Source organism: Panthera tigris, chromosome E2 (assembly GCF_018350195.1).
Source record: "Panthera tigris isolate Pti1 chromosome E2, P.tigris_Pti1_mat1.1, whole genome shotgun sequence".
Taxonomy (NCBI): domain Eukaryota; kingdom Metazoa; phylum Chordata; class Mammalia; order Carnivora; family Felidae; genus Panthera; species Panthera tigris.
The window spans coordinates 5441880-5582229 of record NC_056674.1 but is presented as its reverse complement, the minus strand read 5'-3'; the positions used below and the strand labels follow the sequence as shown (position 1 = coordinate 5582229).

General features: G+C 40.7%; 4 protein-coding genes across 4 annotated transcripts; all 4 read right to left on the bottom strand.

Moving 5' to 3' along the window:
• Positions 1-28559: 28559 nt before the first annotated feature.
• LOC122234249 (zinc finger protein 420-like) lies at positions 28560-50539 on the bottom strand. The gene is made up of 4 exons (XM_042970022.1): positions 50525-50539; positions 45293-45419; positions 44701-44796; positions 28560-30268 (listed from the first exon to the last, which is right to left on the bottom strand). Exons 1-4 carry the CDS (start codon positions 50537-50539, stop codon positions 28560-28562), a joined length of 1947 nt encoding a protein of 648 aa, XP_042825956.1.
• Positions 50540-53737: 3198 nt separating this feature from the next.
• On the bottom strand, positions 53738-71238 carry LOC122234248 (zinc finger protein 420-like). The gene is given in 4 exon segments (XM_042970021.1): positions 53738-55752; positions 65409-65504; positions 66001-66127; positions 71224-71238. Coding segments are annotated over 4 exon segments (2253 nt in total).
• A 6951-nt stretch (positions 71239-78189) lies between these two features.
• Positions 78190-84031, bottom strand: LOC122234247 (putative protein ZNF720). The gene is made up of 3 exons (XM_042970020.1): positions 84017-84031; positions 78796-78922; positions 78190-78299 (listed from the first exon to the last, which is right to left on the bottom strand). Exons 1-3 carry the CDS (start codon positions 84029-84031, stop codon positions 78190-78192), a joined length of 252 nt encoding a protein of 83 aa, XP_042825954.1.
• Positions 84032-135008: 50977 nt separating this feature from the next.
• On the bottom strand, positions 135009-135953 carry LOC107180533 (zinc finger protein 345-like). Its single transcript, XM_015541924.2, has one exon. The coding sequence runs from the start codon at positions 135951-135953 to the stop codon at positions 135009-135011; it is 945 nt and encodes a 314-aa protein (XP_015397410.2).
• Between the last annotated feature and the right edge of the window lie 4397 nt (positions 135954-140350).

Below are 140350 nucleotides of genomic sequence, written 5' to 3'. Positions count from 1 at the left end.
CAGGCACCCCAACATCTCTCTTATTCTTGTTTTGCAATTCAGTAACAAAGCTTCCTGTTTAATGATGGTTTCCACAGCATTAATTAGTTGTGCTTTTGTTTTTTAATCTATGTTTTATAATTTTGGATAACAATTCAACCCAGTACTTGAAGACCATGTAGGGTTTAATTCAAATAGGATTTGGGTTAGACATGTCAATTGCCAATAAAAGTATACGTGTATTGGGGCGCCTGGGTGGCTCAGTCGGTTGAGCGTCCGACTTCGGCTCAGGTCATGATCTCACAGTTTGTGGGTTCAAGCCCCGCATCAGGCTCTGTGCTGACTGCTTGCTCAGAGCCTGGAGCCTGCTTCAGATTCTGTCTCCTTCTCTCTCTGCCCCTCCCCCGCTCACGCTTTGTCTCACTCTGTTTCTCAAAAATAAATAAAATGTAAAAAAAAAAAATTAAAAAAAAAAGCATACGTGTATTGTTTGTATAAATACTACCTATACATTGTTGGTTCATGACTTACCACGTTTGTTTTTTTTTTCTTGGTTAGTTGTCAGTGGTTGTTTTATCCTGTCTGTTTTATCCTGGGTAAGTTGTCATAATAGAATTAGTGTTGTCATCTATTTGGGAATGAATTCATATTCTCTTTGGGAGAGAAACACCTTTTTGAATTGAAATTAATTTTTTAAAACTCACATCTATGGGGCCCCTGGGTGGCTCAGTCAGTTAAGTGTTTGACTCTTGATGTCAGCTCAGGTCATGATCTCATGGTTCATGGGTTTGAGCTGAACATTGGGCTTCACACTGTGCAGAGACTGCTTGTGATTCTTTCTCTCTCTTCCTCCCCTGCTCTCTCTCTCAAAATAAACTTAAAAAAAAGCCCACTGCAAATTCATAAAAATAACTTAAAAAACTCATATCTCTATCAATTTTAGGTGTCATAATTTATTCTTAATTGTGGCAAAAAATATATGCCATGAAATGTACCATTTTAATCTTTTTTTTTTTTTTTTTTTTTTTTTGAGAGAGAGAGGGCACAAGTGAGCAACGGGCAGAGACAGGGATAGAGAGAGAATCCCATGTGAGGCAGAGAGAGAAGCAGGGTTAACCCGAAGCAGGGCTTGTGCTCACCCAAAGTGGGGCTCAAGCTCACCTGAAGTGGGGCTCCAACTCATGAATTGTGAGATCATAACATGTGTTGAAGTCAGATGCTTAACTGACTGAGCCACCCAGATGCCCCTTAACCGTTTTTTTACTAAAGTGTTAAGTGTATTTACATTATTGTAAAGTCAATCTGGAGTTTTCTCATCTTGCAAAACTGAGACCCAATACCTTTTAAGCAGCCAGTTTGACATTGGTCTCCATTTCTAAGCCCCTGGCATGCTTTCTCTCTCTCTTTCTCTTTCTCTCTCTCCCCTCCTTCCTCCCTCCCTTCTTGCCTCTCCATCCACCCATCCACCCATCCATCCATCCATCCATCCATCCTTTCCTCCCTCCCTTCCTGCCTTCCTGCCTTCGTCTGCCCATCGTTTCATCCTTCCTTTTTCGTGAGGTTCTCGATACTAGGTTAGTCACTTAAATGAATCATAGTGTAGCTCTCTGTGACTCATTTATTTCACTTAACATAATATCATCACATCTTAACCATGTGTATAAAGTGACAAGATGTGTTTCTTTTTTAAAGCTGGGTATTATTCTAGTGCACGTATATGCTACGTTTTCTTTATTTGTTCACGAACATTTCTATTGTTTTCATTTATTAATGGTTTTCTGAATAATGCTGCTATGAAACTGCTTTTGCAAATATCTCTTGAAGATAGTACTTTGAATTCTTTTGGTTATATATGCTCAAGTGGGAGGGCTGGATCATATGAAATATGATTTAAAAATTTTTGAGGAAACTCCATTCTCTTTTCCATAGTGGTTGTGCCATTTGCATTTCCTCTAGTGGTGCATAAGGGTTCCAATTTCTAGTCTTGCTTTCCAACATGTGTAGGTTTTGTTGTTGTTGTTGTTTAATGGTGGGATCTGAACGGGTGTGAGGTGATACCTCACTGCTTGATTTGTATTTCTCTAATGAATAGGGATTTTGAGCATCTCTCATATGCTTGTCCATTTGTATATCTTCCTTGGATTATGTCCATTCAATCCTTTGTCCATTTTTTAATCATGCTAGTTGCTTTTTGGTTGTTGTTGCAAGAGTTCTTTCTATATTCTAGATGTTAATTCTTTATGCTGTAGAGGCTCTGTAAAAAATTTCCTTCCATTTCTCAGATTGCCTTTCTACTCCAGTTTCCTTAGAATTACTTTCTCTGAATTCCATGAGTTTAAATATATTGTGTTTCATTTCATTAGCCTCAAGATATTTACTGGTTATTTTTTGAATTTCATTTTGACCCATTGATTGTTCAAGAGCGTGTTGTTCAATTTCCAAATATTTGTGGAATTTCCAATTTTCCATCTGGTATTCATTTTTAGTTCCATTCCATTGTGGTCAAAAAAGATACTGGTATGATTTTAATCTTCTTTATTTTGTTAAACTTATTTCATAGACAAATGGGTTGTCTCTACTAGAGAATGTTCCATGTGTGATTGAGAAGATTGTGTATTCTGCTCTTGCCTGGTGGAGTGATCTATGTTATGTCCATTATATGTAATTGGTCTATAACATTGTTCAAGTACTCTCCTTATTGAACTTGAATGTAGTCTTTTTATCCAGTTAAATCGAAGTATTACCCTTTGCTACTATCATGATGCTGTTTATATCTTGCTTCAGTTCTGTCTTTTGTGCTTCATATATATGGGATCTCTGGTGTTAGGTGCACATATAATGATAATTGTTCTGGTACCTGAGTAGTTTCATCTCTTTATCTACATATAATGCCATTTTTCTGTTCCTGCACTCTTTGCACTTAATGTGTATTGTCTGATATTAATATGGCCACCTGTGCCCTCTTTTGGTCTCCATTTGCATAAAATGTTCATTTAAATACTTTTACTTGCATCTTATGTGTGTCCTTAGATTCGATGTGACTCTCTTGCAGACAAGAGGTTGTTGGATTTTGTGTTTTACTCACTCAGCCAGTTTATGCCTTTTAATGGGGGAGTTTAATTTACTTACCATCAAAGTAATTACTGAAAGGGAAGGGCTACTACTGCTGTTTTTTCATAGTTTTCTATACTTCTTGTGCCTATTTCATCCCACTTTTCCTCTTTTATTGTGTTCCATTATGTTTTTTTGATGTTTGTAGTGATATGTTTTCATACCATTCTTATTTCCTTTTTGTGTCTTCTATAGTTTTGTTTTGTTTTGTTTTTGGTTATCATGGGGATACTTAAAACATCTCAAAGCTGATATTGTCAATACGTACACAAATGTACTACTTAAAATGTCCACCCCTGCACCCACTTTATGTCACCAATAACCCAAATTATTTTGTTTTATACTCTATAATTTAGATATATCATTTTTGTGCCTTAAAAAAATTGTCACAAAAAAAGCAATTTGTGCTATTCATAGCAATAGTCCAGTTTTCTCTACTTGTGTAAACACTTACATTTACCAGAGAGCTTTATATTTTCATGTGGTTTTAGTTACTATTTAGAATCTTTTTAAATTCTAAATAGTATGCTTAACCGATTGAGCCCCTACAATATTTTTGGTTGATATTTTCTGATCTTTAAGTACTTGAATATATTATCCTATGCACTTCCTCATATATGTTCTGCTGAGAAACTATTCATATTCTTAGAGGAGCTCTTTTGCACAAGTTGGATTGCTTTTCTCATGATGTTTCACAATTCTCTGTTCACATGTGATTTTTGATAAATTAATTATAATACAACACTGTGTTAATGTCTTGACATCTATCCTACCTAGAATTCATAGAGGTTCTTGAATTTGTCTTTTTTCACAATTGTGAGAATTATAAACCAATAGTTCTTTATGTAAGCTCTCTACCTCCTTTCACTCTCCTCTCCTAAGGGGATCTCCTTAACGTGTATATTGGTCCACTTGTTGGTATCCCATAAGTCCCTTAGACTCTGTCCTTTTCCACATGTTTTTTTTTCTCCTCTCAGTGGGTAACTTAAACTAATGAGTCTTTAAATTGTCTAATTCTGGGGTCCCTGGGTGGCTTGGTTGGTTGAGCGTCTGACTTCGGCTTAGGTCATGATCTCGCAGTTTGTGAGTTTGAGCTGTGCGTCAGGCTCTGTGCTGACAGCTCAGAGCCTGGAGCCTGCTTCAGATTCTGTGTCTCCCTCTCTCTCTGCTCCTTCCCCGCTCATGCTCTGTCTCTCTCTGTCTCTCAAAAATGAATAAACATTAAAAAAATTAAATTGTCTAATTCTTTCTTCTGCTTGATCAAGTCTGTTGCTGGCCCTTTAGTGTAATTTTAAATTCAGTTATTGTGCTTTTCAGCTCCCAATTTATACTTGGTTGTTTTTCATACTCTGTCTCTTTTGATTTTCATTTAAGTCATGCATAGTTTACTGGATATCATTTAGTTACTTATCTATTTTTGCCTCTTCCTTCATGAGCACCTTTATGATAGTTATTTTGAATTCTTTGTCAGGTAATTAATAGTTTTCTATTAATTTAGAGCCAGTTTTGTAGTTTTATTTTGCTCCCTTGATTGGAACATGTTTTTCTGTTTCAATGTATGCCTTGTGATCTTTTGGTGAGGATTGGGAATTTATTTTTCTTAATTTTATTTAAATCCAAGTTAGTTAACATGTAGTGTAATAATGGTTTCAGGAGTAGAGTTTAGTGATTCATCACTTCCATATAACACCCAGTGCTCATTCCAACAAGTGCCCTACTTAATGCCCATTGCCCATTTAGCCCATCCCCCCACCCAACACCCCTCCAGCAACCCTCAATTTGTTCTCTGTATTTAAGAGTTTCTTCTGGTTTGCCTTCCTCTCTGTTTTTATCTTATTTTTCCTTCCCTTCCCCTATGCTCATCTGTTTTGTTTCTTAAATTCCACATGAGTGAAATCATATGATATATATGTTTCTCTGACTTATTTCACTTAGCATAATACAGTCTAGTTCCATCCATGTTGTTGCAAATGGCAAGATTTCATTCTTTTTGATTGCCAAGTAATATTCCTGTATGTGTGTGTGTGTGTGTGTGTGTGTGTGTGTACACCACCTTTTCTTTATCCATTCATCTTTCAGTGGGCATTTGGGCTCTTTCCACAATTTGGCTATTGTTGATAGTGCTGCTATAAACACTGTTGTGCATGTGCCCCTTAGAATCAGCATTTTTGTATCCTTTGGATATATATCTACTAGTGCAATTGCTGGGTCATAGGGTAGCTCTATTTTTAATTTTTTGGGGAAACTCCATACTGTTTTTCAGAGTGACAGCACCAGTTTGCATTCCCACCAGCAGTGCAAAAGGGTTCCCTTTCTCCACATCCTCACCAACATCTGTTGGTGGCTATGTTGATAATTTTAGCCATTCTGATAGGTGGGAGATGGTGGGAGATGGTATCTCATTGTGGCTTAAATTTGTATTTCCCTGATGATGAGTGGTGTTGAGCATCTTTTCATGTGTCTGTTAGCCATCTGGATGTCTTCTTTGGAAAAGTGTCTGTTCATGTCTTTTGCCCATTTCTTCACTGGATTATTTGATTTTGGGGCATTGAGTTTGATAAATTCTTTATGGATTTTGGATACCAACTCTTTGTCTAAAATGTCATTGCAAATATGTTCTCCCATTCCATAGGTTGAATTTAGTTTTGTTGATTGTTTCCTTCTCTGTGCAGTAGCTTTTCATCTTGATGCAGTCCCAGTAGCTCATGTTTGTCTTTCTTTCCCTTGCCTCCAGAGACAGATCTCGTAAGAAGTTGCTCTAGTCTAGATCAAAGAGCTTGTTGCCTGTTTTCTCCTCTAGGATTTTGATGGTTTCCTGTCTTACATTTATGTCTTTCATCCATTTTGAGTTTATTTTTGTACATGGTGTAAGAAAATGGTATAGGCTCATTCTTCTCCATGTTGCTATCCAGTTTTCCCAACACCATTTGTTGAAGAGAAGGTCTTTTTCCCATTGGATATTCTTTCCTACTTTGTTGAAGATTAGTTGGCCATACGTTTGTGGGTCCATTTCTGGGTTCTCTATTCTGTTCCATTGATTTATGTGTCTGTTTTTGTGCCACTATCATATTTTCTTGATGATTACAGCTTTGTAATACAGCTTAAAATTTGGAATTGTGATGTCACCAGCTTTGGTTTTCTTTTTCAACATTGCTATTCAAGGTCTTTTGTGGTTCCACACAAATTTGAGAATTGTTTGTCCTAGCTCTGTGAAAAATGCCAGCGTTATTTTGATAGAGATTGTATTGAATGTGTAGATTGCTTTGTGTAGTATTGATATGTCAACAATATTTTGTTCTTCCAATCTATGAGCATGGAATGTTTTTCCATTTCTCTGTCTTCTTCAGTTTCTTTCATAAACTTTCTATAATTTTCAGTGTACAGATCTTTTACCTCTTTGGTTAGGTTTATTCTTGGTATTTTACGTTTTGGGTAAAATTGTAAATGGAATTGATTCTTTGATTTCTCTTTCTGCTGCTTTATTATTAGTGTATAGAAATGCAACTGAGGGATGCTTGGGTGGCTCAGTAGGTTAAGCATCCAGCTCTTAATTTCAGCTCAGGTCATGGTCTCATAGTTCGTAGGATCAAGCCCTGCATCAGGCTCTGCTCTGACAGTGCAGGACCTGATTCAGGTTCTCTCTCTCTCTTTCTCTCTCTCTCTGCCCGTCCTCCACTGATGTATGCTCTCTCTTTCCCACTCTCTCTCAAAAAAAAAAAAAAAAAGGAAGAAAGAAAGAAAATAAATGCAACTGATTTCTGTACACTGGTTTTATTCTATCTTGTGACTTTGCCGAATTTATGGATCACTTCTAACAATTTTTTGATGAGTCTCTTGGGTTTTCCATGTTGAATTATCATGTTATCTTCAAAGAGTGAAAGTTTGACTTTTCCCCTTTGCTGCTTTCATAATTCTTTCTTGTCTGTGTATTTTGTGAATTTGACTATGATATGCCTTGGTGATGCTGGGTTTTTGTTGAATCTAATGGGAGTTCTATGTGCTTCTTGGATTTTGATGTATGTGTCCTTTTCCAGATTAGGAAATTCACTCACATAAACCTCCTGCCCATTTTTCTCTATCTTCATCTTCTAGGACTCTTATGATTCAAATGTTATTTGTCTTTAATAAGTCACCAATTTTTCTAAGTCTTCACTCAGCTCTCTAGTCTCTGGTGTGGGAATTTTGTGCCCTTAGAGACATGCGATCAGGTACCCCTCCTTTGTCTCAGGTTTCTGTCCACTCCCCCACCTTTACCCTGTTTGTGTCCAGGCTGTGTGCCTTCCAGATGGTGCCTCCCTCCAGAGTTTTATCTAAGATTGGGCAATGTTTCAAAACCCCATACTTCAGAGATCACTGCAGCTTGGACCCACACTGATTATCTGGGGTGGGTCTTGCTGAGCAATGGCTGGGTGCCAGCTTGTCCCAGAAAACATTTGCATGATTGTACAGCAGCAGAGGCTCAGAGTTTATGGTAAATCCCAATACACAGCTGGGATCTGGTTTTGCTGTGCTCTGGCATCTTTTTTCCAATATCCATAAATGTGGCAGCTCTCTAGGATCTGCTGGAACTTTTGCCCAGAGGGAAGCTGTATGGCCCCTAAGCCTCTATCAAACGCATTTCAAGCAGGGGAACCACTTCTGCCCATGTGGCACATGGAATCCTTAGATTGCGATCCTGCTTCTGGGGATTTGCCCTACTTCCTCACCAGAGCATCACCAGGCACTGAGAGCTCCAAAACTTCAGACTCTGTGCTCCACTGTTTATAGAATCCTGGTGGTATTGAAACCCTCTCCTTTCTCCCTGTCAATGGTTTTGGGGAACAGATTTCTTGTCCACTCCTCTACAAATATTTAAATATTTTCACTCTTTGTCTCCAGCTACTTTCGGGGGTAATGGTGTTCTTGTGCAATCACAGTGTGCTGCACTCTCCCCTTTCTCTTTCTCTCTCTGTCCTCTCTCTGTGAAAACTGCTCTTGATACAGGAGTACTGATGCATAGGGGCACCTGTACCCCAATGTTTATAGCGGCACTCTCAACAATAGCCAAATTATGGAAAGAGCCTAAATGTCCATCAACTGATGAATGGATAAAGAAATTGTGGTTTATATACACAATGGAATACTACGTGGCAATGAGAAAAAATGAAATATGGCCTTTTGTAGCAACATGGATGGAACTGGAGAGTGTGATGCTAAGTGAAATAAGCCATACAGAGAAAGACAGATACCATATGGTTTCACTCTTATGTGGATCCTGAGAAACATAACAGAAACCCATGGGGGAGGGGAAGGAAAAAAAAAAAAAAAGAGGTTAGAGTGGGAGAGAGCCAAAGCATAAGAGACTGTTAAAAACTGAGAACAAACTGAGGGTTGATGGGGGGTGGGAGGGAGGGCAGGGTGGGTGATGGGTATTGAGGAGGGCACCTTTTGGGATGAGCACTGGGTGTTGTATGGAAACCAATTTGACAGTAAATTTCATATATTAAAAAAAACCAAAAAAAAACAAAAAAAAAACAAAACAAAAAAAACTGCTCCCTAAGGTCTGAGTCTCTGCAGCTTTTCTCTCCCCCAATTCACCTTTCCATACCACATACCTGCCAAGTTCTCTTGCTCAAATTATGCAGATTGTTGTTTTAATCCTTAGATCAACTTCCTAGGTGTTCAAAATGGTTTGATCCTGATCTGGCTGTGTTTCAGGGACAAGACAAGCTCAGGATCCCCATAATGAACCAATCCTCGAGGATTGGGAATTTAAAAAACAGCCATCAGGGCGCCTGGGTTGCTCAGTCGGTTGGGTGTCCGACTTTGGCTCAGGTCATGGTCTCACAGTTTGTGAGTTCAAGCCCTGCATCAGGGTCTGTGCTGACAGCTCAGAGCCTGGAGCGTGCTTTGGATTCTGTGTCTCCCCCTCTCTCTGCCCCTCCCCTGCTCATGCTCTGTCTCTCTATATCTCTCAGTAATGAATAAACATTAAAAAACAAAAAACAGCCTGTGGTCCCAGGATTTATGGACTTGCTTAAATGGAGAACACAACAGCCAGCTGTACAGTAATTCTGGGGTCTGTCAAACACTCTGGAGATGTGTAATGTCTGAGTGCTTGTAATTTCACAGTTAAACAATTATTGTTTCATGTTAATTGCACATGACACACCCCTCTCTTGATGTTCCTCAGCTCTGCATTCTCTCTCGTGTTGGAACAAATACTTACCTATTCTGTGAATAACCACTACAATGCAACAAGAGGGTGTTCCCATTCCCTCAGCCCTCCATTTCAGGCATGACAGAAATAAGTCCTCCAGGCAGCTGCAAAGAATCAGACTGTTGCCCATATACATCACTCACGTCTTTCTCTCCTGAGCAGAGTTGAGAGTTTTCTCACAGTGTTGCCATGGAGTGCCAGGTAGGGTGAGCAGCTACTGTAGGCAAGTATAACAAACTTTTCTTCTTTCTTCAAACTGGATCTTCTTCATTTGTGCTTGCCTGTGGGTGCTGTGTTCTCCCAACTGGCTTTGGAGCACTCAAAAAGGCAATTTGGTCAATTTGTGTCTTCATGGAGGAACAAAGTCTTGGTGCTTCCTATTTCTCCATCTTCCCAATGCCCTATGATGGATATGAATTTTGTACATTAACATTTTAAAGTATATATATACATAAGTGCAATAAGTGGGTTAATTCTTTTGATAACTTCCAGCTATATCTTCTCATCACATCCTGGGATTGTTGACAAAGACAGGGGAAGAAGATTTATTCCCTATAGTGGTACTGGGAAGATATGGAAGCTGTGGCTTCAAGAATTTGGTTAATAAAAGACTAAGAAGGTGATGGAAAAAGTTGAAGGGTAGAAAGAATGTTATAATGGATGTAACTAAACTGGGACAATTACCTTTAAAGGAATCCTTACTCCCAGAAGAGATAAAGAATATAAAACATTTGGGGAAAGCCCCAGTTTAAGACACTGATGTTTGCAGAAGAAGGTCTTTATGAACACAAAGACCCAAATCCATTTTTTTTTTTTTTAGCATGTGTATTCTCTGAAAGGAAATTTGGAAATTCTGGAAAGCTACATATTCCATGCTGAAAGTAATGTTTTGGACCATTTCAAATATATGAAGGATTAATTACTCGAGCATTTTTGTAGATTAGAACTTTGAAAATAAAGATTTAAAAGGCTAAATATATATAGGGGAGCCTGGGTGCTTCAGTCGGTTAAGCGTCCGACTTCAGCTCAGGTCATGATCTCACAGTTCCTGAGTTCGAGCCCCGCATTGGGCTCTGTGCTGACAGCTTAGAGCCTGGAGCCTGCTTCAGATTCTATGTCTCTCTCTCTCTCTGCTCCTCCCCTACTCATGCTCTCTCTCTCCTTCAAAAATTAAAAAAAAAGGCTAAATATAATCAATTTGAGAAGTCCTTTTCTAAAGGTTCATTATTCTTCTACCAACAAATTCTTCCTTGTTCCAAAGTCCCTAATTTTGATAAACATGGGAGCGTCTTTATCCAACCATCACTGTTAAATAGGTTTCACATAATACACAGCCTACAGCAACTATGTGTAATGCCTTAGGAAGGCCTTTTGTGAGGACTTTATCTTTAATAAGTATCAAAGTGTTTATAGAGGAGACAGAACTTATGAATACAACGAATCTGGGGAAAACATTTACAAGGTTGAAATCATAATAAAGTTTAGAGAACTCACTTTCCAGATATCATTATAAAAGAAAAAATGTCAGAAAGTCTTTTTTTCAAAGCTTCAGCCTTTTTATATGTCATTGTATTCTTACTGAATAGAAGATTTACAAATGTAGTGAATGTGGCAAATCTTTTTTCCAGTCTTCAAAACTCACTCATCAATAGATTTCGTACTGAGAATAAACCTTACATATGTAAAGAATGTGGCAAAGTCCTTAACCAGTAATCAAAATTATCTGGAAGGTACATACTGGGGAGAAACCTTGAAAATGTCAAGAATGTGGCAAAGCCTTTAATCAGCACACAAACCTTTCTGAATATAAGAGAATATTTACTGGGAAGAAATATTAGAAATCTGAACAATTTGGTGAAGCCTTTAACCACTGCTTAAATCTTCTTTGATATCAGAGTATACATTCCTGGGAGAAACCTGAACAATATAGAAATCATAGCAAAGCCTTTCACCAGGACTACAACCTAAGTTAAACAAGCATACTGGGGAAAAAACTTATAAATGTAAAGAATGTGGAATGCATGTAAAGAATGTGGAAAAGCTTTACATGGAACTCAACATCAGAGAATGTATAGTGGATAATAACCCTTGAAATGAACAGACAAAAAAAGTTGTTGTGAATGTACATATCAGAAAAAAAGAGGATCATACAACATAAAAATTTAAATATGTAAAGCTGGCAATGTGTAAGATGAAAAAAATATATAATTAACAGCAGAAAATTCACAGTGAAAAGCACTAAGTGTACACAACTTTTTAGATATTAATCTAAATCAGAGTATTTATTACCGAGAATAAAACAGGTTAAAACACATTGTTTATAGTAGAGCCTTCCACATGTTAGGGGCTCTGACCTCTATGCAGTTGAAATAGGTGTGTTGCTTTTGATTCCCACAAAATTTAACTGTTAACAGCCTACTATTGACCAGAAACCTTACTGAGAATATAAACAATTTGGTGAACATATATTTGGAATGTTATAAGCAAAACCATGGAAACCACAACTCTCAGATTATTATATCAGAGAAAGAAGACTGGTTATTGAATGTTTGTAGTCTGTATTTTGACCAAGTATTATACAGTGATTTTGCAGTGGTTTTTTTTGAACTGAATATATTTTAATTAATAAAACTGAATGGGTTTTCATGTGTTAACACTGATTTGTAATGAAGGAAGTGTTATCCTTGAACCAACCTTAACCTACTCTGTCTTAAACAACACTGTAGGTAAATAGACTGTAATGACAAAGTACACTTGAACCTTGAACATGTGGTTTTGCACAATGCATATCCACTTACATCGATATTTTTTAATGGTACAATACTGTAAGTGTATTTTCCTTATGATTTTTGTGATAACATTTTTTGTCTACCTTATTTTAATATAGCCTATAATATGTATAACATAGAAAATATGTGTTTATGGACTGTTTATGTTTTCAGTGAGGTTTCTGGTCAACAGTAGGCTATTTGAAGTTAAATTTGGGGGAGTGAAACGTTATATATGTATTTTCAGCTGCTGGGGGATTGAAGAATCAATCCCTCCATTAGTCCACAGTCAATTGTACTTATGAATGCCGTGGGATAACATCACAATATTCCCTTTTTCCAGTAACCTGAAATTATTTGAGATTATTTTCCCCCAATTTATGTACTGTATCTTTTCCTCCATTTTGTAACTACTCAGACATTATAATGGTTCGAATATAGATGATATAAAAGTATTATTGAGAGTGTAGCTAATTAGTTTATATTGCACTGGACTCCATTTTATATAACCAGGTTGCCTGTAGGAGGTTCGAACTGACATTAGCTCCTTCTAATAGCTAATGTATTAGATAAAAGCCCCCAAAGTCACAAGCTAGTGTACGTTCCTGATATGACATCCCCATTAGCCCTTGTGAACACCAGTCTCCACCCCCAGTGTATTTACCTGTGCACCCTTTGGAGAAGACGCCCACAGAGTTTACCATACTCCACTCATTTTGCTTCAGATTGTGCATTTTAGACTTGGCCCAGGCATGGCAAGGCATTACAACCATGAACCATAATAAAGGCACCTGCCCCAGTTCCTGCCAGTCTCTGCCTCAACTTGAAGGCATACCTAAGACATGCTCTTAGGTCTATGAGTAATAAACCTATTTCAATTTCCTCTGTGTTCTTGCATTGAACTATGGCTCACGATCTAATTCCCAGGGGCTCTACTTAACAAATAATAATTTATCACAGTCACTGCAAATATAATTATAAGCCATACCTGCACAATTCTAAATCAGTATTTGTAAAATTTTATTCTGTAGTATCCTTTGCTCATGTCCTTTTTCTGAGTGTTCTGAACACAAAAGACTCCCATGATTTTGATATGCATGGAATGCAAATTGTAAATTTACCAAGCTTAAGATATAATTGAGGTGTAACAGGACTAATGAGGGAAAAGTTTGTGCGTGTACGTGTACCAATATCTTCACAATAAAAGGGAACATCAGATCAATGTAGGTAATGTCAAAATTTCAAAATTGATGATTTCCTGGCAAACTCAAATGTTACAGATTCATAATAAGAACGCTTTTCTGTACATTGTGTTGAATTTTTCTCTCCCAAATCTCATGACTCTTGATGTGAGAATCTGCCCATGCAAATCCTGTCATGTCTATCTGCCTATTACTTGTGTGGGATATACTCTGTTCTCCTTGTTCCAATGTTCATGAACCATTGTTTGTATGACTTGCTCAGGGATTTTAACAATGGCTTGCATTGAATTACATGCTGTGCAGATATTAATTAACATGGGATTAGTTATACAGTAAGCCTATTAAGTTCCATGTGTAATTGATATATTTCATTTTGTCTCAGTGGGACAAGAGCACTGTTTCAGCTTTCTTTAGTTAATGTTTCCTTCACTTTTTATAAATGATATGTTCCAACTTGTTCACATTGCTGTGACAATCAGGCAATGAGAAAGCATGAAATATGGCCTTTTGTAGCAACGTGGATGGAACTGGAGAGCTTTATGCAAAGTGAAATGAGTCATACAGAGAAAGACAGATACCATATGTTTTCACTCTTAGTGGATCCTGAGAAACTTAACAGAAGACCATGGGGGAGGGGAAGGAAAAAAAAAGAGAGGGAGGGAGCCAAACAATAAGAGACTCTTAAAAACTGAGAACAAACTGAGGGTTGATGGGGGGGGGGGAGGGGGTGGGGGGGGTGGGAGGGCGGGGAGGGTGGGTGAGGGGCATGGAGGAGGGCACCTGTTAGGATGAGCATTGGGTGTTGTATGGAAACCAATTTGACAATAAATTAGATATTAAAAAATAATAAATAAATAAATAAATAAATATGAAGATGTCATAAGTCATGGGTCATTTTGATATTTGTTTGAAGTGAACAAGCATGGGACAGTTCTGGGTGTGTAGTAGTTTTCTATACTTAGGAAGATAACAGTATTCCATTGGGAGTAATGTTACCGCCCCATGTAAGAGATGAAAACAATCAGATGAAGTCTTGGCCTGAATTCTGCATGTAGAGAGAGACAGGACACTTGTCCTGGGCTGCACTAGTGACTCTTAACTTAGGAAGGTAAACTCTAATCGTTTTCTTTCCAAATCATCTCTAGTTCTTCAATGTCTCCTCATTTCTTTTCCCATCAACCTAGGCATCAGAGCTGTCCTACTCCCACATCAGTCACTTGGGCCCTTGTAGGTTCGTTCTCATGAGCAGTTTGGATTTTTTTCTGAGCAATGAGAAATGACCTTTTAAAAAAATTTTTTTTTACATTTATTTATTTTTGAGAAACAGAGTGAGACAAAGTGTGAGTGGGGCAGGGGCAGAGAGACAAGGAGACACAGAATCTGAAGCAGGCTCCAAGCTGTGAGCAAGCGGTCAGCACAGAGCCTGATGCGGGGCTCGAACCCACAAATTGTGAGATCATGACCTGAGCTGAAGTCAGACGCTCAACCGACTGAGCCACCCAGGTACCCCGAGAAATGATCTTTAAACAGATCATTGGAGGCCATACTTAAGATTTTTTTTTTTTAACGTTTATTTCCTTCTGAGAGACAGAGCACGAGGCAGGGACGGTCAGAGAGAGAGGAAGACACAGAATCTGAAGCAGGCTCCAGGCTCTGAGCTATCAGCACAGAGCCCCATGTGGGGCTCGAACCCACGAACCGCGAGATCATGACCTGAGCCAAAGTCAGCCCCCAACCAACTGAGCCATCCAGGCGCCCCTATGTATAAGATTTAAATACAACATTGTCACCACTTCATTGAGATAAGAGGAAAGAGGTGTCAGTGGGCCACAGGTTTAATTCAGACACTTGGCACTGAGAGAGTTATGAGGGCAGATAAAACATGATGATGGTATCCTTTGAGAGGAAGAGAAGACCGACCTAAGAAAATATGGAGAACTCTTGAAATGTGGGTGCACAAATGGGAGGGAGTTCTTTTTGTCACTCCAAAGGCTTAGGAACCTACATGTGATGAGCAAATGTGACAGAGATGGAGACTTGGGAAATGTGGGTTTCAGAGAAGTCAGTTCCTATCTTCACGTGTTCATAAATTCTATGTATTGCTGAGGACAGGATGCCGGATGACAAAGATTCCTGTACTTTTCAGGCCAAAATCAGTTGTGGTGGATGGAGAGGGTTTGCTGGAAGATGCAAATGTTGTGGGCATAGCTTTCCAATGTCACATGGCAGAGTAGATACGGGAAATGAGGAAGCCTTGTGGACCCTGGCAGGAGCAGCAAACTGCACTGACCTTCCACAAAGCACTAGAATCTTAGGTTTATAAACGCATGTTGGTCTGACCCACTGTAGATGGATGACATTCCAGTGAAGCTGATCCACAGCTGGGAGGAAAACTCAGTCCTGCTTGAGCCCCATGATGAGTGTTCTACTCAGGATTGTGCAAGGTACTGATTAGGTGGGGAGCAGTTCACCAGTCAGAGGCAATGAGTATTTCTGCCCCAAACAGTCCACTAGTTTTTAGGCTAGAAGCCCCTCTGTTCATTCACAGCCCATGTAGCATTTTTTTCCTATCTGGTGTGTGTCTGTGTGTGTGGGGGGAGAAACAGGATTTCTGTCCGTTGTGGAGACAGATGATAGATACCATGAAGTTGGGAACCAGGTTATGCTTGCAATTAACATTAGCACAAGTACTAATAATAATGCATTTGGGGGTAGCTGTTCTTTTGTGTTCCACTATACCATGAAAAGGCCAATGTGTACGTAATACAAAAGAAGATGTATATTTGTATTATGTAAACAGTGAGTAGATAAATGTTCATGTCTGATAAAATGGCATATACACCCTATGGTGCACTCTAGCTTTTCCATTTCTTCCCTGTGGTATTGCCCACCTGCAGGCATTGTGGTCACACTTGCTCTCTCGTGGTCATAGATGCTTGCCCCACTATCAGGTATCAGACCGTGTTCCACGCAGCAAGGAGGGAGTGTAAATATGATGGGACTTAAGGAACTTACTCTGCAACACTCCTTTTTGTCTCAGGATAGGCCATCCTTTTCAAGGCAGTTCTGTCTTGCTGGCATACCACAACTCTAAGTAAAAACATATCTGTAACACAGGTGGATATGTGAGATTGTTGGGAATGGCCAGTGTTACCTGAAGTGTTTCAAGGCATCTGACACAAAGGACATCATGCCTTGCACTGGAATCAGCTGCTATGGAAAGCACCTGAAATTTAGAGTGTGCTTACTCAGATGTGCAAGAATTGTATAATGTATGCAAAAGGAGTGCTAATTCTTTATACTTGGGCACAAAGAGCTGCTTAAGCATGCAATTATTTATTGTCTTGTACTAAAAATCATGAAATACAGATTCATAGTGAGAATGCTGCTTTATTCAATTCCATTATAAAATATAACACCTGTTAATGTGTGGCTATATGTGTTTAATATCTTATCTGATGAAATGTTTGAATAAATGCCAATTCACAATAAATTGTATTATTTGATGAAAGCTTGTGAGGACAAATGTATTTTGGGTAATTCCAGGATGCTCAAGGAGGGCGTTGAGGAGAAAATGAGTCATGGAAGACATTAAAACTGAAATAGACCATGTTAGAGTCAGACTTATTAAAATGTGTATGTTGTGTGTGTGTGTTCCACTATGTTAGTGGAACATAGAGGGTTCCTAAGACTGACTTTTCTGTGCATAACTCAGGGATGACCTTTGATTTAGTTACTACAGAGACTGTCAAATTAATTTTGGATCAGATTTACTTGGAACATTTACAAAATATCAGATATTTAGGCCTCTTCCCATGTTATTATTTCTTTTTTTTTAATATTTTATGTTTATTTTTTTTTTTTGAGAGAGAGAGACAGAGTGAGAGTGGGAAGGAGGAGCAGAGAGAGAGGGAGACACAGAATCTGAAGCAGGCTCCAGGCTCTGAGCTGTCAGCACAGAGCCCAATGCGGGGCTCGAACTCATGAAATCATGACCTGGGCCAAAGTCGGATGCCCAACCGACTGAGCCACCAGGTGCCCCCCATGTTACTATTTCAATAGTTCTGGGCTGTAACTCCCCAATTTTCCTTTCTCACAAGTTCTCAGGTGACACCTAAGGGCTAAGTTTTGGGAAGCTACTTGGAGAATAAATGTCTGGGGGCATATTTATGGTTGTCATTTTCAATAAAGATATTAGCCCATGGTGGTGCCTCGGTGGCTCAGTTGGTTAAGGATACGACTTCGACTTAGGTCATGATCTCGTGGTTTTTGAGTTCAAGCTCCACATCGGCTCTGCCCTGACAACATGGAACCTGCTTCAGATTCTCTGTCTCCAAGTCTCTCTGCCTCTCCCCACGATGCACTCACGCACTCTTTCTCAAAATAAACATTAAAAAAAAAAAATCAGCCCGGGACAATGCAGTCAGATACACAGATGACCATGAATTATTGTAGGTGGACTCTGATCTTGGTTTCTAGATGGGAAACCTGTGTTTTAAGCCTGAAAGGTTGACCAGTGTACCTTGTCCTCAGTAGTAAAATAAATACCCACTCTGTTATCTAACATCAGTAGAAAAGGAATCAGATATGTCCAAATGCATAAAGCCATAAGGGCTAAATCATTAGAATAAAGCATTAATAACAGTGAACCATACATTTTAAAAGCTTTAGAATGACTTTAGAGTTTGGTGAATAGTGTAGATTGGATTTCACTTTTCGTGAGCCCACAACTCCTGTTTCCCTGCTGTTTTCACTGTTTCTGAATATAAATATTGAACCATGGAAAATGGTAGCTGTGTATTGAGAGTGGAAATGATCTTCCTGGTCCAGATTTTCACTGGAAACCTGCAGGACTTCTAATGTCATCATTTTCCTTTACTGTAGTGGAACCAGGCAAGGTTGACACGTTTTTCTTCTATGGGACCTGGAACACCAAATGATTTATATGCACATGAAAACTTGGAAGCACAGAAGTGCTTATCAGCCTGGGTTTACAATAAACATCCCTTGGCAAGTTTTAGGAAACAGCATCACCTGTGCTCCCTGTGAGAGTCTGTCTATTGGTCAGGGTGAGAGCATTGGTGCTGCTTTAACTACGAGCTCCAGGTGATTCTCAGGTGAGGTCAGGGTGAAGCATGAGGATTCGCAGGCATATTTAGGAGGGCTGCATCTGCCTTTCAGTAGAAGAGATGATGATAGTCTGCTTGGTGGGGACTTGGAAGGGGCAGGTCAGTGCAGCCCCATTCTCTGAGCTGTGGCAGGAAGTGTGGCTGTCTGTAGGAGGGGAGGACATCTGAAACCGGGAAGGAGAAACTCACAGGTAAGTGTCCACGGAGGAGCTCCTTTATTCTGAATCTCCCCTGAGACAAAGTCAAGGAGAAGGCAGCGTTTACTGCATTTCGAGATTCTTCTGCCTCTGAGGTGATGAAAGCAGGTGAAGAGGCTGTGGCGAGGCCTTTAAAGGCCTACAGGTGTGATTTCTCCACCTAATAGCACCTCAGAAAGCACTTGAGAGCAGAAGGGAGAGGAAGAAATGGCTGCTTCTCAGGTAAATCTTGTCCTGACTAAGCTCAGGGCCTGTGTCCTCATCTCTTACTGAAATGCTATGACTGTAGAGCTTGAAAACATTTTTTTTTCTCTTAACCTTTGATGGACCTGCCTGGCAAATTTCTTTTGGACTAGTATTTATCCCTTTTATGATAGTCAAATTCAGCTCTTTAGGACATTCCTGTGTTACATCCCTGGGCCTTCTCTCCATTCTCTCCAACTGGGGTTTCCATATAGCTTGAGGACTTGTACCATGAATTCATGAACTGCAACTATTGAAAATATTCCCTCTGTGACAGATCCATGTGGTGCTGTGTTGATACCCAAGATTCTCCCTGAGATGGGTCTGGTTTCAGGACCCCAGTGAAGGAGGAGAATATGTAATATTTAGGGACTGTCTGGGTGTGGCCTGAGTCTATGTAAACTAGTTAATGAACATGAACAAACAAAACAGATGACTGTTGGGTCCAAAATAAGTGGGCCTTTGGAAAAGAGAGCCTTGCTGTTGAGATTTCTTAAAAAAGAAAGAAAGAGAGAGACTATTTAAAATACACTAAAGATGATAGGACATGGAACCAATATGTCGCTTGAAATTCGTATAAAGCTGCTGTATTTTGCATGTTTGGAATTATACCATGATTTGTGGTTGGTTTGTGTTTTTGGGAACTATATCACAGCAGCAATGAGTCGTTCTCTGCATCAGGACACTGGTTATCAATTTGATTCATTACAGTTCATGTTGATTTTATTCACTTGGTTCAGGGTCTCTCTCCCAGATTCACCCAGAAAGTGAAAGCTCTCACCTTTCTTTACTGGAGATCCTGGTCTTTGCAAATAAAAGTTCATATTAGTCCTTGATCTCTTAAGATTACACTTTGTTCTGCACCTTGTCACAGATATTCTCTCATTTATCACTCTTTTATTTTCAGCAAAAGGCAATCAGTATCCTATAATTATGCTATGTTCAAGTATCTTAAAATTCCATACAGATAAAGGACATCATTTCAAAAAGGAACTAATAAGGCATTTGTTGGTGTAAAGGAGGAAGTATTCATGATGTTTTATCTTTACTTGAACCTTCCCTTTGCCCTGAGGTAATGTGGTCCTCACTCTAGATTAGATATAATTCTAACACCTAAATGGCATGGAATATTGTTGTACACATTGCACAAGCAGCTATCTATTCTTTATTTTGACTCAGTAGTACTTCAAATTGGAATTAAGGAGTGGAACATTGAAAAGGCTTCCCAAGTGCTCTAAAGAGGCCACCAGGAAACAGGGTTGGGAGAAATAATTTTGTATATCGTTTGTAATATGCTGTCTTCTCTGGTAAACATAATGCTTGAGTTGAAATCCTAGATTCTCCAGCAAGACTCATGTTTTTTGTTTTCTTTTGTTCTTGGTAAATAGGTCTTGCTCTCTCTGGATCTGGTCAAGATTTCTGGAAAAGGAAAGAGCCCTGACATGTGAAGAGAAAGGAGACATTACCCACACATGCAGGTAAGTGGGAATGAATGCATCAGATGACAGAGGTAAGGACCAAAGATCAAAGGAGAAAACGTGACCTTAAACTGTGGTTTTGAAAGCTCTGCTTCAGTGGACTGATTCTGGAAACCTAGGTTTACTTCTGTGGTGTGTTTATTTCTCTGGTGAACAGAGGTGGTCACAGAGGGACCTATCCTGTCTCCCTCTTGTCATGTTCCTACATCCTCTAAAGAATTCCCTTCTGTGCCAATGTCTTCCATGGCATTCACAGTGAAACCCAAATGCCTCTCCATGGCCAGTGAGGGTCTGTGTGATCTGAAGGCTATTCCGTTGCTTTTGGGTGGCAGGTGAAAATCTCTACACATAGGCAGTTCCTAAGTGGAGGCCCCAATGTGATTTATTCCTCTCCCACTTTTGGGTACCCTTGTCTGTTGCAGACATGCACAAATACTGGTACATCAGGAATGTGTGGGTAAATTGAATCTCCCATGTCAAATAGTATATAGAGCAGCTTTCCCCATAGAGGTTTCCCTATTGACCAGACCCTGTCCCCCATCCTCAGAAATCTACCTGGGAGCGTGGTGCTTGGGTGGCTCAGTCAGTCAAGCGTCCAACTTCGGCTCAGGTCATGACCTCATGGTTTGTGGGTTCGAGCCTTGCTTTGGACTCTCTGCTGACAGCTGAGCCTGGAGCCTGCTTCGGATTCTGTCTCCCTCTCTCTCTCTGCCCCTCCCTGGCTCACTTGCTTGCACTATCTCTCTTAAATAAACATTAAAAAAAAGAAATGTACCTGGGAGCCTCAGTGTTCACATTGGCCTCACAATGGAATACGTTGGTCCACTTCATTAATACCTAATTGATGCTAGGCCCCATCAAGAACTAAGTGCCAAAATCTTTGGGGTGTGGGACGCTGGAGATGGTAGTGCAAAAAACTACACAGGGTATCCCAACGGGAAGGCAAAGCTGAGAACTTTTCTAAACGTTGCTTGTCAAAATTTCATGTATATACCAATCACTTCAGGTTACCATTAAAAAAGATTCTAGGGCCCCACACTCAGATATCATGACTCCCTAGGACTAGACGAAGGTCATTAGTTTGTACTTTTAACAGTCATTGAGGCTGGTAACCCAAGACTACATTTCCGGTAGCACTAAGCTAGAGAAAGCAGAAGAGCACACCCAAGCCCCTTACACCCAACCATCTTATCTCAACATAAACACTGCTGTTGCCAGTGTGAAGATTAACAGCTTCTGGAAAGATGGCCTTTTCTGCTCATCCCCTGCAAGTTGGAAAGGGACTAGGTAAGGCAGGGGTGTCTGAGCAAGGCTGTTTGGGGTACATAATAGGTACTCATTCTCGAATGTCTACTGAGCATCTTTTCCATGGTCTAGGTATAGGAGGATGCAGTCTGTCCAAGATACTGTGCAGGGAATCAGACATATATTACGTGGGTTAATCTTTCTAAAACCTTGGGAATTGGGTACTGCACATTCCTTTGTTCCAGGTGGGTTTTGGATGCTCGGTGAGCCTTCCTGGGTTTAGAGATGGCTTCTCTTCTTTTGCATCATCAGTAATCTTGAAACAATGTTGGATTTAATGGCACAAATATAGAGAAAAGATTGGGAAACAGAAAAGAAGGGTGGATTAGAGGGATATTTAATAGGCCAGTAATTTTCCTTACCTATTTGGTTAGTTTTATTAAAGAATTCTTTTAATGTTTATTTATTTTTGAGAGAGATAGAGACAGAGAAAGAGAGAGAGAGAGAGACAGAGAGTGGGGGAGGAGGGGCAGGTGCAGTGGGAGGAGACACAAAATCTGCAGCAGGCTCCAGGTTCTGTCAGCACAGAGCCCAAAGTGGGTCTCCAACCCACCAAATGTGAAATCAAGACCTAAGCAGAAGTCAGCGGCTTAACCATGTGAGCTGAGCCTCCCAGGTGTCCCCAGGTGCCCAGTGTTTGGTTAATTCTAAATGTGGACTTTCAAAGGATGTCCCAGGAATGGAAGATGGGATGCTTTGGGTTACCTTGGAAGCACTGTTTTAACCAGATAGGTGAAAAGGATTCACCAAGTTGTAAGTGCTTGACTCTCCTCTATCTGAGTCTGAGCCTCAAGAAATTTTGAGCACCAACTTGGGCCACCCAGTAGGTGGAGCTGCCGGAAACTCTGTCCGCTGAGCTGTTCTTTGAAAGGAGGATCAGGGACTGACTGGAGAGGCATGGAGGGCAATATCAGGGCCCAACAGGTCATCTTTGACAGAATCCGAAGGGAAAGTTCTCTGTTGGGCTTTGCAAGCTGCATTTAGGCAGAGGGTCTCTTCCCAGTGCAAATTCAGGGGTAGCTGAGCTCTGTGCCCAGTGTTAGGCCAGAAGTATGGATCAGGAATGGGGCTGGGGGTGGTGGGTCAGAAGGGCCACTGGAGGTGGGATTGATGGGTCTGGTTGAGCCAAGATGCAAGGCTGGTGCTGGGGAGCCCTGGGCAGGTGAAAGGAGAAGCCGGTGACTACAGGTTTAGTCCCAAGAGGAAAGGTCTATGCTACAAGTCCCCTGTGCGCATGTGCCACACTTGGTGGCAACCTATGTGCGCAGGCGCGGTGGGGAGCCATTACCAAGAGTGAAGTCTGGGCAAGTGAGGGCAGAGTTTTATTGAGGTCTAAGGTGCACGTGCAAGAGTGAGCAGTGAGGGGCAGGGAAAGAGGTCACACTGACTCTTAGGCCCACAATGCAAGTGGGCAAAGTGGAAGGTGATATCGTGTGGTGGTAAATGATGAACTGATGTACATTCACATTTTCAAGGGTTAATTTGACCATTTATTTGATCTATTCAGATGATTGGGCATGTTCCACTTGTAGGAGGTAGTGATAAGGATTTTACAAGAGAAGAGGTGGAAGCCAATAAAGGAGAGTGTTTCAGTGCACACACCTTAAGCATTTCCTTGATTTTTGGAAGGCCTATTTGACTGTAACTGCTTAAGTTCATTTTCTTCCTTTCCAGTGCAGTGACTGCGAATTAAGTCAGTTTCCCTACAGAGGCTTTGGTGGCATTAGAACCACTGCAGGCTATGGCTTCCCTATTTAATTTAACTGTGGAAACATAGTTGGTAGGATATCATGTGGTCTTTGTTTTAAATCCATTAGCAGGGGACATGTAGAAATAGTCCATTCAGTGTAAGAATGCAGTCATGATGATGCAACAGTCTCCAGAACCACCCAGTTAAGTCACATGTGTTCACCTCAAAGATCACATTTCATGATGTGTGTGATAGGAAGAGACAGACACATTCAACTATGTAAGCATATAAATAAGAAACCGTTGGAACAAGGACGTTTTCTTTACAATTACCGTGGTATATGATGCATTTTTGTTTTTGTGAAATTGAATTCTACTGGTGTGAAAATACCACCCTCATGTAGCATTAAGAAAAACAATTTGAGAATAAGTTTGATGTGACAATATTTATAGAAACATTGAACCAAGCACAAGATACTTTAGTGCCTGTGTGTTGCTCAATTTCAAGGGCAATTTCACATACACTCTGAATTTGCATAAGAGGGAGGATCCACCTCTACTTGAAAAAGTTATGTCTGAAGATCTAGCTATTTTTGACAAGAATTAATGTTACTTTTTAAATATTTTATGAGCATATACTTTATAATTTCCATATTATAATACATGATATGCCTAAGGTAGTTGTTTTCTATCACTACCATAACCAGTCATCATGATTTTAGGAGGGAATGTAAACACAATTGTGTTGTTAATAAATGTAAATTTCAGTGGACTTGGCTTTACATTCTGTTCAGGGTCTTGTGAGGTTAAAAATCAAGGTTTCATGAGGCAAATATCTTCTGGGTCACCACCCTCATTCCCTTATCCTTATGTATGCACAACCACTAGTCTGCTTAGGTTTTTTTTTCTACTTTTATTCAGAGAGAAGCTGTACACCTTAGTCTAATATGTGTCACCTAAGGATTTGATACATGTATATATTGCAAAGTATTTACCATAAATCTAGTTAACATCCATCACCTCACAGTTAGAAATTTCTTGGGTGTGATAAGAAGTTTGAGGAGCTACTCCTTTTAGCATCTTTCAAACAGGCAATACAGTATTGTGAATTAAAGCCAGCATATACCTTATATACGCATCACATTATCTACTTCTCTGGCAGGGGCCACAAATGTTTTTCAAGTCCTGGCTTTTAGGAATGTTGCATTTTGTTGAGTTTTCACACTTGAGATTTTTATTTTGTTTTGTACTTCTAAATGACTTCTGGTTTTATGTCACTGTGGTTGAAAAAGATGCTTGTTGAATTTTTTTTTTTTTTTTTTAAGTTTGTTCCTTTGGAGATAAAGAGCACCAGAGTGAGCATATGAGCAGGGGAGGGACAGAAAGAGGGAGAGAGAGAGAATCCCAAGCAGGCTCCACCCTGTGATTGTGGAGTCTGGGGGGGTGGGGCTTAAACCCAAGAACTGTGAGATTGTGACCTGAGCCAAAGTCAAGACTCGGACACTTTTGAGCCACCCAGGCACCCTGCTTCATAGGATTTCAATCTTAAATTTATTAAGATTGATTTTGTGACCCAGCATATAACATATACTACAGAATGTTCCATTTGTACATGAGAAGAATGTGTTTCTTGCACCTGTTGGATGGAATGTTGTAAGACACCTACTTAATGGCATTGAAGTCTGATATTATTTTCTGTCTGGATACTCTACTCATTATGGGAAGGTGCACTATTGAAGTCCCCTGCTAATATATCTTGTCTTTTTCTCTATTCTTGTTTATTAATAGTTGCTTTATATTTAGGTGCTTTTGTGTGGTGTGGACAAATATTTACCAAAGTTCTATCCTTGTGTTGAATTGATCCGTTTAGTTTCTTTTAGTTTTTTAACAAAAAAAATTTTAATGTTTATTTACTTTTGAGAGCAAGAGAGAACTTGAGTGGGGGAGGGGTTGAGAGAGAGAGAGACACAGAATCTGCAGCAGGCTTCAGGCTGTGAGCTGTCAGCACAGAACCCGATGTGGGGCTCAAACTCAGACCGCGAGATCATGACCTGAGCCGAAGTCGGCAGCTTATCTCACTAAGCCACCAGGCACCCCTCTATTTATTCTTTTTTTTGGGAAACCTGGTTATATTTCTGTAAAAATCTATAAAAGATTTCTATATATATATTTAACAAACAAAAGTAGTTTTTAAAAATAAGTAACTCTAATGTACCAAATGTTGACCACATCAACACAACAATCTGATGCACAAAAACATTATGTACCTCAAGGAGTAAAAAGCAACAAACACAATTAAATGTCTTGTCAATGCAGACACTACATGAATATACAAATCTATTGGTTTAATGTAACACGGACACATTCTAAATACATGCATTAGCTACCTTTCTGCAACATGAAAGGATTCCTGTTTTCTATTTGGTGAATACATATATAATGTATAAAACCTTTAGTAACAGGTACTAGAGGTCTACAAATTGTGAGCCAAGTAGAATGTAAGGTTTTCATCTATCATTTCAGAAAGAACCCAACATGAAATAAATCCACTATCACAAGTATTGCAAAGGTGATTCATAAAAAGTGATGACTGGCAATTTCATACAAAGAAAAAGTCCTCAGAGATGAATGTTATGAATTTGACAGACAGGTAATTTGGTAACCTACCTGAAAGGAGCAATAACTTATTTGGGGGCTTAAAACATCAGATAACAATGCAAATTAATTGATATGTGAGAGGAAAAAAATGCAGTGTATTACAGCAAGAGGTTAGCAAATGGAATACTGTGGAAAAGATTTATTAACCTCTACAAGTTGGTTTTGAAAAACCATTGGTCACTTGTTAGTCAAGTACCCAGATTTTCATTGCAACATTTATTTTCCCACACTCATCAAAACCTGGAAGCAATAGGTGTTTCTCAAAGTGTCATTCACTGTTCTTTTATTTCCCCCCAACCCTCAAATCACAGGAATAGGTTTTTGAATATCATCTAGCCATTTAGGAGACTAAGATACAGATGTTCATAAACATTACACAAGCTACAATTCAGATACCTGCACAAATACCACCAACATTAATGGAAAAATGTGTTGGTTTTCAAAGTGTTAAACACTATATGAGTTATGCGAACACACTCTTGGTGTCCTTCCCAAACAAAAATGGGTGAACACCTTATTGCCATTCTGCCAAACACCACATAACTAAAAACGCTGCATGAGGTGACCCCTCTATTTTGTAAGGCCATGCACTGTGACTTCTTACAGTCTTGGGCTTAAAGTCTGTTTTGTCTCATGTAAGCATGGCTACTCCACATTCTTTTGTTTTCCATTGGCATGGAAGATCTTTTCCCACACCTGCGCTTTCAGCCTGACTGTGTTCCTACAGCTGAAGTGAGTCTCTTGAAGGCAGCACATATCCTTAGTTTGTGTACTTCTTTCTTTCCAGCCAACGATTCTTTTGGTTGGAGAATTTAGTCCCTTTATATTTCAAGTAAGTACTGACACAGGTATGGATGGAGTTACTCTTGTCATTGTTTTCAATGTTTTTAGCTGTTGTAGAAGTACTTGCCCCTTTCTTATCCATTTGGTCTTTTTCTTTGTGATTTGTTGATTTTCTAGAGTGGTGTACTTTGATTCCTTTCTCTTTATGTTTTGTGTATCTACTACAGGTTTTGCTTTGTGGTTACCAGGAGGCTTTAAGGAGACATCTTATAAAAATCTATTTTGTTAACACCTTAATTTTGCATACCAGGACACTTTGAGACCTGAGGTAATTCTTAAAAGAGGTCAGTGTACAATCCTATGCCAGGTTAGGGAAGAGTTAGTTACTCCCTTTCTGATATGTGTGAAGGTTTCTTCCTTTCAACCACATCAACTGGTATTCTCTGCTTCTAACTAAATCTGTTAAGAACTTGTCTCAGTATGTGCCTGGACTGCACAAAACCAATAAACAAAACATTTTATTTGTAACATTCAGAAACTTTTTCAGTTTTCATAAATGTTCAAGAATGACGTTCTGAACACCCATTTCGTAATAACTTACATCAGTGTTAGAAACATAAGTGACATCTCCAGTTAGGTTTGTTCATAGATTGTACATGATATTGTCCTCCATCTCCATGGAAAATCAGGTATGCAGGAGTCCCACCTAAGAGGGAAGGGCATCTGATATCTTTGATGCAGGAAGAATCAGCCACATACTTTCAACACCCACTGGGAATCAGTGAATTTTCTGAAGTGATTTGGGAGCACCAATACATTAATACTTGTAGTCAACATCTTAAAGAGGGCCAAGGTAAAACAAAAACACATTGAAATTACTTATTCCTATGCAAAAAACAGCCCCAGTCTATTTTCAGGCATACCCGCATATTCGATATCTAAGTGTTCAACTTTGTTTTATCCCATATGGTTAAGGATTTTTATGGAGAAGAACGTCTGAATAGAGTGACCGATGTACTCCTTTCTACTGTGAATTGTGACGTTTATTGACAGTTGATGTTCAGATAATTAGATGACTAACTATATCTTTCAGGTTACTTTCCTCTCTATATGGCTTTGTTTTCCAAAGTGTATACTTAAAAAGGTCTTTCCTTATTTATACATTATCCCCAAGTAGGCATTTGGAGATACTGAGTCATGACTGAATTCCAGTTAAAGGCATGGCCGCTCCCTTTATATGTTATACTTTTGTTCTTGTGTCATAACTATGATACTGAGGCAGTTGTGAGGTCCAGGCTAGCGGTTTGCCACATTCATTACATTTGTAACGTCTCTGTGCAACAGGAACTATGGTAATGAGTAAGGCTTGAGCAGTCTGAAACGTTTTTTACCACATTCTTTGTAAGTTTTCTCTGCAGTATGAGTTCTGTGATGTTGGAGGCTTGAGTACTGATTAAAAGGCTTGCCAAATTCTTTGGATTGGTAAGATCATCTCCAGTATATATTCTCTAATGAAGAATCAGGGTTTAAGCTTTGCTTTAGTATCTTGCCACATTCCCAATGGGTATCATTACTCTTCACTATGAATTATCTGATGTGGAATAACAGTTGAGCAGTCCTTAGAAATTCTGTCATAGTCTGAACATTTAGAAGATTTGCTCTAGTATGAATTGTGTTAATAAGTCAAAGTTGAACAGTAATCAAAAGTTTTCCCACGCTCTTTATGTTGGTAAAGTTTCTCTCCAAGATGAATTCTGTGATGTACATTAAGATGTGCCTGGAGGGAACGGCCTTGCTACATTCATTACATTGGTAAGGTCAATCTCCAGTATGAATTTTGTGATGGTTGGTAAGGCTTGAGTGGTGCGTAAAGGCCTTGCCACATTCTTTGCATTGGTAAGGTTTCTCTCCACTGTGAATTCTGTGATGTCTCTTAAGGGCTGATTGACAGTTAAAGGCTTTGCCACATTCTTTACATTGGTAAGGTTTCTCTCCACTATGAATTTTGTGATGTCGAGTAAGTTCTGAGTGCCCTTTAAAGGCCTTGCCACACTCTTTACATTGGTAATGTTTCTCTCCAGTATGAATTCTGTGATGTACACTAAGATGTGCCTGGCGGGAAAAGGCCTTGCCACATTCTTTACATTGGTAAGGTTTCTGTCCAGTATGGACTCTGTGATGCATATCAAGATGTTCCTGGCGGGAAAAGGCCTTGTCACATTCTTTACACTGGTAAGGTTTCTCTCCACTATGAATTCTGTGATGTCTCTTAAGGGCCGATTGCCAGTTAAAAGCTTTGCCACATTCTTTACATTGGTAAGGTTTCTGTCCAGTATGAATTCCTTCATGTTGTCTAAGGGATGATTGCTTGTTAAAGGCCTTGCCACATTCTTTACATTGGTAAGGTTTCTCTCCACTGTGAATTTTTTGATGTCGAGTATGTTCTGAGTGCACTTTAAAGGCCTTGCCACACTCTTTACATTGGTAAGGTTTCTCTCCAATATGGATGCTGTGATGTACATTAAGATATGCCTGGCGGGAAAAGGCCTTGCCACATTCTTTACATTTGTAAGGTTTCACTCCAGCATGAATTCTGCGATGTTGTATAAAGTTTGAGATGAACCCAAAAGCCTTGCCACATTCTTTACACTGGTAAGGTTTCTGTCCAGTATGGACTCTCTGATGTACATCAAGATGTTCCTGGCGGAAAAAGGCCTTGCCACATTCTTTACATTGGTAAGGTTTCACTCCAGTATGAATTCTGCGATGCATCGTAAGGGCTGAGAGCCGGTTAAAGGCTTTACCACATTCTTTACATTGGTAAGGTTTCTGTCCAGTATGAATTCTGTGATGTTCTGTAAGGACTGAGGCCCGGGAAAAGGCCTTGCCACATTCTTTGCATTGGTAAGGTTTCTCTCCACTATGGATTCTCTGATGTAACTTAAGGGCTGAGTGCCAGTAAAAGCCTTCATTGCATTCTTTACATTGGTAAGGTTTCTCTCCAGTATGAATTCTGTAATGCTCTGTAAGGGCTGAGGGCCGGGTAAAGGCCTTGCCACATTGTTTACATTGGTAAGGTTTCCCTCCACTATGGATTCTGTGATGTGTCTTGAGGGCTGAGTGCCAGTTAAAAGCTTTACCACATTCTTTACATTTATAAGGTTTCACTCCAGTATGAATTCTGCGATGTTTTATAAAGTTTGAGAAGTACCGAAAGGCCTTGCCACATTGTTTACATTGGTAAGGTTTCTCTCTAGTATGGATTCTGTGATGTCTCCTAAGGGCTGTGCGCCAGTTAAAGGCCTTGCCACACTCTTTGCATTGATAAGGTTTCTCCTCAGTATGAATCCTGTGATGTTGAGAAAGTTGTGAATGATGCCTAAAGGTCTTACGACATCGTTTACCTTTGGAAGGTGTCTCTGCAGTATGAATTCTTTGATGTCTTGTAAGGGAAGAGGGCCGGATAAAGGACTTGCCATCTTCTTTATCTTGGTACGTTTTCTCTCCAGTATGAATTATTTGATATCCTGTAAGGGTTGAGGACTGGTTAAAGACATTGCCATATTACATCTGCAATGGTTTCTTCCCTCATGAATCCTCTGATGACCACCAACATTGGAAGACTGGTTAAAATTTTTCCCACATTCAATATATTTATAAAGATTCCCTCTCTTAGGGATACTCCTGTGTGGAATAAGGTTGGCACTTTGATAAAAGACTTCCCCATATCTATTACATTCATCATCGTTCTCTGGGAAAGGAGTCCCCAGATACCTTTGCCCTTCACTCTGCCCAACCTTGATCCAGTCTGTCGTTAAGTGTACATTCTCAAGGGAACTATGTTTATATCTACTCATGATCCTTTTTGGAACGAAGCGTCAATGCACGACTTTGGCAGGAATGTCTCAGTGCCATGTGAAAATATAGCTGACTGAGATAAAAAAAGAGAAAAGTAAAATCATTCTGGGGTACTACTCTCAGAGGAATGTACTGACAACTTCTAATATAGAACCTTAAAATCAATCAGAATATCAGGAAGACAGCTAAGAAGAAATCACCAGGACTTCCTTCTTCCATGGACACGTAAACTTGCACACAACGAATTGACCACATAGCTTAGTAGAGAATTCTGTAGTATCTCGTGCTGTAGCACAAATCACGTTCTTATGTCTCAGAAAGTGAAGAAAGTACCATATGTGCTCAAAATTAGCAGAAGAAAGGCAATTGAGACCTAAGACAGAAATGAAAACTGTAGAATAAAGCAAAAATAGGAACAATCAACAACAGAAAGGTTGGTGTTCAGAAAACCCCCCAAAGTCAACAGACCTGTCTCTAATGAAGTCAGAATGATAGAGAAGACTAACTAAAATCAGAAGTGAAGAAGTGAAGGCAGACACAGTATAACTGATCCCATAGGAATAAAAATAAATCTAGCCCACAATAGATAATTATCTGGCAAGAAGTAGATAACAAAGAATGGTTATGACTTTCCAAAAAGATAAAACCTACCAGGACTCCATCATGAAGACATCTGTCTGTCTGTCTGTCTGTCTCCCTAGCTATCTAGCTACCTACTTACCTACCCACATATCAATCTGGGGTGTTTAACACAGCATAGAGATTTTGGGTACCTGGGGGAAAGAAAGGTGCATTTTGGCACACTGTCCAAGTTCATTTGGAGAGTAGAGCAAGAGCCCAGGCATGTACCACAATGGCATTTTGATGCCCTCCCTTACAGCCTTGAGAACTGTACCAGTACTCTTGTGGTCAGAAAGCAGCTCCTGCCCAAGATTTTGGAGGAAAGATCATTCTCCTCTTTTCCACATCCCCAAGAAATGATTGTTACAACAACTGTGCCTCTGATTTTGAAGAACTAGACATAGATTTCCTCGTATTTGGAGTGTCAGGAGGGGAAGTTGGCACAGCTCCACAGGGTGAGAGGGCTTGATTATTTACAACGGGTGGTCTGCCTTGCACATTTGGTCCTTGCAGGCCTGTCATGGCAGAATCATTGGTTGCCAGGACCAGAGGCAATACTGGGGCTCAAGCCTCCATCGTCAGGGGAGGGGCTCATTTGAGATGGGGTAGACTGTGTGCAAGCAGCATCTCAGTTTCCCGGTTCACCTCGTGGTGGTTCTCTATGGCTTTGGGCGCATTTTGAATATAATGGCATTGGGCAGGATATTATTGAACACTTGCCAACAATTGCGATATAATGAGAACTACAGTCCAAGGGGAGAATACTGGTTGTTGCTTTATTGGAATAAGCTATTTTCTTAGGTGACACTATTATTTACACTGACTTTCAAGTTTTTAATAGATCCTAAGGATGAGAATCTTAAAATGATAGAAAAGTCTCCCTCCTATCATTTAAAGGATTATAAAATTATTATCCGTATAATTTTCCATGTATCCACCTATTAATACTCTACCAAAATACAAAGCTTTCTTTCCTTAGATACTCTCCAAAAGTGTTTTTTTTTAAATGAAATTATAAATGCAGATTATTTTCCTCCTTCCTTATAGTTGGGCATTATTCCACTTCATTGGTTTTCTACCAAAGGATTTTGGGTTGTTCCCAATCTTTGGCTTTTACATAGGGGTGGTGAATACTTGAAGGTCACTGTTGTGCAAGTTTGCAAGTACTGTGTAGGTAAATTTGAGGGAAAACTGTTAGCGAAGACATGAAAAAGTATACATAATTTTGCTAGATATTACCAAATTGCCTTCCACAGCTACTTAGAAAATTTCACCCCCAATAGCAAGTATGCCTGTTTCTCCCCAAGGTCACCCAGAATGATTGGCACTATTTTGCTGACTTTTTAAGGCACATAGTCTGAGTTCAGTATTTCTGGCTTGAGTCTGCTTCATAGGCCAGCAGTTGTGGCTCTCTCAAATTTCCCTCTGCTAGTGCACCCTTCCCACAATCACTTGGCAATGAATGTGTGTGCAAATGTAAACTGGAGAATTGGGAACCCAAATTCTGCAATGTGAATGAAACACACAAAAAGGTCTTTGCCTTTAAGGAGCGCCTGGGTGACTCAGTAGGTTAGCATCAGACTCTTGATTTTGGCTCCTTTCATGATCTCATGGTTTGTGACATCCAGTCCCTTCTCGGGCTCTGTGCTGTCCATACAGGGCCCGCCTGGGATTCTCTCTTTCCAAAAACAAATAAATATTAAAAACAACAACAGGGGTGCCTGAGCCCCTCAGTCGTTTGAGCAATTGAATTTGGCTCAGTTCACAAACTCGTGGTTAGCCAGTTCAAGCCCCACATTCAGCTCTGCAGGAGGAGAAGGAAATACCAAGGAAAAATCAGAAATTCATAAAATAGTTGGGGCACCTGGGTAGGTCAGTCTGTTAAGCGTCTGACTCCTGATTTCAGCTCAGGTCATGATCCCAGAGTTGTGGAATCAAGTCCCGGGTATAAGATTCTGTCTCTCCCACTCTGCCCCTTGCCCCAGCTTGCATACGCGCTCTCTCTTGCTCAGAATAAATAAACACATAAAGAAAACTAAAAACTTAAAAATTAGAAATGAGAGACCAGAATAAACAATAACATGGAAAATAATGCCCAGGTTTTTCAAAACAAACAAAAATGGAAATTCTCCAACTCCATTATAAGAAAAAAGGAAAGGTAACTCAAGCACCAATAGGGATGAAACAGAAACCTCACAACAGATAACCGCAGAAATATATAGTGTGATAACAGATCACTATCAACGATGATATACTAACAAGTTAGACAAAGTAGGAAAAAATTTTAAAGAACGCACAAGTTACCAAGATTGAGAAATGAATTTTGAGCTCAAGAAATAAGGAATCTTCTTAGAGCATCACAAATATACAAGTTGAATTTGGAGTAGAAAACCTCCCAGCATAGGAAAGCCCACAGCCTCTTGCCTTCATTGGTCAATTCTAACAAACATTAAAAAGAAAATAAAATTTTGGGCACTCTTCATCAAAATCTTAAACACAGAATAGAAGGAACCCATTCAAAATAACCCTAGGAGGCCAGCATTACCCTGGTACCAAAGCAGGGTAATTGCCACACAAGAACAAAATATCTGGTTTGTCTGTCCTAAGTATTGCTACTCTGGCTTTCTTTGGACCTTCATCTGCATGAGAAAGGTTTCTCTATCACCCTCACTTTTTTTTTGTTTTTTTTTTTTAATATATGAAATTTATTGTCAAATTGGTTTCCATACAACACCCAGTGCTCATCCCAAAAGGTGACCTCCTCAATACCCATCACCCACCCTCCCCACCCTCCCACCCCCCATCAACCCTCAGTTTGTTCTCAGTTTTTAACAGTCTCTTATGCTTTGGCTCTCTCCCACTCTAACCTTTTTTTTTTTTTTCCTTCCCCTCCCCCATGGGTTTCTGTTAAGTTTCTCAGGATCCACATAAGAGTGAAACCATATGGTATCTGTCTTTCTCTGTATGGCTTATTTCACTTAGCATCACACTCTCCAGTTCCATCCATGTTGCTACAAAAGGCCATATTTCATTCTTTCTCATTGCCACATAGTATTCCATTGTGTATATAAACCACAATTTCTTTATCCATTCATCAGTTGATGGACATTTAGGCTCTTTCCTTAATTTGGCTATTGTTGAGAGTGCTGCTATAAACATTGGGGTACAAGTGCCCCTATGCATCAGTACTCCTGTATCCCTTGGATAAATTCCAGCAGTGCTATTGCTGGGTCATAGGGTAGGTCTATTTTTAATTTTCTGAGGAACCTCCACACTGCTTTCCAGAGCGGCTGCACCAATTTGCATTCCCACCAACAGTGCAAGAGGGTTCCCATTTCTCCACATCCTCTCCAGCATCTAGAGTCTCCTGATTTGTTCATTTTGGCCACTCTGACTGGCGTGAGGTGATATCTGAGTGTGGTTTTGATTTGTATTTCCCCGATAAGGAGCGACATTGAACATCTTTTCATGTGCCTGTTGGCCATCCAGATGTCTTCTTTAGAGAAGTGTCTATTCATGTTTTCTGCCCATTTCTTCACTGGGTTCTTTGTTTTTCGGGTGTGGAGTTTGGTGAGCTCTTTATAGATTTTGGATACTAGCCCTTTGTCCGATATGTCATTTGCAAATATCTTTTCCAATTCCGTTGGTTGCCTTTTAGTTTTGTTGGTTGTTTCCTTTGCTGTGCAGAAGCTTTTTATCTTCATAAGGTCCCAGTAGTTCACTTTTGCTTTTAATTCCCTTGCCTTTGGGGATGTGCCGAGTAAGAGATTGCTACGGCTGAGGTCAGAGAGGTCTTTTCCTGCTTTCTCCTCTAGGGTTTTGATGGTTTCCTGTCTCACATTCAGGTCCTTTATCCATTTTGAATTTATTTTTGTGAATGGTGTGAGAAAGTGGTCTAGTTTCAACCTTCTGCATGTTGCGGTCCAGTTCTCCCAGCACCATTTGTTAAAGAGACTGTCTTTTTTCCATTGGATGTTCTTTCCTGCTTTGTCAAAGATGAGTTGGCCATACGTTTGTGGGTCTAGTTCTGGGGTTTCTATTCTATTCCACTGGTCTATGTGTCTGTTTTTGTGCCAATACTATGCTGTTTTGATTACAGCTTTGTAGTAGAGGCTAAAGTCTGGGATTGTGATGCCTCCTGCTTTGGTCTTCTTCTTCAAAATTACTTTGGCTATTCAGGGCCTTTTGTGGTTCCATATGAATTTTAGGATTGCTTGTTCTAGTTTCGAGAAGAATGCTGGTGCAATTTTGATTGGGATTGCATTGAATGTGTAGATAGCTTTGGGTAGTATTGACATTTTGACAATATTTTTTCTTCCAATCCATGAGCAGGGAATGTCTTTCCATTTCTTTATATCTTCTTCAATTACCTTCATAAGCTTTCTATAGTTTTCAGCATATAGATCTTTTACATCTTTGGTTAGATTTATTCCTAGGTATTTTATGCTTCTTGGTGCAATTGTGAATGGGATCAGTTTCTTGATTTGTCTTTCTGTTGCTTCATTGTTAGTGTATAAGAATGCAACTGATTTCTGTACATTGATTTTGTATCCTGCAACTTTGCTGAATTCATGTATCAGTTCCTGCAGACTTTTGGTGGAGTCTATCGGATTTTCCATGTATAATATCATGTCATCTGCAAAAAGCAGAAGCTTGACTTCATCTTTGCCAATTTTGATGCCTTTGATTTCCTTTTGTTGTCTGATTGCTGATGCTAGAACTTCCAGCACTATGTTAAACAACAGTGGTGAGAGTGAGCATTCCTGTTGTGTTCCCGATCTCAGGGAAAAACTCTCAGTTTTTCCCCGGTGAGGATGATGTTAGCTGTGACTATCACACTCACTTTGTATCTGTGTCTTCAGGTCTGCATGGAGTCTCTTGTAGGCAGCACATAGATGGGCCTGGGCTTTATTTTTTGTTGTTTTTGTTTGGTTGCTTTATTCCATCCAGAGACCCTTTGTGTTTTGGTTGGAATGTACAGTACGTTTTCATTGAAAGTATTTATTGATACATATTTATTGCCATTTTATTATAGTTTTGTCATTGTTTCTAGAAACTTTCTTGATCCTTTTTCTGTGTCACTTTTGGTGTCTTCTTTGCACTTCAAGATTCCCCTTTGACATTTCCTGCAAGGGCTAGTTCAGTGATGAGGAATTCCTTGAGATTTTGCTTGTCTGGGAAACTCTGTCTCTCCTTCCCTTCTGAATGATAGCCTTGCTGGATAGAGAATTCCTGGCTGCCTATTTCTCCCAGTCAGCACGTGGAATAGATGATGCCACTCTCTTCTGGCTTGCCAAGTTTCTCTTGAAGAATCACCAGGTAACCTTATGGGTCTCCCTGATAAGTGAAAGAGGTCTTCCTGCTTTGAAGAGTTTTTATCACCGTATTTTGAAAATTTAATTCTAATATATCTTGCTGTGGGCCTGCTTTTGTTGATTTTAACGGGAGTTCTCTGTGCCTTCCGGATCTTTTTTTTTTTTATTTAAAAAAACTTTAAGTTTTTACTTTTGAGACAGAGAGAGACAGAACCTGAACACGGGAGGGGGGGGAGAGAGAGGGAGACACAGAATCTGAAGCAGGCTGCAGTTTCTGAGCTGTCAGGACAGAGCCTGACATGGGGCTCAAACTCACGGACTGTGAGATTATGACCTGAGCTGAAGTCCGATGCTTAACTGACTGAGCCACCCAGGTGCCCCTGTGCCTTCTGGATCTGTTTCCTTAGCCAGAATAGGGAATGTTTTGGTTATTATTCCTTCAAATATTTTTTCTACCTCCTTTTCTCTTCTTCCAGTACCCTTCTAGTACTATTCCAAAATTTACAAGTACTCCAGATGATTCTGATGAAAGCTAAGTTTGACAGCCTCTGCAGGAACTAAGTCAGAGAAAATCCTTGACTTGGCCACAGATAAGTGACTCTTGGAAATCTGTTTGTGATCATGCTCGTGTGGTCTCACACTCACCATACACAACAGGTTTACTTTCTTCATAAGTAAAACTGACTCTAATAACATAATCTGTACAACACATTAGTACATGTTATATGTTGTAAAGAGACCAAATATAGCCTTCTCATTATAAATCTGTACTTGCTGGCTTTTACCCTAAGACCATCAGTAATTGCAGGTTCATGCGGTTCTTCCTCAGCGGTCCATGTGCATGTAGAATAAATCCCCGTGCATTACGTTTAAGGATATTCTAAATTTAAGGGCTAATTTCAGGGCAAAGTGTGATGGCCTTTTTGTCAAATACTGTGAAACAGTTCAGAGAATGGGAGCAGTTTGCAAATATCTTATGTGTCCACCAGTGCTATGATTTCTAATTAGACTAACCCATATATCACAATTCTGGTCCAAGACTTGGAGGGAGTAGTGACTTGGGGAGGAGGGCCTTCCCTGAATGGAAACAGAAAGACTTCAGATCCAGTTCTCTAAGTCCTGTCAGATTTCCATTGCCTCCTTTGCTGCATGGGACATGGTTGGATGCATGTTGGTGGGGCAGGTACACTGGGACATGAGTGAGCAAGTATGAGGACATTCACAGGCACCGAAAATGCCAGAGCAAGGAAATAATCAGTATGGAGTATACTCTAGGGTGCCTGAGGTATTTTTTTTGTTCATTATAATTTTTCTATTATTTTTTAAATTTACATTCAAGTTAGTTAACATATAGTGCAACAATGATTTCAGGTGTAGATTCCTTGATGCCCCTTACCCATTTAGCCCACCCCTCCACCACAACCCCTCCCATAACCCTCTGTTCTCCATATGTAAGAGTCTCTTATGTGTTGTCCCCCTCCCTGTTTTTACACTATGTTTTCTTTCCTTCTTTTGTGTTCATCTGTTCTGGGTCTTAAAGTCCTCATATAGTGAAGTCATATGATATTTGTCTTTCTCTAATTTGGCCAAGCATAATACTCTCCAATTCATCCATGGACTTGCAAATGGCAAGACTTCATTACTTTTGATTGCCGAGTAATACTCCATTGTGTGTGTGTATGTATGTATGTATGTGTGTGTGTATATATATATATATGTGTGTGTGTGTGTATATACACACACATATATATATATATATACACACACACATATACTCCACATCTTCTTTATCCATCCATCCATGGACATTTGGGGTCTTTCCATACTTTGGCTATTGGTGATAGTGCTATTATAAACACTGGGGTGCATGTGCCCCTCTGAAACAGCATACTTTTGTCCCTTGTGTAAATACCTATTAGTGCAATTGCTGGATAGCAGGGTAGTTCTTTTTTTTATTTTTTGAGGAACCACCATACTGTTTTCCAGAGTGGCTGCACCAGTTTGCATGCCCACCAGCAGTGCACAAGAGATCCTCTTTCTCCACATGCTTGCCAAAATCTACTGTTCCCTGAGTTGTTCATGTTAGCCATTCTGATAGGTGTGAGGTGGTATCTCATTGTTCCTACATCACTCTTTAAAATGAATATTCCTTACCTAACTTTGCCAATAGGCCTATGGTGTTATGGAAAGACACAAGTAAAAGATACACAATCAGGTCTCTCACTTACTACACTCACATGCATATATGTGAAAATGCTAATATGCAAAATTAACACCCATCACAGGACATCAGCAGTGGAGAAATAGGGAGGACCGGGAAGTTGCTCCTCCATGGAGACAGAAATGGACTAAGTTACCTTGTGAGTGCTCCAGAAGGCAATTAGGAGAACCCCACCCAGGCAGGCAAGTACAAAAGACAAAGAAAAACATCAAAGAGACAACGTTTGTGACACTGGCCCACAACAGCTACTCACCCTTCCTGACACTCCTTGGCAACACTGTGTGGAAACAGTTACCTCTCATCAGGAGGTGAAAACACAGGAGTGACCTCTATGTTCAGTGATCTGGCTTTTTTGCAGGTGCCTGAGGGACTTATTTCTGTCATGAAGGACGTGGAAGCAGAGAGAATGAGGGCACCTGCTGGATGCACTGTGATGGCTGCTCAGACAACAGGTGAGCTTTTGTTTACACACTGGAGAGACTAAAGAGCTGAGGACAACAGAGGAAGGTATCATGGGCTCTAAAGAAGTAACTATACTTCCGTAAACTGGGAAATTCCAAAAATTCAGACGTTACCAATTACTTGTGTTCTCCTGTACAAACAAGTTCATAAGCCTAAACCCAGAGTTTGTTTTCTTAAATTCACTAATCTCAACAAAAGACCACAAGGCCATAAAGAAATAGAAGTACTTGTTTCACTCACAGGAATGAAATAAATCTCCAAAACTGACCTTGAATTAATCAGGAAGTATTAATGGTATGACCAAGAATTCAAGAAGAAAACATCATAAAGATGCTCATGGAGGAAGAAGAGAAAACAGACAGGTAACTAAATGAGAGCAGAAAAACTATGCATGACCAGAATGGAAACCCAAAGAGGCAAAGTATAAGAAACAATCACCCAGAATTTGGGAGCTCAAGTGGAGAATCTTTGAATTTAAAAATATACTAAGGAGTCAGCAACAGACTTGATCAAGCACAAGAAAGAACTGGGCAACCTGGAGACCCCTTGTTTTAAATTACCTAAGAGGACCAAAGAAAAGTGTGGAAAAGAAGACAGACTCAGGACACATGGGACACCTACAAGTGGACCAATGTGTACATTATGGGGACCCCATAAAGAGAGCAGAGTGAAAGGGGGCAGCGAGTTTCCATGAAGAACTAAAGGCTTGTAGTTCCCCTGTATGTGGAAAGGAGAGGCAAGTTCACAAGCACAGTAAATTCACAGTAGGATAAATATCAATGGCAGGAGATGGGTGAGGGACAGTTTGCTTGGTGATGGCTATTAAGGAAAGCACTTCTTATGATGAGCACTGTATGCAAATGATGAGCCACTGAATGAATTATACTGAAATCAATATTGCACTGCATATTACCTAATTAAAATTTAAATAAAAATTGAAGGAAAAAAGACAAGACATGAACACAGTTGTAATTAACGGACCAAAAATGACCAGTGAAAAGAGAATTTTGAAAAGCTTGACAAAGGCAACTTATCTTGTACAAGAGAGCTCCTACAAGATTGTTAGTGGGGTTCTCGGTAGATGTTATAGAAAGAAAAGCATTGAACGATGTATTCAAATACTGAAAGATCAAAAAATATCCACCAAGAATACCCTACCTGGCACAGCTATTTTCCATGCATGTAGAAATGAAGACTTTGCCAAGGCAAAACCCCTCTAAGTTTATCAGCAGATCTGTCCTACAAGAAATGTTTTTTTAAACTTTTTTAAAAAATGTTTTTATTTATTTTTGAGACAGAGAGAGGCAGAGCATGAGCAGGGGAGGGGCAGAGAGAGAGGGAGACACAGAATCCGAAGTAGGCTCCAGGCTCCATGCTGTCAGCACAGAGCCCGACGCGGGGCTCGAACTCACAGACTGTGAGATCATGACCTGAGCTGAAGCTGGACGCTCAACCGACTGAGCCACCCAGGCACCCTACAGGAAATGTTAAAGAAAGTCCTTCTAGGGGCACCTGGGTGCGTCGGTTTGTCAAGTATCCAACTTTGGCTCAAGTCACGTTCTCACGGTTCGTGACTTCAAGACCTGTGTTACTATCTTGCTGACGACTTAGTGCCTGGAGCATGGTTCAGATTCCGTCTCTGTGTCTCTCTCAAGATATAAATAAACATTAAAATTTTTTTTTAAAAAGTCCTCATTGAGCTGAAAAGATTCTAAACAGTAACTGAAAACACATGATAACCTAAAGCTCTGAGAAGTATAAATGTTTACACAATTATAGACCTGTAGTGTTGTAACAAGGTAGGACAAGTCACATTTATTTCTGCTACAGTCTTTTTCTTAAATCAAAGCATAAAAATCAAATCTAGGTAATAATATATGCAATATAAAAATAGAATTTGTAATGTCATCAATATAAAGTGGGTGCAGATGCAGAGATGATAAGTAGAAGAATTTGTATAAAGTTGACACTCTCGGCTTAAAACAGTGTGTTAGGTGCATGAAGGTGGCTCATTCGGTTATGTGTACAATTCCTGATTTCAGTTAAGGCGTGGTCTCCCATTTTGGGAATTCATGTCCTGAGTTGAGGGTTGCTCCAGTGGCTCATTCGGTTAAGTGTTGGACTTCAGCTCAGGTCATGATCTCGGGGTTCATGAGTTTGAGCCCCGCATTGGGCTCTATGCTAACAGCAAGGAGCCTGGAGATCCAGATTCTGTGTCTCCCTCCCTCTCTGCCCCTCCCCTGCATGGACTTGGTCTCTCTCTGAGGAATAAATAAACATTAAAAAAAAAAAAAAAAAAAAGCAAGCCCTGTGTTGAGCTCTGCACTAGCAGCATGTATAAAATTTTGTTATACCTTTAAGATGCTTTAAGTAATCTCTAAGGTAACTGGAATCAAAGTACATACAGACATTACATTCACCAATAAATACATGATGAAATTAATTCTATTAGCATGATAACTCACCTAAACAGGATACAACATTCATTTACCACTAATCAAGGAAAGAAATACACAAGATGAATCACAAGTACGCACAGGTAATATTGCTACAAGTACATAGATACTTTTATTAGCGAAGGGCATAAAGCTGATCTTATCTGAGTTAGACTTACTCACGTTGTCCAAAAACATTAGGAATTGAAAATTGTCACCCTATCAGGCACCTGGGTGGCTCAGTCGGTTGGGCAATGAACTTCCTTCAGGTCATGATCTCACAGATAATGAGTTTGAGCCCCACATCGGGCTCTGTGCTGACAGCTCAGAGCCTGGAGCCTGCTTCACATTCTGTGTCTCCCTCTCTCTCTGCCCCACCCCCACTCACATATTCATATTCTCTCTCTCTCTCTCTCACCTTCAAGAGTGAAATAAGACATAAAAACAAAATTAAAAAGGAAATTGAGACCCTAAAACAAAATACAAAGGTAAAAGCAAAATCCCACCTAAATAATGCTGTGGCAAGTTCCATACAAAAGGAAGCACATTATTATGGAATTGCAAGACCAGACAAAATGTAACCCAAAAATTTCTACATAAAAATGATGAAGTATTTAAAAGAGGCCCATGATAAATGTAGATATTTTTTAAAGCTTATTTTGAGAGAGAATGCTCTCCTAAAGCAGAGAGCAGAGGAGAAACAGAGAAAGAGGGAGAAAGAAAGAATCCCAAGCAGGCTCCACGGTGTCAGCTCAGAGCCCAATGCAGTCCTCAGACTCATGCATTGTGAGATCATGACCAGAGCCCAGGCACCCCTAGCTATAGCTCTAATTTTCAACTGTGACTGTGTACCCATGAAAAAGGAACATTTTCAATTACTGGCATGTGTTCACAGGCATTATAATTGTCAAGAATGTTCCTTAAAATCAACCATGGAAACCTCTAATGAAAACTTTTGTGAATTAAGCACTTAAGACATTAAACAATGTGTTATGTTAATAGATTTCTCCTATCACACAGATTTCAGGGTATAATCCATTGTTCATTTTTTTAATGTTTATGTACCTTAGAGAGAGAGAGAGAGAGAGAGAGCACAAGCCAGGGAGACTTAGAGAGAGAGGCAGACACAGAATCCGAAGCAGGCTCCAGGCTGTGTGAGATCTCAGCACAGAGCCAGACATGGGGCTCAAAGTCACAAACCCAAGATCATTTCCTAAGCTGAAGTTGAAGGCTTAACCAACTGAGCTACGCAGGTCCCCTATAATCCATTCTTTAGAATCAAGCAAACAAAAACCTTTCATTTCTTTTTTGTGAGTGTGTAAAACGTTTGAGTAGAAATGGAGAGAGGGAGAGAGAGAAGGGAATTCCAAGCGGGCTCCACACTGGGTAGAGAACTGGACTTAGGGCTTAAATTCAAAGCATGAAGTCATGACCTGAGTTGAAATCAAGAGTCAGATGCTCAACCCTCTGAACCACCCAAGTGCCCCAAAACCTTTCATTTCTAAATAAACAATCAAAAATGTAAAATAGGCCAACAATCGCTTTTTAAAAAAAATATTTGGTGTTAAATTCAGATACATTCTGAGTAAATAAACAATAATTGATTTTTTCTCACGTGAAATTACATTTATAATGAACTCTTTTTCTAAACATAGGATGTTTCCTAATTCTCTGCCTCACTTCTTATAAAGCAAATGCCCATGGTATATCAGGACTTTTGATATAATACATCATAAAGGAATCTCCTATATAACGACTCAGAGTGAAAACATATGACAAAGTCACAGGGACTTCATATTATACAAGATAAATTCATAAAAGGATTCAATTAACAAATAAAGTAACAATTGAGACTTTCTTATAGGCTGTGAGTTTTCACTTCTAAATATCCTAGCTCCCCTATGGCATTAATTTATATAGAATTATATGAAAATAATAGGTACTTTACATCATTTCACCATTGAGGAATGCAAAACATTGAGTGGAAATTTCTTATTTTACTTAATACAAAGAAAATGAAAGTTTATTTGGACGGAGAGATAAAGAGAAGTGTGGAAAGGGCAGAGAGACAAAGAGAGAGAGAGAGAGAGAGAGAGAGAGAGAGAGAGAGAGAGAGAGAGAGAGAGAGAGAGAGAGAGAGAGAGAGAGAAGGGATGGTGGGAGGGAGGGAGAAACCAAGCACCATCTGGGCTGTCAGCCCAGAACCCTATGTGGGGCTTGAACTCAGAAACCCTGAGATCATGCCCTGAGCCAAACCAAGAGTTGGACTCTTAACCAACTGACTCACCCAGGCATCCTGAACTTTCTTTTTTTTTTTTTTTTTTTTTTAGAAACAGAGAACATGTGCCAGATGGACAGAGAGGCAAAGGATCCCAAATGGGTTCTTCACTGACAGCAGAGAGGCTGATGCAGGGCTCAAATTCAAACTGTCAGATCATGGCTTCAGCTCAACCCAGACGCTTAACCAACTGAGCCAACCAGGCAACCCAAGAAATGAACTTTTGAAGTGGAACAAAGAACGAGATTTCCTCATATTAGGGAGTTGCTTTATCACCTGATGTGATTACTGGGTCTGTATTTTGTATGATTAAAATGAAAGCCACCTTAATCCTGGAAAGGATCAACCTGAAAACTTGTGATGTCTCCCTCTAGCGTTCCTGGGATTTCTGCACCTCACCTCAAGGTGCCCACCACTATCCTGACACACTTCACACAAGAAGCAAAACAGAAGTCAGAAATGCATTGGCGGACAGTTCCTCAGAAATACAGAGATTTCCGCAAGACCTCAAAGCAAATGGAGAACCAATTAGATTATGGAGGACCTCACTGTGGATGTGAAGAACCCTCCGTGGAACTGAAGGAGAATCCTTAGAGAATGGAAAGCTTGGTATGTTGGAAAGCAGATGTCCGATGTGAGAGGAAGAGACCTGAAACTGGCCTTTTCAACCTAATTTCCATTCAAGCAGAGCTGCTCAACCGCATTTTAAGGTCCAGTTCCTCCTTCACAACTGGACCTCACCTCTGTCATCCGCTTCATTTCCACCTACCTGGGTGTGTAGCTACTGTCTCCTTTCTCTTCACGGCCCAGACATCCTTCTTGTGTTCCAAAAAGATGACCAGGTCTGGCTTTGACACAACAAGACCTGTTTATTAGAAAAACAGAATATGAGTGTGGTTGGAGATTCTAACTTCTGATCCACTATTGTGCGTAGCAGAGCAGAGAGGACAGAGTAGAAGCTAGAAAATGATTTCCCAAGTGCTGTGGCCCAACAACCCCTTTAGAACATGCAGGACAAATTTTCCATGTTCAGATCTTGACCTCCACTTCCGAGTACTACAATGACAGTAATGAGTAGAAATCTATATTTAAGACAAAAGAGATACCATTTTATGCCACTTAGCCTTTAGAATTATCATTAATGTACAGAAATGATGATGTTACCCTAAGGAAGGGAAGGTAAAGCTGAAAAGGAAACACCATGAAGATTTTTCTCTACATCCACAAACCCCTACTTCTTTCCCTGACTGCAGGGATCTGAATCCCAGTCATGCAAAGAGGAAGATTCCAAGAGACAGTCTTCAAGGGAAGGAACAAATCCCTGAGTATGGTTTGGGAAACGTGAAAGGAGTTATCCTCACCCAAGAAAAGGAGGTGTCCGTAGTTCTCTAACATCACATCCCTGTACAGTTCCCACTGACTGTGGTTCAGGCACCTCAACTCTTTCTGAGAAAATTCTATGGCCACATCCCTGAATGTCAGCAATCCCTGCAATAAAAAAGACACTTATCAAGTGGCCACAGGCAGAGTTCATAATGCTAGGTCAAATGAAAGGGACAGTTAATGTCACCAGCCAGACTCCAAGACCTGACTTTAATGCTTGTGCTTGTACCCACCGATCTTAGTTCCACACTTTACTTAACCTCTTTTTCTATCTTACCTTTTACTTCACAAAAAACACCCCATGGGTATAGTCTCCTGTAGTGGAAACAGAAACCATCCAACAAAACGTAATGATTGCCCTGAGGAAGAGCTTGGATGAGCTCAGTTGGAGATTAACCCCTGACTCACACCTAAGCAAATGCATAACCTTCATCTCATACATACATTTTATTTTAAATCTTATGTCTTTGAGTGAGATAGAGCGTGCCCAAGTGGGGGTGGGGCAGAGAGAGAGAGAGACAGAATCCCAACCAGGGTCCATGCTCAGAGTGGAGCCTGACCTCAGGACTTTCATCCTGACCTGAGCCTAAGTTAAGAGTAGGACGCTCAATGGACTCCGCCACCCAGGAGCTCCCTTTTACCTCATTATAATACTAAAATCTCACCCAAGGAGGAGCACAAACCTCATTTCCTATGAAATATGCAGAGTATGTACACAACTGTTCTCTTAAGGCTTATGTGCAACCTTATACTCCACTTGACATAAGATGATGGCCTCCCCTTTCTGAATATCCACGCTAACCCTAAATGAAAGGACACCATTCCCCCTTCCTCCGTGAGTATCTGATTTGGAACTTCCTCCCTGTGATTTCCATGTTTCTTGTAAATCATTTTTGCTTTGCTCACATCCTCACCTGGTATAGTTTTTTTGTGATCCACCAACGACTGAACTTCTGTTAGTTCAGTTAGATCAGGAGAACTGGTTCTGGCTTAGGTGAGGTTCCTGCTTGATGAGGTAAGATTATTTGTCACCCAGTATTATTCTCTAGCATATTCTTTACCTTGGAGGTAAGAACCTTTATAAATACTGTGTTTATTCGAGAGAATTTTTAAAATGAAGGCATCAACACAGGCATATACATTTTGAATATTGTATTTACATCATACAGTACATGTGCTATCTATTTCTTAAATGGAAAGTTCTGGGGAGTGACAAATGTACTTAGCATATTCTAATATGAATTAGAATTTCACAACAGGACCTTGGGGATCTTGTTAAAATGCAGATACTGTTCAGGAGTTCTAAGATGGGGTAGATGTCTGCATTTCTAACGAGGTATTAGTCTATGGGCCAAGAGATACATATTTCAATAACGAAGAAGAACTCAAAGACAAGAACTTTTGGGGAACTTGGAACTGAATGGGATTCATAGCAACTATGGGTTCTACTAGAATAGCAAGAAAGGCAATAAACCTTTCCAAGCATTTCCTGGTTAGTAGAGAGCATTCACAGTTTTTCATAACTTATTGGAAAATAAATCATATTCTAAGACAACAGACACATTATTCTTCTATTTCCATGTGAATATTTTTTCAAGTATCCAGTACGTGGTAGGGATCAGGTTTTAACCCAGGTCATCTGACCTGGAGTTGGCCTAAAATGACACCTAAAATATACGGAGGGGCCCCTAACCAAATGATCATAGCAGGTGTCAAACCTGAAGAATGATGGAAAGAAGGTATGCACACAAAATTGATCACCCTTATACATTCCATGCTCACATCCATAAATATTCAAAGAAGTTGTATAGATATTAAATGTAGAAAAGTATACTGGTGACTAGGAAACATTTTCAATGAAGGACACCTGGGTGGTTCAGGTGGTTAAGTGTCCACGTCTTGAATTTGGCTCAGGTCATGATTTCACAGTTCACCAGTACAAACCCCACCTCAGGCTCTGTGCTGACAGTCTGGAGCTGGCTAGGGATTCTCTCTCTCTGCCCCTGCCTCTCTCTTCCTCAAAATCAAACAAAATGTTTTCAGTGACATGAAACTCATAAAACTAATTGTAGATAATGGTGCTTAGGTCTTTTACTCACACTATCAACACAAACACACATTAAGATACAAATACAACAGTTATTTCTGACTCTAGTATGATGAGGGATACAATCAGAAAAATTTTCACCTTTAGCACAGAAAGCTAACATACAGTTGTATTATGTGGACATTCATCAAATAAAGGCTGGTTCCTATATTTTTCTTTAAGGTTATTTATATTGTGAAAGAGAACGTGGGTAAGCACGGTGTGAAAGGTGGAGAGGCAGAGAGAGGGAGAGAACCCCAAGCTGTGACTCCAGGCTCCAGGCTGTGACTGAGCCACCTAGGTATCCCTGGTTATTACAGTTTTACAGGGTCTCATGACCACGGGTACATGTCACCACTGCTTCATATTGAACTGAATGGTAAGCACCAGAGAAATCTTGCAGAAGCAGTTTTACACGTAGAAATTTAAAGAAACATTTGTGATTGAACACTCTGTGCACCTACCCTCCCCTTGAACATATAAGCTTCATGCAGCCAAAGTACAGTTCTTTCTGCCCCCGGGTCCTGCCCTGTGCTACTTCAATAAACTATCTGGCACTACACAGTATCTCAAGAGTTGTCTTGACCGTAGTACTCCATGACCTGCTAATATAGTTTTTATTTGAAAGCTTTTTTAAATTTTATTTTTTAATTAATCATTACTAAGGAGAGAGAGAGACAGAGAGAGACAGAGAGAGACAGGGAGAGAGAGACAGGGAGAGAGAGACAGGGTGGAAAGGAGAGAGGGCAGAGACAGGGAGAGAGAGAATACCAGGAGGGGCAGAGAGAAAGGGAGAGAGAAAGAGAGAGTCATGGCTCCTGTTCACCTGATGCTGGGCTCCTGCTCAGGATTGGTGAGATCATGAACTGAGTGGAAGTCCGACACTTAATGAACTGAGCCATGCATGTGCCCCTCATTGAAAGCTTTACTTCATTCATCATTTGTGCTCTGTTTTATTTCAGGGTTTTAAGATACTCAAACATGGTAATTATGTGATTCTTCTTTCGTTTTTTGAAATACACAGAAGTAAGTAGAGTATGCATGTGTCATGACTATGCAGCAAAATAAAAAGCTACAGGATGAAGGTCTGACTCATTGAGAACCTTGACCCCCAGAGCTCATTACATCACAACAGTGAGGTCTCATTGTCTGGTGGGGACTAATGTGATGTGGGCCAGGAGTCAATGTTCAAGGAAATAGTCTTGAGCCTTTTTGGTAAACGAGGCTGTTTGTGTAAAAGCACAGGGACAGGATCTGTGGGAAGAATGAGCCACAGGGTGATTGAGAGGAGCTGTTGATTATATACTTTTAGTTGCGGGGGGAGAGGAGAAATATTAGTTTCTACAGGGATTTAATATGTTAAAGAAGACTTCCAGGACCTAGAAGTCTGTCTAGGTTAAAGCTAAGCTTGCTGTTTGCCTCTAGGAAACCATCAGCATTAAAGCAGTTGTCAATTCCTTGAGGAATATCTTCCTTGGCCAGTCTTGAGTATTTCTGCCGGGGTTGTAAGTTGGGAGAAGTTTTCATTTTATCCACATTTCTTTTGCATTTGTCCTCCTCCTCAGAAACTATGAGGAAGGGGTGCCTGGATGGCTCAATCAAGCTTCTGACTTTTCAATTAGGCTGAGGTCAAGACCTCTTGATTTGTGAGTTCGAGCCCCTTGTCCCACTCAGTGCTGACCTGTGTCACCTACTTGTGACTTGGCTCTCTCTTGGCCATTCCCCTGCTCTCACTCTCTCTCAAAATAAACTTAAAAACTTAAAAAAGAAAAAATAGCTACAAGGTAAAAAGAATGCAAGAAAAGAGAAACTAGGAGAAAGGTATTTCCAGTTTAAATGTGATGGTGCCTGGAAATTGCTCATGGAATCTGGCTGAAATCATTACAACTGAAGAGAAAAATATGAACATTACAGGGGAGGAATCTGGCAGAGAGCACAAACCCAAGTAATAGAAGATAACATCAGCTGTAAGGAAACAAATTGATATCAGTGCCTAAGGCACACCTCAGGACAGGGGATCACCGGTGTGTTCTTGAGACCCCAAAGAGTAAATCACAATATAAACAAGTTAAGGACACAGTGGATTTATACAGACTTTACCACATATACTTGTCATGTCCTGGAATATCTAGGATATCTTAAAGTAGCTTTTCCACATCCTCAAGAGCAGGAACATTCTAAGTTATTCTGTGCCTCATATCCATCTTGTGTATTTGTGCATTTTCATAATCCTCGTCTACCCGGGGCACAGAAAGCATTCGGGAAGACCTACACGGGAATGGTTTTCCTTGATTGGTATCCCAGGACCAAACCCCATCAGCAACAGGACAGTTGGCCTCAACACCTTCCTCTCTGGATCTGTCACAAAGGGAATATTTTCAATACTTGTAGGAATTTAATTCAAAGTGACAACTGCTTTTGCCCTACTAGAAGCCAGGTTGGAGAAAAGGGAGAGAGGTCTCTGGGATATAGGGGAGGAATGTTCTGAAGACATAACCTAGAATATCATTTGTGAAATGTTAATAATAGGTTAAAATCTGGGGCACCTTGGTGGCTCAGTCTGTTGAGCGTCAACTGCGGCTCAGGTCGTGGTCTCGCAGTCTGTGAGTTCGAGCCCCACATCCGGCTCTGTGCTCAGAGCCTGGAGCCTGTTCCGGATTCTGTGTCTCCCTCCTTCTCTGACCCTACCCTGTTCATGCTCTCTGTCTCTGCCTCAACAAAATAAACGTTGAAAAAAATTAAAAAAAAAAATAGGTGAAAACCTAAAGCAAAACTATAAGAACCAAACAAATAAAACCATTGGTATTTAAAATTTTTTCATTTAGAGAGAGAGAGAGAGAGAGAGAGAGAGAGAGAGAGCGCGCGCGAGCGAGCGAGAGCCCACGCATGCATGCAAATGGAGGACAGGGACTCAGGTAGAGAGAGAAAATCTTAAGTAGGCTCCAAGCTCAGAAGGAACCCTGATGCAGGGCTGGATAGCAGGTCCCTGGGATCAAGACCTGAGCCTAAATCAAGAGTCATATGCTCAACTGAATGAACCACCCAGGTGCCCTGCAATTTCTACATGCATGGATTATCCTGAGAACAAGGTGACAGGTCCTCTTGCAATGGACTCAAGGCTTACCTGAGAATTGGCCATTTCTCCTTTCCTCTCCTCTTCAAGAGTTTTCTCAGAAGATTTTTGTGGAGAAATCCCAGCTGAAGTGGGAGCAAATGCCTTTAAAGCCACCAATGCAACCTCTTCACCAGTAACCCGGTCACCTGCAGGCAGGGCTTTGAAATGCAAAAAAGACCCAAGTTCCTCATCATTTGTGTCAGGAGCTATTCAGAAACTATGGTGTCCCACCTGAAGACCAGCCTCTGAGTTTCCTGTCTCTGCTTTTGGCAAGGGGGGGGGGGCTCCCCTGGTGGGGGGGGGGGGCTCTCCTCCCACAGAAGCCCACAAATTCTGCTTGAGCGTAGGAACAGTGTGTTACATGGACCTGACCCTCCCCAACTCCTGTACCGCAGATCCTTGAGCCAAAGCCTGCACTCAACTCTGATAACTTAATGGGAAGCCTTTCCACTTAACTCTGGCTTTCCTTAGCATTTTGATAGGAAAAGATGGGATTCAGTAGGGAGAAAGGGAACCATTAGGACCTGAGGCCCCTGGGTGGGGAAAACACATTTTGGAACAATGCTGGGAATGTCTGACTACCGCAAACCCCCTCAGGTGTAAGGTTCCTCTTAAGAATGTGACAGACACCACCTATTCCCCTGCAGGAATTTGACTAAAGACCTAACTAAAAACTGGTAGTAGATGATAAAACTTAAAACCCACAAGGAACAGTATGGCCATAGACCACTCCTCCTGGAATAGAAATGAGCCAATCAGGAGGGAAAACCCAGCACCTGGAGTTGTTAATCCAGTAGGCATAGGACTTGAGAAGGAACAAGGGGGAAGGGAAGAGGGAGAGACCAGAACCTTATACCACAAAGGCCCTTGCCTATTGTCACTGGTATTCACATTACAACGCCCCCTCTCTGTAAAGAGAGCTTTCCTACTACTCTTCCTCTGTTATACTGTAATAAAGGTTTGCCTTTTGCTCATTTTGTGTCCACATCTTTATTCTTTGAATCGCTGAGAAAACAAATCCCTGAATCCTGGGTATTTATGTAAAAATCCCATAACAGAATCCCCTGGAGCACTTCACTAAAACAACACTGTTGTTTCCACCCACACCAGTTGAGGGAATCTGAGGGGGAGGGTAGCAGCAATGATTATTAATGCAAACTCCACACAGGATCCTTTTGGGAAGCATTTGGGAAGTGAACAAGGAAAACACAGTAACCATGGGTATGGTTATTGTCCAGATTTAAATCCATGCCTTCTCCACTGATCAGAGTTTCTGTAAATTTACACATTCTCCTCCATTTGCTTCACAGAAGGACACATGTTTACAAATGGAGCTTTCCCTGATACATGCGAATGAGCAAGTTTTGGGGTGATAGTGGGGTGGTCCAGAGCTGATGGCCAAGAAAGAATTCTTGAAGACATTTTTTCCATTGGCATGGAAGATCTTTTTCCATACCTGTGCTTTCAGCCTGAGTGTGTTCCTACACCTGAAGTGAGTGTCTTAAAGGCAGCACATATCCTTCATTTGTGTACTTCTTTCCTTTCAGCCAATGAATCTCTTGGATGGAGAATTTAGTCCCTCTATATTTAAAGTACGTATTGACACAGGTATGGATGGAGTTACTCTTGTCATTGTTTTCCATGTTTTTAGCTGTTGTAGAAGTACTTGCCCCTTTCTTACCCGTTTGGTCTTTTTCTTTGTGATTTGTTGATTTTCTAGTGGTGTACTTTGATTCCTTTCTCTTTATGTTTTGTGTATCTACTACAGGTTTTGCTTTGTGGTTACCAAGAGGCTTTAAGGAGACATCTTATAAAAATCTATTTTGTTAACACCTTAATTTTGCATACCAGAACACTTTGAGACCTGAGGTAATTCTTAAAAGACGTCAGTGTACAATCCTAGGCCATGTTAGGGAAGAGTTAGTTACTCCCTTTATGATATGTGTGAAGGTTTCTTCGTTTCAACCACATCAACTGGTATTCTCTACTTCTAACTACATCTGTTAAGAACTTGTCTCAGTATGTGCCTGGACTGCACAAAACCAATAAACAAAACATTTTATTTGTAACATTCAGAAACTTTTTCAGTTTTCATAAATGTTCAAGAATGACGTTCTGAACACCCATTTCGTAATAACTTACATCAGTGTTAGAAACATAAGTGACATCTCCAGTTAGGTTTGTTCATAGATTGTACATGATATTGTCCTCCATCTCCATGGAAAATCAGGTATGCAGGAGTCCCACCTAAGAGGGAAGGGCATCTGATATCTATGATGCAGGAAGAATCAGCCACATACTTTCAACACCCACTGGGAATCAGTGAATTTTCTGAAGTGATTTGGGAGCACCAATACATTAATACTTGTAGTCAACATCTTAAAGAGGGCCAAGGTAAAACAAAAACACATTGAAATTACTTATCCCTATGCAAAAAACCGCCCCGTGTCTATTTTCAGGCATACCCACATACTCGATATCTAAGTGTTCAACTTTGTTTTATCCCATATGGTTAAGTATTTTTATGGAGAAGAACGTCTGAATAGAGTGACCGATGTACTCCTTTCTACTGTGAATTGTGACGTTTATTGACAGTTGATTTTCAGATAATTAGATGACTAACTATATCTTTCAGGTTACTTTCCTCTCTGTATGGCTTTGTTTTCCAAAGTGTATACTTAAAAAGGTCTTTCCTTATTCATACATTATCCCCAAGTAGGCATTTGGAGATACTGAGTCATGACTGAATTCCAGTTAAAGGCATGGCCACTCCCTTTACATGTTATACTTTTGTTCTTGTATCATAACTATGATACTGAGGCAGTTGTGAGGTCCAGGCTAGAGGTTTGCCACATTCATTACATTTGTAACGTCTCTGTGCAACAGGAACTATGGTAATGAGTAAGGCTTGAGCAGTCTGAAACGTTTTTTACCACATTCTTTGTAAGTTTTCTCTGCAGTATGAGTTCTGTGATGTTGGATGAGGCTTGAGTACTGATTAAAAGGCTTGCCAAATTCTTTGGATTGGTAAGATCATCTCCAGTATATATTCTCTAATGAAGAATCAGGGTTTAAGCTTTGCTTTAGTATCTTGCCACATTCCCAATGGGTATCATTACTCTTCACTATGAATTATCTGATGTGGAATAACAGTTGAGCAGTCCTTAGAAATTCTGTCATAGTCTGAACATTTAGAAGATTTGCTCTAGTATGAATTCTGTGTTAATAAGTCAAAGTTGAACAGTAATCAAAAGTTTTCCCACACTCTTTATGTTGGTAAAGTTTCTCTCCAAGATGAATTCTGTGATGTACATTAAGATGTGCCTGGGGGGAACGGCCTTGCTACCTACATTCATTACATTGGTAAGGTCAATCTCCAGTATGAATTTTGTGATGGTTGGTAAGGCTTGAGTGGTGTGTAAAGGCCTTGCCACATTCTTTGCATTGGTAAGGTTTCTCTCCACTGTGAATTCTGCGATGTCTCTTAAGGGCCGATTGAGAGTTAAAGGCTTTGCCACATTCTTTACATTGGTAAGGTTTCTCTCCACTATGAATTTTGTGATGTCGAGTAAGTTCTGAGTGCCCTTTAAAGGCCTTGCCACACTCTTTACATTGATAAGGTTTCTCTCCACTGTGAATTCTGTGATGCCTCTTAAGGGCCGATTGACAGTTAAAGGCTTTGCCACATTCTTTACATTGGTAAGGTTTCTCTCCACTGTGAATTTTGTGATGTCGAGTAAGTTCTGAGTGCCCTTTAAAGGCCTTGCCACACTCTTTACATTGGTAATGTTTCTCTCCAGTATGAATTCTGTGATGTACATTAAGATGTGCCTGGCGGGAAAAGGCCTTGCCACATTCTTTACATTGGTAAGGTTTCTGTCCAGTATGGACTCTGTGATGCATATCAAGATGTTCCTGGCGGGAAAAGGCCTTGTCACATTCTTTACACTGGTAAGGTTTCTCTCCACTATGAATTCTGTGATGTCTCTTAAGGGCCGATTGCCAGTTAAAAGCTTTGCCACATTCTTTACATTGGTAAGGTTTCTGTCCAGTATGAATTCCTTCATGTTGTCTAAGGGATGATTGCTTGTTAAAGGCCTTGCCACATTCCTTACATTGGTAAGGTTTCTCTCCACTGTGAATTTTGTGATGTCGAGTATGTTCTGAGTGCACTTTAAAGGCCTTGCCACACTCTTTACATTGGTAAGGTTTCTCTCCAATATGGATGCTGTGATGTACATTAAGATATGCCTGGCGGGAAAAGGCCTTGCCACATTCTTTACATTTGTAAGGTTTCACTCCAGCATGAATTCTGCGATGTTGTATAAAGTTTGAGATGAACCCAAAAGCCTTGCCACATTCTTTACATTGGTAAGGTTTCTGTCCAGTATGGACTCTGTGATGTACATCAAGGTGTTCCTGGTGGAAAAAGGCCTTGCCACATTCTTTACATGGGTAAGGTTTCACTCCAGTATGAATTCTGCGATGCATAATAAGGGCTGAGAGTCGGTTAAAGGCTTTACCACATTCTTTACATTGGTAAGGTTTCTGTCCAGTATGAATTCTGTGATGTTCTGTAAGGACTGAGGCCCGGGAAAAGGCCTTGCTGCATTCTTTGCATTGGTAAGGTTTCTCTCCACTATGGATTCTCTGATGTAACTTAAGGGCTGAGTGCCAGTAAAAGCCTTCATCGCATTCTTTACATTGGTAAGGTTTCTCTCCAGTATGAATTCTGTAATGCTCTGTAAGGGCTGAGGGCCGGGTAAAGGCCTTGCCACATTGTTTACATTGGTAAGGTTTCCCTCCACTGTGATGTGTCTTGAGGGCTGAGTGCCAGTTAAAAGCTTTACCACATTCTTTACATTTATAAGGTTTCACTCCAGTATGAATTCTGCGATGTTTTATGAAGTTTGAGAAGTACCAAAAAGCCTTGCCACATTGTTTACATTGGTAAGGTTTCTCTCCAGTATGGATTCTGTGATGTCTCCTAAGGGCTGTGCGCCAGTTAAAGGCCTTGCCACACTCTTTGCATTGATAAGGTTTCTCCTCAGTATGAATCCTGTGATGTTCAGAAAGTTGTGAATGATGCCTAAAGGTCTTACAACATCGTTTACCTTTGGAAGGTGTCTCTGCAGTATGAATTCTTTGATGTCTTGTAAGGGAAGAGGGCCGGATAAAGGACTTGCCATCTTCTTTATCATGGTACGTTTTCTCTCCAGTATGAATTATTTGATATCCTGTAAGGGTTGAGGACTGGTTAAAGACATTGCCATATTACATCTGCAATGGTTTCTTCCCTCATGAATCCTCTGATGACCACCAACATTGGAAGACTGGTTAAAATTTTGCCCACATTCAATATATTTATAAAGATTTCCTCTCTTAGGGATACTCCTGTGTGGAATAAGGTTGGCACTTTGATAAAAGACTTCCCCATATCTATTACATTCATCATTGGTCTCTGGAAAGGAGTCCCCAGATACTTTTGCCCTTCACTTTCCCTAACCTTGTTCCAGTCTGTCGTTAAGTGTACATTCTCAAGGGAACTGTGTTTATATCTACTCATGACCCTTTTTGGAACGAAGCGTCAATGCATGACTTTGGCAGGAATGTGTCGGTGCCATGTGAAAATATAGCTGACTGAGATCAAAAAAGAGAAAAGTAAAATCATTCTGGGGTACTACTCTCAGAGGAATGTACTGACAATTTCTAATATAGAACGTTAACATCAATCAGAGTATCAGGAAGACAGCTAAGAAGAAATCACCAGGACTTCCTTCTTCCATGGACAGTAAACTTGCACACAAGGAACTGACCACATAGCTTAGTAGAGAATTCTGTAGCATCTCTTGCTGTAGCACAAATCATGTTCTTGTCTCTCAGAAAGTGAAGAAAGTACCGTATGTGCTCAAAATTAGCAGAAGAAAGGCAATTGAGACCTAAGACAGAAATGAAAACTGTAGAATAAAGCAAAAATAGGAACAATCAACAACAGAAAAGTTGGTGTTCAGAAAACCCTCCAAAGTCAACAGACCTGTCTCTAATATAGTCAGAATGATAGAGAAGACTAACTAAAATCAGAAGTGAAGAATTGAAGGCAGACACAGTATAACTGATCCCATAGAAATAAAAATAAATCTAGCCCACAATAGATAATTATCTGGCAAGAAGTAGATAACAAAGAATGGTTATGACTTTCCAAAAAGATAAAACCTACCAGGACTCCATCATGAAGACATCTGTCTGTCTGTCTGTCTGTCTCCCTAGAGACCTAACTACCTACTTACCTACCTACATACCAATCTGGGGTGTTTACACAGCATAGAGATTTTGGGTACCTGGGGGAAAGAAAGGTGCATTTTGGCACACTGTCCAAGTTCATTTGGAGAGTAGAGCAAGAGCCCAGGCATGTACCACAATGGCATTTTGATGCCCTCCCTTACAGCCTTGAGAACTGTACCAGTACTCTTGTGGTCAGAAAGCAGCTCCTGCCCAAGATTTTGGGGGAAAGACCATTCTCCTCTTTTCCACACCCCCAAGAAATGATTGTTACAACAACTGTGCCTCTGATTTTGAAGAACTAGACATAGATAGATTTCCTCGTATTTGGAGTGTCAGGAGGGGAAGTTGGCACAGCTCCACAGGGTGAGAGGGCTTGATTATTTACAACGGGTGGTCTGCCTTGCACATTTGGTCCTTGCAGGCCTGTCATGGCAGAATCATTGGTTGCCAAGACCAGAGGCAATAGTGGGGCTCAAACCTCCATCGTCTGGGGAGGGGCTCATTTGAGATGAGGTAGGAGTGGGCAAGCAGCATCTTAGTTTCCAGGTAAGAGCTGGCCAGTGGATCCTGGTCACCTCGTGATGGTTCTCTATGGCTTTGGGCCCATTTTGAATGTAATGGCATTGGGCAGGATATTATTGAACACTTGCCAACAATTGTGATATAATGAGAACTACGGTCCAAGGGGAGAATACTGGTTGTTGCTTTATTGGAATAAGCTATTTTCTTAGGTGACACTAATATTTACACTGACTTTCAAGTTTTTAACAGATCCTAAGGATGAGAATCTTAAAATGATAGAAAAGTCTCCCTCCTATCATTTAAGGATTATAAAATTATTATCCGTATAATTTTCCATGTATCCACCTATTAATACTCTACCAAAATACAAAGCTTTCTTTCCTTAGATACTCTCCAAGAGTGTTTTTTAAATGCAATTATATAGGTACATTATTTTCCTCCTTCCTATTATTTGGGCATTATTCCACTTCACTGGTTTTCTACCAAAGGATTTTGGGTTGTTCCCAATCTTTGGCTTTTACATAGGGGTGGTGAATACTTGAAGGTCACTGTTGTGCAAGTTTGCAAGTACTGTGTAGGTAAATTTGAGGGGAAACTGTTAGCGAAGAGATGTGCTCAAAATTAGCAGAAGTATACATAATTTTGCTAGATATTACCAAATTGCCTTCCACAGGTACTAAAAGAATTTCACCCCCAATAGCAAGAATGCCTGTTTGTTCACAAGGTCACCCAGAGATGATTGCACTCTTTTGCTGATCTTTTAAGGGACAGTCTGAGTTCAGCATTTCTGGCTTGAGTCTGCTTCATAGGCCAGCAGTTGTGGCTCTCTCAAATTTCCCTCAGCTAGTGCACCCTTCCCACAATCACTTGGCAATGAATGTGTGTGCAAATGTAAACTGGAGAATTGGGAACCCAAATTCTGCAATGTGAATGAAACACACAAAAAGGTCTTTGCCTTTAAGGAGTGCCTGGGTGACTCAGTAGGTTAGCATCAGACTCTTGATTTTGGCTCCTTTCATGATCTCATGGTTTGTGACATCCAGTCCCTTCTCGGGCGCTGTGCTGTCCACACAGGGCCCGCCTGGGATTCTCTCTTTCCAAAAACAAATAAATATTAAAAACAACAACAGGGGTGCCTGAGCCCCTCAGTCGTTTGAGCAATTGAATTTGGCTCAGTTCACAAACTCGTGGTTAGCCAGTTCAAGCCCCACATTCAGCTCTGCAGGAGGAGAAGGAAATACCAAGGAAAAATCAGAAATTCATAAAATAGTTGGGGCACCTGGGTAGGTCAGTCTGTTAAGCATCTAACTCCTGATTTCAGCTCAGGTCATGATCCCAGAGTTGTGGGATCAAGTCCCGGGTAGGGCTTCACTCCCAGTGAGGAGCCTAAGATTCTGTCTCTCCCACTCTGCCCCTTGCCCCAGCTTGCATGCACACTCTCTCTCGCTCAGAATAAACAAACACATAAAGAAAACTAAAAATTTAAAAATTAGAAAAAAGAGACCAGAATAAACAATAACATGGAAAATAATGCCCAGGTTTTTCAAAACAAACAAAAATGGAAATTCTCCAACTCCATTAACTAACAAAAAAGGAGAGGTAACTCAAGCACCAATGGGAAATGAAACAGAAACCCCAGAACAGATAACCACAGAAATATATAGTGTTATAACAGATCACTATCAACACTGATATACTAACAAGTTAGGCAAAGTAGAAAAAAATTTAATTTTAAACAACACACAAGTTACCAAGATTGAGAAATGAATTTTGAGCTCAAGAAATAAGGAATCTTCTTAGACCATCACAAATGTACAAGTTGAGTTTGGAATAAAAAACCTCCCAGCATAGGAAACCCCACAGCCTCTTGCCTTCATTGGTCAATTCTAACAAACATTAAAAAGAAAACAAAATTTAGGGCACTCTTCATCAAAATCTTAAACATAGAATAGAAGGAACCCATTGAAAATAACCCTAGGAGGCCAGCATTACCCTGGTACCAAAGCAGGGTAATTGTCACACAAGAACAAAATATCTGGTTTGTCCATCCTATGTATTGCTACTCTGGCTTCCTTTGCACCTTCATCTGCGTGAGAAAGGTTTCTCTATCACCCTCACTTTGCATCTGTGTCTTCAGGTCTGCATGGAGTCTCTTGTAGGCAGCACATAGATGGGCCTGGGCTTTATTTTTTGTTGTTTTTGTTTGGTTGCTTTATTCCATCCAGAGACCCTTTGTGTTTTGATTGGAATGTACAGTACGTTTTCATTGAAAGTATTTATTGATATATATTTATTGCCATTTTATTACTCATTTTGTCATTGTTTCTAGAAACTTTCTTGATCCTTTTTCTGTGTCACTTTTGGTGTCTTCTTTGCACTTCAAGATTCCCCTTTGACATTTCCTGCAGGGCTAGTTCAGTGGTGAGGAATTCCTTGAGATTTTGCTTGTCTGGGAAACTCTGTCTCTCCTTCCCTTCTGAATGATAGTCTTGCTGGATAGAGAATTCCCTGCTGCCTATTTTTCCCAGTCAGCACGTGGAATAGATCATGCCACTCCCTTCTGGCTTGTCAAGTTTCTGTTGAAGAATCACCAGGTAACCTTATGGGTCTCCCTGATAAGTGAAAGATGTCTTCCTGCTTTGAAGAGTTTTTATCACCGTATTTTGAAAATTTAATTCTAATATATCTTCCTGTGGGCCTGCTTTTGTTGATTTTAACAGGAGTTCTCTGTGCCATCCAGATCTTTTTTTTTTATTTAAAAAAACTTTAAGTTTTTGCTTTTGAGACAGAGAGAGACAGAACCTGAACACGGGAGGGGGGGGAGAGAGAGGGAGACACAGAATCTGAAGCAGGCTGCAGTTTCTGAGCTGTCAGGACAGAGCCTGACATGGGGCTCAAACTCACGGACTGTGAGATTATGACCTGAGCTGAAGTCCGATGCTTAACTGACTGAGCCACCCAGGTGCCCCTGTGCCTTCTGGATCTGTCTGTTTCCTTAGCCAGAATAGGGAATTTTTTGGTTATTATTCCTTAAAATATTTTTTACCTCCTTTTCTCTTCTTCCAGTACCCTTCTAGTACTATTCCAAAATTTACAAGTATTCCAGATGATTCTGATGAAAGCTAAGTTTGACAGCCTCTGCAGGAACTAAGTCAGAGATCATCCTTGACTTGGCCACAGATAAGTGACTCTTAGAAATCTCTGTTTGTGATCATGCTCGTGTGGTCTCACACTCACCATACACAACAGGTTTACTTTCTTCATAAGTAAAACTGACTCTAATAACATAATCTGTACAACACATTAGTACATGTTATATGTTGTAAAGAGACCAAATATAGCCTTCTCATTATAAATCTGTACTTGCTGGCTTTTACCCTAAGACCATCAGTAATTGCAGGTTCATGCGGTTCTTCCTCAGCGGTCCATGTGCATGTAGAATAAATCCCCGTGCATTACGTTTAAGGATATTCTAAATTTAAGGGCTAATTTCAGGGCAAAGTGTGATGGCCTTTTTGTCAAATACTGTGAAACAGTTCAGAGAATGGGAGCAGTTTGCAAATATCTTATGTGTCCACCAGTGCTATGATTTCTAATTAGACTAACCCATATATCACAATTCTGGTCCAAGACTTGGAGGGAGTAGTGACTTGGGGAGGAGGGCCTTCCCTGAATGGAAACAGAAAGACTTCAGATCCAGTTCTCTAAGTCCTGTCAGATTTCCATTGCCTCCTTTGCTGCATGGGACATGGTTGGATGCATGTTGGTGGGGCAGGTACACTGGGACATGAGTGAGCAAGTATGAGGACATTCACAGGCACCGAAAATGCCAGAGCAAGGAAATAATCAGTATGGAGTATACTCTAGGGTGCCTGAGGTATTTTTTTTGTTCATTATAATTTTTCTATTATTTTTTAAATTTACATTCAAGTTAGTTAACATATAGTGCAACAATGATTTCAGGTATAGATTCCTTGATGCCCCTTACCCATTTAGCCCACCCCTCCACCACAACCCCTCCCATAACCCTCTGTTCTCCATATGTAAGAGTCTCTTATGTGTTGTCCCCCTCCCTGTTTTTACACTATGTTTTCTTTCCTTCTTTTGTGTTCATCTGTTCTGGGTCTTAAAGTCCTCATATAGTGAAGTCATATGATATTTGTCTTTCTCTAATTTGGCCAAGCATAATACTCTCCAATTCATCCATGGACTTGCAAATGGCAAGACTTCATTACTTTTGATTGCCGAGTAATACTCCATTGTGTGTGTGTATGTATGTGTGTGTATATATATATGTGTGTGTGTGTGTGTATATACACACACATATATATATATACACACACACACATATACTCCACATCTTCTTTATCCATCCATCCATGGACATTTGGGGTCTTTCCATACTTTGGCTATTGGTGATAGTGCTATTATAAACACTGGGGTGCATGTGCCCCTCTGAAACAGCATACTTTTGTCCCTTGGGTAAATATCTAGTAGTGCAATTGCTGGATAGCAGGGTAGTTCTTTTTTTTATTTTTTGAGGAACCACCATACTGTTTTCCAGAGTGGCTGCACCAGTTTGCATGCCCACCAGCAGTGCACAAGAGATCCTCTTTCTCCACATGCTTGCCAAAATCTACTGTTCCCTGAGTTGTTCATGTTAGCCATTCTGATAGGTGTGAGGTGGTATCTCATTGTTCCTACATCACTCTTTAAAATGAATATTCCTTACCTAACTTTGCCAATAGGCCTATGGTGTTATGGAAAGACACAAGTAAAAGATACACAATCAGGTCTCTCACTTACTACACTCACATGCATATATGTGAAAATGCTAATATGCAAAATTAACACCCATCACAGGACATCAGCAGTGGAGAAATAGGGAGGACCGGGAAGTTGCTCCTCCATGGAGACAGAAATGGACTAAGTTACCTTGTGAGTGCTCCAGAAGGCAATTAGGAGAACCCCACCCAGGCAGGCAAGTACAAAAGACAAAGAAAAACATCAAAGAGACAACGTTTGTGACACTGGCCCACAACAGCTACTCACCCTTCCTGACACTCCTTGGCAACACTGTGTGGAAACAGTTACCTCTCATCAGGAGGTGAAAACACAGGAGTGACCTCTATGTTCAGTGATCTGGCTTTTTTGCAGGTGCCTGAGGGACTTATTTCTGTCATGAAGGACGTGGAAGCCCAGAGAATGAGGGCACCTGCTGGATGCACTGTGATGGCTGCTCAGACAACAGGTGAGCTTTTGTTTACACACTGGAGAGACTAAAGAGCTGAGGACAACAGAGGAAGGTATCATGGGCTCTAAAGAAGTAACTATACTTCCGTAAACTGGGAAATTCCAAAAATTCAGACGTTACCAATTACTTGTGTTCTCCTGTACAAACAAGTTCATAAGCCTAAACCCAGAGTTTGTTTTCTTAAATTCACTAATCTCAACAAAAGACCACAAGGCCATAAAGAAAAAGAAGAATTTGTTTCACTCACAGGAATGAAATAAATCTCCAAAACTGACCTTGAATTAATCAGGAGGTATTAATGGTATGACCAAGAATTCAAGAAGAAAACATCATAAAGATGCCCATGGAGGAAGAAGAGAAAACAGACAGGTAACTAAATGAGAGCAGAAAAACTATGCATGACCAGAATGGAAACCCAAAGAGGCAAAGTATAAGAAACAATCACCCAGAATTTGGGAGCTCAAGTGGAGAATCTTTGAATTTAAAAATATACTAAGGAGTCAGCAACAGACTTGATCAAGCACAAGAAAGAACTGGGCAACCTGGAGACCCCTTGTTTTAAATTACCTAAGAGGACCAAAGAAAAGTGTGGAAAAGAAGACAGACTCAGGACACATGGGACACCTACAAGTGGACCAATGTGTACATTATGGGGACCCCATAAACAGAGCAGAGTGAAAGGGGGCAGCGAGTTTCCATGAAGGACTAAAGGCTTGTAGTGCCCCTGTATGTGGAAAGGAGAGGCAAGTTCACAAGCACAGTAAATTCACAGTAGGATAAATATCAATGGCAGGAGATGGGTGAGGGACAGTTTGCTTGGTGATGGCTATTAAGGAAAGCACTTCTTATGATGAGCACTGTATGCAAATGATGAGCCACTGAATGAATTATACTGAAATCAATATTGCACTGCATATTACCTAATTAAAATTTAAATAAAAATTGAAGGAAAAAAGACAAGACATGAACACAGTTGTAATTAACAGACCAAAAATGACCAGTGAAAAGAGAATTTTGAAAAGCTTGACAAAGGCAACTTATCTTGTACAAGAGAGCTCCTACAAGATTGTTAGTGGGGTTCTCGGTAGATGTTATAGAAAGAAAAGCATTGAACGATGTATTCAAATACTGAAAGATCAAAAAATATCCACCAAGAATACCCTACCTGGCACAGCTATTTTCCATGCATGTAGAAATGAAGACTTTGCCAAGGCAAAACCCCTCTAAGTTTATCAGCAGATCTGTCCTACAAGAAATGTTTTTTTAAACTTTTTTTAAAAATGTTTTTATTTATTTTTGAGACACAGAGAGGCAGAGCATGAGCAGGGGAGGGGCAGAGAGAGAGGGAGACACAGAATCCGAAGCAGGCTCCAGGCTGTGTGAGATCTCAGCACAGAGCCAGACATGGGGTCAAAGTCACAAACCCAAGATCATTTCCTAAGCTGAAGTTGAAGGCTTAACCAACTGAGCTACGCAGGTCCCCTATAATCCATTCTTTAGAATCAAGCAAACAAAAACCTTTCATTTCTTTTTTGTGAATGTTTAAAAAGTTTGAGAGACAAATGGAGAGAGGGAGAGAGAGAAGAGAATTCCAAGCGGGCTCCACACTGGGTAGAGAACTGACTTAGGGCTTAAATTCAAACCATGAAGTCATGACCCGAGTTGAAATCAAGAGTCAGATGCTCAACCCTCTGAACCACCCAAGTGCCCCAAAACCTTTCATTTCTAATAAACAAACACAATCAAAAATGTAAAATAGGCCAACAATCGCTTTATAAAAAAAATCTTTGGTATTAAATTCAGATACATTCTGAGTAAAGTAAATAAATAGTGATTTTCTCTGACGTGACATTACATTTATAATTAACTCTTTTTCTAAACATAGGACGTTTCCTAATTGTCTGCCTCACTTCTTATAAAGCAAATGCCCATGGTATATCAGGACTTTTGATATAATAGATCATAAAGGAATCTCCTATACAACGACTCAGAGTGAAAACATATGACAAAGTAACAGGGACTTCATATTATACAAGATAAATTCATAAAAGGATTCAATTAACAAATAAAGTAACAATTGAGACTTTCTGGGTTTTTTTTTTAATATTAATTTTTGAGAAACAGACATCATGTGCCAGACGGACAGAGAGGCAAAGGATCGCAAATGGGTTCTCCACTGACAGCAGAGAGGCTGATGCAGGGCTGAACTTCAAACTGTCAGATCATGGCTTGAGCTCAACCCAGACGCTTAACCAACTGAGCCAACCAGGCATCCCAAGAAATGAACTTTTGAAGTGGAACAAAGAACGAGATTTCCTCATATTAGGGAGTTGCTTTATCACCTGATGTGATTACTGGGTCTGTATTTTGTATGATTAAAATGAAAGCCACCTTAATCCTGGAAAGGATCAACCTGAAAACTTGTGATGTCTCCCTCTGGCGTTCCTGGGATTTCTGCACCTCACCTCAAGGTGCCCACCACTATCCTGACACACTTCACACAAGAAGCAAAACAGAAGTCAGAAATGCATTGGCGGACAGTTCCTCAGAAATACAGAGATTTCCGCAAGACCTCAAAGCAAATGGAGAACCAATTAGATTATGGAGGACCTCACTGTGGATGTGAAGAACCCTCCGTGGAACTGAAGGAGAATCCTTAGAGAATGGAAAGCTTGGTATGTTGGAAAGCAGATGTCCGATGTGAGAGGAAGAGACCTGAAACTGGCCTTTTCAACCTAATTTCCATTCAAGCAGAGCTGCTCAACCACATTCTGAGGTCCAATTCCTCCTTCACGACTGGACCTCAGCTCTGTCATCCGCTTCATTTCCACCTACCTGGGTGTGTAGCTACTGTCTCCTTTCTCTTCACGGCCCAGACATCCTTCTTGTGTTCCAAAAAGATGACCAGGTCTGGCTTTGACACAACAAGACCTGTTTATTAGAAAAACAGAATATGAGTGTGGTTGGAGATTCTAACTTCTGATCCACTATTGTGCTTAGTAGAGCAGAGAGGACAGAGTAGAAGCTAGAAAATGATTTCCCAAATGCTGTGGCCCAACAACCCCTTTAGAACATGCAGGACAAATTTTCCATGTTCAGATCTTGACCTCCACTTCCGAGTACTACCATGACAATAATGAGTAGAAATCGGTATTTAAGACAAAAGAGATACCGTTTTATGCCACTTAGCCTTTAGAATTATCATTGATGTACAGAAATGATGATGTTACCCTAAGGAAGGGAAGGTAAAGCTGAAAAGGAAACACCATGAAGATTTTTCTGTACATCCACAAACCCCTACTTCTTTCCCTGACTGCAGGGATCTGAATCCCAGTCATGCAAAGAGGAAGATTCCAAGAGACAGTCTTCAAGGGAAGGAACAAATCCCTGAGTATGGTTTGGGAAACGTGGAAGGAGTTATCCTCACCCAAGAAATGGAGGTGTCCATAGTTCTCTAACATCACATCCCTGTACAGTTCCCACTGACTGTCATTCAGGCACCCCAACTCTTTCTGAGAAAATTCTATGGCCACATCCCTGAATGTCAGCAATCCCTGCAATAAAAAACACAGTTATCAAGTGGCCACAGGCAGAGTTCATAATGCTAGGTCAAATGAAAGGGGCAGTTAATGTCACCAGCCAGACTCCAAGACCTGACTTTAATGCTTGTGCTTGTACCCACCGATCTTAGTTCCACACTTTACTTAACCTCTTTTTCTATCTTATCTTTTACTTCACAAAAAACACCCCATGGGTATAGTCTCCTGTAGTGGAAACAGAAACCATCCAACAAAACGTAATGACTGCCCTGAGGAAGAGCTTGGATGGGCTCAGTTGGAGATTAACCCCTGACTCACACCTAAGCCAATGCATAACAGACTAAACTACGGAGTGAGTACAGTTACCTTCATCTCATACATACATTTTATTTTAAATCTTATGTCTTTGAGTGAGATAGAGCGTGCCCAAGTGGGGGTGGGGCAGAGAGAGAGAGACAGAATCCCAACCAGGGTCCATGCTCAGAGTGGAGCCTGATCTCAGGACTTTCATCCTGACCTGAGCCTAAATTAAGAGTAGGACGCTCAATGGACTCAGCCACTCAGGAGCTCCCTTTTACCTCATTATAATACTAAAATCTCACCCAAGAGGGGCACAAACCTCATTTCCTATGAAATATGCAGAGTATGTACACAACTGTTCTCTTAAAGCTTATGTGCAACCTTATACTCCACTTGACATAAGATGATGGCCTCCCCTTTCTGAATATCCACCCTAACCCTAAATGAAAGGACACCATTCCTCCTTCCTTCCTGAGTATCTGATTTGGAAGTTCCTCCCTGTGATTTCCTTGTTTCTTGTAAATCATTTTTGCTTTGTTCACATCCTCACCTGGTATAGTTTTTTTGTGATCCACCAACGACTGAACTTCTGTTAGTTCAGTTAGATCAGGAGAACTGGTTCTGGCTTAGGTGAGGTTCCTGCTTGATGAGGTAAGATTATTTGTCACCCAGTATTATGCTCTAGTATATTCTTTACCTTAGAGGTAGGATCCTTTATAATTTCTGTGTTTCTTCAAGAGAATTTGTAAAATGAAGCCATCAACACAGGCATATACATTTTGAATATTGTATTTACATCATACAGTACATCTGCTATCTAATTCTTAAATGGAAAGTTCTGGGGAGTGACAAATGTATTTAGCATATCTAATATGAATTAGAATTTCACAACAGGACCTTGGGGATCTTGTTAAAATGCAGATACTGTTCAGGAGTTCTAGGATGGGGTAGATGTCTGCATTTCTAACGAGGCATTAGTCTATGGGCCAAGAGATACATATTTCAATAACGAAGAAGTAGAACTCAAAGACAAGAACTTTTGGGGAACTTGGAACTGAGTGGGATTCATAGCAACTACAGGTTCTACTAGAATAGCAAGAAAGGCAATAAACCTTTCCAAGCATTTCCTGGTTAGTAGAGAGCATTCACAGTTTTTCATAACTTACTGGAAAATAAATCATATTCTAAGACAACAGACACATTATTCTTCTATTTCCATGTGAATATTTTTTCAAGCATCCAGTACGTGGTTGGGATCAGGTTTTAACCCAAGTCATCTGACCTGGAGTTCACCTAAAATGACACCTAAAATATACGGAGGGGCCCCTAACCAAATGATCATAGCAGGTGTCAAACCTGAAGGATGATGGAAAGAAGGTATGCACACAAAATTGATCACCTTTATACATTTCATGCTCACATCCATAAATATTCAAAGAAGTTGTATAGATATTAAATGTAGAAAAGTATACTGGTGACTAAGAAACATTTTCAATAAAGGACACCTGGGTGGCTCAGGGGGTTAAGTGTCCACGTCTTGAATTTGGCTCAGGTCATGATTTCACAGTTCACCAGTTCAAACCCCACCTCAGGCTCTGTGCTGACAGTCTGGAGCTGGCTAGGGATTCTCTCTCTCTGCCCCTGCCTCTCTCTTCCTCAAAAACAAACAAAACATTTTCAGTGACATGAAACTCATAAAACTAATTGTAGATAATGGTGCTTAGGTCTTTTACTGACACTATCAACACAAACACACATTAAGATACAAATACAACAGTTATTTCTGACTCTAGTATGATGAGGGATACAATCAGAAAAATTTTCACCTTTAGGACAGAAAGCTAACATACAGTTGTATTATGTGGACATTCATCAAATAAAGGCTGGTTCCTACATTTTTCTTTAAGTTTATTTATATTGTGAAAGAGAGCGTGGATAAGCACGGTGTGAAAGGTGGAGAGGCAAAGAGAGGGAGAGAACCCCAAGCTGTGACTCCAGGCTCCAGGCTGTGACTGAGCCACCTAGGTATCCCTGGTTATTACATTTTTACAGGGTCTCATGACAACAGGGACATGTCACCACTGCTTCATATTGAACTGAATGGTAAGCACCAGAGAAATCTTGCAGAAGCAGTTTTACACGTAGAAATTTAAAGAAACATTTGTGATTGAACACTCTGTGCACCTACCATCCCCTTGAACATATAAGCTTCATGCAGCCAAAGTACAGTTCTTTCTGCCCCCAGGTCCTGCCCTGTGCTACTTCAATAAACTATCTGGCACTACAGAGTATCTCAAGAGTTGTCTTGACCATACTACTCCATGTTCTGCTAATATAGTTTTTATTTGAAAGCTTTTTTTAATTTTATTTTTTAGTTAATTATTACTAAGGAGAGAGAGACAGAGAGACAGAGAGAGACAGGGAGAGAGAGAATACCAGGAAGGGCAGAGAGAGAGGGAGAGAGAAATGGAGAGGCATGGCTCCTGTTCACCTGATGCTGGGCTCCAGCTCAGGACTGGTGAGATCATGACCTGAGTGGAAGTCCGACGCTTAATGAACTGAGCCATCCACATGCCCCTCGTTGAAAGCTTTATTTCATTCATCATTTGTGCTGTTTTATTTCAGGATTTTAAGACACTCAAACATGGTAATTCTTGGTACTATGTGATTCTTCTTTCTTTTTCTGAAATACACAGAAGTAAATAGAGTATGCGTGTGTCATGACTATGCAGCAAAACAAAAAGCTACAGGATGAAGGTCTGACTCATTGAGAACCTCTAGGTAGAGGTCATTACATCTACTACACAACAATGAGGGTATCATTGTCCGGTGGGGACTAATGTGAGGTGGGCCAGGAGACAATGTTCAAGGAAATAGTCTTGAGCCATTTTGGTAAATGAGGCTGTTTGTGTAAAAGCACAGGGACAGGATCTGCGGGAAGAATGAGCTGCAGGGAGATTGAGAGGAGCTGTTGATTATATACTTTAAGTTGGGTGGGGGGAAGAAATATAAGTTTCTACAGGGATTTCCTATGTTAAAGAAGACTTCCAGGACTTGGAATTCTGTCTAGGGTAAAGCTAAGCTTGCTGTTTGCCTCTAGGAAAGCATCAACATTAAAGCAGTTGTGAATTCCTTTAGGGATTTCTTCCTTGGCCAGTCTCGAGTATTTCTGCGGGGCTTGTAATTTGTGAGAAATTTTAATTTTATCCACATTGCTTTTGCATTTGTCCTCCTCCTCAGAAACTACAATGGAGGGAGGGGTGCCTGGATGGCTCAATCAAGCTTCTGACTTTTGAATTAGGCTGAGGTGAAGACGTCTTGATTTGTGAGTTCGAGCCCCCTGTCCGACTCAGTGCTGACCCTGTGTCACCTACTTGGGACTTGGCTCTCTCTTGGCCACTCCCCTGCGCACGCTTTCTCTCTCTCTCTCTCTCTCTCTCTCTCTCTCTCTCTCTCTCTCTCTCTCTCAAAATAAACTTAAAAACTTAAAAGAAAAAAAGCTACAAGGTAAAACGAATACAAGAAAAGAGAAACTAGGAGAAAGATATTTCCAGTTTAAATGTGATGGTGTCTGGAAATTGCTCAGGGAATCTGGCTGAAATCATTACAACTGATAAGAAAAATATTAACATTACAGGGGAGGAATCTGGCAGAGAGCACAAACCCAAGTAATAGAAGATAACATCAGCTGTAAGGAAACAAATGGATATCAGTGCCTAAGGCACACCTCAGGACACGGGATCTCCGGTGTGCTCTTGTGACCCCAAACAGTAAATCACAATATAAACAAGTTAAGGACACAGTGGATTTATACAGACTTTATCGCATATACTTGTCGTGTCCTGGAATATCTAGGATATCTTAAAGTAGCTTTTCCACATCCTCAAGAGCAGGAACATTCTAAGTTATTCTGTGCCTCATATCCATCTTGTGTATTTGTGCATTTTCATAATCCTCCTCTACCCGGGGCACAGAAAGCATTCGGATAAGACCTACATGGGAATGGTTTTCCTTGATTGCTATCCCAGGACCAGACCCCATCAGCAACAGGACACTTGGCCTCAACACCTACCTCTCTGGATCTGTCACAAAGGGAATATTTTCAATACTTGTAGGAATTTAATTCAAAGTGACAACTGCTGTTGCCCTACTAGAAGCCAGGTTGGAGAAAAGGGAGAGAGGTCTCTGGGATATAGGGGAGGAATGTTCTGAAGACATAACCTGGAATATCATTTCTGAAATGTTAAAAATTAGGTGAAAATCTGGGGCACCTGGGTGGCTCAGACTGTTTACAGTCGACTGTGGCTCAGGTCATGGTCTCGCGGTCTGTGAGTTCGAGCCCCACATCCGGCTCTGTGCTCAGAGCCTGGAGCCTGTTCCGGATTCTGTGTCTCCCTCCTTCTCTGACCCTACCCTGTTCATGCTGTCTGTCTCTGTCTCAACAAAATAAACGTTGAAAAAATTTTAAAAAAAATTAGGTGAAAACCTAAAACAGAACCATAAGAACTAAACAAATAAAACCATTGGTATTTACAATTTTTTCATTTAGAGAGAGAGAGCGAGAGAGAGTGAGCATGCATGCAAATGGAGGACAGGGACTCAGGTAGAGAGAGAAAATCTTAAGTAGGCTCCAAGCTCAGAAGGAAGCCTGATGCAGGGCTGGATAGCAGGTCCCTGGGATCAAGACCTGAGCCTAAATCAAGAGTCATATGCTCAACTGAATGAACCACCCAGGTGCCCTGCAATTTCTACATGCATGGATTATCCTGAAAACAAGGTGACAGGTCCTCTTGCAATGGACCGAAGCTTACCTGAGAATTGGCCATTGCTCCTTTCCTCTCCTCTTCAAGAGTTTTCTCAGAAGATTTTTGAGGAGAAATCCCAGCTGAAGTGGGAGCAAGTGCCTTTAAAGCCAGCACTGCAACCTCTTCACCAGTAACCTGGTCACCTGCTGGCAGGGCTTTGAAATGCAAAAAAGACCCAAGTTCCTCATCAATTGTGTCAGGAGCTATTCAGAAACTAAGGTGTCCCACGTGGAGACCAGCCTCTGAGTTTCCTGTCTCTGCTTTCAGGGGGCCTCCCCTCCCACAGAGGCCCACAAATTCTGCTTGAGCATTGGAACAGTGTGTTACATGGACCTGACCCTCCCCATCCTCTGTACGGGAGACCCTTGAGCCAAAGCCTGCACTCAACTCTGATAACTTAATGGGAAGCCTTTCAGCTTAACTCTAGCTTCCCTTAGCATTTTGATAGGAAAACATAGGGTTCAGTAGGGAGAATGGGAACCATTAGGACCTGAGGCCCCTGGGTGGGGAAAACACATTTTGGAACAGAGCTGAGAATGTCTGAATACAGAAAAACCCCTTAGCTGTCAGGTTCCTCTTAAGAATGTGACAGACATCACCTATTCCCCCTCAGGAATTTGACTAAAGACCTAACTAAAAACCAGTAGTAGATGATAAAACTTAAAACTCACAAGGAACAGTATGGCCATAGACCACTCCTCCTGGAATAGAAATGAGCCAATCAGGAGGGAAAACCCAGCACCTGGAGTTGTTAATCCAGTAGGCATAGGACTTGAGAAGGAACAAGGGGGAAGGGAAGAGGGAGAGACCAGAACCTTATACCACAAAGGCCCTTGCCTATTGTCACTGGTATTCACATTACAACGCCCCCTCTCTGTAAAGAGAGCTTTCCTACTACTCTTCCTCTGTTATACTGTAATAAAGTTTTGCCTGTTGCTCATTTTGTGTCCACATCTTTATTCTTTGAATCGCTGAGAAAACAAATCCCTGAATCCTGGGTATTTATGTAAAAATCCCATAACAGAATCCCCTGGAGCACTTCACTAAAACAACACTGTTGTTTCCACCCACACCAGTTGAGGGAATCTGAGGGGGAGGGTAGCAGCAATGATTATTAATGCAAACTCCACACAGGATCCTTTTGGGAAGCATTTGGGAAGTGAGCAAGGAAAACACAGTAACCATGGGTATGGTTATTGTCCTGATTTGAATCCATGCCTTCTCCACTGAACAGAGTTTCTGTAAATTTACACATTCTCCTCCTTTCTGCTTCTCAGAAGGACACACGTTTACAAATGGAGCTTTCCCTGATACATGCGAATGAGCAAGTTTTGGGGTGATAGTGGGGTGGTCCAGAGCTGATGGCCAAGAAAGAACTCTTGAAGACATTTTCCATTGGCATGGAAGATCTTTTTCCACACCTGTGCTTTCAGCCTGAGTGTGTTCCTACAGCTGAAGTGAGTCTCTTGAAGGCAGCACATATCCTTCATTTGTGAACTTCTTTCCTTTCAGCCAATGTATCTTTTGGATGGAGAATTTAGTCCCTCTATATTTAAAGTATGTATTGACACAGGTATGGATGGAGTTACTCTTGTCATTGTTTTCTATGTTTTTAGCTATTGTAGCATTACTTGCCCCTTTCTTATCCGTTTGGTCTTTTTCTTTGTGATTTGTTGATTTTGTAGAGTGGTGTACTTTGATTCCTTTCTCTTTATGTTTTGTGTGTCTACTACAGGTTTTGCTTTGTGGTTACCAGGAGGCTTTAAGGAGACATCTTATAAAAATCTATTTTGTTAACATCTTAATTTTGCATAACAGAATACTTTGAAACAGAAAAACATCAAAGAGACAAAGTTTGTGACACTGGCCCACACTGCTACTCACCCTTCCTGACACTCCTTGAAAACACTGTGTGGAAACAGTTACCTCTCATCAGGAGGTGAAAACACAGGAGTGACCTCTATGTTCAGTGATCTGGCTTTTTTGCAGGTGCCTGAGGGACTTATTTCTGTCATGAAGGACGTGGAAGCAGAGAGAATGAGGGCACCTGCTGGATGCACTGTGATGGCTGCTCAGACAACAGGTGAGCTTTTGTTTACACACTGGAGAGACTAAAGAGCTGAGGACAACAGAGGAAGGTATCATGGGCTCTAAAGAAGTAACTATACTTCCGTAAACTGGGAAATTCCAAAAATTCAGACATTACCAATTACTTGTGTTCTCCTGTACAAACAAGTTCATAAGCCTAAACCCAGAGTTTGTTTTCTTAAATTCACTAATCTCAACAAAAGACCACAAGGCCATAAAGAAAAAGAAGAATTTGTTTCACTCACAGGAATGAAATAAATCTCCAAAACTGACCTTGAATTAATCAGGAAGTATTAATGGTATGACCAAGAATTCAAGAAGAAAACATCATAAAGATGCCCATGGAGGAAGAAGAGAAAACAGACAGGTAACTAAATGAGAGCAGAAAAACTATGCATGACCAGAATGGAAACCCAAAGAGGCAAAGTATAAGAAACAATCACCCAGAATTTGGGAGCTCAAGTGGAGAATCTTTGAATTTAAAAATATACTAAGGAGTCAGCAACAGACTTGATCAAGCACAAGAAAGAACTGGGCAACCTGGAGACCCCTTGTTTTAAATTACCTAAGAGGACCAAAGAAAAATGTGGAAAAGAAGAAAGATTCAGGACACATGGGATACCTACAAGTGGACCAATGTGTACATTATGGGGACCCCATAAACAGAGCAGAGTGAAAGGGGGCAGCGAGTTTCCATGAAGGACTAAAGGCTTGTAGTTCCCCTGTATGTGGAAAGAAGAGACAAATTCACAAGCACAGTAAATTCACAGTAGGATAAGTATCAATGGCAGGAGATGGGTGAGGGACAGTGTGCTTGGTGATGGCTATTAAGGAAAGCAGTTGTTATGATGAGCACTGTAGCAAATGATGAGCCACTGAACGAATTATACTGAAATCAATATTGCACTGCATATTACCTAATTAAAATTTAAATAAAAATTGAAGGAAAAAAGACAGGACATGAACACAGTTGTAATTAACGGACCAAAATGACCAGTGAAAAGAGAATTTTGAAAAGCTTGACAAAGGCAACTTATCTTGTACAAGAGAGCTCCTACAAGATTGTTAGTGGGGTTCTCGGTAGATGTTATAGAAAGAAAAGCATTCAACGTTATATTCAAATACTGAAAGATCAAAAAATATCCACCAAGAATACCCTACCTGGCACAGCTATTTTCCATGCATGTAGAAATGAAGACTTTGCCAAGGCAAAACCCCTCTAAGTTTATCAGCAGATCTGTCCTACAAGAAATATTTTTTTTAAACTTTTTTAAAAATGTCTTTCTTTATTTTTGAGACACAGAGAGGCAGAGCATGAGCAGGGGAGGGGCAGAAAGAGAGGGAGACACAGAATCCGAAGTAGGCTCCCGCCTCCTTGCTGTCAGCACAGATCCTGACACGGGGCTCGAACTCACAGACTGTGAGATCACGACCTGAGCTGAAGCTGGACGCTCAACCGACTGAGCCACCCAGGCGCCCCTATAAGAAATGTTAAAGAAAGTCCTTCTAGGGACACCTGGGTGCGTCGGTTTGTCAAGTATCCAACTTTGGCTCAAGTCATGTTCTCACGGTTCGTGACTTCGAGACCTGTGTTACTATCTTGCTGATGCCTTAGTGCCTGGAGCCTGCTTCAGATTCTGTCTCTGTGTCTCTCTCAAAATATAAATAAACATAAAAAAAATTTTTAAAAAGTCCTTATTGAACTAAAAAGATTCTAAACAGTAACTGAAAACACATAACCTAAAGCTGTGAGAAGTATAAATATTTACACAATAGAAACCTGTAGTGTTGTAACAAGGTAGGACACGTCACATTTATTTCTGCTACAGTCTTTTTCTTAAATAAAAGCATAAAAATCAAATCTAGGTAATAATATATGCAAAATAAAAATAGAATTTATGATGTCATCAATATAGAGTGGGAGCAGGTGCAGAGATGATACATAGCAGAATTTGTATAAAATTGACACTCTCAGCTTAAAACAGTGTCTTAGGGGCACGAAGGTGGCTCATTCAGTTATGTGTACAATTCCTGATTTCAGTTAAGGCATGGTCTCCCAGTTTGGGAATTCAAGTCCTGAGTTAAGGGTTGATTCAGTGGCTCATTCGGTTAAGTGTTGGACTTCAGCTCAGGTCATGATCTTGGTGTTCATGAGTTTGAGCCCCACATCGGGCTCTGTGCTGTCAGCGCACAGCCTGGATCCTGCTTCAGATTCTGTGTCTCCCTCTCTCTCTGCCCCACCCCGACTCATATTCTCTCTCTTGCCTTCAAGAGTAAAATAAGATGTAAAAAAAAATTTAAAAAATTGTGACCCTAAAACAAAATACAAAGGTAATAGCAAAATCCCACTGAAATAATGCTGTGGAAATTCCATACAAAAGGAAGCACATTATTATGGAATTGCAAGACCACACAAAATGTAACCCAAAAAATTCTACATAAAAATGATGAAGTATTTAAAAGAGGCCCATGATAAATGTAGATATTTTTTAAAGCTTATTTTGAGAGAGAATGCTCTCCTAAAGCAGAGGAGAAACAGAGAAAGAGGGGAAAGAAAGAATCCCAAGCAGGCTCCACGGTGTCAGCTCAGAGCCCAATGCAGTCCTCAGACTCATGAATCGTGAGATCATGACCAGAGCCCAGGCACCCCTAGCTATAGCTCTAATTTTCAACTGTGACTGTGTACCCATGAAAAAGGAACATTTTCAATTACTGGCATGTCTTCACAGGCATTATAATTGTCAAGAATGTTCCTTAAAATCAACCATGGAAACCTCTAATGAAAACTTTTGTGAATTAAGCACTTAAGACATTAAACAATGTGTTATGTGAATAGATCCCTCCTATCACACAGATTTCAGGGTATAATCCATTGTTCTTTTTTTTAATGTTCATGTATCTTAGAGAGAGAGAGAGAGAGAGAGAGAGAGAGAGAGAGAACGAGCGCACAAGCCAGGGAGACTTAGAGAGAGAGGCAGACACAGAATCCGAAGCAGGCTCCAAGCTGTGTGAGATCTCAGCACAGAGCCAGACATGGGGCTCAAAGTCACAAACCTAAGATCATTTCCTAAGCTGAAGTTGAAGGCTTAACCAACTGAGCTACGCAGATCCCCTATAATCCATTCTTTAGAATCAAGCAAACAAAAACCTTTCATTTCTTTTTGGTGAATGTTTAAAAAGTTTGAGAGAGAAAGGGAGAGAGGGAGGGAGGGTGGGAGAGAGGGAGGGAGGGTGGGAGAGAGAGAGAGAGAGAAAGAAGGGAATTCCAAGCGGGGTCCACACTGGGTACAGAACTGGACTTAGGGCTTAAATTCAAATCATGAAGTCATGACCTGAGTTGAAATCAAGAGTCAGATGCTCAACCCTCTGACCCACCCAAGTGCCCCAAAACCTTTCATTTCTAAATAAACAAACACAACCAAAAATGTAAAATAGGCCAACAACCGCTTTTTAAAAAAAAATCTTTGGTGTTAAATTCAGATACATTCTGAGTAAATAAATAATAATTGATTTTTTCTCACGTGAAATTACATTTATAATGAACTCTTTTTCTAAACATAGGACGTTTCCTAATTGTCTGCCTCACTTCTTATAAAGCAAATGCCCATGGTATATCAGGACTTTTGATATAATAGATCATAAAGGAATCTCCTATACAACGACTCAGAGTGAAAACATATGACAAAGTCACAGGGACTTCATCTTATACAAGATAAATTCATAAAAGGATTCAATTAACAAATAAAGTAACAATTGAGACTTAATTATAGGCTGTGAGTTTTCACTTCTAAATATCCTAGCTCCCCTATGGCATAAATTTATATAGAATTATATGAAAATAATAGGTGCTTTACATTATTTCACCATTGAGGAATGCAAAACATTGAGTGGAAATTTCTTATTTTACTTAATACAAAGAAAATGAAAGTTTATTTAGACACAGAGATAAAGAACAGTGTGGAAAGGGTGGGGGGGGGGAAGGAGGGACGGTGGGAGGGAGAGATGGTGAGAGGGAGGAGAAACCAAGCACCATCTGGGCTGTCAGCCCAGAACCCTATGTGGGGCTTGAACTCAGAAACCCTGAGATCATGCCCTGAGCCAAACCAAGAGTTGGACTCTTAACCAACTGACTCACCCAGGCATCCTGAACTTTTTTTTTTTTTTTTAATATTAATTTTTGAGAAACAGAGAACATGTGCCAGTCAGACAGAGAGGCAAAGGATCCCAAATGGGTTCTTCACTGACAGCAGAGAGGCTGATGCAGGGCTCAAATTCAAACTGTCAGATCATGGCTTGAGCTCAACCCAGACGCTTAACCAACTGAGCCAACAGGCAACCCAAGAAATGAACTTTTGAAGTGGAACAAAGAACGAGATTTCCTCATATTAGGGAGTTGCTTTATCACCTGATGTGATTACTGGGTCTGTATTTTGTATGATTAAAATGAAAGCCACCTTAATCCTGGAAAGGATCAACCTGAAAACTTGTGATGTCTCCCTCTGGCGTTCCTGGGATTTCTGCACCTCACCTCAAGGTGCCCACCACTATCCTGACACACTTCACACAAGAAGCAAAACAGAAGTCAGAAATGCATTGGCGGACAGTTCCTCAGAAATACAGAGATTTCCGCAAGACCTCAAAGCAAATGGAGAACCAATTAGATTATGGAGGACCTCACTGTGGATGTGAAGAACCCTCCGTGGAACTGAAGGAGAATCCTTAGAGAATGGAAAGCTTGGTATGTTGGAAAGCAGATGTCCGATGTGAGAGGAAGAGACCTGAAACTGGCCTTTTCAACCTAATTTCCATTCAAGCAGAGCTGCTCAACCACATTCTGAGGTCCAATTCCTCCTTCACGACTGGACCTCAGCTCTGTCATCCGCTTCATTTCCACCTACCTGGGTGTGTAGCTACTGTCTCCTTTCTCTTCACGGCCCAGACATCCTTCTTGTGTTCCAAAAAGATGACCAGGTCTGGCTTTGACACAACAAGACCTGTTTATTAGAAAAACAGAATATGAGTGTGGTTGGAGATTCTAACTTCTGATCCACTATTGTGCTTAGTAGAGCAGAGAGGACAGAGTAGAAGCTAGAAAATGATTTCCCAAGTGCTGTGGCCCAACAACCCCTTTAGAACATGCAGGACAAATTTTCCATGTTCAGATCTTGACCTCCACTTCCGAGTACTACCATGAAAATAATGAGTAGAAATCGGTATTTAAGACAAAAGAGATACCGTTTTATGCCACTTAGCCTTTAGAATTATCATTGATGTACAGAAATGATGATGGTACCCTAAGGAAGGGAAGGTAAAACTGAAAAGGAAACACCATGAAGATTTTTCTGTACATCCACAAACCCCTACTTCTTTCCCTGACTGCAGGGATCTGAATCCCAGTCATGCAAAGAGGAAGATTCCAAGAGACAGTCTTCAAGGGAAGGAACAAATCCCTGAGTATGGTTTGGGAAACGTGGAAGGAGTTATCCTCACCCAAGAAATGGAGGTGTCCATAGTTCTCTAACATCACATCCCTGTACAGTTCCCACTGACTGTCATTCAGGCACCCCAACTCTTTCTGAGAAAATTCTATGGCCACATCCCTGAATGTCAGCAATCCCTGCAATAAAAAACACAGTTATCAAGTGGCCACAGGCAGAGTTCATAATGCTAGGTCAAATGAAAGGGGCAGTTAATGTCACCAGCCAGACTCCAAGACCTGACTTTAATGCTTGTGCTTGTACCCACCGATCTTAGTTCCACACTTTACTTAACCTCTTTTTCTATCTTATCTTTTACTTCACAAAAAACTCCCCATGGGTATAGTCTCCTGTAGTGGAAACAGAAACCATCCAACAAAACGTAATGACTGCCCTGAGGAAGAGCTTGGATGGGCTCAGTTGGAGATTAACCCCTGACTCACACCTAAGCCAATGCATAACAGACTAAACTACGGAGTGAGTACAGTTACCTTCATCTCATACATACATTTTATTTTAAATCTTATGTCTTTGAGTGAGATAGAGAGTGCCCAAGTGGGGGTGGGGCAGAGACAGAGAGACAGAATCCCAACCAGGGTCCATGCTCAGAGTGGAGCCTGATCTCAGGACTTTCATCCTGACCTGAGCCTAAATTAAGAGTAGGACGCTCATTGGACTCAGCCACCCAGGAGCTCCCTTTTACCTCATTATAATACTAAAATCTCACCCAAGGAGGAGCACAAACCTCATTTCCTATTAAATATGCAGAGTATGTACACAACTGTTCTCTTAAGGCTTATGTGCAACCTTATACTCCACTTGACATAAGATGATGGCCTTCCCTTTCTGAATATCCACGCTAACCCTAAATGAAAGGACACCATTCCCCCTTCCTCCGTGAGTATCTGATTTGGAACTTCCTCCCTGTGATTTCCATGTATCTTGTAAATCATTTTTGCTTTGCTCACATCCTCACCTGGTATAGTTTTTTTGTGATCCACCAACGACTGAACTTCTGTTAGTTCAGTTACATAGGAGAACTGGTTCTGGCTTAGGTGAGGTTCCTGCTTGATGAGGTAAGATTATTTGTCACCCAGTATTATTCTCTAGCATATTCTTTACCTTGGAGGTAAGAACCTTTATAAATACTGTTTTTATTCAAGAGAATTTTTAAAATGAAGGCATCAACACAGGCATATACATTTTGAATATTGTATTTACATCATACAGTACATGTGCTATCTATTTCTTAAATGGAAAGTTCTAGGGAGTGACAAATGTACTTAGCATATTCTAATATGAATTAGAATTTCACAACAGGACCTTGGGGATCTTGTTAAAATGGAGATACTGTTCAGGAGTTCGAAGATGGGGTAGATGTCTGCATTTCTAACAAGGCATTAGTCTATGGGCCAAGAGATACATATTTCAATAACGAAGAACTCAAAGACAAGAACTTTTGGGGAACTTGGAACTGAATGGGATTCATAGCAACTACAGGTTCTACTAGAATAGCAAGAAAGGCAATAAACCTTTCCAAGCATTTCCTGGTTAGTAGAGAGCAGTCACAGTTTTTCATAACTTATTGGAAAATAAATCATAATCTAAGACAACAGACACATTATTCTTCTATTTCCATGTGAATATTTTTTCAAGCATCCAGTACGTGGTAGGGATCAGGTTTTAACCCAGGTCATCTGACCTGGAGTTGACCTAAAATGACACCTAAAATATACGGAGGGGCCCCTAACCAAATGATCATAGCAGGTGTCAAACCTGAAGAATGATGGAAAGAAGGTATGCACACAAAATTGATCACCTTTATACATTCCATGCTCACATCCATAAATATTCAAAGAAGTTGTATAGATATTAAATGTAAAAAAGTATACTGGTGACTAGGAAACATTTTCAATGAAGGACACCTGGGTGGCTCAGGGGGTTAAGTGTCCACGTCTTGAATTTGGCTCAGGTCATGATTTCACAGTTCACCAGTTCAAACCCCACCTCAGGCTCTGTGCTGACAGTCTGGAGCTGGCTAGGGATTCTCTCTCTCTGCCCCTGCCTCTCTCTTCCTCAAAAACAAACAAAACATTTTCAGTGACATGAAACTCATAAAACTAATTGTAGATAATGGTGCTTAGGTCTTTTACTCACACTATCAACACAAACACACATTAAGATACAAATACAACAGTTATTTCTGACTCTAGTATGATGAGGATTACAATCTGAAAATTTTTCACCTGTAGCACAGAAAGCTAACATACAGTTGTATTATGTGGACATTCATCAAATAAAGGCTGGTTCCTACATTTTTCTTTAAGGTTATTTATATTGTGAAAGAGAACGTGGGTAAGCACGGTGTGAAAGGTGGAGAGGCAGAGAGAGGGAGAGAACCCCAAGCTGTGACTCCAGGCTCCAGGCTGTGACTGAGCCACCTAGGTATCCCTGGTTATTACAGTTTTACAGGGTCTCATGACCACGGGTACATGTCACCACTGCTTCATATTGAACTGAATGGTAAGCACCAGAGAAATCTTGCAGAAGCAGTTTTACACGTAGAAATTTAAAGAAACATTTGTGATTGAACACTCTGTGCACCTACCATCCCCTTGAACATATAAGCTTCATGCAGCCAAAGTACAGTTCTTTCTGCCCATGGGTCCTGCCCTGTGCTACTTCAATAAACTATCTGGCACTACACAGTATCTCAAGAGTTGTCTTGACCGTAGTACTCCATGATCTGCTAATATAGTTTTTATTTGAAAGCTTTTTTAAATTTTATTTTTTAGTTAATTATTACTAAGGAGAGAGAGACAGAGAGACAGAGAGAGACAGGGAGAGAGAGAATACCAGGAGGGGCAGAGAGAGAGGGAGAGAGAAATGGAGAGGCATGGCTCCTGTTCACCTGATGCTGGGCTCCAGCTCAGGACTGGTGAGATCATGAACTGAGTAGAAGTCTGACGCTTAATGAACTGAGCGATGCACATGCCCCTCATTGAAAGCTTTATTTCATTCATCATTTGTGCTGTTTTATTTCAGGATTTTAAGACACTCAAACATGGTAATTCTTGGTACTATGTGATTCTTCTTTCTTTTTCTGAAATACACAGAAGTAAATAGAGTATGCATGTGTCATGACTATGCAGCAAAACAAAAAGCTACAGGATGAAGGTCTGACTCATTGAGAACCTCTATGTAGAGGTCATTATATCTACTACACAACAATGAGGGTATCATTGTCCGGTGGGGACTAATGTGACATGGGCCAGGAGACAATGTTCAAGGAAATAGCCTTGAGCCATTTTGGTAAACGAGGCTGTTTGTGTAAAAGCACAGGGACAGGATCTGCGGGAAGAAGGAGCTGAAGGAGATTGAGAAGAGCTGTTGATTATATACTTTAAGTTGGGGAGGGGGGAAGAATTATAAGTTTCTACAGGGATTTCCTATGTTAAAGAAGACTTCTAGGACCTGGAATTCTGTCTAGGGTAAAGCTAAGCTTGCTGTTTGCCTCTAGGAAAGCATCACCATTAAAGCAGTTGAGAATTCCTTGAGGAATATCTTCCTTGGCCAGTCTCGAGTATTTCTGCGGGGCTTGTAAGTTGTGAGAAATTTTAATTTTATCCACATTGCTTTTGCATTTGTCCTCCTCCTCAGAAACTATGAGGAAGGGGTGCCTGGATGGCTCAATCAAGCTTCTGACTTTTCAATTAGGCTGAGGTCAAGACGTCTTGATTTGTGAGTTCGAGCCCCGTGTCTGACTCAGTGCTGACCCTGTGTCACCTACTTGGGACTTGGTTCTCTCTTGGCCACTCCCCTGTTCTCACACTCTCTCTCTCTCTCTCTCTCTCTCTCTCAAAATAAAGTTAAAAACTTAAAAGAAAAAAAGCTACAAGGTAAAAAGAATACAAGAAAAGAGAAACTAGGAGAAAGATATTTCCAGTTTAAATGTGATGGTGTCTGGAAATTGCTCAGGGAATCTGGCTGAAATCATTACAACTGAAGAGAAAAATATGAACATTACAGGGGAGGAATCTGGCAGAGAGCACAAACCCAAGTGATAGAAGGTAACATCAGCTGTAAGGAAACAAAGTGCTATCAGTGCCTAAGGTACACCTCAGGACACGGGATCGCTGGTGTGCTTTTGTGACCCCAAACAGTAAATCACAATATAAACAAGTTAAGCACAGTGGATTTATAGAGACTTTACCGCATATACTTGTCATGTCCTGGAATATCTAGGATATCTTAAAGTAGCTTTTCCACATCCTCAAGAGCAGGAACATTCTAAGTTATTCTGTGCCTCATATCCTCTTGTGTATTTGTGCATTTTCATAATCCTCCTCTACCGGGGGCACAGAAAGCATTCGGATAAGACCTACACGGGAATGGTTTTCCTTGATTGGTATCCCAGGACCAGACCCCATCAGCAACAGGACAGTTGGCCTCAACACCTTCCTCTCTGGTTCTGTCACAAAGGGAATATTTTCAATACTTGTAGAAATTTAATTCAAAGTGACAACTGCTGTTGCCCTACTAGAAGCCAGGATGGAGAAAAGGGAGAGAGGTCTCTGGGATATAGGGGAGGAGTGTTCTGAAGACATAACCTGGAATATCATTTCTGAAATGTTAATAATTAGGGGAAAATCTGGGGCACCTGGGTGGCTCAGACTGTTTAGAGTCGACTGTGGCTCAGGTCATGGTCTCGCGGTCTGTGAGTTCGAGCCCCACATCCGGCTCTGTGCTCAGAGCCTGGAGCCTGTTCCGGATTCTGTGTCTCCCTCCTTCTCTGACCCTACCCTGTTCATGCTGTCTGTCTCTGTCTCAACAAAATAAACGTTGAAAAAAATTTAAAAAAAATTAGGTGAAAACCTAAAACAGAACCATAAGAACTAAACAAATAAAACCATTGGTATTTACAATTTTTTCATTTAGAGAGAGAGAGAGAGAGAGAGAGAGAGAGAGAGAGAGAGAGAGTGAGAGAGAGCGAGCATACATGCAAATGGAGGACAGGGACTCAGGTAGAGAGAGAAAATCTTAAGTAGGCTCCAAGCTCAGAAGGAACCCTTATGCAGGGCTGGATAGCAGGTCCCTGGGATCAAGACCTGAGCCTAAATCAAGAGTCATATATGCTCAACTGAATGAACCACCCAGGTGCCCTGCAATTTCTACATGCATGGATTATCCTGAGAACAAGTTGACAGGTCCTCTTGCAATGGACCGAGGCTTACCTGAGAATTGGCCATTGCTCCTTTCCTCTCCTCTTCAAGAGTTTTCTCAGAAGATTTTTGTGGAGAAATCCCAGCTGAAGTGGGAGCAAGTGCCTTTAAAGCCACCAATGCAACCTCTTCACCAGTAACCTGGTCACCTGCTGGCAGGGCTTTGAAATGCAAAAAAGACCCAAGTTCCTCATCAATTGTGTCAGGAGCTATTCAGAAACTAAGGTGTCCCACGTGGAGACCAGCCTCTGAGTTTCCTGTCTCTGCTTTCAGGGGGCCTCCCCTCCCACAGAAGCCCACAAATTCTGCTCGAGCATTGGAACAGTGTGTTACATGGACCTGACCCTCCCCATCCCCTGTACTGGAGACCCTTGAGCCAAAGCCTGCACTCAACTCTGATAACTTAATGGGAAGCCTTTCAGCTTAACTCTAGCTTCCCTTAGCATTTTGATAGGAAAACATAGGGTTCAGTAGGGAGAATGGGAACCATTAGGACCTGAGGCCCCTGGGTGGGGAAAACACATTTTGGAACAATGCTGGGAATGTCTGAATACAGAAAACCCCCTTAGCTGTCAGGTTCCTCTTAAGAATGTGACAGACATCACCTATTCCCCCTCAGGAATTTGACTAAAGACCTAACTAAAAACCAGTAGTAGATGATAAAACTTAAAACCCACAAGGAGCAATAAGGCCATAGACCACCCCTCCTGCAATGGAAATGAGCCAATCAGGAAGGGACAACGCAGCACCTGGAGTTGTTAATCCAGTAGGCATAGGACTTGAGAAGGAACAAGGGGGAAGGGAAGAGGGAGAGACCAGAACCTTATACCACAAAGGCCCTTGCCTATTGTCACTGGTATTCACATTCCAATGTCCCCTCTCTGTAAGGAGAGCTTTCCTACTACTCTTCCTCTGTTATACTGTAATAAAGTTTTGCCTGTTGCTCATTTTGTGTCCACCTCTTTATTCTTTGATTCGGTGAGAAAACAAATCCCTGAATCCTAGATATTGATGCAAAAAAATCCCATACAGAATCCCCTGGAGCACTTCACTAAAACAACACTGTTGTTTCCACCCACACCAGTTGAGGGAATCTGAGGGGGAGGGTAGCAGCAATGATTATTAATGCAAACTCCACACAGGATCCTTTTGGGAAGCATTTGGGAAGTGAGCAAGGAAAACACAGTAACCATGGGTATGGTTATTGTCCTGATTTGAATCCATGCCTTCTCCACTGATCAGAGTTTCTGTAAATTTACACATTCTCCTCCTTTCTGCTTCTCAGAAGGACACACGTTTACAAATGGAGCTTTCCCTGATACATGCGAATGAGCAAGTTTTGGGGTGATAGTGGGGTGGTCCAGAGCTGATGGCCAAGAAAGAACTCTTGAAGACATTTTCCATTGGCATGGAAGATCTTTTTCCACACCTGTGCTTTCAGCCTGAGTGTGTTCCTACAGCTGAAGTGAGTCTCTTGAAGGCAGCACATATCCTTCATTTGTGTACTTCTTTCCTTTCAGCCAATGTATCCTTTGGATGGAGAATTTAGTCCCTCTATATTTAAATTACATATTGACACAGGTATGGATGGAGTTACTCTTGTCATTGTTTTCTATGTTTTTAGCTATTGTAGCATTACTTGCCCCTTTCTTATCCGTTTGGTCTTTTTCTTTGTGATTTGTTGATTTTGTAGAGTGGTGTACTTTGATTCCTTTCTCTTTATGTTTTGTGTGTCTACTACAGGTTTTGCTTTGTGGTTACCAGGAGGCTTTAAGGAGACATCTTATAAAAATCTATTTTGTTAACATCTTAATTTTGCATAACAGAATACTTTGAAACAGAAAAACATCAAAGAGACAACGTTTGTGACACTGGCCCACACTGCTACTCACCCTTCCTGACACTCCTTGAAAACACTGTGTGGAAACAGTTACCTCTCATCAGGAGGTGAAAACACAGGAGTGACCTCTATGTTCAGTGATCTGGCTTTTTTGCAGGTGCCTGAGGGACTTATTTCTGTCATGAAGGACGTGGAAGCAGAGAGAATGAGGGCACCTGCTGGATGCACTGTGATGGCTGCTCAGACAACAGGTGAGCTTTTGTTTACACACTGGAGAGACTAAAGAGCTGAGGACAACAGAGGAAGGTATCATGGGCTCTAAAGAAGTAACTATACTTCCGTAAACTGGGAAATTCCAAAAATTCAGACATTACCAATTACTTGTGTTCTCCTGTACAAACAAGTTCATAAGCCTAAACCCAGAGTTTGTTTTCTTAAATTCACTAATCTCAACAAAAGACCACAAGGCCATAAAGAAAAAGAAGAATTTGTTTCACTCACAGGAATGAAATAAATCTCCAAAACTGACCTTGAATTAATCAGGAAGTATTAATGGTATGACCAAGAATTCAAGAAGAAAACATCATAAAGATGCCCATGGAGGAAGAAGAGAAAACAGACAGGTAACTAAATGAGAGGAGAAAAACTATGCATGACCAGAATGGAAACCCAAAGAGGCAAAGTATAAGAAACAATCACCCAGAATTTGGGAGCTCAAGTGGAGAATCTTTGAATTTAAAAATATACTAAGGAGTCAGCAACAGACTTGATCAAGCACAAGAAAGAACTGGGCAACCTGGAGACCCCTTGTTTTAAATTACCTAAGAGGACCAAAGAAAAATGTGGAAAAGAAGAAAGATTCAGGACACATGGGATACCTACAAGTGGACCAATGTGTACATTATGGGGACCCCATAAACAGAGCAGAGTGAAAGGGGGCAGCGAGTTTCCATGAAGGACTAAAGGCTTGTAGTTCCCCTGTATGTGGAAAGAAGAGACAAATTCACAAGCACAGTAAATTCACAGTAGGATAAGTATCAATGGCAGGAGATGGGTGAGGGACAGTGTGCTTGGTGATGGCTATTAAGGAAAGCAGTTGTTATGATGAGCACTGTAGCAAATGATGAGCCACTGAACGAATTATACTGAAATCAATATTGCACTGCATATTACCTAATTAAAATTTAAATAAAAATTGAAGGAAAAAAGACAGGACATGAACACAGTTGTAATTAACGGACCAAAATGACCAGTGAAAAGAGAATTTTGAAAAGCTTGACAAAGGCAACTTATCTTGTACAAGAGAGCTCCTACAAGATTGTTAGTGGGGTTCTCGGTAGATGTTATAGAAAGAAAAGCATTCAACGTTATATTCAAATACTGAAAGATCAAAAAATATCCACCAAGAATACCCTACCTGGCACAGCTATTTTCCATGCATGTAGAAATGAAGACTTTGCCAAGGCAAAACCCCTCTAAGTTTATCAGCAGATCTGTACTACAAGAAATATTTTTTTTAAACTTTTTTAAAAATGTCTTTCTTTATTTTTGAGACACAGAGAGGCAGAGCATGAGCAGGGGAGGGGTAGAAAAAGAGGGAGACACAGAATCCGAAGTAGGCTCCCGCCTCCTTGCTGTCAGCACAGATCCTGACACGGGGCTCGAACTCACAGACTGTGAGATCACGACCTGAGCTGAAGCTGGACGCTCAACCGACTGAGCCACCCAGGCGCCCCTATAAGAAATGTTAAAGAAAGTCCTTCTAGGGACACCTGGGTGCGTCGGTTTGTCAAGTATCCAACTTTGGCTCAAGTCATGTTCTCACGGTTCATGACTTCGAGACCTGTGTTACTATCTTGCTGATGCCTTAGTGCCTGGAGCCTGCTTCAGATTCTGTCTCTGTGTCTCTCTCAAAATATAAATAAACATAAAAAAAATTTTTAAAAAGTCCTTATTGAACTAAAAAGATTCTAAACAGTAACTGAAAACACATAACCTAAAGCTGTGAGAAGTATAAATATTTACACAATAGAAACCTGTAGTGTTGTAACAAGGTAGGACACGTCACATTTATTTCTGCTACAGTCTTTTTCTTAAATAAAAGCATAAAAATCAAATCTAGGTAATAATATATGCAAAATAAAAATAGAATTTATGATGTCATCAATATAGAGTGGGAGCAGGTGCAGAGATGATACATAGCAGAATTTGTATAAAATTGACACTCTCGGCTTAAAACAGTGTCTTAGGGGCACGAAGGTGGCTCATTCAGTTATGTGTACAATTCCTGATTTCAGTTAAGGCATGGTCTCCCAGTTTGGGAATTCAAGTCCTGAGTTAAGGGTTGATTCAGTGGCTCATTCGGTTAAGTGTTGGACTTCAGCTCAGGTCATGATCTTGGTGTTCATGAGTTTGAGCCCCACATCGGGCTCTGTGCTGTCAGCTCACAGCCTGGATCCTGCTTCAGATTCTGTGTCTCCCTCTCTCTCTGCCCCACCCCGACTCATATTCTCTCTCTTGCCTTCAAGAGTAAAATAAGATGTAAAAAAAAATTTAAAAAATTGTGACCCTAAAACAAAATACAAAGGTAATAGCAAAATCCCACTGAAATAATGCTGTGGAAATTCCATACAAAAGGAAGCACATTATTATGGAATTGCAAGACCACACAAAATGTAACCCAAAAAATTCTACATAAAAATGATGAAGTATTTAAAAGAGGCCCATGATAAATGTAGATATTTTTTAAAGCTTATTTTGAGAGAGAATGCTCTCCTAAAGCAGAGGAGAAACAGAGAAAGAGGGGAAAGAAAGAATCCCAAGCAGGCTCCACGGTGTCAGCTCAGAGCCCAATGCAGTCCTCAGACTCATGAATCGTGAGATCATGACCAGAGCCCAGGCACCCCTAGCTATAGCTCTAATTTTCAACTGTGACTGTGTACCCATGAAAAAGGAACATTTTCAATTACTGGCATGTCTTCACAGGCATTATAATTGTCAAGAATGTTCCTTAAAATCAACCATGGAAACCTCTAATGAAAACTTTGGTGAATTAAGCACTTAAGACATTAAACAATGTGTTATGTGAATAGATCCCTCCTATCACACAGATTTCAGGGTATAATCCATTGTTCTTTTTTTTAATGTTTATGTATCTTAGAGAGAGAGAGAGAGAGAGAGAGAGAGAGAGCGCGCACAAGCCAGGGAGACTTAGAGAGAGAGGCAGACACAGAATCCGAAGCAGGCTCCAGGCTGTGTGAGATCTCAGCACAGAGCCAGACATGGGGCTCAAAGTCACAAACCCAAGATCATTTCCTAAGCTGAAGTTGAAGGCTTAACCAACTGAGCTACGCAGATCCCCTATAATCCATTCTTTAGAATCAAGCAAACAAAAACCTTTCATTTCTTTTTGGTGAATGTTTAAAAAGTTTGAGAGAGAAAGGGAGAGAGGGAGGGAGGGTGGGAGAGAGAGAGAGAGAGAGAAAGAAGGGAATTCCAAGTGGGCTCCACACTGGGTACAGAACTGGACTTAGGGCTTAAATTCAAACCATGAAGTCATGACCTGAGTTGAAATCAAGAGTCAGATGCTCAACCCTCTGACCCACCCAAGTGCCCCAAAACCTTTCATTTCTAAATAAACAAACACAATCAAAAATGTAAAATAGGCCAACAACCGCTTTTTAAAAAAAAATCTTTGGTGTTAAATTCAGATACATTCTGAGTAAATAAATAATAATTGATTTTTTCTCACGTGAAATTACATTTATAATGAACTCTTTTTCTAAACATAGGACGTTTCCTAATTGTCTGCCTCACTTCTTATAAAGCAAATGCCCATGGTATATCAGGACTTTTGATATAATAGATCATAAAGGAATCTCCTATACAACGACTCAGAGTGAAAACATATGACAGAGTCACAGGGACTTCATATTATACAAGATACATTCATAAAAGGATTCAATTAAGAAATAAAGTAACAATTGAGACTTAATTATAGGCTGTGAGTTTTCACTTCTAAATATCCTAGCTCCCCTATGGCATTAATTTATATAGAATTATATGAAAATAATAGGTACTTTACATCATTTCACCATTGAGGAATGCAAAACATTGAGTGGAAATTTCTTATTTTACTTAATACAAAGAAAATGAAAGTTTATTTGGACGGAGAGATAAAGAGAAGTGTGGAAAGGGCAGAGAGACAAAGAGAGAGAGAGAGAGAGAGAGAGAGAGAGAGAGAGAGAGAGAGAGAGAGAAGGGATGGTGGGAGGGAGGGAGAAACCAAGCACCATCTGGGCTGTCAGCCCAGAACCCTATGTGGGGCTTGAACTCAGAAACCCTGAGATCATGCCCTGAGCCAAACCAAGAGTTGGACTCTTAACCAACTGACTCACCCAGGCATCCTGAACTTTCTTTCTTTTTTTTTTTTTTTTTTTTTAGAAACAGAGAACATGTGCCAAATGGACAGAGAGGCAAAGGATCCCAAATGGGTTCTTCACTGACAGCAGAGAGGCTGATGCAGGGCTCAAATTCAAACTGTCAGATCATGGCTTGAGCTCAACCCAGACGCTTAACCAACTGAGCCAACAGGCAACCCAAGAAATGAACTTTTGAAGTGGAACAAAGAACAAGATTTCCTCATATTAGGGAGTTGCTTTATCACCTGATGTGATTACTGGGTCTGTATTTTGTATGATTAAAATGAAAGCCACCTTAATCCTGGAAAAAGGATCAACCCGAAAACTTGTGTTGTCTACCTCTAGCGTTCCTGGGATTTCTGCACCTCACCTCAAGGTGCCCACCACTATCCTGACACACTTCACACAAGAAGCAAAACAGAAGTCAGAAATGCATTGGCGGACAGTTCCTCAGAAATACAGAGATTTCCGCAAGACCTCAAAGCAAATGGAGAACCAATTAGATTATGGAGGACCTCACTGTGGATGTGAAGAACCCTCCGTGGAACTGAAGGAGAATCCTTAGAGAATGGAAAGCTTGGTATGTTGGAAAGCAGATGTCCGATGTGAGAGGAAGAGACCTGAAACTGGCCTTTTCAACCTAATTTCCATTCAAGCAGAGCTGCTCAACCACATTCTGAGGTCCAATTCCTCCTTCACGACTGGACCTCAGCTCTGTCATCCGCTTCATTTCCACCTACCTGGGTGTGTAGCTACTGTCTCCTTTCTCTTCACGGCCCAGACATCCTTCTTGTGTTCCAAAAAGATGACCAGGTCTGGCTTTGACACAACAAGACCTGTTTATTAGAAAAACAGAATATGAGTGTGGTTGGAGATTCTAACTTCTGATCCACTATTGTGCTTAGTAGAGCAGAGAGGACAGAGTAGAAGCTAGAAAATGATTTCCCAAATGCTGTGGCCCAACAACCCCTTTAGAACATGCAGGACAAATTTTCCATGTTCAGATCTTGACCTCCACTTCCGAGTACTACCATGACAATAATGAGTAGAAATCGGTATTTAAGACAAAAGAGATACCGTTTTATGCCACTTAGCCTTTAGAATTATCATTGATGTACAGAAATGATGATGTTACCCTAAGGAAGGGAAGGTAAAGCTGAAAAGGAAACACCATGAAGATTTTTCTGTACATCCACAAACCCCTACTTCTTTCCCTGACTGCAGGGATCTGAATCCCAGTCATGCAAAGAGGAAGATTCCAAGAGACAGTCTTCAAGGGAAGGAACAAATCCCTGAGTATGGTTTGGGAAACGTGGAAGGAGTTATCCTCACCCAAGAAATGGAGGTGTCCATAGTTCTCTAACATCACATCCCTGTACAGTTCCCACTGACTGTCATTCAGGCACCCCAACTCTTTCTGAGAAAATTCTATGGCCACATCCCTGAATGTCAGCAATCCCTGCAATAAAAAAGACACTTATCAAGTGGCCACAGGCAGAGTTCATAATGCTAGGTCAAATGAAAGGGACAGTTAATGTCACCAGCCAGACTCCAAGACCTGACTTTAATGCTTGTGCTTGTACCCACCGATCTTAGTTCCACACTTTACTTAACCTCTTTTTCTATCTTATCTTTTACTTCACAAAAAACACCCCATGGGTATAGTCTCCTGTAGTGGAAACAGAAACCATCCAACAAAACGTAATGACTGCCCTGAGGAAGAGCTTGGATGGGCTCAGTTGGAGATTAACCCCTGACTCACACCTAAGCCAATGCATAACAGACTAAACTACGGAGTGAGTACAGTTACCTTCATCTCATACATACATTTTATTTTAAATCTTATGTCTTTGAGTGAGATAGAGCGTGCCCAAGTGGGGGTGGGGCAGAGAGAGAGAGACAGAATCCCAACCAGGGTCCATGCTCAGAGTGGAGCCTGATCTCAGGACTTTCATCCTGACCTGAGCCTAAATTAAGAGTAGGACGCTCATTGGACTCAGCCACCCAGGAGCTCCCTTTTACCTCATTATAATACTAAAATCTCACCCAAGGAGGAGCACAAACCTCATTTCCTATGAAATATGCAGAGTATGTACACAACTGTTCTCTTAAAGCTTATGTGCAACCTTATACTCCACTTGACATAAGATGATGGCCTCCCCTTTCTGAATATCCACCCTAACCCTAAATGAAAGGACACTATTCCCCCTTCCTCCATGAGTATCTGATTTGGAAGTTCCTCCCTGTGATTTCCTTGTTTCTTGTAAATCATTTTTGCTTTGCTCACATCCTCACCTGGTATAGTTTTTTTGTGATTCACCAACGACTGAACTTCTGTTAGTTCAGTTAGATCAGGAGAACTGGTTCTGGCTTAGGTGAGGTTCCTGCTTGATGAGGTAAGATTATTTGTCACCCAGTATTATGCTCTAGTATATTCTTTACCTTGGAGGTAGGAACCTTTATAAATACTGTTTTTATTCAAGAGAATTTGTAAAATGAAGGCATCAACACAGGCATATACATTTTGAATATTGTATTTACATCATACAGTACATGTGCTATCTATTTCTTAAATGCAAAGTTCTGGGGAGTGACAAATGTACTTAGCATATTCTAATATGAATTAGAATTTCACAACAGGACCTTGGGGATCTTGTTAAAATGCAGATACTGTTCAGGAGTTCTAAGATGGGGTAGATGTCTGCATTTCTAACAAGGCATTAGTCTATGGGCCAAGAGATACATATTTCAATAATGAAGAAGTAGAACTCAAAGACAAGAACTTTTGGGGAACTTGGAACTGAATGGGATTCATAGCAACTACAGGTTCTACTAGAATAGCAAGAAAGGCAATAAACCTTTCCAAGCATTTCCTGGTTATTAGAGAGCATTCACAGTTTTTCATAACTTATTGGAAAATAAATCATATTCTAAGACAACAGACACATTATTCTTCTATTTCCATGTGAATATTTTTTCAAGCATCCAATATGTGTAGGGATCAGGTTTTAACCCAGGTCATCTGACCTGGAGTTGACCTAAAATGACACCTAAAATATACGGAGGGGCCCCTAACCAAATGATCATAGCAGGTGTCAAACCTGAAGAATGATGGAAAGAAGGTATGCACACAAAATTGATCACCCTTATACATTCCATGCTCACATCCATAAATATTCAAAGAAGTTGTATAGATATTAAATGTAGAAAAGTATACTGGTGACTAGGAAACATTTTCAATGAAGGACACCTGGGTGGCTCAGGTGGTTAAGTGTCCACGTCTTGAATTTGGCTCAGGTCATGATTTCACAGTTCACCAGTTCAAACCCCACCTCAGGCTCTGTGCTGACAGTCTGGAGCTGGCTAGGGATTCTCTCTCTCTGCCCCTGCCTCTCTCTTCCTCAAAAACAAAACATTTTCAGTGACATGAAACTCATAAAACTAATTGTAGATAATGGTGCTTAGGTCTTTTACTCACACTATCAACACAAACACACATTAAGATACAAATACAACAGTTATTTCTGACTCTAGTATGATGAGGATTACAATCTGAAAATTTTTCACCTGTAGCACAGAAAGCTAACATACAGTTGTATTATGTGGACATTCATCAAATAAAGGCTGGTTCCTACATTTTTCTTTAAGGTTATTTATATTGTGAAAGAGAACGTGGGTAAGCACGGTGTGAAAGGTGGAGAGGCAGAGAGAGGGAGAGAACCCCAAGCTGTGACTCCAGGCTCCAGGCTGTGACTGAGCCACCTAGGTATCCCTGGTTATTACAGTTTTACAGGGTCTCATGACCACGGGTACATGTCACCACTGCTTCATATTGAACTGAATGGTAAGCACCAGAGAAATCTTGCAGAAGCAGTTTTACACGTAGAAATTTAAAGAAACATTTGTGATTGAACACTCTGTGCACCTACCCTCCCCTTGAACATATAAGCTTCATGCAGCCAAAGTACAGTTCTTTCTGCCCATGGGTCCTGCGCCTTGTGCTACTTCAATAAACTATCTGGCACCACAGAGTATCTCAAGAATTGTCTTGACCATAGTACTCCATGACCTGCTAATATAGTTTTTATTTGAAAGCTTTTTTAAATTTTATTTTTTAATTAATTATTACTATTGAGAGAGAGAGAGACAGAGAGAGACAGGGAGAGAGAGAATACCAGGAGGGGCAGAGAGAGAGGGAGAGAGAAATGGAGAGGCATGGCTCCTGTTCACCTGATGCTGGGCTCCAGCTCAGGACTGGTGAGATCATGACCTGAGTGGAAGTCCTACGCTTAATGAACTGAGCCATGCACGTGCCCCTCATTGAAAGCTTTATTTCATTCATAATTTGTGCTCTGTTTTATTTCAGGATTTTAAGACACTCAAACATGGTAATTCTTGGTATTATGTGATTCTTCTTTCTTTTTCTGAAATACACAGAAGTAAATAGAGTATGCATGTGTCATGACTATGCAGCAAAACAAAAAGCTACAGGATGAAGGTCTGACTTATTGAGAACCTCGATGTAGAGGTCATTACATCTACTGCACAACAGTGAGGGTCTCACTGTCTGGTGGGGACTAATGTAAGGTGGGCCAGGAGTCAATGTTCAAGGAAATAGTCTTGAGCCTTTTTGGTAAACGAGGCTGTTTGTGTAAAAGCACAGGGACAGGATCTGCGGGAAGAATGAGCTGCAGAGTGATTGAGAGGAGTTGTTGATTATATACTTTAAGTTGGGGGGGGGGAAGAAATCTAAGTTTCTACAGGGCTTTCATACGTTAAAGAAGACTTCCAGGACCCGGAAGTCTGTCTAGGGTAAAGCTAAGCTTGCTGTTTGCCTCTAGGAAAGCATCACCATTAAAGCAGTTGTGAATTCCTTGAGGAATATCTTCCTTGGCCAGTCTCGAGCATTTCTGCGGGGCTTGTAAGTTGTGAGAAATTTCAATTTTATCCACATTGCTTTTGCATTTGTCCTCCTCCTCAGAAACTACAAGGAAGGGGTGCCTGGATGGCTCAATCAAGCTTCTGACTTTTCAATTAGGCTGAGGTCAAGACCTCTTGATTTGTGAGTTTGAGCCCCGTGTCCCACTCAGTGCTGACCCTGTGTCACCTACTTGGGACTTGGCTCTCTCTTGGCCACTCCCCTGCTCGCTCGCTCTCTCTCTCTCTCTCTCTCTCAAAATAAACTTAAAAACTTAAAAAAGAAAAAAAAAGCTACAAGGTGAAAAAATACAAGAAAAGTCAAACTAGGAGAAAGATATTTCCAGTTTAAATGTGATGGTGTCTGGAAATTACTCAGGGAATCTGGCTGAAATCATTACAACTGATAAGAAAAATATGAACATTACAGGGGAGGAATCTGGCAGAGAGCACAAACCCAAGTAATAGAAGATAACATCAGCTGTAAGGAAACAAAGTGATATCAGTGCCTAAGGCACACCTCAGGACACTGGATTGCCGGTGTGCTCTTGTGACCCCAAACAGTAAATCACAATATAAACAAGTTAAGCACAGTGGATTTATACAGACTTTATCACATATACTTGTCATGTCCTGGAATATCTAGGATATCTTAAAGTAGCTTTTCCACATCCTCAAGAGCAGGAACATTCTAAGTTATTCTGTGCCTCATATCCATCTTGTGTATTTGTGCATTTTCATAATCCTCCTCTACCTGGGGCACAGAAAGCATTCGGATAAGACCTAAATGGGAATGGTTTTCCTTGATTGGTATCCCAGGACCAGACCCCATCAGCAACAGGACACTTGGCCTCAACACCTACCTCTCTGGATCTGTCACAAAGGGAATATTTTCAATACTTGTAGGAATTTAATTCAAAGTGACGACTGCTGTTGCCCTACTAGAAGCCACGTTGGAGAAAAGGGAGAGAAGTCTCTGGGATATAGGGGAGGAGTGTTCTGAAGACATAACCTAGAATATCATTTCTGAAATGTTAAAAATTAGGTGAAAACCTGGGGCATCTGGGTGGCTCAGTCGGTTGAGCATCTGATTGCGGCTCAGGTCGTGGTCTCGTGGTCTGTGAGTTCGAGCCCCACATCTGGCTCTGTGCTCAGAGCCTGGAGCCTGTTCCGGATTCTGTGTCTCCCTCTCTCTCTGACCCTACCCCGTTCATGCTCTCTGTCTCTGTAACAACAACACAAACGTTGAAAAAAATTAAAAAAAAAATTAGGTGAAAACCTAAAGCAGAACCATAAGAACTAAACAAATAAAACCATTGGTATTTACAATTTTTTCATTGAGAGAGAGAGAGAGAGAGAGAGAGAGAGAGAGAGAGAGAGAGAGAGAGAATATGAATGCATGCAAATGGAGGACAGGGACTCAGGTAGAGAGAGAAAATCTTAAGTAGGCTCCAAGCTCAGAAGGAACCCTGATGCAGGGCTGGATAGCAGGTCCCTGGGATCAAGACCTGAGCCTAAATCAAGAATCATATATGCTCAACTGAATGAACCACCCAGGTGCCCTGCAATTTCTACATGCATGGATTATCCTGAGAACAAGGTGACAGGTCCTCTTGCAATGGACTCAATCAAGGCTTACCTGAGAATTGGCCATTGCTCCTTTCCTCTCCTCTTCAAGAGTTTTCTCAGAAGATTTTTGTGGAGAAATCCCAGCTGAAGTGGGAGCAAGTGCCTTTAAAGCCACCACTGCAACCTCTTCACCAGTAACCTGGTCACCTGCAGGCAGGGCTTTGAAATGCAAAAAAGACCCAAGTTCCACATCATTTGTGTCAGAAGCTATTCAGAAACTATGGTGTCCCACGTGGAGACCAGCCTCTGAGTTTCCTGTCTCTGCTTTCAGGGGGCCTCCCCTCCCACAGAAGCCCACAAATTCTGCTTGAGCATAGGAACAGTGTGTTACATGGACCTGACCCTCCCCAACTCCTGTACAGGAGACCCTTGAGCCAAAGCCTGCACTCAACTCTGATAACTTAATGGGAAACCTTTCAGCTTAACTCTGGCTTCCCTTAGCATTTTGATAGGAAAAGATCGGATTCAGTAAGGAGAAAGGGAACCATTAGGACCTGAGGCCCCTGGGTGGGGAAAACACATTTTGGAACAATGCTGGGAATGTCTGACTACCGCAAACCCCCTCAGGTGTAAGGTTCCTCTTAAGAATGTGACAGACACCACCTACTCCCCCGCAGGAATTTGACTAAAGACCTAACTAAAAACTGGTAGTAGATGATAAAACTTAAAACCCACAAGGAACAGTATGGCCATAGACCACTCCTCCTGGAATAGAAATGAGCCAATCAGGAGGGAAAACCCAGCACCTGGAGTTGTTAATCCAGTATGCGTAGGACTTGAGAAGGAACAAGGGGGAAGGGAAGAGGGAGAGACCAGAACCTTATACCACAAAGGCCCTTGCCTATTGTCACTGGTATTCACATTCCAATGCCCCCTCTCTGTAAAGAGCGCTTTCCTACTACTCTTCCTCTGTTATACTGTAATAAAGTTTTGCCTGTTGCTCATTTTGTGTCCACATCTTTATTCTTTGAATCGCTGAGAAAACAAATCCCTGAATCCTAGATATTGATGCAAAAAAATCCCATACAGAATCCCCTGGAGCACTTCACTAAAACAACACTGTTGTTTCCACCCACACCAGTTGAGGGAATCTGAGGGGGAGGGTAGCAGCAATGATTATTAATGCAAACTCCACACAGGATCCTTTTGGGAAGCATTTGGGAAGTGAGCAAGGAAAACACAGTAACCATGGGTATGGTTATTGTCCTGATTTGAATCCATGCCTTCTCCACTGATCAGAGTTTCTGTAAATTTACACATTCTCCTCCATTTGCTTCACAGAAGGACACACGTTTACAAATGGAGCTTTCCCTGATACATGCGAATGAGCAAGTTTTGGGGTGATAGTGGGGTGGTCCAGAGCTGATGGCCAAGAAAGAATTCTTGAAGACATCTTTGGTGCACCCAGGGGATTTTATTCAAGTATGGGGACAGGGCCCATAATCAGGAAGAGGTGCCCTGGGACCCTGAAGAGACCCTGACTTTACACTTGGGAACTGGGGGAGGTGAAGTCAAGGCGTAGTTTCCAATGAGTTTTTTTCCTATGCTAATCAAGACTCACAGGATACCTAGACCTAGTTATTGTGAAGCTAAAGTTGTTTTTCCCTCTAGGAAAGCATTAACATTAAGATAGTAAAGAATTCCTGGAAAAACTTTTACTCTGCCTGTCTCAAGTAGTTGTCCATGGGCTTCAGGTTATAAGGAAATTTAATTTTATCTGCCATTTCCTTCAGTCTTTGTTTCCCTTGTCAACTGCCAAATAATCATCCAAATAGGACATACTTTTCAAACTCCCATTGGCCACAAACAAGAATTCGAATTGTTCATTATTTTCATTGACATTTGATGTTACACTATTTTCTTTTTTAGCTATTCTAGAAAATATTGAGTGGTTTCTCACAATAAGTATCAAGTGGTCTTAATACTGTTGCACTGGTGGCTGAAACAGAAATCGCTTAAAAGTATAAAGTTGAACAAAAATAAAAATGGCGGCATTAAACCATCAGCGAGGCTTGACTTTTAACCAAGTAGGATTTTTCTTCTCTTGGGAAATCCTCCCTTCATCTCGTCTTAGCCTTAAAATTTTTTTAAAATATTTGAGAGAGAGAGAGACAGACAGACAGACAGAGAGGGCACATGAGTGGGGGAAGAGCAGAGGGAGACTGAGGATCTGACACAGGCTCCACACTCATAGCAGAGAGCCTGAAGTGGGGCTTGAACTCACATATTGTGAGATCATGACCTGAGCCAAAGTGGGATGCCTAAATGACTGAGCTACCCAGGCGCCCCTCTTAGCCTTTTTAAAATGAGAAACCCAGGACCACACTGAAAACATGATGAACAAGGATGGCAACACAAACACAGTAACTGTCGAAACCAGATGGCTCCTGCATTTCCCTACAACCCCCCAGCTCCTTCCTCTGGGTTGGCTTGCAGTTTTCAAGACCCTAACCTGCTGCAGCCTCCTTTACCTGGCAAAGCAAGAAAGCTATTGTTCCTCTTTATCCCAAACTCTGTCTTCATATTATATTTTGGCTCTGAAGTACAGAGGTGAGTTTTCAGCAAGAGAGTGAATGTGTAGGAGAGGAAAATATTTTTCTTCACCTTTTCTCAGTTGTTTGGTAATTCCAATAATTAAGCTGACATAAGACAGTTCCACAAGAGAAAAATATTTAATGATAGGAACATCAGTGGTATGAGGCTCAAAGTCAGGCAGGTGATGCTTACATTCCATTGTGTCTTAAGGAGAGGGGATAGGCTTTAGAATTTCAAAAAGGGGGAAGTGCATTCACAGGAAAAAGGAAAGAGTAAATGTTTGCCAAACCAATGTTTGCCATGCCAGGCAGGTAATGCTTTATAAAAAGTTCCTGTCTGGTAATAGCTCTTTTCCAGGTAGAGGTCCCTCATCTAATTTATGGTTTGTCTAAAAGCCTCAGAAAACAGGCAAATATTTCCCTTTGCAGCAACAGAATAATCCTAGAGGACATTTTAAGTTAAATGAGCCCCACACAGCAAAATACACAATGTAGGAAATCACATATATGTGGAATATGTAAAAAGACAAAAATGTAGAAGATTAGCATGTTTATTGCCAGGGGCTGAGGATGGGGAATTGTTCAGACATTGGATCAAATGATAAAAGGTATACTTACACAGGATGTGTAAGCACAGAACATGTACAGCATGGTGACTATATATATATATATATATATATATATATATATGTGTATCTGTATTTTAATTTTTTACATTTACTTTTTTTTTTTAACATTTATTTACTTTTGAGAGACAGACAGATCACAAGTGGGGGAGGGGCAGAGAGGGAATGAGACAAGGAATCCGAAGCAGGCCCCAGGCTCTGAGGTGTCAGCACAGAGTCCAATGTGGGGATTGTACTCGCAAACTGGGAGATCATGACCTGTGCAGGAGTCAGAGGCTTAACCCACTGAGCCCCCCAGGCACCCCTGATGGTGACTATATTTAATACTAGTGTATTATATATTAAAAAAAATTTCTTAACATTTATTCATCTTTGAGAGAGAGAGAGACAGAGTATGAATGGGGAAGGGGCAGAGAGAGGGAGACACAGAATCCGAAGCAGGCTCCAGGCTCTGAGCTGTCAGCACAGAGCCCGACTCGGGGCTCAAACTCATAAACTGCAAGATCATGACCGGAGCCCAAGTCGGACGCTCAACTGTCTGAGCCATCCACGTGCCCCAATATTAGTGTATTATAAATGTGAAATTTGCTAGGAGAGACTATCATAAGTGTTCTCAACACACACACACACACACACACACACACACACACACGCACACACATTTAACTATGGAAAGTGAGGTGTATGTTTATTAGATTGTTTTAGGTAATTACTTTCTAAGTGGGACACAAGGGTGCAGGAGCATTTGGCTCCAGGGGCCCCAGAAAGACCCAGTTGCCACTCGTGGCCGACCAAGTTAAAGGCAAGAAAGAGGACTTCCACTAACACAATTTTGATATCAAACTTTCTCATTGGGTGCTTTCCATCATGTGTCTCATGGCTCAGGAAAAAGACTCTCAGGGGAACGGGAGCTACCCCCTCCAGCCACAAGGAGTACCCTGAGTCAGAAAGACCCCACCTGTGATGGACTCCAAGACAATGACTTAAACTTCATTGCCTACCTGCAGGCACCCACTCACTTTTGCCCATCCTCCCCTGCCCCCGGCCCCCGTTTCCCTTATATAAACCTGAAAGTGTTTCTAGCACATTGAAGATGGTCTTTGAGCCATCAGTCAGCTATCTTCCCAGTGTTGGCCTCCTTGAAATACCTTCTTTTCTTGTTTCATCACCTCTGCCTTTGGTTTTGTCAGTGGTGAGTGGCCAGACCTGGTCTGTTTGGGACCCCAGAGACAGGTGGTCTTGTGGGTCTCCCTTCATGTCAGTTACTCAGAGAGACATCTGTGGTGGCAAAACCAGAAAGGGATTTTCTTCAGGGAGGTCAACAATGAGAAGGCAGTACACTAATATCTCAAACACTGTACTGGTTTCCAAACTGCTGAACATACTTCCAGGTTCATATAAGGAAAATGTAGGACAAAAGAAAGAGGGGAAGCTGGTTAAAGCAGGTATTAGGGGCCAGCTAGATGTCTGAGGCCAGATAATCCCCACGCATGCTTTTGGCTTCTATAATCTTGCTTGCCTCTTGCATCTGCCAAATGCCAGCGCAGTACAACCAAAAAGTGCCCTGCCCTTTTTTTCCTTAAACCCCCATATTCCCACCCATAAAAAGAGACTGACACTAGGGCCACGGGTTCAGCCTTTGGAGGTGATACACTGGGCCAGCACCAGTGCAAAATAAACAGTCTTTCCTGATTCCCAAGTGTGTGTCGCTGGTCTCTTCCTGCACACCAAATATTTGCTGTAACATTTTTGGTGCATTGGACAGGAGGTCGACAGCTGCAATGGCCTTTTGAGCCACCATGGTCAGAAACCAGTGGAGAGTCCACTCATGTGGGCTCCTGTGAGGGAAAGGAAGGCAGCCGCTGGTGGTTTCACTGGACCCCAACCCTCGCTGGGCAGGACAATAGTCAGCCACTACTGCACTCAAACGGATTCCAGGAGCAATCAGAAAATTCTGCCAGAATGGGACATCAAAGGGGTAAGTGTCCCCAGGACCCGAGGACTGAGTTCAGGCCCACCCTACAGGTAGAAGGGAAACTTGATCACTTCCTGGGCAACATAGTTGCAGCTTAGAACAGGGAAATTCTGGGTTAAAGTTTGCAATCTGTCTGAATGTGTGAGTGCCCTTGCTTCATGGTTTTGGCTATGGAGCCTGAGTGGGTCCTGCCCTGGGATTTTGTGATGACTTCATACAGCTCTTAAGGCAGAATCAGGTCTGCAGATGCCAATCTGAATCAGGAGTTTATACTGACCTGCCAATGCTGAGAGTTATGTAAGTCCTGCGAGAGGAGCAGCCAGGAGCATGAAGCAACCTCTTCCCTCATGTTCGTCCTGCAATACTGTACATGGGAGGGATCTGTCTAGGATACCAGGATAGGGGGAAATTCCTCAAAACTAACTGTTTTGGAGTATAAATTAAGAATTTTTAAAAGATATTTCCACATGACAATGGGGTCAAATTTACCCTTGGGTAATTATGTACCTTCTGTGAATTAGAATGGCCTATGTTCATTCTGTGTAGGTTGGCCTCCTGAGGACACCCTAGATGTCCCCACAATCTGACCTGTTTATAAAGTAGTCAGTGGAGATCCCGGCCACCCAAATCAATTCTCATATGTCAATCAGTGGCTGGAAATAGCCCAAATCAAGCCTCCTTGGGTCTGATTCTATGTTAATAGTAAGGGACAATGTAGAGTCTTAGCAGCACAGACCAAGAAGATAACCTCACAGCGGAAAAAAACCACCTCCTATCCTCTGTGAAAATTCCAGAGTCTTTCCAATTCTACCACCATATGCCCCCAGAGCCCCATCAATCCAAGAGAGGGAAACCTCGCCTGCCTGATAGTTCACCCCAGTTGGTCTCACTTCTGCCAGCAGCCAATCTGCCCCAACATGGAACACCTGAACCAATAGGAAGACACCTTAGGTACATGGCTCAAGGCCCAAGGCCTCCAACAGCAATGCAGATGTCACTGCAGGAGACTATGACTCCCTAGAGAATAGGCCCTGACAGGACCCTACAAGAGGGGTGATCAGTTTTCTACTACCAACCATTCTCCCCTGCTGATTTCCTTAACTGGAAACACCACACACCGCCCTACTCTGAGAAATTGCAGGTGATCATAGATCTCCTGGAATCCATAATCCAGACTCACCACCCTTCCTGGGTCGACTGTAAGCAGCTTCTTCTTACCCTCTTCAACACAGAAGAGTGCCGATGAATTGTCACAGAAGCCAGAAAATGGCTCCAGACACAGGCAATGGATGGACAACCAGATGTTGAAGCTTCAGCATGGGAGGCCATACCTGAGTGGAGCTCCATTGGGACCCCAACACAAAGGCAGGAAGGGTCAGATTAGAAAGATACTGACTTGCTTTCCTCCAGGGGGTAAAAACAGGGCCAAAAAGCCCACCAACATGGCAAAGGTATCTGGGGTCCTACAAAAGCCAGAAGACAGTCCAGGTGATTTTCATGAAAGATTATGTGAAGCCTTCAGAGTTTACACTGTATTCACCCCCTGCCCCCCCAAAATCAGCACATAGTCAATGCTGCCTTCATGGGACAGGCCCAAAGTGACATTAGACAGAAGCTCCAAAAATTAGAAGGGTTCACTGGAAAGAACACCGTCAAACTATTGGAAACCACCAACAAAGTTTTTGTAAATTGGGATTGAGCTGTCAGAAAGGAGGCACACCAAATGAAGCAAAAGGCAGCTCCTGGCCATGTCCTTGGGGCACCCACCCTTTCCAGAAGGGCCCCCATGGAAACCACGAAGGATTCAAGAACAAAAAACAAGGGTGCCACTGGGACCAGATAAATGTCCTTACTGCAAAGAATTTCAACACTGGAAAAATGCATGCCCCAACTACCAAAAAGGGAAACCAAAAACCTCCATTCCACTGAGCCGCTACCAACCAGAACCACCTGAGGCTGACCTGATCAGACTAGCAGGAGTAGACTCTGATTAGAAAAGACTGGGCTCTATCCAACTTGGCCCCCATGAGCCCATGGTCAAGACAAAGGTGGGGGGCCAAACAATAGACTTCATGGTAGACACTGGGGCCAAACACTTTGTGGTAACACACAAGATGGCACCTCTGTCAGGTCAAGAAGTCACCACTGTAGAGCCACAGGGGCATAAACCTGAAGGCCATTTTGTGGTCCATGACTGTGCCAGCTGCAGGGCCACCAAATAGCTCATGAATTCCTGTATCTACCCGGCTGCCCAGTCTGTTAGGTAGACACTTGCTAGCCAATTTGGGTGCATAAATAGCCTTCACCTCAGATGGATAGATGCAATTATGCCTAAATGAAAAGGCCCAACCCATGATTTTGTCCCTGACAATTCCATGGGAAGAGGAATAGAAATTAAATACTTCCCTTCCTGGTGAGCCAACAGTGGCCCCCTGAGCTAGAAGCTGAATTTCCTTCAGTTTGGGCAGAAGGAAACCCCCCTAGCCTGGCATAAAAACCACCCCCCAATAGTAATTGACCTAAAGCCTGGGGCCACACCTGTCAAAATATGCTATTTTGGGAGTCACGCCTGAGAATTCAGACACACTTCGACAGGCTATGCAAATGGGGACTTCTAAAATGATGCCAGTCCCCATGGAATACTCCCCTGCTGTCCATGAAAAAGCCTGGGACAAATGATTACCGCCCTCTACAGGACTTAAGAACCATTAATGAAGCAGTCGTCACACTGCATTCAGCAATGCCTAACCCATACAGTCTCCTAGGACTCATACCCTCTGAAGCAGGATGATTCACATGTCTATAAGTGTTATGAGTCTCATAAGATGCCAGAGGGCAATACTTGCTACCACATGCTTGGATGATAGATTATCAGGGACTGCTATGTGAGAACCCATGAGTAAGATTGGAAGCGGTAAAAACTCTAAACCTTGCCACTTTCTTGCCTGCAGTGGCAGGGTTCCCAGAACATGATTATCTAAAGGTCGTTGATGAAGTCTATTCTAGCCAACCAGACCTATCAGGCCCTTACAAAATCCTGACCTCATCCCGTACACTAAGGGCAGCAGCTTCATGAAGGGAAAAGATAGGCTGGTTATGAAGTAGTCTCTTTTTGAGGTGATAGAAGCAAAGGCCCTGCCACAAGGATGGTCAGCCCAAAGAGCAGAACTGTGGGCCCTAATAAGAGCACTAGACTCAGTGAAGACAAATGGACCAACATATACAGTGATTCACACTATGCCTATGCCACTCTACATATATATGGGGTTCTGTAAGAGGAGACAGGACTTTTGACTGAAGGAAGAAAAGAAAGAAAAAATCAGGAAGAAATCCTAAAACTCTTAAAGGCAGTCTGGGAACCCAGTTAAGTAGTAGTCATTCACTGCAAGGGACAGCAAAGGGGAAAGGACCCAGTGTTAAAAGGTAACCAAAGGACTGACGCCACAGCTAAACAAGCAGTGGGAAAACAAACAACACACTCAAAAATCATCCTGGCCCTGGAGCTGCCAAGTTCCCCAAGGTACACAGTCCAAGAAACAAAATGGGAAAAACAGGAAAAAGGAGGCCAGACAAAAGAAGGATGATGGGTACTTCTAGACCAAAGAATCTATATACAGGAGCAGCTAGCCCACCAGGTGGTTCTACAATAGCATGAGCTCACATAACTAGGAAAATCTGTCCATGAAACCTTACTGAGCATTTATTATGTAACTGCTCAACTCCCATCCCTCTGTGCCTTGATCCCTCAATGCTGCCTTTTCTGAGCTCAAAATAATGGCAAACAAGGCCCCACTGGGCCCATGGGAATCCAACGCTGAGGTCAGGCATCCTTTGAAGATTTAGAGGTAGAGTTGACCAAAATAAGGCCCAGTAGAGCATCTAAATATCTTTTGGTATTCATCTACACGTTTTCAGGCTGAGTTGAAGCCTATCCTACATGCACCAAAAAGCCAAGAGAATTAACCAAGGCCTTTCTAAGGAAAATCATTTCCAGACATGGAATGCTAGGAACCAAAGGCTCAGACAATGGCCTGGCTTTTGTGGCTGAGGTGGTGCAACAAGTACGCAAAACCTTAGGTAAGCAATGGAACTTACATGCAGTCTACCAACCCCAGAGTTCAGGGAAAGTGGAACATATGAACAAGACCTTTAAATCAGTCATGGTAAAAGCATGTCAGGAAACTAACTTGTCCTGGCCGGATATACTACCCCTGGCTCTTCTCTGAATATGCTCTACACTCAGGGCAAAAATAGGATTCTCCCCATTTGATATCCTATATGGAAGACCCACTCCACTAGTCAAATCCAAGGGGGACCTGAAAGAGCTAGGGAATTTAGAAATACAAAACAACTACAAGGATTAGGAAAAACTGTATTTGAGATACATAGGTGGGTGAACGATAGGATACCTATTTCCCTAGGAATAACTGTACACCCTCACAAACCTGGGGATCAGGTTTGGATGAAAGATTGGAAAAGGGAACCACTCAAACCTACCTAGAAAGGACCCTATTTAGTTGTGCCAACCACACAGCCCTCAAGGTTGCAGGACTAACCACCTGGATATATCATTCTGGACTAAGGGCAGTCCACCTGACACCTGATAGCCACTTGGAAGGGAAAGTAACTGCTAACCAGCATAATTCTCTACAGATCACCCTTAAGAAGATAGCAGATGATAAGTGGCCTGCAGTTAACAGTGGCCTGCAGTTACCAGCGGCTTGAGGAAATCACCAAGCAACTTAAATGAACTACAATAAATCATTCTCTCTCAAATTTCATGGTCATCCCCAGTGTGCTTCTTTTTCTATACTTGTTGCTATACCCTTTGCTGTACAGCTTACCCAAGTTACTCTTGTAGACTGGCACCTCAGTCACAAACTCTGTTAGCCTCCCTCTGCTTACTAGTGTCAGAATACCTTATTCTCCTTAGATGTATATGATCTGAGTTGGAGCTGGTGTCCTTATCTGCATGGTTGTTCTCTGCCCTCAAAACTGTCTCCTACCCCAGCTGAACTAATCCTGGCACTAAACCTTGCCTCCTTACTTACACCTTCCTGTAAGTGTCTATCACACGACCTCCTCCTTTACCCCTGCCCTGAGTCACCTAAAATAGCTCTTAGGACAGGGACAGGGACACGGACACACACACACACACACACACACACACACACACACACACACACACACACAAGACATTCACACCACATACACATATCAACATCCAAGATGTTATCAATCTGCCTCACTCTGTTCCTATGGCAAAAAAATTACTGACAAGAATTAAAGCAAGACACCTTTGGCAGGGAACAACATGGCATGGAACCTCAGACAAATATGCATGCTGGGCCCAACAAACCCACTTGGGATTGTCTGATGGAGGGGGAGTCCAAGAAGAGGCCTGTAACCAGGCAACCCAAGAGGCAGTTCAAAATTCTATTAAGAACATTTCTGGAAGTCTGCCCAGGAGACCCAAACGTCCAAAACTGAGACACAATGGGCCTTATGACTGTAACTGATAGCAGATTCTAAATTCAACTGATCACCTACCCAACTCCTCTAACCTTAAGTGAGCCAAAGACTGTTGGCTTTGCCTCTCTCTATCCCCCTTGGGTTAGGAGGCTACCTCGGTCCCAGAGGGTGTAACCAATATGATTATCTCTACAACATGTCAAGAGATAACATAACTGTCACAGTAGACCCCATGGTTACTGATATAAAACTAATAGGGCAGGCCTCCTTATGTTTTAAGGACCAACAAGGAACAACCCCTGTAGGTAAATTAACTAAAAACCAATGCAACCAAACTGAGATATACAATCAAATAGGTAAAAAACAAGAGTCACCCTGGTGCCTTCCCTCTGCGGGAATATCTTTTGTTTGTGACTAATGCTTCTTTGTGCCTGGCTGCTAACTGGATGGGAATTTGTGCCTTTGCATTCCCACCCCCCAAATATTCTCCCTAACAACCAATCTCTTATACTTCCCTTGGTTCCACATACCCATTCTAAACCAGCTATCCAAGAGATACCTCTATTAATTGGGTGGGGAATCACCACCGGAGTAACTGGTAGAGTTGGAGAAGGAGCCTTATATATTTCCATTTACCAAAAACTGTCCCAAGATCTGACAGATGACATAGAACAACTTGCAAACTCCCTGGTAACCCTACAAAACCAGGTGGACTCTTTAGCAGTATTACAAAATAGAAGAGAGGGGCGCCTGGGTGGCTCAGTCAGTTGAGCGTCCGACTTCGGCTCAGGTCATGATCTCGCGGTCCGTGAGTTCGAGCCCCGCGTTGGGCTCTGTGCTGACAGCTCAGAGCCTGGAGCCTGTTTCAGATCCTGTGTCTCCCTCTCTCTGACCCTCCTCCGTTCATGCTCTGTCTCTCTCTGTCTCAAAAATAAATAAACGTTAAAAAAAAAATTAAAAAAAAAATAGAAGAGAGTTGGACTTGTTAACTCTGAGAGGGGGGGAAATAAGTTTCTTCCTCAATGAGGAATAATGCTTCTATGTTAACCATTCAGGGATAGTTAGAGGTATAGCCCAACAACTAAGGGAGTGGATCTTCAAACAGAGGCAAGAATTAGCAGATTCATGGAACTCTTGGAGCAACATATAGAATTGGGCATCCTGGCTCCTCCCTCTAGTTAGTCCTCTCCTAATGCAGTTCATTCCCCTCCCGTTTGGTCGTTGTATCCTTAATATGCTAACCAGGATTGTTTCCTCTCTCCTAGAAGTGATACAAGTCCAGATGATGCTCCAGTTGGACCATTCCAGCTGCCGTTACTCTCCTTTGGATGGCGAAGAACCCTAGCTGTCACATTCCTCACTTCAACGTCCCTGTCCACTAGGAAGAAGCCAGAATAGTCTTCACCCCTCCTCCAATTCCAGAAAAGGGTTCCCTGGTCCCCACAAACTGATTTTCTCTAAGTCTGCTATAGCAACTTGAGGATCAAAATTGGGGAATGAGAATGAAAGCTGGTAAAAGCAGATAAAAGGGGCCAGCCAGATGTCCAAGCTGGATACTCCCCTTACACGCTTTTGGCTTATGTCATCTCGCTTGCCTCCTTCATATGCCAACTGCCCATGTAGCACAACCAGTTAGTGCCCCCCTTTCCACGTTTTTTCTCGAGCCCCTGCAATCCCATCCATAAAGAGAGACTCACACCAGGGCTAGGGCTCAGCCTTTGGAGGTGACTCTGCTGGGCCAGCACTGGTGTGAAATAAACAGTCTCTCCTGATTCCCCAAGTGTGTGTCACTTGTCTCTTCCTGGTCACCGAGTATTTGCTGTAACAAAAGGTAGTGGTACATACAGGTGGTGGTGAAGGTCAAGCCAATAACTGTGTTGCTGTCAGACATGTGGGGTCCTGCTGGTCCAAGGCAGGCCTTCTTGCTGGAGGGGATAGTTTCCTTTTCCATCATGGGATGCTTTGCCTGCCGGGGCTTCTGTCTGACCTAAAGATGAGCTGGAAAAAAGAACTGAATCAGGAAGTATAGATAAAGGTCAAACTAGAGACAGTTGAAGGCACTCCTGGGTCCTTTTTTCATCTCACAACATGTAATGTGCTGTTTTTTAAAATGTTAACTAGTAGACATTCAGAAACGGAAAACAAGGTGATGGATGGGTTGGCTCTTGAAGCTCCCATGGAACAAGAATGTCCTGTCTCATTTTGAGGGGAGTAAGAATCCCTGTCCCTTTCAGGTCATTCTGGGTGGACTAAGTATCAAATTGACATGACACAGATGAATGGGAGAGAATCAAACTTAATAGCATAATTATAAGGAACCTCCCCCCCCACACACACATAGACATCCCAAAGGCAAGCAGGCAAAATGAGGTATCTCTCTCATCCTGAACCAAGTAGAAGGGAGCAGGAGTCTGGGATTTCAACATAAAAAAAATGCAATTGATAGTGTGAGAGGAGACGAGCAGGTGTTTGATAAAGAGGTTTAGGACAGGTGCCCCTTAACCCCACCCAGAATGTGCCAATTTGGCATGTCGATTATTCTGAGCTGAAAACACATGAGTCCCTATGGTCTCAAGATACAGGTTTGTCCCCCACTTAACCACACAGAACAATCTAAGTTGAAGGTCTTTCCAGAATAAAGGGTATTAACAAATTTTCTGAGTGATTCTTCTGTATGGTAGGGCTCATGTTTATCACCAAACCTCTGTTCTTCCTATCACCCTGTGAATTACATTTCTTTGCTCTGAAATTCCAGACCCCTACTCCCTTCTTGACAATCCAGAGGCCCATATATACCTCATTTTGCCTGTCTTTAAAATTTCCATGTCTCTGTGGATTCATTGTACATATGCCATTCCACTTGATTTTCTCCTGTTAATCTGTCTTCTGTCAATTTGATTCTTAGTCGAGTTAGAAAGACCCTTGAAGGAGACATGTGTTATTACTTCCTGACTTTGGTAATTAGATGTTTGGTCTGCTGGATCTATGGATCACTCAGATAAAATTTATCTCCTATAATAACCCTTATTTTGAAAAGGGCACCCAATTTAGATTCCTCTAGGTAGTTAAGGGAGGAACAAAAATTTCCTGGAGCCCAGTGTCTTGATTGCCTTCAGCTCCAAATAATCCACATGCCCAACTGGCACATACTGGCAGGGCCTATCCCAACCCTTTCCAAAGCACAGAATTTGGTGAGAAAGACAGAAATGAAAGCACTAAAACGTACAGTCTTTGCTTCCATGTATATCTGATTTGAGGTTTCAACAAAACATTAGCACCTAATGTTTGAGAAACTGTTTAAGAAGTGGGAGGAAGAGTGATCCAAACCTCTGGTGATTATCAACTGCTACTTTGGATCACACCCTTGTGGAGGGAAAAATAATTAAATTTAGTGAAATATTAAGAATTCTTTAATTCTATAATATTAATGTGTCATTGTTAGTTGTAGGTTTCATCAAAAGTACCAGAGTAATATCCATTGTCATCAACAAGGGAACAGGGTGAGGAGTAGATGAGTACTCTGTGTCCTCTCTGCCACACTTCTGCAAGTATTAATTACATAATAAAAATTCACATTAAAATTATAACTCTATGGGGGCTCCTGGGTTGCCCAGTCTGTTAAGTCTGTGAGTCTTGATTTCAGCTCAGGTCACAATTTCATGGTTCATGAAATCGAGCCCACATTCTCCACAGTTGGGTTTCTCTCCAAATCTTATTCTCCTCAGTCATATTCTCTGCAGTTGTTGGGTTTCTCTCAAAGTATATATACTCTGATGTCAAGGAAATTCTGAGGAATGTTTAAAGAATTCAGCCAATTCTTTACATCTGTAAGGTTTCTTCCCAGTATGAAATATTTGATGCCCAGGAAGACTTCAACTTCAGGTATAGACTTTGCCACATTCTGTATTTTTGTAAAGTTTTTCTCCAGTATACACTCTGTGATGTGAAAAATGAAAACAAAAGCAAAAAAACCTGAGTACTGGTTAACGGCATCGCCACATTCTTTATAGGTAAGGTTTCTTCTCTGGATGAAAATTCTTCCTTTAGCAAGTTTTGAAGACTGCTTAAAAACTTTGCCAAACTTACTACATTTGTAAGTGTCCTCTCCAGCAAGGAAACAGTGACATTTAAGAAAATTTGAGGTTGGATAAAAGACTTTCCCACATTTCTCTCTTTTAAACTTATTCTATTGAAACTGAGCTCTCTGCTATTTATTCAGATTTGATACATGGTTAACCTTTTCCTCAGATTCACTGTATTGTTATGTTTTGTCTCCATGGTAAACACATTGGTAATATTAAATACACAGTCCTTACTAAACATCTTCCCGAATTCACAACACATGAAAAGTTGCTCCAAATTCAGGATTATATGATACTATTGAACAGTGATGTTTGGATAAAATCCTTCCCATAATTACCAAAATTAGAACTTTGGAACAAAGAGGAATTATTTGTTCGTGAAAGGTTAATAACCCCTCAAAAAAGAACATCCCAGGGGCGCCTGGGTGGCTCAGTCGGTTAAGCGGCCGACTTCAGCTCAGGTCATTATCTTTTGGTCTGTGGGTTCGAGTCCCGCATCGGGCTCTGTGCTGACAGCTCAGAGCCTGGAGCCTGTTTCATATTCTGTGTCTCCCTCTCTGTGACCCTCCCCTGTTCATGCTCTCTCTCTCCCTGTCTCAAAAATAAATAAAATGTTAAAAAAAATAAAAAAAAAGAACACCCCAAATTGATCATATTTAGACATTTTATCTTTATTTTTAACTTTCTAAAATCTAAAACTGTTCGAATAATTTATCCAATCCTCTATTTGAAATGATTGGAATTATTACTTTTGGCACACACTCATTGAATTTCTAGATTTTCCAAATTTCCTTTCAGAGCATATATATGTGTAAAAAAATGGACTTTGGTCTTTATGCTCATAACAACATTGTTCCACAAACAGTTGTCTTAAAATGGGGTTACCCCCAAAAAGTTTTATATCCTTGTTCTCTTTTTAAGGTTTATTTATCTATCTATCTATCCATTCAATCATTCTTTCATTCATTCAAAAAGATAGGCAGGGAGGGACAGAAAGAAGAGAGACAGAGAATCTCAAGCAGGCTGCATACTCTCAGTGCACAGCCAAACTTGGGGCTCAAACTCACAAAACCATGAGATCATGGCCTGAAGCAAAGTCAAGAGTGGGAAGCTTAACTGACTGATCCAGCCAGGTGCCCCTCCTCAATCTCTTTAGTCAGTAAACATTCTATTGTGGGTAAATAACCCTGTTTGGTTCTATCCATCATAATATTCCTTCTGCTCTTCCTTCTCTCCTTCACCTTCCTAATCTTCCACTAACAGTGAATACTCAAAAGTCACAGTTACCATATCTTCCCAATAGCACCCCATGGAAAGAATCTCCTTGGCTTCTCTTTGTCAACAAGCCCAAGGTGTCATCAAAAGGCATAACTGAAAGATGCCAAGTAAATGATCCAACAACTGCACTTGCATCAATATACTATAAGGTGCTAATGCAAAAACTTAATACCCATCACCAGACATCAGCAGACTTGAGAAATAGGAGGCACAGAGACTCTGCTTCTCGAAGCAGAAACAGACTGGCCCAACTGCCCTTTCAAGTGCCCCAGAATCCGGTTGGGAGAAGAAAGCACTCCCAGGCAAGGACAAACTGAAGAAGACTCACATCAAAGAGGGAAGAAAAGTTAGTGAAACTTTCCCCCAATAGCTCTTCACTCTACCTGGGACTCCATGGCAAGATTATGAGAAAATGCTCAACTCTGCATAGGAAATAAGACATGAGGGACCTGTGTAAAGATCTGGCTCTTTTGTAGCTACCTGAGGGGACTGGATCCTGTCATACAGGACACTGAGGGCTCAAGGAATGGAAGCATATAATGAAAGCATTGTGCTGGCTGCTCAGAAAAAAAAGCTGAGTATTTCTTCAAACACCAGCGAATGCAGAACTTAAACCAAACATCAAGGAGAGAGAGATGTATCATGTGTTCTAATTAAGACCCAACACACACTTTCTTAACTGGGAAATTACAAGAGCTCAAGCTTCATACATCTTCAGAATGTTTCACAGGACCCAGGATTTACTAGCACAGCTCTGTTTTGTTTTCCTTTACAAAGCAAGTTCACAAAGCCTGGGACCAGAGGCTGGTTTTTAAATTCCAAACACTCAGTGAAAGATCACAAAGCATACGAGGAAACAGAAAAATGTGTTATGGGGCGCCTGGGTGGCTCAGTCGGTTGAGCATCCAGCTTCAGCTCAGGTCATGATCTCACGGTTTGTGAGTTCGAACCCCACGTTGGGCTTTGTGTTGACAGCTCAGAGCCTGGAGCCTGTTTCAGATTCTGTGTCTCCCTCTCTCTCTGCTCCTCCCCTGCTTATGCTCTCGCTCTCTCTCTCTCTCTCCCTCTCTCTCAAAAATAAACAAACATTTAAAAAAATTAAAAAAAAATAAAAATGTTTTACAATTGAAGGAACAAAATAAAACTCTAAAACTTACCATTAATTGTTACATAACTATTCATTACCTGACAAAGAACTCAATCATCATAACCATGATCATGGAGGAAGAAGAGAGAACAGATGGGGCACTAAATGATACCAGAAAAACTATATATGGCCAAATAAAAATTCAAACCAACAGAAAGTGTTGAAAAAATAAAACAAAATTTAGGAGTTAAACAGTCCAGTAAATGTATTTTGAAAACCAGTAGAAGGGGTGGCAGTGCTTAGCTGGCTTAGTTGGTAAAGCATGCAACTCTTCTCAGGGTTCTTGGTTTGAGCCCCATGTTGGGTGTAAAAATTAGTTAAAAAATTAAATATATTTATTTAAAGAAGAAAAAGTAGTAAAGGGTTAAGAAAAGACTTGATCAAGCAGAAAAAAAAAGAATCAAATAACTTAAAGACCACTTGTTTAGAATTAATCACTGAGGGAACAAATTACAATTGGAATAGAACAGAGTCCAAGGGACTTCTGGGACACCAAAAGTAAATCAATATACATAAGGGGAACCCATATGAAAACAGAGTCAAAGGGGACAGAGAGCTAACATGAAAAACTAATGGCTTATAATTCCCACATTGGTGGAAAGAAACAAACATGCAAGAATTTCAGTGAATTATTAACATAGGATGAATGCCAATTCTTAAACAAAATGACACACTATAATTAACTGATCATAAATCACAGGTGAACAGAAAACTTTGAAACACTAGGAGAAAAGCAACTCATCTTGTGCAGCAGATCCACTGTAAGTTAGTAGTGGTTTCTCAACACATCCTACAGGAAGTAGGCATAGGATGATACACTCAAGTACTAAAATACCAAAAAATAGCAACCAACAATATTGTACCTGGTAAAACTGTCCTTCAAAATGGAGAAATGAAGACTTTAGCAGGAAACACCCCTAGAAGTTTACCAGTAAACTGTCTCTACAAGAAAAATTCAAGGAAGATTCTGGTTAAAGTACAAAGACTGTAGAAGTAACTGACCCAAAAGGAACATATAAAACTCTCCGCTTTATGTAAATACTTAAACAAAGAGAGAAACCTACCATTTGTAAAAAGGTACCACAAATCACTTTTATTTCTGTGACAGAGTATTAAAAAATTTAAAACTATAAAAATCACGAATCCATATCATAGTGTATGCAAAATAAAAGACAGAATTTGGGATATCAGTAAGACAAAGGGGGTGCAGTGGTGGACATGGCATGTGTGAGAGGTTTTCAGTCATTCTCATGGAAACCACATAGAAAATGCCTCTAGAAGACATAGAAAGGATAGGAGAATGGTATCAAAGCATGTCATTACAAACACCACAAAAACATAATGGGACACAGGAACAGCGAGGAAATGGCATAAAATAGCCACAACAAATACAGAAAACTATACAAAGTTGGTAGCAGTAGTGGTTCCCTTTCAGTAATATATTGATTGTAAAGGGATTCAAGTCCTCCAATCAAAAAGCATAGACTGGTGCAGTGAGTTAACAACAAAACCCTACAGTCTCCTGTGTATAAGAGACTCACAGTAGACTTAAGGACACACATAGGATGCAAGTAAAAGTGTGTCAACAGACATTCCATGAAAATGGGAGCCAAAAGAAGGCATAGGTGGCCATACTGTTATCAAACAAATACACATTAAGTGTCAAAAAGTGTCAACAAGAGGGGCGCCTGGGTGGCGCAGTCGGTTAAGCGTCCGACTTCAGCCAGGTCACGATCTCGCGGTCCGTGAGTTCGAGCCCCGCGTCAGGCTCTGGGCTGATGGCTCGGAGCCTGGAGCCTGTTTCCGATTCTGTGTCTCCCTCTCTCTCTGCCCCTCCCCCGTTCATGCTCTGTCTCTCTCTGTCCCAAAAATAAATAAAAAATGTTGAAAAAAAAAAAATTAAAAAAAAAAAAAAGTGTCAACAAGAGAAAAAGGACATTATATAAAGTCATGAAATTACCAGGGCACTATAACAATTATATTTATGTGCGCACCTAGCGTCAAGGATCCCATACAAGTGAAGCACACATGACAGAATTGAAGTACGAAGTAAACAGCATCATAAGAGTAGCAGAGGTCAACACTACAGTTTAACTTGATAGAAAGACCGAATTGCATTCCAGTAAGAAGTGCACTTAAGCAACATTACATACCAATTACACATAATAAACATCAAGAGACAGTTCCACCAAGGAAAAGCAGAATACACAACCTTGTCAATTACACACTGATCATCATCCTGTATAGATACTGTGCTAGTCTACAAAACAAGTCTTAAGACATTTGGGAAGATTGACATCATACAAGTATGTTTCTTGTCCACCATGGAATGAAACTAAGTTTTAAGAGCAGATGGAAAATTGTAAATTCCACAAACATTTGGAAGCTTAACAATATGCTCTTGAACAGTCAGATATGGAACAAAACGACCAGAAAATTTCTTGAGCCAAGTGAAATGACACACAATATACTCAAACATACGGAATTCAGACAAAGTAATTCTAAGGAAACAGAGGAATGAATAGACAACCTGTGAAATGGAAGGAAATTTTTTGCAGAGCACTTAGAGCAGAAGGAGATAATATCCACAATAGAGAAAGAACTCGTGCATCAACAACCAGAAAGCAAATAACATGATTTAAATTTGGAGAAAGGATAGATGGGCATCATCCAGTGAGGATATACAAGTGGCCAACCATATGAAAGATACTCAAAACCATTATTCCTTAGGAAAATATAAATCTGATCACAGTGAGTTATCACATGACACCAGTTCACATCCCAGTATTAAACAAGCATATGTTGGAAAGGATGTGGACAGACTGGAACCCTTACACACTGCTAGAGTAAACACAAATGGTGCAACTACACTGGAAAACAAGATGAAGATTTGTCAAGAAAATTTAAATAATATTATCATAAAATCCAGCATCCCACTTGTGGGTATGTAACCAGAAGAATTCAAAGTAGGGTCTGTAAAAGACATGTGCACAAGTAGATTCCTAGCAGCATTATTCAGAAAAGCCAATAATAAGCTAAAGCAATAGAAATGTTCACAGGTGCACGAATGGGTAAAGAAAATGTACCATATACACACACTGGAAGAATATTCAGCTTTGAAAGAACCTATCTCATCACATTATACAACCTGGCTAAAATGTGATGACATTATGCTTAGTGAAATCAATGAGTCACAGAGACAGATACACTGATTTCACTTATGTGACTAATGTAATGTAGTGAGCCTCACAAAGAAAGAAAGGAAGAAAGAGGGAGAAAGAAAATGTAGTTGGGGATTAGAATAGATACAAATGTGGAAGTGGTTATTTAAGAGGCATTGAGTTTCAGTTTTCCAAGATGAGAAAATTCCAGAGGTTGGTTTCGTAACAACTTAAGTATACTTAACACTACAGTTTAAAATGGTCAGAATAGTAAATTTTATGGTATATGTTTCAACCACAATTAAGAGTAAAATATAAAACTTAAAGTTGATACACAGTTATGAGTTTTAAAATATTACCTTCAATTCAAGACAGTATTTCTCTCACAATGGGAATATACTTTCATCCATAGATTATGACCTGAATTCTACTATAACAATTCACCAAGACAGCATAAAATAACCACTGACAACTAACCAAGAAAAGCAGCAAGATAAATCATAAGCAAAAAATGTATGGGTAATATTAATATAGACAAATGTACAAGTAATTTATTGGAAATTGACATATGGCTGATTCCTATTTGAATTAACCCTTAAACTGCCATAAAATGTACTGAGTTGAAAATTGTCATCCACAAACATAAAACATAAAAAAACAAAAACAATATTAATTAGTGTTGTGGAACCTATCATACAAAAGGAAGCATCGTTACAGAGTTGTCAAAAAAGAGAAATTTTAACCATCAAAATCCTGAATCATCGATATTGATTTAAAAAGCATCTAGCTAAAAAAAAAAAAAAAAAAAAAAAAAAAAAAAAAAAAAAAAAAAAAAAGAAGAAGAAGAAGAAGAAGAAGAAAACCTCCACCTCCAAGTATTATTGATACAATAACAAGGAGTGGAAATTAAAATCTAAGAAGTAGCCAATACCAAGAACCCAGAAATGGACCCACAAACGTATGACCAACTAATCTTTGACAAAGCAGGAAAGAACAGCCAATGGAATAAAGACAGTCTCCTCAGCAAATGGTGCTGGGAAAACTGGACAGCGACATGCAGAAAAATGTACTTGGATCACTTTCTTACACCATACACAAAAATAAACTCAAAATGGATGAAAGACCTAAATGTAACACAGGAAGCCATCAACATCCTCGAGGAGAAAGCAGGCAAAAACCTCTTTGACCTTCACCGCAGCAACTTCTTACTCAACACATCCTTGGAGGCAAGGGAAACAAAAGCAAAATTAAACTATTGGGACCTCATCAAAATTAAAAGCTTCTGCACAGCGAAGGAAACATTCATCAAAACTAAAAGGCAACCGACAGAAAGGGAGAAGATATTTGCAAACGACATTATCAGATAAAAGGCTAGTATCCAAATCTATAAAGAACTTATCAAACTCAACACCCAAAAAACAAATAATCCAGTGAAGAAATGGGCAAAAGACATGAATAGACACTTCTCCAAAGAAGACATCCAGATGGCCAACCGACACATAAAAAATGGTCAACATCATTCATCCTCAGGGAAATACAAATCAAAACCACAATGAGATACCACCTCACACCTGTCAGAATGGCTAACATTAACACCTCAGGAAACTACAGATGTTGGCAAGGATGTGGAGAGAGGGGATCTCTTTTGCACTTCTAGTGGACATGCAGAGAGAGGGGGAGAAAGAAAATCCCAAGCAGGCTCAACACTGTCAGCACAGAGTCTGGCACAGGGGTCGAACTGATGAACCATGAGATCATGACCTGAGCATAAGTCAGACACTCAATTGACTGAACCATGCAGGCACCCCAGAAGGAAATTAATTTTTAAAATCAGGAAGCCATCTCTTTCTTCAGCTGGAATAGAGGAGTAGCCTCCATGAGCAAGATCAAGTCCAACTCTTGCTATTGGGTCAGATGACTACCAGTGATATGTAGAGAGAGCTCCTCCTGCCAAATCCCGATTCCATTTTAATGATGTATCCCATTACCAATTTTCACTGTTGGAAAGGAAAATTTGCTTTGTTCAGGAGGCTAGCATTACAGGAATAAGGTAGACTTATGTCCAAAGACTATCTACAAATCACCTACCAAGCAGGGAGTATTGAAGGGGGAGGCACACAGAACTAGTGAGCACTGACATGTAGGAGAAGCAGTGCTACAGTGCTTAATCGATATGATTAATATAATTCTCAGCATATTGAGAATGATTCTCAGATCCCAGACAGCATGAGTGCCTGTAGAGCAACGGTAGTGAAAACCATGGGCTTCCTGACTAAATATTGGGTTGACTGTTTGAAGCAGTTGTACTTGCTGCTTCTGACTACTGAATTGTGACCCCACTAATTTCTAACAGGTACAGAGCCCAGAGTATGTGACTACCCTAATCATGGGCTAAGTGGCAGGAGGGATGTACCTGTCAGGTAGAGTCAGCATCCCTGGAAGATCATCCATCTACAGTGGAAACAATCTACGGTGGGGTTATGTACCTGGGATACTCGTGCTTTGTGGTATCACAGCACATGCCTTGCGATCGTGCCTATTACATTGTCCACAAGGCTTCTTCATCTCCAACATCTACTCTGCCATGTGACATTACAGAAAAAAATATTGTAATGGTTATATTTACTTTTGAGAGAGAGAGAGAGAGAGAGACAGACACACAGACAGAATCCAAAGTAGGCTCCAGGCTTTGAGCTGTCCAGAGCCTGACACAGGGCTCAAACTCAGGAACTGCAAGATCATGACCTAAGCCAAAGTTGCATGCCTTAACTAACTGAGCCACCCAGGTTCCCCTGGTTGCTATATTCTAAAGGATCTCATGACTACTGGTATACCTGATAATTAATATCAGAGTGAATGATAAGCACCAGAGAAATCTTGCAATATTTTAGGAGCAGAAACTTGAAAAAAAAAATTATGAACTAATACTCCCGGCATGAACTTCCCCCTTGAGCACTAAGCATATAACCATCATCTTCATCAACTTCAACCAAAATGCAGCTCTGTCTGGCCACTTATCCTGTCCCTGTACTACTTGCATAAACTTACAAAGTTGTACCATAAAACATCTCAAGAATTCTTTCCTGACCAATGATTCCACCACAATTTTGTTACCTAAAAACCTGTTTGGAAGCCAAGTCAATTTAAAAGCCAATACTCAAGAGGAGCTTGACTGGAAAGGAATTTAAGGTCTTTTCAGGAGGCTGGCCATTTGGGAAGCAGGCAGACTCTTCTCCAAACACCAACTTCAAGGTTACTTCCTTGTCAAAAAAATTTTAAAGGCACCTTAGAGCACTTAGGCAGTAAAAGTGAAGGGCAGTAATATGTAACATCTCTTGGCTGTGTGTACACTCAATTCAGGCAGCTACAAATATTATTGGGGTGCTGGAATGTTGTGTATTGGTGCCACAGGGGGAGGCTGTGCAAGAGGGTTTGGGACCAAGTCTAAGAAACAATGAATGATAGATGCATCTACAAAGAGAGATCTGGTTAATCAATTATGCAGGCCACAGGTGCATGCTAAAATATTCCTGGGGCACCAGAGTGGTGTAGTCCGTTATACACCTGATTCATGGTTTTGGTTTAGGTCATGATTTCACAGTTCCCGGAGTTTGAGTCCCACCTTGGGCTCTATGCTGGCAGAAAACAGCCTGCTCAGGATTCTGTCTCTCTCCTCCTATCCCTCCTGAACTTGCGATCTCTTTCTCTCTCAAGATGAAAACAGTATTAAATTAAAAAAAAAAAACAACAAAAAAATGTAAAGACTGCTTATTTGGCTAGAGGGGCTGCATTATGGCTTCAATGTAACGTGTAAAAAAAAAAAAAAGGCCCTCTAGGTTTATTGTTGGTGTAAATGAAGGACTTCCTTTTCTGTTTTAAGTTTATGTATTTATTTTGAGAGAGACAGAGACTGCTCAATCAGAGAGAGGCAGAGAGAAAAGCAGAGAGAAAGAAACTCAAACAGGCTCCAGACTACCTGTGCAGAGCATGATGTGGGGCTCATACTCACAGACCAACCAGGAGATCATGACTTGAGCCAAAATCAAGAGTCTGATGCTTAACCTACGGAGCCACGCAGGTGCTCCAGGAGTTCCTTCTTTTGTGAGGCTGATATGGTTACCAAGAATAAATTAGGAGGGACAACTGTACCAGAAAGAGAGCTAATTCCAGAGATTAACTGTTTATATCATAAGACGTTGGTGCCTGGTGTGGCAAACCAGTATGTGACAATCAGTTGCTCTTTGCTTTCTTCTGTATTGAATATCTTTCTCCTGCTCTGAAATTCTAAATTCCTACTGCCTTCTTCAATGTCCCCATGTTATAAGCATCAATCATCTTTGAGACTCCTATCTTTAAGGTTCCCCTAATTAAGAAATAATTTTTTTGTCTTGTGAATCTGTCTTAAGTCAGTTTAATTACTAGACCAGCCAAAGAAAAAGAAGGGAGCAAGAAAAAAGTTTTCCTCTCCTACACTTTCTGTTGTGGAAACTGACCTCTGTGCTTCAGAACCAAAACATAATTAGAAAAATAGTGGGGAGTAAAGAGGAACAACAGCTTTCTTGCTTTGTCAAGCAAAGGAGACTGGAGCACATTAGGGCCTTCAGGACTGCAAGCCACCCAGAGGGAAGGGCTGGGGGGTTATGTAGGGAAATACAGGGTCTAGCTGGTTTCAAGAGGAATTGTGTTTGTGCTACTGAAGTAGTTTGAAGCTTTGGCCTTCAGAGCCAATGGCCAAAAAAGAATTCTTGACACAACTTCAGTGCCAAAAGATGGTTTTATTAAAACATGGGGACAGGTCCTTTGGGCAGAAAGAGCTGCACTGAGGTTGTGACAGGTGACTGTCACAGGTTGTGATAGGACTTCAAGTTGGGAGGGGGTTGGGGATAGTGTAAGTTGATGGGGTTTTGGAGTGGGGGTGGGGGTCCAGAGCCAAAGGCCAAGACAGAATTCCTGAGACATCTTTGGTGCAAAAGGGTAGTTTTATTAAAGCCCTAGGACAGGACCCCTGGGCAGAAGGGTTTCCCCAGATCCTGAGGAGAGACTGATTATATGGTTAGGAGTTGAGGGAGGTAAAGTCAAGGGTAAGTTCCCAAATGGATTGTCCTATGCTAAAGACTCATAAGATACCAGAGGCCTAGCTATTGTCAAGCTAAAATGGTTTTTCCTTCTAGCAAAGCATGAAGACAGTAGGGAGGTCCTGGAGAAATGGTAGACTCTGCCTGCCTCAAATATTTGCCAATGGGCTCTAGGTTATAAGGAGGTTTAATTTTCTCTACCATTTCCTTCTTCCTTTGTTTCTCATATCATAAGTCTTTAAGGAATTTTTGGAAGCAAGGTTTCCAGGAACTTGAGGAGGATAGGAGGTACTGCTAGGAAAAAATCATTTCTTACTGCTTAGAAAAAACTCAGTCATGAGATCCTTCAAATGTACATCCATTGGGCAGATGTTCGGAGTATGACTGCTAACATATATCTTGGGGGGTAAAGAAAAAGGAAGTTCCCAAAGGAATTTTTGTATGTTAAAGTAGACTTACAGGATCCTTGAGATTAGAATAATGTTAAGCTAAGGTGGCCTATTCCTCTTACCAAAGAGTCATCATCTAGGCTGCTGAGCTCCCAGAGGAAGGTTGTTCTGCCTGTTTCAAGGACTTGTCAATGGGCTGGAAGTAGTAGGAAAATTTAATTTTTCTTTGCCTTTGTTTCCCACATCACTGCTGGCCTTGTTCATCATGTTTTCTTTTTTCTTTTTTTTTTTTTTTAACATTTATTTACTTTTGAGACAGAGAGAGACAGAGCATGAACGGGGGAGGGTCACAGAGAGAGGGAGACACAGAATCTTGGAAGTAGTAGGAAAATTTAATTTTTCTTTGCCTTTGTTTCCCACATCACTGCTGGCCTTGTTCATCATGTTTTCAAGGTGGTACTGGCTTCCTGAAGAAAAAGGCTAAGAAGAGAGGATGGAAAGTTTGCACAAGAGAGGAAAAATGTTATTTTAATATGAAGCCCCACTGATATTTGAATGCAGCCATTTTGACTTTGTTCAACTTTATGCATTTAAGTGTTAACATTTTGAGTCACCAGGGTAACTATAGTAAGATCATTTCATATTTTACAATGACGAGCCACTCAATATTTTCTGGAATGACTGAAATAAAAATGGTAACACCAAATACCTATGAAAATGTCAAGCAATTAGAATTCTCCTATGTCACTAAGGGGAATGTAAAAAGTACCTTCACTTTGGAAAACGGTATGGCAATTATGCATGAAAATAAACACTTCAAGGTGCCTGGGTGGCTCAGTCCATTAAGAATAGGACTTTGACTCAGGTCATGATCTCACAGTTTGTGGGTTCAAGCCCCAAGTTGGGGGCGCTGTGTTGATAGCTGAGAGCCTGGAGCCTGCTTCAGATTCTGTGTCTCTCTCTCTCTCTGCCCCCTCCCCCAATCACGTTCTGTCTCTCAAAAATAAATAAAAACATTAAAGGAAAATAAACATTTCCCTACTGAAGGGGAGCACTTTGTCACCCCCAAATATGTCTCTTTATCCATCACAACTCCTCCTCCTCATCACCAAATTCATACTGGAGAAAAACCTTACTAATGTAAAGAATGGTCAGGCCTTTAACCAGAACTCAGCCCTTACTTAACATCACAGAATTCACACTGGAGAGACAACTTACAAATGTAAGGAATGTGGCCAGGTGTTTAACCAACTTTCACACCTTGCACAACATCACAGAACTCATACTTGAAAAAAACCTTACCAATGCAAATTATAAAGTGTTTGATCACGGTTTGACATTTACTCATTATCACAGAATTCATACTGGAAGAAACCTTACAAATTTAAGGAAGGTGAGAAAATCTTTGTGGACTGGTCACCCTTACTTCACACTGGAAAACGTATAGTGGAGAATAACAATTGAATACAAAAGAGTGTGGCAAGTCCTGTAAGCAATGCTAAATCCTGACTACTGATCATAGAATGTATATGGGGAGGAATTGGCAAATATGTAGAATTTGGTGAGCCTGTTAATCAAAGGTCAAGATTCATTCTACAACACAGAATTCCTACTGGAGAAAAAAACTTAAAAATGTAAAGAATGTGGTACAACTTCTAGGACTGCTGAATCCTTACTCACCATCACATAGTTTATACTTAAGAGAAACATTATAAAGGTCAAAAATGTGCCAAGCCTGTAGCTAGAATTCGTAACTCGCTCAACATCATAGCTGTATTACAGGATAGAAACCAAAACATGCAGAGAAAGTTTCAGTGCCTTTCACTGGAACTCAATCCTTAATATCCCAACATGCAAACTAGATTTAAACTCTACAAATATAATAAAGGAGGAAAGGCCTTCATATTAAATGTACACTTTAAACAAACATCAGAGATGCATAAAAGTAACTGGAAAGCCATAAATATTTAGAAAAGTATTTAATTGAACATAGAAATCAATAACTGTCACAGAATTCAGAGTAGAAAGCAGGTCAGTCACTCTATTCAGATAGGACATCAAAATATTCATTGTAGGGAAGAATACAAAGTTAATCACTTAGAAGGCACTGAGCTGTGATTGTGGAGAAGGTCAGAGAAAGAGGAGCACACAGGAATGCATAAGGAAAATGTTTCCCCAAATCAAGTGGTTTGGAAAACAAGAGAAGTTGAACCTTGTGGGTCCTTTCAACCAGCAAGGCTTAATGCCTAGAGTTTAAAAGGTCAGCTGTGGATAGGAGGGCACTGCACTGCTCCTGGAGAGAAGACAGGCATGCAACCTGTGGTGGAGGTGGGGAGGGGGAGAGGGGGTATGAGTTGGAAACCACATACAACCTGTGGTAGAGACAAATTGGAAACGGCGATCTGAAGATCACAGGGGCACACACAGGGGGGAGATTATTCACTATTCAAGGAGACTTCCCTCAGAGGCAATATTCACTGAAATGCCTGTCTGAGAACCAAGGACCTGGGTGGCACCATTTCCTCTCCCCACCCCTCAGCATGAACACAGAGCCACCTGAGCAGTTTGTGCAACAGGAGATGACGTCTGGGGACAGCAACCTCAGTGTTTGTTAAAAGAACAAATTAATGACCTTCATCCAGACCTAGGGAGACATGATATCTGTGTGTTTTTAAGTGGAATCTCAAGTGATTGGTGTATACATGAAATTTTGACAAGCAATGTTCAAAATGTCATTCTTACCTTTGACTTCATATTGGGATCCCCTGTGTAGAGTTTTGAACTACCGTCTCTACTGTCCCATCCCCAAAGATTCTGGCACTTAGTTCTTTTTGGGGCCCAGCATCAATTAGGTCTAAATGAACTGGCCCAATTATTCCACTGTGAGGTCAATGTAAATGCTGAGGCTCCCAGTACATTTAAGAGTACAGAGTATCAGGCAATGTGGAAGCCTCCATGAAGAAGACTTCACTCTGTAAGTTTTCATAGGGGATGGTCAGTCTGCCTCACATTCCTGATGTTGTGCCAGACTTTGTGTGTGTCCCTGGGAGATAAGGGCACCCAAAACTGGGACAGGAGTAAATTACATTGGGGCCTCCACTAGATTCTCCCTATGTGTACAGATTTTCACATGTCCCCAAAAGCAAATCAGATCCCATAGAGCCTCACTGGCCATGAGGAAGCTTTTGGATTTGACTGTGAACGCCATGGTAGACATTGGCACAGAGGGTAAGCCTTAGAGGATGTAGGAGCATGGGAAGAGTGAGACTGGAAAGTCCTTCCAGGACCATTGGAAAAACCTAGGCTTCCAGAATCATTCTATTCAAGTAGAGCTTCCCAGACCACATATTAAAGATTGAGTTTTTTCCTTTGACCTGTGACCCTCACTTGTGTCATCTGCTTCATTCATTCCCACTTACTTGGGTGTGTGGTTACTCTCTCCTGTCTCTTCAAGTGCAAGGTCTCTTTCTTTTTCCAAAGATCTTACCCAGATCAACTCTAAAGACAGCAAGACCTATGTATAGGAAAAAAGATACAGGACCCTTGCTGGACAATCTACAATTACAAATCCAGCACTGTGCTCTATAGAGAAGAGAACACATTACAGAAGGATATAGAAAATTATTTCTCCCAAAAAATTTAAAAAAAAAAAAAAAAAAAAAAAAAAAGAGGGGCGCCTGGGTGGCGCAGTCGGTTAAGCGTCCGACTTCAGCCAGGTCACGATCTCGCGGTCTGTGAGTTCGAGCCCCGCGTCAGGCTCTGGGCTGATGGCTCAGAGCCTGGAGCCTGCTTCCGATTCTGGGTCTCCCTCTCTCTCTGCCCCTCCCCCGTTCATGCTCTGTCTCTCTCTGTGCCAAAAATAAATAAAAAACGTTGAAAAAAAAAATTTAAAAAAAAAAAAAAGAAAATTATTTCTCCCAACGCCTTTTCCTGATGGCCTCTTTAGAACACTTAGGAAGGCTTTTCAATATTCAGTTCCTAACTCCACTTCCAAGTAGTACTGAATCAAAAATAATGAATATTGGAGCACCTGGGTAGCTCAGTTGGTTAAACATCTGATTTCAGCTCAAGTCTCATGAGTTCAAACCCCACATCTGGGTCTGCACTGACAGTGTGGATCCTGTTTGGAGGTCTCTGCCTCCCTCTCCCTGACCCTCCCCTCACATACACTCTCTCTCTAAAAATAAATAAACTTATAAAAAAGAGAGTCTAACCAAAGAATAAGGAATGTATATCAGATTTTAAGGTGTTGACAACAATATCCTATGCCATTTAGTTTCTAGAATTATCACTAATTCACAGTGAGGGTAACAGAGAACCTCAGAGAAGGGGAACGTTTAAGTCAAGATACAACATCATGAATACTTTATTCCTTTCACCAACAAATTCCTGGTTATTTCCTTGAAATGGTATCATTTGGCATTTGTGCCAAGTTGCATTATAGAATTATAAGACCTGTGAGCATACAGTAGTTATACTTGTTAGCTTTTGCTGAAAAAAAAAAAAAAAGAATGAATAAAAGATCTGCTACACTGTGCAAAATAAAATGGAAACTTAATAGATTAAGGACCAATATAAAACCTTTATTTGCAAAAGCCAGGATTTCTAGTAAACAAAGGAGAGAGATTTCATTTTCTTGGGATTCTGTCAGAGAGACCCTGATCCATGTGAACAATGTTAACATCAGCTGTAGTGAGACAAATTGATATCAGGGGCCTCATGCATGTAGAAGGACTCATCATTGATGTGATAGAGTTTCCAAAGGAAGAAAAAAAAAACAACAAAAAATCATACTAGGATATGAATCATGAGAATATAGAAGGTTTTTGCAAATTTTAAGCCACAGATTCCTCCCATGTCCTCTAGTCTTTAATGCTTTCTAAATAGTAAATCTTTGAAACAATCTAGACATCAAGGCTCTTTTTCAGAACATTCACTTATCTGGGCCCAAAAGCTAGTCGATTTGTTTTTCTTTTTTTCTTTAAGTTTATTTATTTTGAGCAAGAGTGAATGGGGGCAAGGGAGAAAGGAAGAGAATATGCCAGACAGGCTCTTCTGACAGTAAGCAGCCTGACACAGGGCTCACTCAAACCATAAGATATTGACCTGAGCTGGCATCAAGATTGCATCGCTTAACCGACTGAGCCACCTGGGCTGTTTTTATGTTTTTAATCGGTTTACATAGACTCGTGCCACACCCAAACAGGACATAAATATATAAACTCATCCTTTACTGGAATCCTCAAACCTGATCTATCTACTATGAAAAACTTGGGTATCAACACATCCCCATACTGATGTGTTACCAAAGGGTTATTTCCAATAATCTGCAGGTCATGAATTCATGGCAGGAATTCCTCAACCTGTATAGAAAGCCTGGTTGTAGAGAATGAAGAAGGCTCTAGGACATAACACAGGAACATCCTAGAACTGAATTTGACTATCATAAAAGGGATAAATACTAGTCCAAAACATATTTATTAGTCAGGCGCAGGTAGAGGAATAAATGTTTGCAAGCTCTAAAAACATGACATTTCATTAAGTAATGAGGACACAGCTTCTGCGCTAAATCAAGACAAAATTTACCTGAGAAGCAGCCATTTCTTCCTCACCCTTCTGCTGTCAAATGCTTTCTGAGGTGCTAGTATGTGGAGCAATCACACCTGTAGGCCTTTAAAGGCCTCAGCACAGCCTCTTCACCTGCTCTCATCAGCTCAGAGGCAGAAGGAACTTGAAATGCAGAAAAGGCTGCCCTTTACTTGACTCTGTCAAAGGAAAGACTCAGAAAACGGACCTCTGACATGTGAGTTTCTCCTTCCCAGTTTCAGATGTCCTCCCCTCCCATAGGCAGACACACATTCTGCCACAGTCCAGGGAACATGGGCTGCACTGACCTGCCCCTTCCAGGTCCACGCCAAACAGACTATCATCATCTCTTCTACTGAAAGGCGAATGCAACCCTCCCAAGTAGTTAGTGAATCCTCGTGCTTCACCCTGGTCTCACCTGAGAATCACCTGGAGCTCATAGTTAAAGCAGCACCGGTGTTCTCACCCTGATCAACAGACCCTGGCAGAGGGCAGAGGTGATGCTGGTTCCTAAAACTCACCAAGGGATGTTTTTCGTAAATCCAGGCTGATAAGCAGTTCTGTGCTTTGAAGTTTTCATGTGCATATAAATCATGTGGTCTCCAGAGCCCATAAAAGAAACGGTGATTTTGTAAGGTTGGAATGGGGTCCACGAATGGGCTGGCGTCTTTCACCAGTTCCTTGTTAGTGCAGATGCTGTTCCCCAAGACCCATTAGTAGTACCTCATGAGCCAATGCAGGCACAGCACACTTGAGTCCCCCATCGCCACCATCTGACTCAACACAAACAACTCCTGCTTAGTTTCCAGGGAAGACTTTACCACTTACGTTCTTCTTTTGTGAGTTTACTTTTGGTTCCCAGCAAAGACCACCATCACCATCCTTCAGAACATTTTACATTGCACTAGGTCACTTTCAGATTTCCAAATAGTTGTTCTACAGGTATGCATGTTCCACCATTTGATTTGAGCTTTTGCTGACAGAAACATACTGCTTTAGTAAAGTACTGGACTTAAAAGGAAGGTTTTCCAAAATGGTTTATATCCTTCACCAGTTTGGGCAGTGAGATTCTCATTACACACAGTTGTCTCAATTTGGGTATGGCCTTCCTGATACTGTTGATAAACTTCACTCTTCCCATCATTGTCCTGGTTTATCATTCAGTGTAAATTCTCAAGGGCACTAGGTTTATATCTACTCATTGACATGTGTTGACAAGCTTCTATGCACGATGTCAAAAAGCTCAGGGTGCCATGGGAAGTTACAGCTGACAGATATCAAATAACAGAGGTAAAATTCCACTTATTACTCTCACAGGATGTGCTGACAACTTCTAATCTACATCCCTAAAATCACTCAGAGAATGTCAGCAATGTGGCTGAGAAGGAATCATGAGAACATCATTCCTCCATAGACACATAAAGTTGCACAGGACGCACTGACCACATAGCATAATAGATAATGCTATAGTATTGTCATGCCATAGCACAAATCACTTTCTTCTACCTCAAATACTCAGGTCAAATACCATATGAACCCAAACTCATCAGCAAGAAGGAAATTCAAACATAAAACAGAAATGAACAAAGTAGGATACAGCAAAACTAGGAAAATATAAAGAATAGAAACACTTGGTTTTCAGTACATGAACAAAATTGGCAAACCTTTAACTAAATCAGGAAGGAAAGGAAGACAGAAGACAACTACAATCAAAGTGAAGAGTTGAAAGCAGGCACAGTATAACTGATACCATAGAGATAAAAATATTACAAGAGGTGACAATAGAGAATTACAAGCCAAGATAGATATTGAAAAATGAGAATAAATTTCAGAAATATAGAACCTATCTGGACTCCCTTGTGAGGAAATATTTTTAAAAATCTCCGTTGATCTACATCTACTAGGTAGATGATAAAAAACTAATTAAAATCAAAAACAAAAACAAAAAACCTCCCAAAAAGTAAAAGTATTTATCCAGATGAATGAACTGGATAATCCATACAAATATTGAATGAGAAAATTGTTCAAATCTCCTCAAATATTTCCAAGGAGTAAGAGAAGGGATATTAAGAACACAGTCTCTGTGACACCAACATTAATAAGTTATCAAAACATAGGAAGACATTGTAAGTAAAGATGAAGGAAATAATTAAAAAGTAGTATTTTAAACCATAAGCAAGTGGGAATTCTTCCTGAAATTCGAGGGTGTTTCAGCACATGGATAACCATCTGTTTAAAACTGCACATTAAACAATGAAGATAAAAAAAAAAAGAATGAAGATCAAAATGACATGATGATATTAAGTGATGCAAAACAGGAAGTGAGCTTATTGGACATAATTTTATGGTTAGAAATACTCAATAAAGCAGGAATGGAAGGAAACAACCACGACCTAATAAAGGCCATTTATGTATGGAAAGCTGAAATCTCACATATTCCATAATAAAAGACTAAAAGCTTCTCCCATACGAACAGAAACAAGGTAATGAAGCGACGTCATCACTTCAATTCCACACAGCAATGGATAGTCTCTTCAGAACAAGTGGACAAGAAAAAAAATAGATTAAAGGGATCGTAAGTGGAAAAGATAAAACAAAATGATCTCTGTTCACAGATGACGTGACCTATAGAAATCCTGATGTGAAATGAATTTAAAACATGCTGGGTGGAGGGATGATTTAGAATCTCCACTCCCACCAGTCAATATCCTTACAACAGAAAGGTGAGCCCTTCCTTAACCAGTGGAAACAGATGTGATATGGGTTTGGAGGGGCCAAGGAGTATTCTTGAGATGTTTGGGTGCAAAAAGCAGTTTTTAATAAAGCATGTAGTCTCCTGGGCAGGAAGATCTACACAGTCATTTTGAGAGGACATTGATTATATACTTTTAATTTGGGGAGAAAGACGTAATTTCTAAAGGAATTTTCATGTGTTAAAGAAAACCAATAGGATCTTGCAAGTCTGGCTATTGTCAAGGTAAAGGGACTCTTTACCTCTAAAAAAGCATTAAATTAAGGCATTCCTAGGATTCCTAGGAATTCCTAGAGGAATGTCATTCTCTGCAAGTCTCAAGAATGTATCAGTTGTGCTTCAAGTTGAAGGAAAGTTAACTAGAGAAAGCATGAGTGGGGAGGAGCAGAGGGAGGAGAGAGGAAAAATACCAAGCAAGGTCCACAATGTAAGCCCAGGAGCCCAACGGGGCTGAAACTCATGAACCACAAGGTCATGACCTGAACCAAAGTTGGCAATTAGCCAGTTGAGACACCCAGGTGCCCTGATTTTGACTTAGTTCAGACTCCATGTGATTCCATACAGTATTTTTTTTTTTCTGTGCAATTCTTACTTAATTCAACAAAATATCCTCCAGTTTCTATGAGCTACACCCAGGCTTCTCTATGATGGACCACTTTGGCAGGAAGATTAGAGTTAATAAGCAATCAAAATTAAGCGATTTCATGAAAAATGTTTACTTTTCCCCACTCTCTAAAAATAATATACATAGAAAAGCTGCCTAGGATGAGAGCAATCACCATACATGACCACATTAGGATAGAAGCTAGGTATGGTCGACAGGGAGGAACCCACTAAGGACTATGTGAACAAAGGTTTCTGTCCTATTGTCTCAGAGTGGCCCACAAAATAATTGCTTACCAAATATGTACTTTTTCATCTTCCTGTGAATTACATTCTTTCCCTTGGAGGCCCCAGACTTCTGATTCTTCCCTCCTCTTCCTTCCTTCTTCCCCTTCTCCTTGTTTCCTCTTCAAAGACATATATACCTTACTTTTCCTTCCTTTGCAATTTTCCTGTGTTTGTGGTCTCCACACATATACTATTAAATTTGATTTTCTGTTTACCTCATGCCAACTTGATTCTTGGTGAACAATGAGAACTTTCTCTGAGGTTCCAATTCATGCTTTTGTATATTCTTCCAAACCATATTTAGCTCTTTCATGCAATCCATGTTATGAAAGAAAAATAAACAGAAAGGCAGGACACAGGATCTATATTCTGGAGGAAATATGGGACACCTATTTTCAAGTCCTAAAGTATGATGATTAACTCACATACATGTTCCTGAGGTACCCACCACAACACCATGCGACCTGTGTGTGAACAGAGTATAAACTCAGTAAACACAGCCTTAACTTATGTTACTTTCCAAATACAGACTTCCTCAGACTAGAACTGTTCCAAATACTGTAATGGGTACATACATCTAACTCACTGATCTCTGTTCTCTAGCTTATGGCTTGACTAATAGTAGCTTCCTTGAGATTTCAACAGACCACCGATGCTGGGGAAAGAAGGAACCCAATGTTACTAAAAGATCAAGTTTAACCGTGGTAGACAGTGGCCTTTTCTAATGCCTGCAAGTCCTGAGATCATATCGAGAATCATTCAGGACTGTAGCACTGCTTCCCCTACCTATCAATGCTCAGTAGTTCTGTGACTCCCCCGTAAAATTCCCTGCTTGCTATGAGACTTTGTAGATGGTCTACAACCCCTGCTTCAGAGAACTAAAACAGTTCCAATAATACGGCTTTCTAATAAATCTCATCAGGTCACTGTCTTGAACCTATTCCCGTGTATAGGCCCTTTGAGCATCCTCTCCAGTATCTACTGTAACATGTGACATTTTAAAGCTATGCCTGTGATGATTATTACATCATCCAATAGGCCCGCCTCCGTAACTGTCACTGATCAAGGCCTGGGCAGTCACGGTAATCATTGTCATTCTTCTCAGTAACACACAGGAATTCAATTAAGTCATGAAGATTAAATAGCACTTCCCGAATCCTCAGAAACTCACCACATTTGCCAATTCCTTATTTCCATGACATTTATTCATCAGATGATGCCACCAAGAGCTGCCTGTGACTTCGGAGTTTCAAAAGGGAGTCACTTTGGGTTCCCACTGTACACTGGAAAGAGATCTTTACATTTTCTTACTTTCCCTTTCCTACAACACTTAATAATATGAGATAAGTTAACACTGGTATTGGGATAACACTTCACTCTGTACACATCATTAAAGACAATTATGTTTTATTAATGAAAATGTATTAAGTTCACACATAGACTAAGTTATGCATTTCAAATCCATCACTTTATTACCATTGTTCAAAGTCTAGAATACAAGCCTTCAGAAAGTACTTGTTGATAAAATGATTGGGAATAGACACTTCCATAATTTTCCGGCCTGAGGTAATTCTTTAAAAATGTGTATGTGTAACTGTATGCATTGTGGGAAAGAGTTGGTTATGCTCTTTCTAATATCTCTGAAGATTTCATCATTTCAACCACACCAACTGACATTCTCTAACTATTGCTGTGATGAAGATATACCAGTGCTTCACTGCACTGCCACCTCTTGTTTCCTTAAAGACCAGCTGGGAAATTACTTTCTCTATAATATTCAAGGAGATTTTTAGTTTGGGGCGCCTGGGTGCCTCAGTCAGTTGGGCGACTGACTACAGCTCAGGTCATGATCTCGCGGTAAGTTCGAGCGCCGCGTCAGGCTCTGTGCTGAGAGCTCAGAGCCTGAAACCTACTTCCGATTCTGTGTCTCCCTCTCTCTCTGCCCCTTCCCTGCTTGCTCTCCGTCTCTGTCTTTTTCAAAAAAAAAAATAAAAAATTTCCTTAAAGATTTTTAGTTTTAATATGGGGAAAAGAATGATGTTCTCAACACCTGTGTCATGAGAACTGACATCAATGTCTTCACCAAAAACAGCATCTCCATGGAGATTTTCTTTATATATTGTGTATTGTGTTGTCCTTCAACTTCCATGGGAAATGACACACGAGTCACACCAAATGAAGAAGGGCATGTTGTATCTTTGATGCATCAACATCAACCACATAATTTTCTGAAACCACTCACAAAAAATGAATTTTGAAAGTAATTTGAGAGTAGAAATATATTAGTATTTGCTAGTCACAAGTGTCGGATAGGGTTGAGGTGGGAAAAAACAGAGCACACTCTGAAATTAATGATGCTATGCAAAAATTGATCCATTTAATCTTTTGAAGCATAACAGCCTATACATTAAGCTTAACTTTGTATTATTCCTTATTATCAGTATTTTGATGTATATCTAAATAGAGAGACTGATGTAGTACTTTCTCCTGTGAATTCTGTGGCATTTATTGACATTTGATGTTCAATTAAATCTTTTTCTAAATATTTATATCTTCCAAGTTACCTTCTTTTATGCCCTGTCTCGTGTTGGCTAAAGTGTTCATTTACTATGAAGGCCTTTTCTCATTCATTATTTCTGTAGGATTTAAATCTCATGTGCACTCTGGGATACTGATTAAGGATCAAATTCCACTCAAAATCATTGCAACTTTTTCTACATGTTAGTTTCTCTCCTGAAAGATAGCTATGATGTTGAGTAAGTTGTGAGTTCCAGCTTTGGTTGGACACATTCTGTACCTCTGTAATGTTTCTCTTCAGTATAAAGTCTGTGATGGTGAGTAGGGTTGAGCAGTTGTAAAAGTTTTACCACATTCCTCACATTTTAAGTTTTTTCTCCGGTATGAATTCTGTGATGTAGAATGAAGATTCACCTCTGATTTATAAGCTTACCAAATTCTGTGTATTTGCAAAATCTTCCCCCACTATACCTTCTCTGATCAGGAGTCAGGGTTTAGCATTGTTTAAAAGCCTGACCACATTCTTTAGTATTCAGTGGTTGTTCTCCAGTATAAACTTTCCAATGTGAAGTAAGGGGTGAGCAGTCCACAAAACATTTCCCAAATTTCTTAAATTTGGAAGATGTATTCCAGTATGAATTCTGTGATAATGAGTAAAGGTTGAAGAGTGATTAAAGACCTTATTACATTCATTACATTGTTAATGTTTCTGTCAAGTATGAATTCTGTGATGTTTAGTAAGCTTTGAGTGATGGGTAAAGGCCTTGCCACATTCTTTACATTGGTGAGGTTTCTCGCCAGTATGGATTCTGTAATGGCGATTAAGGTTTGAGGTCCAGGAAAAGGCCTTGCCACATTCTTTACATTGGTAAGGTTTCTCTCCAGTGTGGATTCTGTGATGTTTAAGTTCGGAGGGCCATTTAAAGGCCCTGCCACATTCTTTACATTGGTAACATTTCTCTCCAGTATGGATTCTGAGATGTTGAGTAAGGCGTGAGTGGTTCTTAAAGTTCTTGCCACATTCTTTACATTGGTGAGGTTTCTTTCCAGTATGAATTCTGTGATGTTTAGTAAGCTTTGAGTGATGGGCAAAGGCCTTGCCACATTCTTTACATTGGTAAGGTTTCTCTCCTGTGTGGATTCTATGATGTTGATTAAGGGCTGAGGGCCGGGTAAAGGCTTTGCCACATTCTTTACATTGGTAAGGTTTCTCTCCAGTATGGATTCTGTGATGTTGTTTAAGGTCTGAGGGCCATTTAAAGGCCCTGCCACATTCTTTACATTGGTAAGATTTCTCTCTAGTACGAATTCTGTGATGTCGAGGAAGGCCTGAAGGCCAGTTAAAGGATTTCCCACATTGTTGATATTTCAAAGATTTCTCTCCAGTGTGAATTCTGCGATGTTCAGTAAGGGGTGAGTGTTGGGTAAGGGCCATCCCACATATTTTATGTATGTAAGGATTTTCTCCTGTATGAATGTTCCCATGTCCGTTGAATGATGAGTGATACTTCAAAGTTTTACCACATTCTTTACATTTGTAAGGTCTCTCTCCATTATGCGTTTGCTGATGTTGAATTAGTGTTGAGTGGCAGTTGAAGGCTTTGCCACATTCCTTACAGATGTAACCTTTCTGTCCAGCATGGATTGTTGTATTCATATTTAGTCTTGATGACTGACTAAACATGTTCCCAGGTTCATTCCATGTGTATGGGTTTTTTCCCACGTGACTCCTCGGATGATCACCACCATTGGAGGACTGGTTAAGAATTTTCCCACATTCATTATATTCAGAAGGATTCTCTCCCAAATGTATTCTCTTCTGTCTAATAAGGTTTGAGCTTTGATAAAAGACTTCCCTACATTTAGTACAGTCACAATGGTTCCCTGGCAAAGGAGTCCGTAGAGATTTATTAACATTTGAGTCCTGGTTAAATATTTTCTCAGATTCACTGCAATGAGCAATTCTGTTCTCATTGAAAATGCTGTGGTTTTGTTGTAAGGTCGACTGCTCATTGAAGGACCCCTCAAATGGATACCACTTACCATTTTTTTCTTCCTTTTTCAATCTCTGACTTTCAGAAATATTTGACTGAAAGGTTAATGCAATCCTATTGTCAAAATGGTGCAAAGAAGTATTTTCAGCATGGACTAGGTCACTTTCCAGATTCTCCAAATTTTCGTTCTGCAAATATGTCTGTTTGACCACTTGATTTGAGCCTTTGACTATAGAAGCAAACTGCCTTGCAGAAGTAACAGTCTTAGAGAGGGTGGTCTTCCAAATGTTTTATATCCTTCACCGTTTGGGGCAGTGAGACTCATATAATGGGCAGTTGTCTGTGTTTGCATATGTGCTCCATGAGATCTTTGATGCCCTTGTCTCTCCCCAACACTGTTCCAGTCTATCACTAAGTGTCCATTCTCACGGGTACTACGTTTATGTCTATCCACTAACAGTCTTTGGAAAGAAGTTTCTCTGCACATGTTTGGAAGGGGGCTCTGGGTATCATTTGAAGATACAGCTGAAAGGTAATGAATACAAGTAAAATCATTCTAGTATCTGCTGTCAGATGAATACAATTAAAATTTCTTATACACAAAACTGAAATCAGAGAACATTCATTTCAGGAAAAAAAGAATCATTAGTTTTTCTACATCACTCAGATTGTATCCGAAGTTAATACCAAATATTTTTTTAATAAACTTAGTGTTGGCATATGTTACAACTTTGATGGTGTTTGTTTATTTAGAAATGAAAGGTTTTGGGGTGCTTGGGTGGCTCAGAGGGTTGAATATCTGACTCTTGGTTTCAGCTGAGGTTATCATTTCACCCTTTGTGAGTTCCAGCCCCACATCCCTCTCTGCACTGACAGTGTGGAGCCTGCTTGGAATTCTCTAATCTCTCTTTGCCCCTCCTCCATTCTCTCCCTGGTGCTCAAAATACACGGAAGAAAAAAAAAACCATAAATTAAATGAAATGAGTTTTTGCTTGCTTGATTCCAGAAAAATTCTGTGTCTTTTAAATACAATATCCAAGGGTTTGAATTTAGAGCTTTCCATGGTTGTTATTAATGAATATATTTTACAATTTTACTGTCCATGAAGACATGCCAATAATTGAAAACGTTCCTTTTTTCATGTTTCCTTTTTTCACAGTCACAGTTTAGTATTATATCTATAGGGGTGTCTATGTGGCTCAGCATGTCCAGCATCCAATTTCAACTCAGGCCATGATTTCATGGTCCATGAGTTGGAGCTCCGTGTCAGGCTCTGTGCTGACAGCTCGGAGCCTGGAACCTGGTTCAGATACTGTGTCTCCCTCTCTGTCTGTACCCCTTTACCCCACACTCACACTCTCTTTCTATCTCAAAAGTAAATAAATAAACATAAAAATTTATAAAAAGAAAACAATTTATAATTATAGTCACAAAGGGGATCCTGTGTGGTGGCTCAGTTGGTTATGAGTCCAAGTGTTGATTTCGGCTCAGGTCATGATCTCACATTTCAGGAGTTCAAGCCTTGCATTGGGCTCTGTGGTGACAGTGCAGAGCATGCTTGGGATTCTCCCTCTCTCTCTCTTTCTTTTCCCTCTCTCTCTGTTCCTCCCCTCCTTGAGCTGTCTCTCTCTCTCTCTCTCAAAACAAAAAATAAAATTATATGAGGTTTCCTTTAAATAATTCACCTTTTTTTTTTTTTAATTTTTTTTTCAACGTTTTTTATTTATTTTTGGGACAGAGAGAGACAGAGCATGAACGGGGGAGGTGCAGAGAGAGAGGGAGACACAGAATCGGAAACAGGCTCCAGGCTCCGAGCCATCAGCCCAGAGCCTGACGCGGGGCTCGAACTCACGGACCGCGAGATCGTGACCTGGCTGAAGTCGGATGCTTAACCGACTGCGCCACCCAGGCGCCCCAATAATTCACCTTTTTGTGTAGAAGTTTTTGGGTTATCTTTTATCTTATTCTGGCTTTGCAATTCCATAATAACATGCTTCCTTTTGTATGGGACTTTCCACAGCATTCTTTTTCAACTTCAGCTTTAGGTGTGGTTTTGGCTTTACCTGTATATTTTGTTATAGGGTGACAATTTTCAACTCATTATATTTTCGGACAATGTCAGTGTAACTCAAAAATGAATCAGCTGTATGCCCTTTGCCAATAAAATGATCTAAGTATTCGTGTGTAGACATATTATTCATGATACTTTGTGAATCATCCTGTGTTTTTCTTTCCTGGGTTAGTCATCAGTGAATGATGTTTCACGTCTATGTGAGTTGTCACATAATAGAATTAATTTCATTATCTATTTATTGGTGGATGTATTATGTACATATTTTCATTGCAGTTTCTTTAGAGATTACTTAAAACATCTTAAAGGTGTAACAAAAGTTATATTCAGCACAGAACTTAACAGAGGGGTTGAACTCACAAACTGTGAGACCATGAAATCAAGAGACAAAATCAAGAGACATACCCTTGACCAACTGAGCACCCTGACATCCTATGTACCCCTAATATTAAACTGTGACTGTGTACCCATGAAAAAAGGAACATTATCAATTATTGGCATGTCTTCATGGATGGTAAAATTGTAAACTATATTCATTAAAATCAACCATGAAACCTCTAAGGAAAACTTGTACAAATTAAGCAGCTAAAAGACATTAAATAGTGTATTATGTTAAAAGATCCCTCCAATGACACAGAATTTAAGGGTATAATCCATTCTTTAGAATCAAGCATACAAAAACCTTTCATTTCTTTTAAGTTTTTTTCAAGTGTATTGAGAGAAAGAGAGAAGGAGAAAGAGAGAGAGACAGAGACAGAGAGAGAAAGTAGGAGGGACAGAGAGAGAAGGAGAGAATCCCAAGCAGGCTCCCTGCTGTCAGGACAGAGCTCACAAACAGGGCTAGAACTCACAAACTATGAAGTGGTCATGACCTGAACTGAAATCAAGAGTCAAATGCTCAACCCCCTGAGCCACCCAGATGCTTCAAAACCTTTAATTTCTAAATAAACAAACACTATCAGTGTTGTAAATAGGCCAACAAGCACTTTACAAAAAAAAAAAAAAAAAAAAAAAAAAGAAATCTTTGGTGTTAAGTTCAGATACATTCTGAGGGAAGTAGAAACACTAATGATTCATTTTTCCTGATTTAAATTTACATTTATAATTAAAACTTTTTCTCTAAATATAGGAATTTTACTGATCGTCTACCTCATTTCTTATAAAGCACATACCCATGTCATATCAGAACTTTTGATCTAGGGGCACCTGAGTGGCTCAGTTGGTTGAGTATAAGTCTCCAGCTCAGGTCATGATGTTGTGATTTGTGGGTTCAAACCCCGTGTCAGGCTCTGTGTGGACAGCTCAGAGCCTGGAGCCTACTTCAGATTCTCCCTCTTTCTGCCCTCCCCTGCTCACAATCTCTCTCTCTCTCTGTCAAATATAAACTTAAAAAAAATTTTTTTTAATTTTGATCTAATAAATCATAGTCTCATGTATTAAGTATATAAATCATAAGGTAATCTCATAAATTATTTCACTCAGAAAGTGAAAACATATATGACAAAGTCACAGGAACTTCATATTATACAAGACAAAATTATACAATAACTCAATTATTAAGAAATAATCTAACAATTGAGACTTTATTATAGGCTGGGAGTTTTAAATTCTAAATGTTCTATCTCCCCTATGGCATTAATTTATGTAGGAATTCTAGGAAAATAATAGGTGCTTGAAATTATTTCACCATTGAGGAACAGAACATATAGAGTGGAAATCTCTTAGTTTAGTTAATAACAAAAAAAATGGACTTCTCTTACTTTTTTAAATTTATTTTTATTTATTTTGAGAGAGATAAACACCAAGTTGGGGAGGAGCAGAGAGAGAGGGAGACCGAATTCTAAGCTTGCTCTGTGCTGTCATCACAGAGGCCTATGGTGGGCGCAAACTCACTATCTATGAGATCATGACTTCAGCTGAAGTCAGATGCTTAACCAACGGACCTAACCATGAGCCCTCAAAACTGAACTTTTAAAGTGAAATAAAGGA

Bases quoted from the DNA above. Each gene is read 5' to 3' on its own strand.
- LOC122234249 (XM_042970022.1), bottom strand. The intron at 44,797-45,292 runs GTGAGGATAACT...TCTAATAAACAG, and splicing joins CGGACACCTCCTTTTCTTGG to GTCTTGTTGTGTCAAAGCCA. The intron at 30,269-44,700 runs GTAGGTGGAAAT...CAACCCTTACAG, and splicing joins GACAGTAGCTACACACCCAG to GATATCAAATAATTCATACT.
- LOC122234247 (XM_042970020.1), bottom strand. The intron at 78,300-78,795 runs GTGAGGATAACT...TCTAATAAACAG, and splicing joins TGGACACCTCCATTTCTTGG to GTCTTGTTGTGTCAAAGCCA.
- LOC107180533 (XM_015541924.2), bottom strand. From the start codon at position 135,953: ATGAATACAACAATCCATGCTGGACAGAAAGGTTACATCTGTAAGGAA.